Source organism: Apodemus sylvaticus, chromosome 13 (genome assembly GCF_947179515.1).
Source record: "Apodemus sylvaticus chromosome 13, mApoSyl1.1, whole genome shotgun sequence".
NCBI lineage: Eukaryota > Metazoa > Chordata > Mammalia > Rodentia > Muridae > Apodemus > Apodemus sylvaticus.
This window is the reverse complement of record NC_067484.1, coordinates 71,619,936-71,758,707: the sequence shown is the minus strand read 5'-3', so window position 1 is coordinate 71,758,707 and position 138,772 is coordinate 71,619,936. Positions and strand designations below refer to the sequence as shown.

At 42.8% G+C, this 138,772-nt stretch overlaps 2 protein-coding genes and 1 pseudogene across 8 annotated transcripts; 2 read left to right on the top strand and 1 right to left on the bottom strand.

Moving 5' to 3' along the window:
* Positions 1–24,347: 24,347 nt before the first annotated feature.
* Apc (APC regulator of WNT signaling pathway) lies at positions 24,348–120,851 on the top strand. 6 transcript variants are annotated; one of them, XM_052155875.1, is made up of 17 exons: positions 24,348–24,735; positions 61,260–61,412; positions 73,480–73,561; positions 74,245–74,443; positions 77,654–77,762; positions 81,070–81,183; positions 84,723–84,806; positions 89,456–89,560; positions 95,560–95,658; positions 98,281–98,356; positions 99,929–100,024; positions 101,207–101,260; positions 104,697–104,836; positions 105,422–105,499; positions 106,116–106,232; positions 109,144–109,358; positions 110,487–120,851. In XM_052155875.1, exons 2-17 carry the CDS (start codon positions 61,278–61,280, stop codon positions 117,058–117,060), a joined length of 8,277 nt encoding a protein of 2,758 aa, XP_052011835.1. In that variant the 5' UTR covers positions 24,348–24,735; positions 61,260–61,277; the 3' UTR covers positions 117,061–120,851. The 6 variants fall into 6 exon arrangements, with proteins under 6 accessions (XP_052011835.1, XP_052011831.1, XP_052011836.1 ...); XM_052155871.1 differs by having other exon boundaries at positions 97,978–98,356; XM_052155873.1 differs by lacking the exon at positions 24,348–24,735 and adding an exon at positions 48,304–48,340 and having other exon boundaries at positions 97,978–98,356.
* On the bottom strand, positions 29,133–29,618 carry LOC127663660 (MICOS complex subunit Mic26-like; annotated as a pseudogene).
* Positions 120,852–125,724: 4,873 nt separating the features above from the next.
* On the top strand, positions 125,725–130,861 carry Srp19 (signal recognition particle 19). 2 transcript variants are annotated; one of them, XM_052155879.1, is made up of 5 exons: positions 125,725–125,850; positions 126,297–126,372; positions 128,564–128,635; positions 128,728–128,839; positions 130,363–130,861. In XM_052155879.1, exons 1-5 carry the CDS (start codon positions 125,810–125,812, stop codon positions 130,494–130,496), a joined length of 435 nt encoding a protein of 144 aa, XP_052011839.1. In that variant the 5' UTR covers positions 125,725–125,809; the 3' UTR covers positions 130,497–130,861. The 2 variants fall into 2 exon arrangements, with proteins under 2 accessions (XP_052011839.1, XP_052011838.1); XM_052155878.1 differs by lacking the exons at positions 125,725–125,850; positions 126,297–126,372 and adding an exon at positions 127,016–127,554.
* Positions 130,862–138,772: the final 7,911 nt, after the last annotated feature.

The following is a 138,772-nucleotide window of genomic DNA, read 5'->3' as shown; positions in this document are numbered from 1 at the left end:
AAGACAAGATCTCTCATTGGCCTGGCACTCGGGGGTTTGTTTGTGGCTGGTCAGCCAGGGAGACCCAGGAATCTCGTTGTCTCTACCTCCCCAGCGCTGGGACTCCAAGCACATACTACCGTGCATGCTTGCTTTGCTTGTTTTTATAACATGGGATGTGACTTAGGGCCTCCTATTTGTGTGGGCAAGCACTTTAACAAATAAGCTTTCTCTTTAGCCCTACAAGGTATCTTGAATGTGACATTCTGCTTTATGTGTTAGAGAAGTTGACCATTTCTAAGTAACAAATGTTTTTGTGGTTGTTGTTTGGTTGTGTTTTGTGTTTTGAGGCAGTTTCTCTACGTAGTCCTGTCTGTGGTAGAACTCACTTTCTAGGCCAGACTGGCATTAAACTCAGAAATCCACCTGCCTCTGCCTCTGAGCACTGGGATCAAATGCGTGTACCACCTCTGCCCAGATTTTTGTTTGTCTGTTTGGGTTTTTTGTTGTTTTGTTTTTGTTTTTTGTTTGTTTTGAAAGAGTTAACTCAGAAACTTTGAAAAGGTCATAGAACACTAGCCCCTCTCAGAAGGGCAAGTGTTCCCCCCTCCCAGAAGGGAGAGGCTAAATTACATTCCTCAGACCACAGGGTGGTCCCTGTGGCTAGGAAAGGCCCAGAGTCCTTTGGCCACCTACTTCATCCCCTAACAACCAATTAGTTTAACAGTAACACTGTTCTGCCCATCACATTGTGCCTAATGGTGGCTGCCCAAGAACTGTCTAAAAGGTCCGCACAACCCAGAGTGCCCGTTGTTCTGTCTCCATGTACAGGGTGGCCCCAGCATGCTGGATAAAAAAAATCCTCTTGCTTTTTGCATTGATTCCCGTCTCTGTCAGTGGGTCTTTCTGGTAAGTTAAGACTCCCTCGAGTCTTACAGTTTGTTTGTTTGTTTGTTTGTTTGTTTGCTTGCTTGCTTGCTTTTGGTTTGGTTTAGTTTCTGGTAACAATGATTTTTTAAATATATTTTAATTAATTTGTTTTGTGTGTGTTCATGTGTATATGTAGACATGTAGACATGCTCTCCCTGATAAACTCTTATAAAATGAAACTTATTTCAAATGGCCTTGAAGAAAGTACTTCAAAACCCATTTTTAAAGGCTACTTCTAAATACTATTCCATTAGATTGAAGAATTCTTTCCTTTGCTATGACCTTCCGCCAGCCTTGAGAGAACTAACAGACCTTAATTGTTTGCCACAGTCAGTTCTGCCTAGCCCACCTAGGGTGGAGTCCTCTGACCTAGGGGAGTTGTCTGCCACAATCTTCTGCCAACCTGGCTGGAGTCTTCAGACTTAGGTGGAGGTCTATTGTTCTGTCACCTCCGCAGCTTCCTGCAAGAAGCTGACTGAGCAACCAAGCTTGCTTTGTGACAAGATCCTGGCAAAATGGGGGATAGGTTTTCCTGTATATATTCAGAGTTGAACATTAAACATCGAGCCTTGATCAGAAAGAACTCTGTCTTGACTCGTTATTTCTCTCGCCTGCTCTCTTTCATCCCCAGCTCTCCTAGGAATACCTGGCTCTCCAAGATTGCCGGACAGCTATATGCAGGAGTCAGTTCTTTCTTTCTACCGTGTGGGTCTCCAGTCACACTTGGGACTCCATGCTTGGCAACAGTGTCCTCACTCTCTGAGTCACCTCACCAGGCCATCAACTGTGCTTTGAAATGAGATTTCATAATGATCTGCGTCAGAGTTAACCTGAATGATGAAAACTGAAGATTCTCACACATGGGCCTGGGAACCTCCCTTGTAGCAAACTCCACAGGAAACGGCCCATGCCATTCAAAACCACCCTTAGGAGGACAGTGTTCCCCTCCGATCCGTAATGGAAGGAAAGAAGCGAGCACTTATTCTCATATATGTAGACAGAACTACTTGTAAAAAACTAGCTAACTTAGTAACATTGTCAGTCAGTCACATCCTATCTGCCTCATCTTGCTCTGATTTATTTAAGTGTTCCCCAAAATGAGATGAACTCTGGTGCTCCAGTCCTATGGCTACGTTTTCCCATAGCTCACTGAGATCAGAGATTCCACCTCAGCCACTGTGTGAGGGATGCAGCATTCTTTTTTAGTCCTGAGTGGACTTCTGGTTAGTTATTCTTTTCCTTCTGGCCACTGAGCTTTCTGGTATGTTACAACAGAATGCCACTGCGTTGGGAGCTTAAACAACAGAAATGTATGTTCTCATGGCCCTGGAAGCCAGAAGTCAAAGACTGGGGTGCTGGGAACTCAGTTTCTGTGAGGCAGCTCTTCCTGGCTTTCCATGGGGCATGGGTTTGGAGAAAGAATTTTCTAAAGTTTCCTCCTTCTTTTTTTATAAAGGCATCAATGTATCACCTTAGGGTCCCTCCCTCAGGCCTCATCCAACCTTCACTGTTTCTGCAGGCTTGATGCAAAGGCTGTCACCGCAGCGTCGAGGTCTCAGCTTTTGAGTTTAGAGGAAACCGTTCAGTCCACCACAGCTGTTGAGCTTGGGGATGAAGATGCGCTTTATCCCACAGTGTCGTATTACTCGACAAGAAAAAAGACAACACTGTTGATGCGCAAACCAGCATGAATGAATCTTGAGTTGCAGTGCTAATTGATGCAAACCATGCAAAGTCATGTGTGATGGAATTCACCATATAACTGTTGAACAAGGCAAACCTGGGGGACCAAATACAGATCAGTGCTTTCTGGGGCTCGGCAAGTGTTTCACCGATAGTGGTGTGTCTAATATCTGACATGATTCTGATATCACACCAAGGATGAAGTTTTGGTGTGATGGAAACATTCCATGTCTTGGTTGTTGTGGTGCTTATGTGACTCTTTGTCAATAACTGAAAACCTCTACATTACAAGGGTGACTTTACCAGAGTCAAATTATGTATAACTTAAAAATTGTAAGAATCTTAAGAATGATAAAAAAAGAATATCTTCATCAGTCAGTGTTCATATTATAACCAATAATGTCTGGTGATGATATAGCAGTTCTTCTCTGATAAGGTGGGCTTTGTTTTTAATTATTTTTTAAAATTTAACAGAACCCTCCAGAAAAATAAAATCACTTAATAAAGCAGTAAAATGCTTTGTGTGTTGGAGGAGGAAGACATGCACATGTATGTGTCGGTGTGTAACCCTGCATGCAGGTATGGAGGCCAGAGGTCAACGCTGAGTGTCTTTCTGTTTTACTCTCTGCCTTACTCTTTTTAAGTTTTATTTTTACTTACGTGTATGTGTGTCCTTTTGTCTGTGTGTATTTCCATTGTGTCTGTGCGTCTTGGGTGGACAGGTGGATGCAGAGGCAGAAAAGGGAGTTGGATCTTCCAGAGATGCCCTTGTGTTTCGAGACAGGGTCTCACGCTGACCCTGAAGCTCACGTTGGACTACACTGGCTGGCCACAGAGTCCTAGGGATTCTCCCTCAGCACTGTGGTTTCAGTGCTATCATACGCAGCTTTTACATGGGCACTGGGGATCCCAATTCAAGCCCGCATGCTTATACCCACTAAGCCATCTCCATGGACCCCTAGGAAGTGTTTTTCTCATGAGTTTAAATGTCCTTTGTGTAGTCTTGCAAAACAGAGACTAAGACTACAAGCCCACAAATTAGTATTAATACTAACAAAGCTAAGAGATCTTTAGAAACACAGCTCTGTTTTCTTGCCTAGAAGCAGCTTTTAAAAGAAGATGAACAAAAACATCGAAGTACCAGGGAGGATGCGTGCACATGCGCACAGCCTGCTGTGTCCGCAGCCTGCTGTGTCCGCAGTCTTCTGTGTCCGGCAGCAACACAGCTTCTCAGAGGAAGGGATCAAGGGTTCCGTTCTTCAAACCATGCCCCACCTATTCCTCACCTCTCCATTTTCCTGCCAGCTGCCGGGTGTCCACGCAGCAGCCAGATATAATGGGAAATAATATCACCAACCAATAGAAAAGTAAACGAGTGAGCAACGCCTTTGTTATAGCAACACTAAAAGCTTTTTACAAACCCCACCAAGCAGGAAATAACAGACGGAAGCCACTATCTCCAGTGGAACTTGTTTCATTGGAAGCAGGTGACACAGCATTGATAGGCTATCAGACTGGGCTGAGCGTATGGGCGAGTTCCTAACACAATAGTCCAAGAGGAGTTTGTCTGTTTATTTAATAAGCAGTAAACTCTTGAATACTTTTAGGGATTAAAAAACATCCTATCATCATACTCAAAAGTTCTAAAGAGATCACATTTTCCAGGGTGAAAGTAAAAATGACTTTGTGCTAAATGAAATCTCACCCACCCACTCTTTCCTTACTGGGCAGAGCCCTCCCACCACGGACTGAGAATAGCTGACTCTGCATCTTGGCACAATGGGGTGGAGCGGGCACTCAAACGTTGGTCACTAAGTTTCCAACCCGTTCTGAAAGGCAGAGGGAGGTGGGGATGGAGATTGGCAGGTGAGCCGGCAGGCTGCAGATCCCTGGAATCCACATCTCACCAAACCGGAACCTTGAGTCTTTACCATGAGGCTGTGTATGGCGGGGCTGGTGTGCATGGAAAGGAAGCTTTGCTGCTCCGCAAGATGGCTAGGATTCGGGCGTTGTTGCCCAGCCTGCAGCTGCAGAAAGCCACCCACTGAACCCCCTAGAACTATCCATTCCTCTTCCCCTCTGGTCATTTTTACTGTAATTTTAGGACTCCTTAATAGCGAGTGGAGGAGCCTGTTACTCCATATTTTGCATTCCCGATGACGTGATGATGTCTCTCTGTCTTGTTGTTTTTTTTTTTTTTTTTTTTTTAGACAGGTTTTCTCTGTGTAGCCCTGGCTGTCCTGGAACTCACTTTGTAGACCAGGCTGACCTCGAACTCAGAAATCCGCCTGCCTGTGCCTCCCAAGTGCTGGGATTAAAGGCGTGCGCACCACGCCCTGCTGTGATGACATCTCTTTACTCACATCACCGCACCCCCAAATCCATGCGGTACATCACCACCTGTAAGCTCTAAGGGACAGGAAAAGCAAACTCTTCAGTATGAGCTCTCAGCCTCATAATTTCGTGAATGCAAAGAATTTTTCCTACGTCCACACTAAGCTCTGTCTAATGAGGCTGAGTCCCATTCTTAAATCTCCATCTTCACCAGAGATGGGACTCTATACAACATTTTTTTCTTCTAGCTTTATTAGAAACAAGAAAGGCATGACAATAAAAATAAATTGGTTTGTTTATTTCTTATCAAAATCCATGTGTAGGAGAGTTGTATCTGTGCCTACTGCAGCCCTATATGAGAGGGGAGGAGAGAATCTATGCTTTAAGTCTCCAGGCTGAGGAATTCTGCCACTGTTGACATAAATCACAGGAGTATTTGCACTGCTACTGTAAGATGCCATGCCGTATGGGGGAGGAGAAATCTCTGCTTTTGTTCTATCCCGGCCATTTTTAATCATCGAGTTTTGGCAGGCCTTCATCTTACCCAGAACTACTCTTACTAACAGCTTGTTTCTATTCTCAGCCTGGTGAGAATATTTGACTCTGTGATATATTCTGGGAAAATCAGCTCAAGTCATTGAATGTGCAAATCAGAGCGTTCATCTTCAAGGTGCATACATTAGTGTCATGTAATACTACAGCTTTTATAAATTGGTTTTTCATAAGAAAGTCTAATTTTAAAAGTATTGTATTTGCCAGGCATGGTGGCACTTGCCTTTCATTCCAGAGCCAGGCAAGCAGAGGCAGGTGGATCTCTGAGTTTGAGGTCACTCTGGTCTACAGTGCAAGGTCCAGGACACCAAGGACCACACAGAGAAATGCTGTCTCTAAAAACTAAACCTAGCAGAAACAAATAAAATTATTGCATTTATTATGATTTTTTATTTTTGGTAAAAAAAAATTCCTTTCATCATAAGAAACTGATTAGACCCAGTTCTATGACTACAACCGTATAGGCTCTAGGTCACTAGGTCACTAGGTCACTGACATGGCGTCGCCTTCTGCTTTCCCATGACTACTGCTGTGCCCCACTAAAGAGCTTGTCACTGGTGGAGCCTGAAGCAGAGCATTCTTGGGGACAGTCCTTTCTTTTTCTTGCCAACTATTTGAAGTGTTGGATGTGTTCTTCCTGATAGAAGAATTTGCTTTCGTGTGAAATTGAAACTCACGGGTTTAGACCCTTTTGATAGAGATTAGAAGAATGCAATCTAAAGCTAATGTTGAAATAGTTCCTCAGTCGCTGTAAGGGACAAGAGCACCACAGACATAAAAAAAAAACTACATATACTCGAGTGTGATATATAAAATGGCTTAGTATTTGCATAAACCTACAGACATCTTCCTGTGCACTTTAAAGCACTTCAAATGGCCTACAAACAGTTGTTATTCTATACTGTTCAGAAAATAATAACAAGGAAAAAGAAGGTACATATTAAATACAGATATCATTTTCCCCAAATGCTTTCAATTTGCAGTTGTTTCAGTTTATGGGTACAGAGAACTATTTATACTGTTTCAATATTAATTTTATCTAAATAAACCAAGAAAAAATAAAGGTACCATGGGATTTGGAGCAGGCTAGGAACATCAATTGGTACAAAGAGCCCTTTGTTGTTCAGAGTATTACCCATTTCTTAAAACCCCAACAGAAAAAGTTACTCTTATGAGCTTATCTATGTAGCTAGCATGCATGAAGATTTTATATTTGATTCTGCAACTTTGGCATCAAAAACGTTTAAATATTGTCATCTGCTCCTGGTAAATTCAATGGGTAAATGTATTCCAATAAATTCTTCATCATTGTTTCTGTACCTTTCAAAAAAATCTATGCTTTGTTTTCAATACCTACAAAATGACATGAATAACTTTTATTATTATCTGTAATCAGTGGAAGAGACCAATTTGCATCAGCCATGTGCAGTTTTGTACCAGAGTACATCTTGGTAGAACTGCTTCAAGTTTTAGAACCACCCCCCACTCCCCACCCCCCAACCCCATCAAATGTTTTGTTAGCTATGATTAACCCAATGATGAATGAATAGTGCCATGATCTACACATAAGTGGTTCTCTGGGGACCTTGAAGACCTAGCAGTCTTTGGTTATCTAACTCCAAACAGAAACTTTCATCGGAGGAGCTGGAGGAGCTGGAGGAGCTGGAGGAGCTGGAGGAGCTGGAGGAGCTGGAGGAGCTGGAGGAGCTGGAGGAGCTGGAGACGAAACTTAAAAAACAAAACAAAACGGCACCACTTCTTTCTGTTGCTCCGCCCCCTACAAACTTTGGGGACCACAACAAGAGTCTCCCCAAGATCCAGCTTGTTATCTTTGTTTCAGAAAGTACCAAGAATAAGAAAATGTGTACGTCTGTGTGGGAAAACTCTGCCAATTAAGGTCGGTCAAGGTCCACGGTTGACCAGATAGCCCTTGAGCTTGGTGGAATTTGGAGAAGTCTCTTCACTGGTAGGGCCTCTCCTTCTCTGACCTTATCTAGGGAATTAAAAACTCGACCTGTGGAATGCCACATAGCCTTAGATTACAGGAGCAACTTATTTTCTCCCGATAAGAACCCATTTAGCTAGCACCCGAGATTCCCGAAATGCCTCCTCATGCTAATGAGGTATTTCGACCCCTAAACCTTCAGCCAATGACCTTCGCCTCTCCCGGATGTTCCTATTCCCAATCCCAGGAGTTATATAAACCTTGAATCACGCCAAGTAAAGTTGATCTGACCTCCCCCCCACCCCCCGCTGGTCTTGGTACTCAGGATTTCTGCCCCCCACCCCCACCCCAACCCCGTTTGTCATCTCTGCTCCCATTGTCCTCATGGACCTGATGATCCCAGAAGGAAGAGAAAGCCACACCCACAGCTACATATCTTGACTTCCCAGCAACAGAATGGCATGTCTCTTTTCCTTCTGTGACCCTCTCTGTGTCTCATCAACCACAACAGTGCAGGGTATCACCTGTTTCCCGCCACAATCACAAGTGGATTCCATTCTGCTATCCAAAGGGGTCATTTCGTTCCCAAGGGCAGCATCTTCTTTGCTTGTGTGGGAAAAAGTAGGTTTGGATCAGGATTCTTCAGCAACATAACTAGAAACAATATATCAGAGGCGCTCCTTATGAGGAGATTCTGATAAACGCTCTGTTTTGTTTTTTCATAATCTCTAGGAGCTAATGTGTGACACAAACTTTTGGCCCTATACAAATTGCTTAGAAGTAAATAAGAAATTGAAGCTGCTACTTTGCACTCGATCATTATCAGTTTTAATAACTGTTTTTAAAGTAGCTTGTTTTGAAGCCAGCTTTGTTTTTTCCTGCATCTCTTTCTCCCATCTGTCAGGTTTTGTAACAAAGTCATAATATGCTGTTCTGAAGTTAGTTACTGTGTTAATTAATGCACTGCTACGCTAGAAATGCTTGCTTAAATCCCACGGGTAAGCAAAGGACCTTAGACTATGAATAGTAAGCTACAATAAGCATTTTTTAAAAGTAAACCATCTATGATACAGAATCAATTTCAGAATTAATGCATATTTTTTAGTTGCAGGTATATTTTAAAGGATTAAGCCAAAGCAAAATATATTTGAAAGCACTTATTGCTTAGAAAATGAAAGGATATGCCAATGAAGAGATTCGGCTACTATATTTTTTTCTAAAAGATTTACTTACTTTTGTTTGAATGTATATGGGTGTTTTGCTTGCATGTGTGTCTGGGCACCATGTTCCTGGTGTTAAAGGAGGCCAGAAGAGGTTGTTGCATACCCTAAAACTGGAGTTACAGATGCTTGTAAGCCACCAGGTGGATTCTGAGACTCAAACTCAGGTCCTCTGGACGAGTGACCAGTGATCTTAGCAACTGATTCATCTCTCTAGTCCCAAGACTCTTACGGTTTAAAGTAATCCTTCCCAGCATAAAGCTAAGTGACTTCTCTCCTTCCTTGGACTATTATATTGATAAAACATTGTGTGTGTGTGTGTGTGTGTTGCACAAACACACTTGTGTATTAAGGGTAGATGCTTGAATTGATATGGAAGAGCTCCTTGAAGACAGGTAGAGTTCCTGCCTCAATGAATAATTCTCTTTAAACCTTTCTTTCCCACTACTAGAAAGGAAGACCTCCTCATCTCCCTGACTTCGCAGCCCCTGACTCCCAGCTTCCATTTGTTTTTTTGCTATAGACAACCATGCAAAGAGCATTCTATCACACCAACAGAGCGCTCTCCCCCAGAGTGAGCCCAGTTCTTCACCCCACTGCATGCTCCCACAGACTGACTGAGAAGGTCTTGGATCAGAAGAGACTTCTGGGGTTGAGGAGGAAAGATTCAGAGCCAGTGTGTCACAGTCAGCCAGCGAGCTGGTGTTTGCACAGCTTCTTCCCCATCATTAATGTCTGTCCTGCTCTGAAGCCGCCACATCCACTCAGTGACTCATCCCTGCCCGACTTTGTGCACTGCCTCTTCCCTGCCCTTTGCCATCAAGGGAGAAGGAAAAGCGGTCTATTATTTGAGAGATTTGGCTGGGGTAGCATATCAAATGCTCTCATGCAGAGGTGGTTGTCAGCCTGATTCTCCCTTTGCTGCTGTCATCAACCTCCGGGAAGTAAGCACTGCCTTTCTAGCGTGTTATTTACAGACCAGCATTAGCATACCACACATTCCTGGTAAATGCTTCTGCCCCTTTGAGGTCATATCCAGATGATGAGTGGATGGATAACACATCCTAGCCTCTGAAGAAGATGCAGCTCTTGTTGCTGGGAGAAGCCGAAAGCTGCTGCAGTCCCCAAGCCAGATGCCCAGAAAGAGAAATGCCCCCCAAGATGCCAAGTGTACCCCCGGAACCCACAAACACCTCAGATGCTGAAGCAATGATCTCACACTTGTCTGAGTAATGCTCCTGTCCACAGCACACACAAACCCTAAGACTTCAGAGAGAATGTACAATAGAGTAATGGGTTTAAGATTAACAACCTACAGCTCAAGTGGAAATAGTTTATTTCTCTATCACAGAATTCAGCTTATCTCTAAAGTCCTCATTTTTACGGATGGGAGGAAACTCCATCTTACTGCTTTCAAGATAACTAAGTATTTGCACTTTCAAAATCAGTTTCTTGGAGTAAATATTCGGTTCAGTTAAAGGCTTTAATTCAACCTACTTGGAGCTAAGTTCAACATAACTGCTGTTTAACAAACAGCCTTAAAGACGTTCTTCTTCTCTCCCCATCAGGTTGGATATATCTGGAGAGAAGAGAGGAGCAAATGACCACACCTGGTTGTGTCCCCAAACACCTCTTGCTGCAGCCTAGCATTTCATAACTGAAAGATATATAGCTTTTCGTCTGACCCCCTCCACCCCTAGATCAAGTGAAGCATGGAGACTCAAGCTCATGTCCACCCTTTGGGCTGCCCACCCTACAACCTGAGCTGTAGTCACCGTGTCTAAAGACAGGAAAATCTCTATCATGCTCACCGCTTGACTTGATGGAATCTGAGTTCCTCTCCCCTGTTCAGGTTATTAGCATTTCTGGTCTCTGTATATATCATTCCATTCTGCTTGATGTAGTGTAGGTGGACAACACCCTGAGGGGTGGCTTCTTCTTGGGGAGAATTAGAAGACCCATTTGGTCTAGCCTTGACTAACCCTATCTGGAAGGTTGTCTGCTACAGGGAAGAAAGGGAAGGGCCTGGAGCCGTACCGATGGACATTTGTGGGAGCCACACAAATACTCTCCGCCAAACTCACTTGCTTTTGCCCCTCTTCTTGTCCTCTTGCCATGTTTTGCTAGTTTGTTGATTTTGTTTTTGAGATAGGATCTCACTACTGTCACTCCATGGCCTGGCCTAGAACTCTAGATGTAGACCAGGTCAGCCTCAGCGTCAGAGATCTGCCTGCTGGGATGAAAGGTGTGCACCACCACACCCCATACGTGACCCTTTCCCTGTCTTTTTCCCTGGCAAGGAACAGAATCCATGAGAGCGTATAGCCTCAAACCTGGGCCTAACCTTAACCCTGAGTCTAACCTCAACCCTGAGTCTAACCTCAACCCTGAGCCTTGGCATTTAAGCTTTCCTTTAAGCAAGGGGACTTGTTATTCTCAGCCCCATTCACAGTTCCCCACCATGTGTCCTGTCTCTCTTTCCTGTCTCCCATGAGGTGAGCTACTTTTTGCTTCACCACATGCCTCTCTCCACGATGTGGTACCTCACCTTGGCCACAGAAACCTCTACCTGAAACTTGTAAACTCATGCACCAAAATAAGTCTTTCTTCTTTTCCATTTTCTCCAGTATTTTGCCACAAAACAACTGGCTCAGGCAGTCATGCCAGAGTCAGCATGGTGGATTGTGGGTGGAGACTGTAGGCCTCTTAGCTCCCCTAATAGCACAGTCTTTAGCATGACCCTGCCACAGGTGTAAGCCAGAAATGCATAACATACTGGGGACAAAGGCTTGCTTTCCTTCTCTCCGACAGCTGCCGGCAGACGCTGACAGGAAGAGGCCAGACACAAAGCTGAACAGAATTAGTTCTTCCGTTCCCTTCCTGTCTCTGCTTCCCTATTCTGAGTCCTATATCCTCTAGATATTCTCTCTGCTGCTGCTGCTGTGCCACAAAGAATCAGGGGTGGGAGCAGACATTTCAAGCTGGGCAAACAGAAGACAGATAGTGACATGTCACTCATCTGTCAATGAGGTTAGTAGTGTGGCTGGATCTGACAAAGGTATCTGAATGTCACAAGAGTATGTGTTCGTTCTTTGTGTCATTTATGATGTAACAGTCATAGACAGGGCACATTTTAAGTTTGTTTTTGTTTTTGTTTTGTTTTGTTTTCGAAACAGGGTTTCTCTGTGGAGTCCTGGCTGTCCTGGAACTTACTCTGTAGACCAGGCTGGCCTCAGAAATCTGCCTGCCTCTGCCTCCCAAGTGCTGGAATTACACATTTTAAGTTTAATGTACAATATTAACATATTCTCCATCACCAAATGATTTACAAAGCAACGACTAAGCCCAGGTTTGGACCATTTGTTGATACCCATAATGCAAAGAAATAGTTAGGTTTCAAGATACCACTGTGGCACCACTGAGCATGGTTATATAAAAAAAAATGTGTCCTGGCACATCAAGCAGAACTCTACCACAAAAATACAAAAGATGGAAGAGTAGCTAGAGTGTGGGAATAGAAATGCAGGAAACTGACCGAAAATTGACGGCCTCAAGTAATCACTAGTTTTGTTTTCAAAATTATAATTGAATTATAATTTGATGTCATTTAATCTTTAATAATGGCTGTCTTTAATAGCCAGCTCATAAAACCTCTAAAATTTCACAATCAGCTCTCTGCGTCAAGTTAGCTCCAGTCTACTGAAGATCAGCATGCAACTCTAAGGACCCTTTCCTCATCCCAAATTCTAGTGCAGCAGTGGCATCATGAAAGGAGAAGGATGGGTGGTGGTTTCCCTTGGACCTCACTAATCGCAGACTGCTGCTGGGGCTGTCTTAGGTTTATAGATATCCCCCTGAATTATTCAGACCTGCTGCTAGAGTTGAATTATCTATGTCATTAGTCAAACCTTGAGCTATGTGGGACATGGTTATGGGTTTCAGTGAAATCAATAGATTCATTTTCTTTGTTAAATTTCATTCATTAAAATGTTCTAGATTTTCATGGCAAGGCAGATCTAAAATAGACATAAAAGAGTAAACATTAAAATGAATTCAGACACTCCCCAGGAATAAAAAGGATTCTGTTTTAGAGGTTTGTTGATCTCGTGTTGTCTTGGTTTTGTCTTTTGGGGTAGAATTTCACAGCATTAATCTGCCTTAGAACTTGCTTGTGGTAGCTAGGCGTGGTGGCACATGCCTGTAATCCCAGCACTTGGGAGGCAGAGGCAGGTGGATTTCTGAGTTCAAGGCCAGCCTGGACTAAAGAGTGAGTTCCAGGACAGCCAGGACTACACACACAGAGAGACTCTATCTCCAAAAACCAAAAACCAAAAACAAAAAACAAAAAAACAAAAAAACAAAACAACAACAACAACAAAAAAGAACTTGCTTATGTAGCTAAAGATGCCCTTAAATTTTTTAAATGAATTTTGCATTCTTTAAATATTTATTCATTGTGTGTGTGTGTAGGGACAGAGTACATGAACACACATGCTATGGCATCTATGTGGAAGTCAGAGGACAGCTTGAGGCAGCTGGTTCTCTCCTCTACCATGTGTGTCTTTAGGCTTGGTGGCAAGGCCCTTACCCAGAGTCGGCATAACGGTCTCTGCTTTTCTTGTTTTTTGTTTTGTTTTGTTTTGTTTTGTTTTTTGTTTTTTGTTTTTTGTTTTGTTGTTGTTGTTGTTGTTGTTGTTTTTTGATTTTCTGAGACAGGGTTTCTCTGTATAGCTCTGGCTATCCTGGAACTCACTCTGTAGACCAGGCTGGCCTCGAACTTAGAAATCTGCCTGCCTCTGCCTCCCAGAGTGCTGGGATTACAGGTGTGCACCACTAATGCCCTGCCTTGGTTTTTTTTTTTTTTTTAATTTATTTCTGGTGGAGAAATTGTTATTCTGAACTGTTGTTTATGTTAAAATAATCTGAGAAATAGTCACCAGAAATGTCAACAATTATCCGAGATGTTAAGTTGGTTTTTTTCTTGGTGATTTTTTCTGAACTTTCAATTTTTGTTTTCAATAAATCTATTACACTGGCAATTATAAAATGAAACGATTTTTAGTAACCTAATAATCAAACTTTACTGCTGTTGTCTCTTTAAAGGCTAGAAGAATTAAATAACATTTTCGGTAAAAGCCAAAGGGAAAAAAACATTACTGTGCTTGATTTTGTTTAAAAGCCAGATATTCAGGAACTGGATATGGCTAATTATCAATTTCTATCCAGATGGAGAGTTTTCCTTTTTTCTATCATTAGATGGAAAAGCACAGCATCTCTGGCTGCTCTATGACATTCAGCTGATTTAGTTGGAACATTCTGAAATCGGTGGAGTTCAGAAGGGTGGTATATCGTATAATAAATGAGAGTTTAATATGGGTGTGGTGGGCACAGCTTAGTTCAGTCTCTGGCAAGTTCATGTGTGAGTGCACACATGCACTTGCACACACACACATACATGCATGCACACATACACGCACATGAAAAAAGGAAAATAATAAAAATAGTAATGGTTTCATGATGAAAGGCTGACTGCAGGTCTGTTCTATGACCACCTTACCTGGAACTGGAGCTCAGATGTCCCTGTACTAATTTATTGCTATGCAATGTGAGCCTGGTTTTGCTGGATGTATCTGCCTCAATGCTTGCAATGAAGTTGCCAGCAGGACCTGTGTAAGTACCCGAATGTTTGACTGGAGAAGAATATGCATCCAAGCCCTATTTTCTTAATCACGATTTTTTAGAACACAGAGTAAAAATTTAGAAGATAGTGTCTTAATAAAATGGTACCCTAGGTTGCGTCTCTGTTGCTGGGATAAAATACTGACCCAAAGCAGCTTGGGGAAATAAGGGATTTCTTTGGCTTGCAAGTTCTAGCACATCATTGAGAGGGTCAAGGTGGGAAGTTGGCGGTGGAAACTGAGGCAGAGACCGCAGAGGAACAAGCCTTGCTGGCTTGCTTCCTGTGGCTTTCTCAGTTTGCTTCTTACACAACTCAAGACCTCCTCCTGCCCAGGGCTGGCTGGGACCTCCCACAGCAATGATCAGTTTAAGAAGAAGCCCCTACAGACGTGCCCACTGCCTACCAGATAGAGGCGATCGATCACTCAGTTGAGGTTCCCTCTTTCTAGGTGATTCCAATGATGTCACCTGACATAAAGCCAACCAGCACAGATGGGCCAGGGGCGTGGATTCATGTTAAACGATTGCTCATGTGGGCATGCTGGGTAATGGATCATATGGTGAGAAGGTGTGAGAAATGCTTCCCTTTGGTGAAGTGGAGGGGGAGCTAGTGCAAAAGTGGAGATGAGGGCAGAGAGTCAGGGTGACTGAAGCTGCGTTTCCAAACCAGTCAATTTTAGAGACAGATCCAGGTCACGTTCTTGTCAAACACAATCTCTCTCTCTCTCTCTCTCTCTCTCTCTCTCTCTCTCTGTCTCTGTCTCTCTTGAGACAGGGTTTCTCTGTGTAGCTCTGGCTCTCCTGGAACTCAGTCTGTAGACCAGGTAGACCAGGCTGGCCTTGAACTCAGAAATCCTCCTGCCTCTGTCTCCCAAGTTCTGGGATTAAAGGCATGCACCACCACTGCCTGGCTTTGTCAAACTCTCTTATTAACTGATAGAACATGCTCTCATTCTCAACATAGATTTATTTACATTATGAACTCTTACTGTCCAGGAAGGAGATCCATATTTTATTATAAATGAGTGTTGGTTCTTATTTGATTCAGTTTCTGTATCAAATGATAATGATGCTATGTGAATTTTCTTCTTTAGTTGATATGTGATGTGGTTATATTGGTCGGTTCATGTACAGTTAAGATAGATTGTAGTTATTTATTTAGTCATATTGTGTACTTTTTAAATGCATTTTTATTTGAAATGCTAGCACTTTGTTGAGAATTTCTGCATCTAAGTTTATGGGAGATGTTGGTCTCTAGTGTTTGTTTACTGTACTGGAATGATCCAGGGTGGCACTGGCTTCCAACGTGAGGAGAGAAGTAGGAAGCCTTTTCAGTCTCCTGGAAGAGAGTGCAGAAGGTGAGTAATAAATGTTTGCTGGAGAACTCCAGTTGAGAACATCTGTATCTTCTTCCACAGCACTTTAACAGCAAGTTGAATTCCTTTAATGGATATAAGGCTATTGTGTTTCATCTCATTTGAGTCTCAGTAGTTTGTGGGTTTTATACATTTGGTGCATTTTCTTCTAAAGCTGTTAAATTTACAAGTCGGACTGTGCCTGCAGCACTCTGGTATTCCTTTGAGGGCCACTGGAATTGTAGTAATATCCTGTCGCATGAAGGAGGTCAGTGGTTTTGTCTTTCCCATTTTATTTTCTCGGGCCCCCTAAAGGGTCACTAGTCAGGTTTTTGTGTCATTGTCACATTGACTTTTGTTTGTGACTTTATTACTTCTTTATGCTTCTTTGGGGGTTATTTTATTCTTTTGTTTTTCATCCTCTGGATCCTGAAGACAGGGTTATAGATGATCATCTTGAGACTTTCTAATGTGATCTTTTCTTCTTTCCTTTTTAAAATTGCGATGCATTTCTCTCAGCATAAAAGTTCCCAAAGCAACACCTCAGCTTTGTTTCAAAATTTTTGATGCTCTTGTTTTTGCTTTTGTTTTTGTTTTTAATTTTCCCTTGCGACCTCTTCCTTGGCAACATTTTCCTTAGAAGTGTGTTGTTTAACTTCCACATATACAGGGTTTTTCTGTTGCATTTTTCTCACTGGTTGCTTTAAGGTCAGAGACCAGATCCTACATGGCTGGCCTTCTAGCCCCTAAAAGAGTCTATCATGGTGTTGAGATAATAAAATGCACTCCATTTCTTGCTCTCTCTGAAATGCTGGGATTGCACAGGGTATGTGCCACCACCCCTACTGGTTTTCTTTTAAAAGAGAGTCTCTGTAGACCAACTTCTGCCTCTTTACATATGTAACTGTGACCTCTGGCTCAGTAGTGCCTTTGTATTATAATACCAAGAGAGCTTGACTGTTGGGGTGGTCCTGGAAGCAGTTCTTCCACCATAACAGGTAGCAATAAGACAGCACACATAGTAGTGATTGTGAATAAACATTTGCAGCCCAAGCTCAGCTGCCCATGGTGGACCTCAAGATCACTGCAGCCACTCTAAGAACACCTGACACAAAAAGAACTGTGACAGATCATAAGTTGTACTAAATAGAGATGATGCCCTTAACCAATTGTGTCCTGGGTATGTTATGTTTATAGCTTTGACAAAAAAAAAAATTGTGACAGTATCACTTAGATACTTCATCAACTTAGGACCTATGCACGTGATGCAAGTGATGGTCTGTGACAATTAACATTCATCGCTTTCATCAAAAAGTAGCCCTGCTGCTGACACTTTAGCTGTACAGAGAGGAAGAAGTAAACATCGACGCATCAGCTTCTGAGATGTCTTTAAAACCTTATTAATAAAACTTCCTAGCATATACACAGTAGTGAGAATATTGTGAACAGTTGCCGTGCTCATCACTCAGCTTCTAAAATTATTAATTTTCTTGCTTTTGATTGGATGCTTTCAGTTCGATACACACACACACACACACACACACACACACAGAGAGAGAGAGAGAGAGAGAGAGAGAGAGAGAGAGAGAGAGCAGAGGCAGAGAGAAGGGAGAGGGAGAGAGACCAAATCTCATTTATGCCCTCCTGTTGGCATCTAATGAAAACAGGAATGAATGCAATAAACAATAGTATTTCAACCAAAGGAGAATTATGGGCTATGAAAAATAAGTTGCCTCTAGACCTAGCTGGCCACTAACAGGTTCACAGGAGAAATGGGCTACTTAAAAAAATCAACATGCTTTCTAAGCCATCCAAGATGAAACAGAATAAAAATACCTAAAATACACATTTTTCTCAATTTTTATTCCAGAGTTCTTGGATTTGGCAAAATCTTCCAGTCACTTTGCTGTTTTTTGGTTTGCCTAATCATATACTCAGATTTATTTATATTTAGGTCACATCTTTTTTTAAAATTTATTTTATGTAGATGAGCACACCATTGCTCTCTTCAGACACACCAGAAGATAGCATCAGATTCCATTACAGATGGTTGTGAACCACCATGTGATTGCTGGGAATTGAACTCAGGACCTCTGGAAGAGCAGTCGGTGCTCTTAACTGCTGAGCCATCTCTAGGTCACATTTCTTTTTTTTTCTTTTTCTCTTTTTTTCTTTTTTTGGCTTTTTTTTTTTCTTTTTTTTTTCTTTTTTTTTCTTTTTTTCTTTTTTCTTTTTTCTTTTTTTTTTTTGGATTTGGTTTTCTTTTCAAGACAGGGTTTCTCTGTATAGCTCTGGCTGTCCTGGAACTCACTCTGTAGACCAGACTGGCCTCGAACTCAGAAATCCACCTGCCTTTGCCTCCCAGAGTGCTGGAATTACAGGCGTGCGCCACCACCGCCCGGCTCACATTTCTTGAATGTTTACTAAATATGATAGCTAATTTTATTTATCAGGTTAACTAGATTATGGAATTCGCACAGAGCTGGTACCCCCATTCCCCATTGGTTTTATCTATACCGGTGTCTCCTGAAGAGATTTGCTTTTGAATTTTAGAGGGAATGAAGGTGAGTGAAGTCCCCCTCACCAGTGTGGATCTGTTCCTGTTCTTCCTGGGCCACTATAGACCAACTCCCATAATGAACACACACACAAATTCACACATACACAAACACATGTGTACATGCACACACACAAACAAAAAGGCACATGCCCACATGCTCACAAACACACACAAACACATACACACACACAATTCCTTCTGTTTCTCTAGAGACCTTTGAATAAATATACCAGGTGCTCGGTCCTTTCACACACACTATTTTCTGTAATCTTTGAAACAAGTCTGAGGTAGCTGTTATCATCCCCATTTCTAGGTGCAAAGAGAACTTCAGAGGGGTAACTTGGCTAAGGCTGCGCAGAGAAGACAGAACTCCTAGCTCCATATTCAAATATTCTCCTTATCATTTATACTTGTATGGCTTTTTAAATTTTCAAAGTACTTTTTCAGCTTATGAAATAGATAAAATTAATGGTAAAAGTCCTGAATCTAATTTATCTTCCATGTGCAAAACTCTGTCTTAACTTTCTTCCTCTGTTTAGAAAATTGTCCTTCTTATGAGGCAGAAGCTGGTCTTGTTATTAAAAAATAAAAATCCATATACTGTACTTATGTTCCTGGTAGATCAGTTTGGAGCTGTGTTACTAAATATGATAGACACTCAGCACACATGACCACTAAGCACTTGAAATGGGGCTAACTAGTGTCCATGTTGGACATACTGAGTCAAACAAAATACACTGTTAGGTGGCTAGAGAGATGGTTCAATAGTTGAGAGCTCATAATGTTCTTGCAGAGTTCACAGCACCCACTGGGCAGCTGGTACCCCCTGTCTTCCTCAGGCTCCATAGGATCCAATGACGTCTTCCAGCCTCCCAGAGAGCTGGGCCATGTGTTCAACCCTTCCCAACATATACACATAATTAAAACCTTTAAGACATATAATTAGGGCCGGGCACTGGTAGCAAGTGCCTTTAATCCCACTGGGGAGGTAGAGGCAGGCAGATCTCTGAGTTCCAGAACAGCCTGGTCTACAGAGTAAGTTCTTGGACAGCCAGGGCTACGTGGAGAACCCGTCTTGAGAAAAACAAGAAAATAAAATAAATAATTAGAAATCATCTGTTGTTTTAAAATATATTTTTATTATTTTTTCAAGAATGTCATACATGTATGCAATACATTTTGATTAGATTGACCCCCAAATCCTCCCTCTCACTCTCTCACGTCTATCTCAGATCCAGTCCCTGCCCTCGGAGGCACTCCTAACTGGTTATCATTTTTTTTTAAATAACACATCAAGTCTAACTTGTGCTGCCTTTATATTCAAAGTCATGAAGGCATCCCCTGGGGCTTAGTTAACCTCCCCGGGGCCACGCCCTCAAAGAAAACTGACTTGCTCTTCCCTAGAAGCTATCAACTGTCAATGGCCCCTCTGCCTGGGTCGGGGCTCACAAGTTCCTCCCTGCTGCAAGCTTGCTTATTGACCAGATTGATCTAGTGCCAACAACCACAGCCATTGTGCGTTCACGAGCACTGCAGTCCCGTTTTGTCCAGAACACACTGGTTTACTCTGCTCCTCCCCAACCCTGACTCATACAATCTTTATGCCCCCCTTTTCTGCAATGTTCCTTAAGCCTTGACTGGAGGGTTCACTTGTGATTTTAAAACACCTTCCTTAATGTGGCTCTTCAAAGTCTAAACTGCACAGGTGGCTTGCATTGTACTTCTGCTGGACAACATGAAATGACAGGGTTAGCCCATGACTGAGCTGTGTCAGTCATTTATTTACCCCTGTAGAGATGGAAGCAAGGGCTGGGAGGCAAAGTGACCTATTCCATTCCACTGGGAGGAGGAGTGGTGGTGATCACGGCTGTGTCTAGTTTGGGGGCATCAGAAACAGCATTGACCATCTAAGTCACCAAGGATCACACTCGGTTTAGGTTCCTACACCTACCAGTGGCTACAGTAGAGGTTTCATGGACCCACGGGGAGGGTTGTGGTGATTGTTGTGCATGAAGACCGTGTGGGTACCTAAGACCCTTCCAAGAAATTCTTTTCCCATGCAGGCTCTTGATGAAGTTCCCTTCTCTGCCCTCATTCACAGGGTCTTTCCTCCTTTCTGCTTTAACACCTAATAAGATGCAAGCCACACACCTGTTATCCAGTCGTGATAATCTCACAGTGTCTCTCCTGTCTTCTCAGCCATACAGTAGAATTCCCTGTGGCAGTTTGCTTAACAATGGCCCCATAGACCTATTGGGAGTGGTACAATTAGGAGGTGTGGCCTTGTTGGAGGAAGTGTTATTGGGGGGTAGGCTTTGAGGTTTCGGATGCTCAAGCCATGCCTAGTGTCACCCTCTCTTCCTGCTGCCCGAGTGAGCATCTGTATCTAGAACTCTAAGCTCCTCCTCCAGCACCATGTCTGCTTGCATGCTGGCGTGCTTCCTGCTAAGATGAACTGAACCTCTGAACTGTAAGCTACCCCAATTAAATGGTTTTCTGTGGTCATGGTGTCTCTTTGCAGCGATAAAAACCCCAAGGCAAAGCTGTGTTTCACATAATTGTTCTTATTATCTGTCAGACCTTCTTGGTGATATCACTCAACAAAATACTTGTTATCACCACCGATCTCTGAAGTGGGCAGGGTATTCTGGTTTGCAGATAAAGAAACTACTGCTTAGTGACTAGCATGACTTTTTCAGGTGGTTTGCTGTCAAGTGGGAGCAGAAGCCACACAGCCTGCTCTCTGTCCTTAATTCCAGGCTCTGCCACATAAATAAAAAGGTGTGTTCATTTCCTAGGGCCACTCTCTTAGCTAGGGTTTTACTGCTGTGAACAGACACCATGACCAAGGCAACTCTTACAAGGACATCTAATTGGGGCTGCCTTACAGGTTCAGATGTTCAGTATCATCAAGGAGGGATCATGGCAGCATCCAGGTAGGCAGGGTGCAGGAGGAGGTGAGAGTTGTACATCTTCATCTGAAGACTGCTGGCAGACAGAACACTGACTCCCAGACATCTAGGATGAGGGTCTTAAAGCCCACGCCCACAATGACACACCTACTCCAACAAGGCCATACCTACTCCAACAAGGCCATACCTTCTAATAGTGCCATTCCTTGGGCAGAGCATATACAAACCATCACAGCCACCAAATAAATGTCACAGGTTAGGCAGCATAAACCCGCGTGTGTACTCATGGTTCTGAAGGATGTACATCTAAAATTAGGTGTCAACAGAGCATGTTCCCTCTGAAACCTAGAGGCAAGTGGATCCTTGTCTGCCTTATCCAAGTTTCTGATGGTTTGCTGGTGACATTTTGCTTTCCCTGGCTTGCTGATGCATTTCTCCAATCTCTGCCCTTGTCCTCACCTGAATCAGTCTCTGTCAGTCTGTCTGTCTCTCTCCTCTCCCTCTTCCCTATCATCTTCTCATATAGACACACTCATTAGGTCCCTTCTCTTTGCTCTTAGGATCTGCGGTTTTAACTTAATTGTGAATCATCCTTTCAGCTATGATCAGTCTCTGGTGGTTAGAAGCTGAACCTATTTGGGGGTGTGCACAATTCACCCCCTAGGTAAACAGACCTAAGGAAAGGCCGCCACGATCCTGTGATTCGCTCCAAAGATTATGGAACAGTGAGGAAGAAACTAGAGGTGGCTGTGAAATGGTCCCATCGGCTGCGTGGTCTGTGTGGGGACTGACCAGGTGCAGATGGCCTATGCCACCGCGTACTTCATGCATCTCTTCCCTCAGGTGAGGGCTGGAGGCCGCCAATAAGGTCACAGCTCTATCCTAACTAGCAGCTCTCTGCAGCCATCTCAAACAAACATAGATAAACCGAGAGGTCAATAGAAAAGGGGGTTGTTGCAGGGATCCTGTAACTCTTCCAGAAGATTGGTGTCTTTAGGGTCTAAGGAACTAATGTGAACCTGGGTGGAAGGCTGGTCAAACGCATTAAAGACGCCCAACCGAGACTTGAAACTGCTTATGATCTGCTCCATTGTCCAGGTATTTCTTCTTTCACCACACTGATTATATATGTAAGTTTTTAATAAAAGTACAAACATTTAAACATAAAAACTGATAAAATGAGTGAGGGCTCTTCCTGTCTAAGAGGGGAGCAGGCCCACAGTTTCCAGTCAGGAGCCCAGTGAGGATCTATGCAATAACAGTGTAGGATGGGCCGCGCCCAGCTCAGGTGTCCAACGGAAGCCAGCGACAGAGCTGAGTGCCAAAAAAGCTGTCTCCACATCCATTTCCCCCGAACAAAAGACCATGCCTGGACTTTGGGTCAGTACCGTCTCTAAAAGATCAAGTGACATCTTCACTTTGTACAATGTGAGGACAGCTACTTAGACAGCTGTGGTAAAGACTAAGGATCTACCTTAGTACAATGGACACACATATAATAGCCATCCCATTAATTTAAATTTTTCCTTTGCCTACCCCTACAGTCAATATAATTTCCACCTAATGATCTATTGCCCCTGACATACATAAAAGGTGATTTACATTTAATTTAAAGAACCAGTAGGTGGAAAACAATATAATACACCACTAACTACTTAGGTTCAAATGTCCACATTCATTCATTCAACAGGTATTTATTGAGTAACCCCCTTGTCAGTCATGGTGTTAAGAATGAAACATTGGCCCTCTCTTAGGGAGTTGACTGTTTAATGAGGAGACAGTAAGTAAACAATAAATATATAATTTAAAATCATAGCCAGACACTGTGGCACATGTCTGTGATTCTAGCATTTGGGAGGTAGAAGCAGGACAATCTGAGGTGCATCTGAGGACAGGTTGGGGTATTTGAGGCTCTCTCTCAAAAGTGAAATAAAAATTGAAGGGCCAATTACAGCAGCACATACCTATAATATTGGGGAACTAAGGTGGGAGGGTCACCAGTTCAAGGTCAGCCTGGGTTACAGTGATACCTTGTCCCAAAACAAACAGGAGAGGGTGCTCAAAAACACCCTCTGCCATGGAAGAAATGACAAGGTGTGGCGATGAGGGGTCATGCCCGGGGCAGAGGCGGATTTAGTTAGGAAAGATGACTGAGCAGCCTGGCCTGTCTGAGGTGGCAATTAAACCAAAACATGGAGTGTAACAAGAAGTCAGACATCGTGTAAAAGATACATGAGGCCTTGTGGCTAATCAAATCTCCGTGTACAAAGGCGGTCAGGAGCCAATGCATTAGGAGCTGTAGAAGGGTGGTTCAACAGGCTGGAGGGACCACTCGGAGTTCCATCCAGCCTTACACCCTGGCCTGGAGGCCCTTCCAACATGGCCTCTCACATTCTAGCACTGTCCTCGAACCCTACTTTTATTTGTCCGTCTTCCCTCACAAACTCATTCCACCTGAAGTTCCTGTTTTTCTGTCCCCTGACAGGCTCTGTCCCAGTATCTGCCCAGGGCATCTGGTCAGTCAGTCTTAGGGTCATATGTTACCTATGGGAAGAGATTGCTCAACGCTGTCCCTTGATGTCCATTTTCTTTTCCTTGTTTGCTCTTTTTCTATTCCTTATCACTACCATCATTTTCAGTTTTACTTATTTTGGGGGGTGAGGGGAGTGTCTATTCCTTCATACTAGAGTGTGGATTCCACGAATTTATATTCCCCAATGCTGTAACCCTAGAGCCGGGATCAGTTTGTGTGTTAACATCCAAAGAAAATTAAGATATTTGAGACATACTGGGGACGTCCTGAACAGATAGGTTTGGAATTAAAACTGGAGAGGATGGACGGCTGGAGGGGAACCTACAGAACACAAATTGGTTTCTGTCTTCTCCACTGGGCTAGGGACTCCCTTTGCTCTAGGGTCCATAATCATTCATTTTGCTACATTCAGTGCTAGCCCAGGACGGGGCACTTGGTGGATGCTTGATATGAACAGATGCTCACAGATAGCCATAGTATGCGCAGGAAAAGTCAACTAATTTGGTTTCAGTTCAGTTGAGAAAGGTGAGCAGGCTAGAATCAAGATCCCTGGGGCAAAGAAAAGAAGAAACTAACGAAATACCGCAGAGGCAGGGCTTAGGCTGCTGCGGCTGCGCAGTCCAGTCCCTCATTCCCGAACAGCGGGACGCCAGCCAGCCGCTCCCATCGCGCGTGCGCACTGTCCGCTTCCCGCCTCCAACAAGATGGCGAAGGCCCTGTGCTGAGGGGGCGGAGTGTGGCTGCCGGAAACCCGGCCGCTACCTTGAGGGAGCTTCGGGCGAAGGCCCGGGAGCAGCGGACCGAAGCTGGCGCGATGCTGTTCCCGGGGAGCGCAGTCGGCTACCGCTGAGGAAGGTGGAGCTAGGAGTTGCCTTTTCAGCGCCCCCTATGTACGCCTCCCTGCGCTCGGGGCCGGTCGCCGCGTTGCCCGCCTCCGTACCGCCCGTGACTCTCGGGGCCCGGAGCTCCGGCGGCGGCCGGGGTCGTGTCCCGGGGGAGGGGAGGCGCCCGGGCGGCGCCCGAGCTTGCGGCCGCGGAGCGAGCGTCTGGCAGGTGAGTGCGGCTGCGCGTGCCGGCGACTCCCACCCGGCGGCTGCGCTGGGACCCGACCCCGGGCGGCCGGGTTCCGCCGCCCTCCGGCCGGCACGCTCCGGACCTGCCCCTCTCCGGCCTTCCGCTGGCCACGGGCTCGCAGGTTTCCCTCCGCTGGCTGCGGGCGGGGGTCGCGAATCCCGCCCGCCCTCGCACCTTTCCTTGCTTCGCAGGCAGCCTCGCCCTTGCTAGCAGTCTTCTCTCCGCTCTAGGTGCGTGGGTCGTCCAGCCCGTTTCTTTCGCCTTCAACTTTCTTGCTTCCTTTAAAAAACAAAACAAAATAAAACAAAAAACCCCTGAGGTCCGGGAAGATTATCTGAGCCTGATTTATGGAGTTGCAGAGGAAAGGCTGATTGTTCAGAGGCGGGTGGGGTCTGGTCTTGAGAAGAGTCCCGGTAGACTGGGATGGTTTAGAGCCCGGCTCCTGCCTAGTGGAGCCTACGACTAAGACGGCAAAACGATTGTTCGCCTTTAAATCATTCATCTCTGTCATAGGCTTTGGTCTCAGCTTTTGAGACGGAAGCGTTAGGTTTTGTAGATCCATTGGGAGAATTGGGGAGTGTTATATTCCTTAAAAAACAAAGAAGACCTTATAAATGTAAGATAATACGTAATGGCACAAGGAAGGATTACTTTCTTTAGGTATTAGCCTAAGGAGCGCATTGAAGCTTTAGAATCCCTAATGGACAAGCCCTCTGTTGTTTTGTTTTTTAAAAAAGGACGGACTGAGAAAAGCTTTTTAAGTCCAAAACTACTCCAATTTCTTGTATTCTCAGTTGTAACTACTGCTTAGCAGCACTCACAGCTTTTGATAGTCTCTATAACACGGGTTTGTGCCAATCTCAGCTGCCCCTCCAGGGTAGTCGCGATTACCAATGTGAAAAACTGTCCTGAGTAACTTAGGAAGCTTGCCAAAATTTGCAAGTTCAAACTGCCCCATCAGAGTGGCCATGGAGGGAGAGTCTGGTAGTTTGTCACCTCTGTCCCATTACTCAGATGTGTCAAGAGCCTCAACGTGGTATTAAAAATACCTAGAAATTGTCCAGTGAGATTGCAGATGAGTGGGGTTTTGAAAGCTAGTTTAGAAGACTGGAGCATTTGCACAGTGGTAGAGTGCTTGTAAGACCAGACTCTGTTCATTCTCCAGGGTTGGAAAAGCAAAGTTGTTGGGCCTGGAGAGATGGCTCAGAGGGTAAGAGCACTGACTGACTGATCTTCCAGAGGTCCTCAGTTCAATTCCCAGCAACCATATGGTGGCTCACAACCATCTGTAATGGGATCCGATGCCCTCTTCTGGTGTGTCTGAAGACAGCGATAGTATAATCGCATTTATAAAATAAATAAATCTTTTTTAAAAAGTTATGAATTAAAGTTTTAGAAATAGAATTGCCCACCTTAAAAGAAGAAATCTTTTTGAGTTTTATATCTCTTTGTTTGTTGGCAGTTTCTCTCTTCCAGCACTGAAGACTGCATGCTCTTAAGTCTGTCTGTCTCTGTCTGTCTGTCCCTCCAGTGCTGTGCTTTCCTTTCAGTTTTGAAGGGACAAGAAGGAAGTAGGGCCTTCTAAACTCAGTGGCTGAGAAAATCTCAGCTGAGGTGTACCTCCTCCATTTCCCAGGGCTATTTCTTTCATTACTATCTCATTTGCTCATATTTCAGAGGAGGTGTGTGCCTTTGCAAGAGCAACATTGCATCTCTTTCTAGTCAGAACTGTCTGTTATCACTCTCTGGAGGCCTCTCGCAGTCTCTCCCTCTCTGCTGTATGCATGCTATTGTTTTCTACTGAGCTGCCAGACAACTCTAGGAGGCACTTCCAGGTTCCAAATTTTTCTTTAGGATTCTTTCATCTAGGGACTCTGATAGAGTAGCCAGACTCTTTCTCACAGTCTTGGTTTTGACTTGTGTTACAATTATTTATTAGTGGCTGTGATCATGTTACCACTTAGACTTGTATCTGTGATATTCACCTTGCACAGTGGATCTAGAAGGAGTTAATGTGTTACACGTCCATGCAAGTATTTGCCACATCCTTATCTCAGTCTTTTGCTTTCACTATGATGAAAGTGGAGTAGAAGTCCCTGAAGTGGAAGGGTAAGGGTTAGGGGCCATCTTGATGATGGTCAGTAGGTAAAGGCACCTGCCTTGGAACCTGGCAACCCCAGCTAGCTCCCCAGGACGGTGTGGTTGAAGGAGATGACCAGTTCTTACATGTTGTCCTCTGACCTACCTCACACACAATAAATGTAACTTTAAAAAACATTTAAAAAAACCACTAGAGAACACTAAGCACCATATCTAATGGCAGTTTCTCTGTCATCGTTGGTTTCTATAGGCAGTTTGTGAATTATGTAATACTCTATGGTAGTAAATGACGTAGTCTTAGTGTTCTACACTGTACTTCCTGGTTTCCTGGTCCCTTGTAAGTTTTTTGCACGTCCTACCCTCTTTCAACTTTATTCTTCCTTAATCCCTGTATCAGCTAGACTGCAGACAGGGTTTACAAACAAAGGGACTGTATTTGGCTCTTGTAATTGGCAGATGCATATTTAGAAGTTGCATGAAGTGTGGTTTGTTTAGAGATCACATACTGAAAGTCCATTTTCTCTCTCACTCTTTTTCTTTATACATCATCTTGCTGTTCGAGTTCTCTGCTCAGACTTGCTTCTCTCCTATTAACAGTGTTCACGTTGTGGTCTTCATTTACTGCCATAGGAAGTTAGAAGACTGCTAGACATTTCCCAGCATCCTCTGCTCTCCTGGGGTTGAACAGTACACAGATCCTGCTGTTAAGTCTGGAGCAGCATGTTTTGTCTGGAGGATGGTGGTTAGGAGTGGGCCCTCCTGAAACAGAGGGAGTGCAGCACAGTATGGAGTGAAACGGGTCCCAGACAGGGAGTGAGTTCATGTCGTCAAGTCTTCGTATGTTCTTTGGTGTGTTTTCTTGGTGATCATGCCATTCTTTTTCTTTATAATATAATCATTTCTGTGTGAATTTTCCTGATTTCTGGATCTGTATTCTCACTTCTGCAGTTTGCAGGATTTTCCTATCTTAGATGTGGTGCTAAAATTCACATGACCACAAACTGAATAAGTGTAGTCTGCATGCATCTCCGTCTTGTGGTGTGCCCATATGTGCTTGTATGTTTGCATGTTTGTATGTGTGCCCATATGTGCTTGTATGTTTGCATTCTCTTCCTCCCAGTTTCTTTTTGTAACTGCTTTCTCTTAGCCCCCAGTCTTGCACCTTATAGTCAAGTAGGCTTTTCTCCACTGCCTGTTAGTTGTCAGCTCTTAACCACGTCTTAGTTAGGCTCCAAGTTACAGAATACTTACCTGGGCGATTTAATCAGTATCTCACATAAAAAGATGATCAGTTAGAGGACCTCATGGCTAGTCACCTTAGCCGCCCAGAAGAGTCTCAGAAGCTGTCTCTGACTGCTGGTGTTAGTGTGCTGCCCCTTGAGCAGAGGCACATGCCTCCACGGTTCCTGTGGCCCCTTTCCCAAGCATCACTTGATTGTCTTTGGGAGCCAAAGGCAAAGACCTCTTACCTCTTACCTCTTGATTAGGCAAGAAAACCTTCCATAAAAGGCCTGTATCGATCAGGTGTCTCTCTTGATTGTAATATTTGGAAAACCCATTTGTGGTGGTTAAATATAAGAAGAGGCTGAAGAGAGTGACATAGTGTCCGTGGCATACTTCTGATTGTTCTGTGGAGAGTTAAGTTTTAGAAAGAGAATCTGCAACTGATAGGAGTCCACTGTTTATCTGCACACGTTATAAACCATACATAGGCTTTTTGCCAAACCTTTTGATAACCATAAGTAACTTTTAACAGTAGATTCTTATGTAAAATTTTCAAGGATCAAATAGCCTGTTCTCTCTCTAAATTTACGTTTTAGTTGAGGACATGGCCAGCAAACAGTGTACATCTGTGTACAGGCCATGTTTAGGCTTTGAAGTAAATCAGATGGGTTCCAGTGACAACACTCACTACTCTGGATGGAGTAAAGGACCTGAACAGGTGAAGTAGTGGCAGTCATGAAGGGTGGTGGTCTGTGGTGTCCTTGTCCAGATTCAAAATCAGCATCGCACTTAGGTCTGTAATATCTCTCTGCTCAGAAATAGTTTGTACACAGTCAGTTGGAATTAATCCTCAAATGCTTGTTATAATCCAGCAGAGAAGACATCAGGCATAGCTTTGTTGTTTTGTCAGATGCAGTCATAGGGCTGGGAGGTTTTTCTTGGTGGAACAGTTTTCTTTTCTTTTTTTTCTTTTTTTCTTTTTTGTTGGAATCTGGAATTTAATCATGTACATAAGTAGTGATATAAGAATGAGGAGTTCTGAGGCTTGTATATTATAAGGCAGTGGTGATGGCTTGTTGTGGGTAGTAGACAGAGGCTCCTAATCCCATGAAAAAGTAGGATACACCAGCTTCTTTATTCTTGAACCTCTAGCCAAAAGGAGTCCAGCAAAACCAGCAAAACCGATAACGCCAAGTCTTAAGAAAAATCCAGGAGGCGCATTTTGAAGATAGTTATAGTTGTCTGCTCTGCACTGAACAAAAGTGTCCCGCTTCAGGATTAGCATGGGAGTCTATTTCCTGATACAAACTTGTATGTGGCTCACAGCGATGTCGGAGTGTGAGATGTTTTCTTCAAGTTGAGTCCTTGGCTCCTCCACATATTTAGAGTGACCCTCAGGAACGGAGTAGAGCGGAAGCGCATCGATCTTCCTGTAACTTCTGTGAGGCAAGTCCCTTTTGGGTGCTGCATAGACTCTGAAGGTGAGGCTGGGTCAGGCTGGCCGGCCCCACAGATCTCTGAATTACCTGGAACAGTTTTCACTAAAGGTTTTGCTAATAAAATTTCTCTCTCTTCTCTTTCTCTCTTCCCATCTTTCCTCTCCTTTACTGGGGATTGAACCCTGTGCTTCACACTGTGCTCTCTGCCACTGAGCTTGTACCTCAGTACTTGATTTCTCATCTGTGTGCACAGGTGAGTGTGCAGCTCAGAAGTTGGCCTATGATGTCTGTCTAGAGCGATCTGCCTTGCTTGAGACAGGATCTCACTGGAACGGCAATCCCTGGGGCTTCCTAATTAGACTAGGATGGCTCCCAGTGAGCCTCAGGGATCCCCCATCACCATCTTCTTGCTTGCTGGGCAAGTACTTTACCAACTGAGCCATCTCAGTCCCTGTTTATTTATTAATATATTAATAATATATATTATATCTTTTAATAATATGCTATATATTGTATCATCAATATTATTTAGAGTACTGCATATGTTTACTGAATCTTATATTTCCTATGAACTTTTCATGTAGGATCATTTTTACTGATCATAAAGGATCTGAAGCACATGCTTTACAATGTCCTGTCTGCCTGAAAGGTCTTTGTTTTTCCATTCTTTTTTTTTTAAGATTTATTTATTATTATATGTGAGTACACTGTAGCTGTCTTCAGATGCCCCAGAAGAGGGTGTCAGATCTCATTACAGATGGTTGTGAACCACCATGTGGTTGCTGGGATTTAAACTCAGAAACTTCAGAAGAGCAGTCGATGCTCTTAACTGCTGAGCCATCTCTCCAGCCCTGTTTTTCCATTCTTAAAGGAAGTTTTTGTTACAGAACTGTAGGTTAGTAGTTAGCTATTGGAATGCATTTTACATTGATTGTTGCTTTATGAGGCACATAAAGCAATGATGTCTCTTCTTATTGATACCATGGCTCCTTTAACTCACTCTGTAGACCAGGCTGACCTCGAACTCAGAGAGCTCTGCCTGCCTCCGCCTCACAAAGTGCTGGGACCATGGCTCTTAACATTTTCTTATAAAATAATTTTGTTATGTGCTTTTAAGGAAGGAAGAAACCTTTTTCACTTTGTTTTCTGCTTTATTAGTCTGCGATAAGGCAGTTCTTTGGACTTAGTGGATGTAAGGGTCAGTTCTTATCAGTCCCACTCATTTGCCAGCCAAAGGGCCTTCAGATAGCACCTTCTCTTTTGTTAATAAGGTTCTTCATGAATATGTGAAGATTTCTGCCTCTTATGTGCCCCGCCCCCTCTTACTTGCTCTTAAAGCCTTTATTCTTTTTATCCTTAAGGACAGTTTTATCCTTAAAGTACCTATTTTCATCTATATCTAATACTTGATCATTCATTCAGTAAGTGCTTAATTTAGGTTATTTTTTCCAAATGTATGTAACTTTTTATAGTTTGCAGTTCCATGCATATAGATATCATATATATGCATGACATACATATCTTGCATATATGTCATGATTACATATATGCATATATGAATATATTGCATATATGTCATGATACATCTTGATATTATATATCATATGTATGTCAAACTTAGCTTGATCATTATCCTCTTGAGTATAATAATTAGGAAATAATTATAATATCTGTCAGTTACAATAATCTGTCAACTCCAATGTTTACAAATCTCTACATCTGTTGGGGAAATAATTTGGTATATAAGATGATAATATTCTTCTTGTGAAGATTTTTATTTGGTATTGTCAAGAGTTTGAGGCTGCGAAACCACCTTAATCAAATTCCACATTGTTAACTCTGCCAGACTACCTGCATGACTTAAGTGTGGTCAAAGGTCATGATCTCTTATGAGTGACATGTGGGGCGTGACCTACAAAGGTCCACATTAAAGCTTGGTCCCCAGGGTACCACTGTTCAGAGCTGTAATGTGAGATGCTTGGTATTGGTATTGTCCCCTCAAAGGTCACTTTGCTTTTTGGGGCTCCTGAGGTGAGCTGCTTGCTTTGACTGATGTACACCCACCATCTTGTGCTGCTCACCAGAGTTCCAGAGTGGTGGGGCCAGGAGGTTGTGGGAAGCGCTTCTCTTTGTGCTACTTCTCAGGTAATTGTTGGAATGACAAAGCACAGTGTAGTTTCCTAGTTCTTTGTTATCTTAAAATGGAGGGGCCCCTGAGAACCTCAGCTCGGATTGCCAAGATGTTTTCACTATAGTTGGCATCTGTGTCTGGGACTCTTAGTTTGGCCCCAGTCTTGGAATGCAAGCAACATTAAATGTTTGTTTGTTTGTTTTTAATAAACTCACCAAAAGCAAAGATTGAGATCACTTTTCTGAGTTCCAACTCTTAATGGGTTTGAGCCATTTATCTCTCATTTATTATTATATATTATTATTAATATTATATTATTATTATATTAATAGTTATTTAATGCATTTAAGTAGATTGTTTTAGTATCTAACTTAAAGTTATTTTCAAAGAGAGTTGGTCTGAATTGCCATGTGCTACCTTTTCAAGTAGAAGTCCAGACATTTGACAACTTGTTCCAGGAAGACCGAACAGTCTTTCCTTCGTCATCTCTTTGTGTTAGTGCCTCTTCTGGCATAAACGTGAGACTCAGGAAACAGAAATTAACATGCGTGTGTTTTCTTAATACTCTGCGTATTTGTTTTTGTTTTTTTGAGACAGGCGCTCTATATCTCCCTGGCTGCCTCTAATTCAGAGATTCCCTTGCCTCTGGGATTAGAGGCCTGAGCCACACCATTCCCTGCTCTAACTGGAATTATCTGCCAGGCTAGTTCCTGTGCGGAGCCCAGGGAAGGGGGGCAGTATATTGAATTCGATTGTGGTTATTGGATAAGTTGTCCACCTAACCCCTGAGGACAGTGTGAACTTTGTAGAGCGGGATCTTGTGGGGACGGGAGGACAAGCACTGAGTCGGCAGGGCTTGCAAACAGACTGCCCTTTAGTAGTGTTTCTAGCACTTGGGTTTGTTTTCAATAATTAATGTGAAAACTCTTGTGCTCTGTGATATTTTGATTTTTAAAATCACATTTATGTTGGGGTGTGGGTGTCCACCTGTGTCACAGCATGCATGTGGAAGGTCAGGGACTGAGGGGAGCCTCAGTACTCTCCTTCCCCCATGTGTGTCCCCGGGATCAAATGCAGGCTGTCAGGCTTGGAGTTAAAGGTGTCAGCACCTTTAACTGCTCAGGCATCTTGCCAGCTCAGGGTAATTTGAATTTTACTCTTTCAGGGACAAAATAGGAGTTTTAAATCTTACCTATCTATAAAATGCATAATTTGTATTTGAATTCTGAATTTGATTAAAAGTGGAAGTCAAGCTTTTAGTTTAGAAATTCTGGGCTTTACATTAGTGGGCTGTCTTCCATGTTTGGAAGGTTATGTTGGAAATTTAGGATAACATTGATATTTTATAATTATTTGACCTGATATTCATCATAGCTTATGGGATCCCATCCATATTTGCAATCAAATTAATGCATCAAAAATATACAAAAGTAGCCCTCTTGGTAGGAAAACCAGAATTTCTGAGCTTTGCTTGATTCTTTTTTTTTTATCTCTGACAAATGAATATACTAAATCAAAGATCCATGTTGATTATGGTGCCTTTGCTTCCTGCCTTGTCTTACCTTTGCCCACTTGCCTTCAAAGCACTGGGTGATAAAGTCAGACGAGGCCCTGCAGGCATGGAGTCTGTTGGGCTCTCCTGTCTTGCCACCTGTGTAAACTGTGGCATAAGGAATGCCCTTGTCATGGTTTCCTCAAGTGCTGTCTGCCCTGCACCACGTCCTAGGCAAGGCCGCGATGGGATCTTTGCAGACCTGTCGCATGACTAAGCACCTTGGTTACTTACATATTTGTTGCCAATGCAGTGAAATGAGTGAAATTTGATTTCTTGAAGTCAACTACCTGACTTAATTCAGGTTTGAGTCAGTCTCAGCCCATGGTCTTGGAAGCTGTTAATTTTTGTGCGAGTTCGGAGCCTGGCCTGTCTTGAGTATTCCTTATCCAAAATGCTTGAGTCTAGAAGTGTTTTGGATTTTTGTCCTTCCTGGATTTTGCAATATTTATATATATATATAGTTTGGTGGTGGAACCCAAGTCCAAGTAAGAATTAGCTGGTGTTTCTCATACATCTCAAGGTGTGTGTGTGTGTGTGTGTAGTCATGGAGCCTTTTGCTTGTGCCAGGACCATGCCCAGGGCCTGATGCCATGTGAGCACAGACTATTGCTTATTTTGTACATCAGTTTGTATTTTGACTAGGCCTGTTACATGAGACTTGAGTCTTCATTTTCCAGTCTTGTCGGCACTTACACGGTACTGGATTATGGAAAGTCAGATTTGTGGTTTTCAGATTAGAAGGAAGTGCTCAAGCTGTGTATTTTCTGAAGATTTTTACTTAAATTGTAACCTCAGTAAAGCAGCAGTTGTATTAGATTATGTACCTCAGACAAGGAACAAATGATATTATTTGATACTATTCCACAGTCATAGCATTTAATTGATTTAATAAGTGATCCTATTACCTATTCCAAAATCTCGTTATGCTGACTGACAAGTACAACACTCGGGTTTTCCTGTTGTGTTCTCTTGTGTGCACTGGAGTGTAGTAAACCTCAGACATTCTACCTACCTTAGTCTTAATTTCTTCATAGTTTCATTTCAGAAAATCTTTTATAGATTTTAAAATATTCCGACAGCCTTTCCTTAGTTTCTTGCTTCAAACACATTTCTTCTATGCTTTTTCTAACATTAATTTACGTATTGATAGCATTTAAGAATATATTAGCTATCTGTTGAAACAAACTTAAAGGTTGGAAAGTGTTACTGTGGACAGTATCTTAAGATTTTTTTTTTGTTTAAATAGTTTATTCATTTAACTTTATGTGTACGTATCTGAGTGTATCTGAGTTTGCAGGGCCTGGAGGTGCTCAGGAGAGCCATCGGCTGCCCTGTGAGCTGGCGTGTGGGTGCTGGGAACCAACCCATGTTCTCTTCAAGGTCAGCAGGTGCTCTTAGTCACTGAGCCATCTTTCTAGCCCCTAAAAATTATTATGATTACTGTACTTCTTTGGTTGAATACTTACCAGCTTGCTGCATGTATATCCTAATCATATATCATCATATTTGGGTTGAAATTAAGTTATGATTTTCATATAAATTTAATATTCATTTTAAAAAGTCATCTAGAATAATGAAGTCTGTTACAACAATATAATGTCTATGCCAACATCAAACTGTAGGTATTCCTTCACTTTCATAAAAAGTATGTATCTTCTGTATTGGTAGAACTTTTCTCATGACTTAATATTTGATAAGGAGTTGCCATGCTATGATTTCCCATTAGTTTATATTGAGCTAGTGAGTTTTATGATACAGAATAGAATTTGGTCTTTGACAGAAAGTTATATTCCAGTGTAGCCAAGACCTTGTTCATTAGGTAGTATTCAGGTGTTGAGGGCTGAGTTGGAACTGGGAGGGGACGGCATTCACCTGGAACCGGTGTCGAGCGTTTGGCCTTCTGGACTGCTGTGTACTTTCTTTTCTACTAATCTGTTTCACTTTTGTTGAGTTTCAAATTAAAATGTTTTGTCTTCTAGCTGTTAGAAGTCCTGTGATTTTTGTAGCAGAGACTTGCAGTTTATTACTTGATCTATAGTTATTTACTTTTTGAGTATTTTATATAATTTAATTCTTACATAGTAGATGTAAATGGTCATTTTATTGAAATTAAGCATTCATCATTGGTATAAGAAAAATTTGTTGAGAATTAATTGCCCTCAGTTGTTAGAGAAAGCAAACCTGGATTCAAATTTGACAATTTAGTGTTTTATTGCTGTGAAGAGACGCCATGACCACCACAGCAACTCCTTTCTTTTCTTTTCTCTTTTGAGACAGGGTTTCTCTATGTAGCCTTGGAACTCTCCGTGTAGACCAGGCTGGCCTCAAACTTACTTATCCTCTTGCCTTTGCCTCCCAAGTGCTGGGATTAAAGGCGTGTGCCACTACTGCCAGCGCCACAGCAGCTCTTACAAAAGAAAGCATTAGTCGAGGCCTGCTTACAGTTTCAGCGGGTCAGCGTCCTCATCATGGCGGGAGCCTCGTGGCACACAGAAGTGGTGCTGGAGACACAGCTGAGCGTTGTACATCTGGATCCCTGGGCAGCAGGAAGAGAGAGAGCAAGACTTTGAGCCAGGCTTAGACTTTGGAACCTCAAAAGCCACCTTCAGGGACATAACTTCCTCCACCAGTGTCTCACCTCCTCCAACCAGGCCACACCTCCTAATCCTTCTCAAATAGCACCATTTCCTGATGACTACACTTTCAAATACGAGAGCCTCTGGAGGCCGATCTTCAAACGACCACCAAAACTTTAATTTGATCAGGAAAACCCGTTGAACTTCTGTGTGGCTCACTTGTTAGTCTACAAGATGAAGGCATAACATAGTTTATGCTTTTTAAATACATTTCCTGAGTTGATAATATGGAATCACCTCTTTTACACAAAAGATAACTTCTATACCAGACATTTAAAACTCATATCCCACTTAGATTAACAAACATACATCTTTTCTTGTCATATTATCGTGGGTGTTTTCAGATTGTAACACTTGCTTAAACCATAGTTGCCCCTCAGCCTCCCACCGAGGAATAAATGTCTAGACAGTGGTGGAAAGCTTGTCTAGCAGGCCCAAGGCTGTTGGTTCAAGTCCTAGCACTAAGGTGGAGCGAGGAGAGGTAATGAGCATGATTTTAGGCTGAAAGTAGTTTGAGGTTTCTCCTCCTGCGTGTGTACACATGTTCATGTATGTTGGTACATGTATGGGCATGTGGAGACCAGATGACAACCTCAGATGTCATTTCTTAGGTGCATTGATGGTTTGTAGTTTGCCAAATAGGCTAAATTGACAGGCCAGTGAGTTTCAGGGGGATGCACTTGTCCTGCCATCAGCTGGGATTGTAAGTGCATCACCATAGCCAGCTTCTAAGATGTGGCTTCTGGGGTGAGCTTGGGTGCTTGCTGCTTATAAGATAAGCACTCCACCAACTGAGCCGTCTCCCTGGGTATCATCACTCCCATTGTTTGTTTGTTACTGGATGTTTGTTTGTTTGAGACAGTGTTTCTCTGTGTAGCCTTGGCTGTTCTAAAACTCACCCTGTAGACCAGGCTGGCCTTGAACTCACAGAGATCCACCTGCTTCTGCCTTCTAAGTGCTGGGATTAAAAGGATGCACTGACCAGCTATCATTCCCATTTTAAACATAAAAGAAATCAGCTTTGTCAAAAAGCAGACTTTAAACCTTTTTATCTTTGCATGCATGCAGTACACATTTCAAAACTGCAACTACATGTATATAAAATGAAAGTAAATCTCCTATTTTTGCCTCCCTGCCTTCCACAGAAGCAGAGACAATCAGTTACCAGTTTCTTGTTTGTCTTTTCAATTTCTATCCAACAGAAAGACAAATTTCAGTAAATTGCTATGGATAGTCTTTTGGAGGGCAGAAATGTATATTATTAGAGTATTACATTTGGGAACTTGATATACTTAAGAATTTTCACGGATAACTTACACTACAACAAATTTTTCATTTCAAATACTATTTGAAATGAAATATTGCATAAAGCAAATATTAGCTAGTGGTAAATAGCCTCTGATGACAAAGCAAGTCCGCTTGGAGTTTAAGGGTGGCTTCATGATCAGAGGCTACAGGGCAGCTCAGCTGTTAGCCATTGAGCAGGGGAGTTTGAGGGATTCGTTGGGAATTACCAGGGTAAGGGAAAGGATCTGAGTCTTGTGCTAAGCTTATGTATATAAGCGATTATTGTCAACTTGGCTGGAGTAGAAAATTCACTTCAAGTTTACTTGCTCACTCACCTGACTGTAGGTTGGTGTTGATCTGGGCCTCATGTTAGCCTCTCTTCAGGGTTGTTACTTAACTCTCCTGAGGACTGTGTGACTGGTTCTAGAGTAAACAGTCAAGAAACCAAAGCAGGAGCTTTCATGGTTTCTATCATCTAGCCGTGGAGGTCCCTTACCCTTAGCATCTCCTTCATCACACAGCTCTGCCTTACTTAAAGTCTCTGGGAATCATCTTGGAAAGTGGTTATTGTCCCTCAACATAATCTGTACACATAAGGATTGCAATAACATTCCTGGCTTGGTGTCTGTAGTTACTTTCAGAGTACTTTCTATTATGCATGCATTGCTGGTCCAGCCTGGGGCCTTGTTTCCACTGAGCTACCTCCCCAGCTCTTGCTTTACTAAGACAAGTTTCTCTTGTAGCACAGGCTACCCTTGAATTCTCTGTATAACCCAGGTTGACCTCACCTTCACTTCCTTTGTGTTGGGATTGTGCGTGCCCTACCATGCCTGGCTTGGTTTCAAAAAAAAAAAAAAATTCTCTTCGATATTGTAGGACGCATACTAGATATGGTTCTCCAGAGGAAAAGAACCTAGACAGAGGGAGTGTGCTGGGAGGGAAAGAGGCAGTAATTCATTCTGAGTCAGAAGGCCTGTGAATGGGGGTGGGGGTGGGGGCGGGGAGGAAATGAGGGGCTGATACCTTGGAGGCAGAGCCAAGGACAAGGAGCTATGCTGTCTTAACCCAAGAAGACAGAGTTCATCCTTCTGTCTTTTTGTTCTGTATGGATCTCAACAGGCTAGATAATGTCTGTCCACGTGGGTTAGGATAGTCTACTGATTGAGATGCTAGTCTCTTTTAGAAGTAGTCTCTCTCATAGGTACACTAAGAAATAATACCAGATATTTGGGTGTCTGTTAACATTCATGCTTCATCACTATTGGCAAATCTTGTGTCACTCTGCTATAGCTGCTACTCCTTAATCTAGCCAATAGATTGTCATCTAGATTTTAATGGGCATAGGGTATCTTTCAGTCATAAAGGTATGAATTCTTACTATATTCTGCATCAATTTAAGATGCTGAAATAATTATACTGCTTGAATAGTGTGGAAGAATAAGTCCCACAATATAAGATGGAGTTGGAAAATTATCTGTTATTATTCAAAGAGAGCTTTTGATGGGCTAGGAAGATGACTTAGCATGTTTGCCACATAAGCATCCAGGTCTGAGTTGAGATTCCCAGCACCCATGTAAAAGCCAGGCATGGCAGCATGCACCTGTCATATCCACACTAGTGAGGTAGATGTAGAGGATCCTTGGGGCTTGCTGACCCAGGCCAAATTGGTAAACTCCAGGTTCACTGAGAGACTCCATCTCAAAATACAAGGCGAGGAGCAATTGAAGAAAGCATTAAACATTAACCTTGGCCTTCAAACACACATGCACACATATGCATACCCAAAGTAATAAAAATACCCAAAGTAATTTTTAGAAAAGAACTTGAAATATTTAGTTGTAAGAAAATGTGATGACAGAAAAGTCTGTAAATCATATGCTTATTTAATTGGTGTGTTTTATGCATCTAAGTTAAATATCTGGTAGGTAGTTTAATATTCAGGGGATAAGGTTAAGATAGAAATACCAGATTGAGATTTAGCAGTTGAGTTTGAGTATTTAGTAGGTGAGAAAAATGATAATGTTAGTGGACAATCCTAGAATAAACTCTGAGGTACTTCATCCCTTAGACGACTAATGAAGATTTTTAGTGGCTTTTTTTTTTTTTTTTTTTTTGGTCTTAATGCCCTCTGAGTATGGATAAAGTAGACATTCATTTATGTCTTCTCAGGAAAAGACATGCTACAGATATAATTTTAAATTGTATGTTATGCTTGACAGGTTATGTAAATAGTTTTTCTTCAGTAGTTTTTATATTCTTAAATAATTGTATTAATTCTTTGAGAATTTTATTCAGTATACTTTGAACATATTCGTCCCCGTCAGCACCCCCATCCCCTCACACCCAGCTCTCTGATTACTACTTCTTTTCCTTCTTTCTCCATCAAGTCTAGCTTGTGGTCCAGCTTGTACAGTAGTAGGATGGGGCCTGCTCTAGTGGGTCGCATTATTAAAAGAACCAACACCCGGCTCTCCCTCTCCCAGCAGCTCTTAGGTGTTAACAGCTCCTCAGCTAGGGGTGATTTATGTGCACACACCCTACACACCCTTCCTGTGCTAGGATTTTGTCTGGCTAGAGCTTGTACAGGTCTTGTGCATGCTGTCCCTATTGTACATGGAAATTCAATTGCTTTTGTTACATCAGCAAAGTTGGTCTTTAACTGAGCATATCACAGGTAGTAAAAATAGATTTGTTACAGGTTTGAGGAGACATGAAAAGCTCAGAGTAGGAAAGCAACCTGTTCAGGAAATAGAGTAGTACTGCTAGGCAGTATTGAGTACCCTTTCATGTCTATAGCTGTAAATGTCCAGTGAAACAGACAGTTTTGTTCTGAACAGTAAGAGTGCCACTTAGTTCTGTTTCCCAGAGCTACAGAGGAACATACTTCTTTTGTGCTTTCCGAATTTTGCAGGCAACATACTGTTCTTAGGGCCAGAATAGCATTGTTTGTTTTCCCCTATTTTAACAGGGCAGAGATGCCAACCCTCTACTTGCAGGCTGATGAGTTCATATATAGTCAGTTTCTGTTAGACAGTTACTAAATTTCCCAAGTGCTTATCACTTCGGTGGCTGTGTGTGTGTGTGTGTGTGTGTGTGTTTGTGTGTCTGTCTGTCTCTACCCCCCTCTCTCTTCCTCTGTGTGTGTGTGTGTCTGTGTGTGTGTCTGTAAAAAAGAACTTTGTATTCTCAGTCATGAATGAATTCTTGGAAAGGTACTCCTTTTCTGCCTCACCTATTTTATTGATTTTTTTTTTTAATTAGATAGCAGAACTTTGGGGGAAAAAATAAGAAAAGACCCTTTTCATGTTTTATGGGGTATAGTATGGTTTAAGATCAAGAGACCAAGAGACTTTTTGGTAGTCAATACCAATTGAGAAAGGTATTTGAATGTGAGATGAAATTTAGTTTAGTTTTTGAATCTTACTTTTGTTTTCTATAAAGAACCTATGTGCTATTTCTACCTAGCTTTGTATACTTTTACAGAAGACATTCTTAAAGACATATAAGAAATTATAGGATGTTTCAATTCTAAAACCTCAGCTGGACTGGGAGTGTATCTAGTGGTAGAGGGTGTGCTCAGCACTCAGAAGCACTCAGTCCCTAGTACCAGGAAGAGGCCGCTGCGTCTGCTTGGAGGAAGGGTTCTGTGCATTCTGTGCGTGGCATGCATTTATCTCCTCTCTCCAGTTGTGATGGAGACGTTCACTGTAAACCCACTGAGTAGCAACTCATTTTCTTACTGGAATGAAGGGAAATCCGCGTGCTAAGTACTACCTGTAGTAGCCCAGAAACCCAGCGTTTCCGATGTACAGACATTGATGTTTAAAGTTAAAGAGAATGCAAAAGGAAGGGAAGAAAGCGGCTTATCAGTAGGAGATGCGCCATCTCTCCTTGTTATAGAGTAATAAAAAAGAGTTTGTGGGTTTGGCTTTGTTCTTGTTTTTGTTTTGTTTTGGCTTTTTTGTTTGTTTTTGAAAGTACAAGCTTAAGGATTCAGTTCAGGGGTCCAGCCCGGGAGACGTGAAATCTTGTCTCAAGGAAAAAAAAAGAAAGAAAGAAAAGCAGCATCAGAAAGCATACAAACAGACAAATAGAATTGGGAGGTATTGGCATGAAAATCAGTTTTTGACCTAAGAACTAGGTTTAAAGTTCTAATCATAGCATTTATCAGGTACTATATTGATTCTTTTCTAATCTAGGTTTGGGATTTAAAAGTTAAATAATTTTTTTTGCCAGTTCTGATATTCTCAAGGGCTAATTTATATTACAAACTAATAAATATCTCATCAAGTAACCTAGACATTTTATGGTAACTGGAATATTAATGAGAAACTTTACTCCTATTTTACTAGGATAAATAAGTTCTGAAAAGCAGGAATCTTTGTGCTCTTCTCTCTAATAGCCCTCCCTTTACATTCATGTCACAGAGAGAGAGAGAGAGAGAGAGAGAGAGAGAGAGAGAGAGAGAGAGAGAGGATAGAAAGATTGATTTTGCATAAGAGGAAACATATTTGTCTTCCCTCATTACCCTTCCATCCCAAATATCCTTTTTATGCCATGTGCCCACACATGTACACACACACACTCACACACACAATTTGTACCTTTTTTTGTGAGTGAAAACAAAGTATTTGTCTAAGTCTGTTTTTGTTTTGTTTTTTACTTTATGTGTCGATTTTTGAGTTTGCCCATTTCCCTGCACATGATATAACCCCTCCCCATTCCTCTGTGCCTAAATAAAATTCCTCCCTTGTTTTTTACCACATTTATCTGTGATAGACAGCTAGGCTCACTCCATAAAGATACTGTGAGTGTTGCCACAGTAAACATGATATCTTGTCAGAAAGTCCTTGTCCCTGCTTCTGTCTTGAAGGGCTTTATTTATTATTTCTCTAGCTGTTCTTAAGTTTCAAGTCCAGCATTAAAGTCTTCGGTTCATTTTGCATTTATTTTTCTGCAGGGTAGGCGATTGGAGTCTGGATCTGTCCTTGGACAAGTGACTGTACAGCTTTCCGGAACCATTTGGGAATGTCTTTTATCCGGGGCACTTTTTTTTTTTTTTTTTGGCACCTTTGTTAAAACCAAGAGGTTTATTTTCTGCCTGTTATTCTGTCCCATGGATACACTGCCTGTCTTTGTGCCTGTACTGTCTGCCCTGGTTCTGAGGTCTGAAGTATATTTTGTGATTTTTTTAAGTTGTTTTTCTGTTTCTGCTAATAATTTCATTAGATCTTATTCACAGAAATATAAAACAGCTCTAAAAGTTATACGGAAGTACAAAGACCCCAGATAACTAAAATATTCATAAACAGAATGTGCAGTGGTAGAGGAATCATAATACCAAATTACAAAATATATTTTAGACTTTATAACAAATTTTGCTCCCCGAGAAGGAACAGTTTATTATGTTTATTACGTTCCTTCACCCTGAAGCTTGAACAGCTGTGTATAGAAAGAACTTAGAAAACAGAATTTAAAAGTTGATAAATAAAATCCTTACTATAGTCATACTATATTCTTTTTCTTATAAACCTGCTTTTCTAGTTGAAAATACTTTGGACCATTACACTTAGCTGTAAATTTTACAGATATAATTTCTAATCATTTTTCCTTTTGAGTAGGAAGAGCTGGTAGTCCTGGTAGATGGTAGTTGCTTTTTGTAGATTTTGCTCTAATCATACATTCTTCTTTATATAAAAAGACGTATTCCATTAGCTATAGAAGGAAGCTTAAAAGTTGAACCTAATAGGTAAGCTCAAACTCTCTGCCCTCAGCATCCTTCAGGGCTGGCTCTGTTACTGTGCTCTCTCTACAGTCTTTTCGTGATAAGCTAGGCATGTTCTAACCTGCCATGTTTTAACCATATAAAACTTGAATCAGCTTATGGTTAAAGCTAACATTACACACGTGTCCCAGTCCCCCCAGGTTCACCAGCTGATGCTCTGCTCATCCCTCTGCCTGCCGTGTAGATTCAGACACTGAACAAAATATGTGAACCATTAACGTTCAGATCCGAGAAGCAGCAAGGGCGGGAACATCAAGGCTCCTGTCCTAGTGGAGTGTGTGTTCCAGTTTGGGGAACAGCGAGAAGATAACTTAATACATGTGTAGACAGGACCTTCTCTATTTCAGATGCTTTGAGGACATATAGAGCACCGTGCTGTGTGGTACAAAGCTTGAGGAGCAGAGTGGTTGTGGGGAGACTAGCATGGAATGTCTTTAAAAATAGAGGGCATGAAGAAACAGGCATTAAGATTTGGGGAGCAGAGTTCTTTGATGCTGGGGACTGAATCCAGGGTTTTGTTCATCATAGCTAAGTACTCTTCTACTGGGCTGGACCCTCAGTTCTTTTTTGTAAGCACATACACGTATCCGTACATAGACTTACACACATACACATAATTGAAAATAAAGTTGTTTTTTAAAATGTTAAGAGAAAATGCATAGCCTAGGTTATAACTCAATGATACACTGCATCATACACAAGGCCTTGGTTCACTCCCTAGCCCCCAACGCCCAAAGCTAGTTGGCATTGTATATAAAATTTATAATGTTCTGCATTTTATAATATCATACGAATTATGTAATTGTTACTTTCTACAATATTCTAATCATCTTGGAAAGGTATCAGACGTACCATTAACCAACCTATTGGTAACAGTTGAAGTTTTTAACATCTTAGTAATAATGCTGAGTATTTTTTTACAGTATAAATATTTTGTTTGGTCTCATTTTAATTTTGGTGGAACTAGAATTGAACCCAGGGATAAGCACTATCATTCAACTGTATCCCTTCCTCTTGTCCCCCCCCCCAAAAAAATTTTTTTTATGTGCTTGAGTATTTTGCCTACAAGTATGTCTGTGTATATTATGTGTATGTTTGGTGCCTGCCACAGGACAGAAAGGGGCATTATATATTCTGGAGATATATCTCTTTGTAGGCAGAAATTATTCTGTTTGAATTCTGTAAAGAGATGGTTGAATTTATCATTAAAAGCAAGAGTAAACTAAGCCTCTCAAAGGGGAGCATTCACTTCAAAAACTCACTTCAAAAACTGAATTACTATCTTTAATGGCTTTGTCAGTTCTTTAAACTGTCAAGTTTTTTTTTTTTTTTTAAAGATGTGTGTACCAGTTTGGTATGAAGTTGAACGGTCCTCTGAGGGAGGAGTGAGGATGATTATAGGAAAGATGAAAAAAGATGCAAGAGACAGATATAGGAGGGCTGCAGGTCATTACCATGCCAGTCCCGAATGTATCTCTTATAGCCTTTTTATAAACCAACAAAAACAATTTTGCTGAAATGTACACATAAGACATTTGTTCTCACCCAAAAACTTCCCTGTTCCTTCCATCAAGGTCAATAAGACTCTTCATCCCCTCGCCTTGAGTCACAAGTGCACCTCCTCTTACCATCCCATCCCAGCCCTCTGCAGGCCGGGAAGTCTGCCCACAGACCCTGGCCTGCCTTGACTCTGCTTAGCAGGCCGACTTTCTCTCTGTTCTTCTCTGCTTCAGAGAAGCGGCAAACAGCTGATGACAGATGTATTTTTATTTGTGTGTGTGCGCACTTGCACCATGTTTGAACAGGTGCCCATTGCGGCCTGAACAGGGCATGGGATCACCTGGAGATGGAGTCAGAGATAGTGTGAGCTTTCTTATGTGGAACCGAACTCAGGTCCTCTAGAAAAGCATTCTTTAATCGCCGAGCCATCTCTCTAGTCCCTAAACTGTGAGTCTTAAATTGGGCTTGATTAATATATAGAATATAGAACATACAGTCAAAGAGTAAAATGTCTATTAATCTTACTTGGTTGTATACGTGTGTGTCTGTGTGTGTATTAAATATGTATGTATGTAAAAAGTCTGTCTGTATATTGGGTGTTTGTTTGTTTGTTTGTCTGTTTGTTTATTTCTGAGGCATGGTTTCTCTGTGTAGCCTGGTCTGTCTGTCATGGAACGTGGTTTGTAGACCAGGCTGGGCTCAAATTCAAGAGATCCACCTGCCTTTACCTCCTGAGTGCTGGGATTAAAGGTGTGCACTACTACCACCCAGCGTGGTCATAATATTTTTTAAGGTTCAAATTTTTCAAAGATAAATTTAATTCACTATTTAATAACACAAATGAAGCCATTTATTAAAAACAAACATAAAAACAAACACATTTAAAATTAGAATTATTTCTGAAAAAATGAAATCTTAAAAGTCTTGATATAATGTTTATTTCAGTGTTATATTTTAGATAAAAGATATCTTTATTTTCTATTACTTCATCCATTTGTGTGAGAGTGTATCCACATGTGGTAGGGGTGCTTGTGGGGCCCAGGAAATGTCTGCTTTCCTTGAAGTTGGAGTTGCAAATTATTGTGAGCTATACAAGAATACTGGAATTCAGCCCCCAGCCCCCATGATAGAACATCAAGTGATCTTGACAGCTGAAACAACTCTCTAGACCCCAAATACTATCGTTAATTCATGTATATGTAAATGCAATCATAGCATAGAATATAGGTATAGGAGCTCTATTTCTATATATGTACCACCTGGTACATATATATCAATTCACACTTAGCAAAACATATCATCACTTTTTAAGTTGTTAATTGGAGTTTTAAAAAAATAGTAATTTTTTAAAGATAAAATTCAGTCTTGAAGCTGGCTTAAAAAGACTTTTATTGGATAATTGAGGGTTTTTTGTTTTTTGTTTTTTTTAAATCCAGTTGGCCACGTGATTACAGTATAAAAAATCTTTGCATTTCTTGTACTTGAACCATAGTGGTTCAGGAGCATATAATGATTACAGCTTTCTTTGAAACGTAGTCATTTGATGAACCACGTGCAAAGAGGCCCTAGGTTCATTCCTCAGCACCCCTTGGTCACTGAATCACTGACTACTACTAGTGCATGTCGTAAGATTGTACACAGGTTTTGACTATCAACTGATTTCTTAAAGTCTAAGTTACTTTTAACTCGTAGCCTAAGTCAAAGTATTAGGCTTAATTGTTTTATAGACTATTAGGAAATTATTTTGAGGAGCTTTTAAAGTACATTCCTGATTTTGCAAGATAATTTTTCTTTCTGGAAGGTTGGTCGTGTATGAGAAGTTATGACTGTGTCACAGATGATGACTGTATAATGAGTCCTACAGAGTGAGTGCAGCCCTTCCAGTTAGAAGGCCTTAGACTCTGTAAACCAAGCCATTTCATGAAGGGCACTTTGGATAGTCAAGTCCATTCACAGGACAGATTTCCTTTGTTCAGTATGACTTTATATGTTAAGATCTTAGTGTATAATTCTAATTACAGTTATAGTGTGGTCAGGGTGGAAGTCCTGACTTTCATGGAAGAAATGTACAGTGTAATTGGTATAAATAAAGGTGGATAGAGGAAAACGACCCAAAGTACAGAAAAAAAGAAAAAAAATCTCAACTTCAAAAGAATAGCTCTATTTTTGTTGTGTTTTATTTTTAAGATTTAATTTTTATTTTATTTGTGTATTTGTGAGTGGTTCTGTGCACAAGTGCATTGCTGGGTGAAGGCTGGAGAGGGGGTCGGATCCCCTGGCTCTGGAGTCACAGCGTGTGAGCAGCCGTGTGTGCAGGCCGTGTGAGCAGGCCGTGTGAGCTGCCGTGTGTGCAGGCCGTGTGAGCAGGCCGTGTGAGCAGGCCGTGTGTGCAGGCCGTGTGAGCAGTTGTGTGAGCAGCCGTATGCAAGAGCAGCGAGGTTCTCACCCACCCACTCTCTCTCGCCCCTCGCTTTCTACTACTATATGTAATGTTTTAGGAAGTGGAATTGCCTCATAAATGCTACTTAGCAGCTTCTTGTCATATTTGAAAAAAATACAAGAAGTTATAGTGACCACACTTCATTTAAACTCTTAGGTGTAGTGTATCTTACAGCCTAGGCAGGGGCTAGGGCGGGCTGCAGCGTATTCGGTAGCTTGCCTGCCTAGCATAGAAGACACTTTGAGCTCAGTGTGCGGCTCCGTAAACTATGGGTGGTGGCATATACTTTAATTAATACCAATTAATACCTTTAATTAACTAATACCAACTCATGGAGACCGCATACACCTTTCTTTCACTAACACTCAGGGAGACAGAAGTCCAAGGTCATTCTCTGCTCTCTTAAGTGTGAGGCCATGCTTGGCAGTGGTGGCGCGCGCCTGTAACTCCAGCACTTGGGAGGCAGAGGCAGGCAGATTTCTGAGTTCGAGGCCAGCCTGGTCTACAGAGTGAGTTCCAGGACAGCCAGAGCTACACAGCGAAACCCTGTCTCGAAAAAACAAACAAACAACAACAAAAAGGTGTGAGGCCAGCCTGGATGCATGAGACCCTGTCTCAGAAATCAGTTTTTAAAAAATGTCCTCTTTTAAACCAAGTTTACATTGAACTTTTAAACTAGAACATAATGTGAATCTTACCTTTTAAACTCACAAATCAGTAAAGGAAATGTAACAGTATGCAGTAGGACCGATAGTAATTAACAGCATGGACTGTGTGCCTGAGAGTGCTTTAAATATGGTCTGCATATGCCAACCCTATTTTATGCTTGTTCTCACATTATAAAAGAAGAAATCTCATCACTACGAGGTCAAGTGACTAGTTAGAGGGTGGGAGGAGCAAAAGCATTTAGTCCAGGCTGGAACTGAGGTCAGACACAAGTCACTCTGCTCTGTCATCATGGCTTTTCTGGTAACTGCCCTAAATACAGTTGCAATAAGAGATAATTTACCGAATAAGTAAATGACATTTGCAATGTCAAGTTATTCGTTGTAATTCACGGACTAGAATGATGTTTCTCTGCTGCATGTGAATCATGGGAATGAAATCTATTTACTGCCCCTCCCACCGCCAAGTGTCCTGCATCCCGTTCAGGGCTTTCCAGCCTGGAGCTGGTTATGATGTCCGTTAGCGCCAGGCTCTCCGGCTTTGCAGAGGTAGGGGTTTGAAGGTGCACAGGAGGCGGGGTGTTCTCTGCACTGTGCAGTGCGGTGGAGTGGGGTGGGTCTCTGCCCTGCTGGGAAGCGCGGTCAGAAGCGTGAAGCAGCTGTGTAATCCGCTGGATGCTGACCAGGGCGCTCCCCATTCCAGTCAGGAGCCTGCGGATTGGCTGGGTGTAGGCACACGTGACCGACATGTGGCTGTATTGGCGCAGCCTGCCGGGGTGTCACTGGAGACAGAATGGAGGTGCTGCCGGGCTCGAAAATGGGGTAGGTGCTGGGCTGTGATGGTCAGGTTTGCTACAGGGGAGAGGGAGGAGGTGATTTTCCCGTGGACTGCCTTAAACCGGTGACCTTTCCTTGGCACAGGCTCTGCTGCCACATGCCAAGCCTAGGAGGCAGGGGCGTCGTCTCACTCCTCTCCCCACCCCCCACTGCAGTACAGGAGATGGATTTCCTGTGCTCCTGATCCCTGGGATTTTGACAGAAGAGGAAGAAAGGGGGAGGGGTAGAAGTGGTAAGGGGAGGCTGGGGAGAAAGCTGTTTTGTTTTTTATAATGCCTGTTGACAGGGGAGTGGAATAACAGTATCTAAGGAAACGGTAGAGGACAACAAAGAATGGAGCATATTCATGGCGAGGAGCGAAGCCCTAGCCCTTTGAAAGGCTGCTTTCCTCCTTGGCCACAAGGACATGGGCAGTGGTAGCCAAGAGTGGGCATTGAGCGCTGCGGCTGATGGCTCGTGTGGAATCTAGCAGAAAGGGCTACCGCGATGGAAGGGGAAAAGGACATGCACTGCGGAGCCAAGTGATCATTTGGTTGACTGGCGAAATATTGTTCAGTAGTAATGTGCCTGCTTTTGTACGACATATAAGTGAGCTCGCTGAGAATAGGGTGGCAAAGAGATAGCAGTGTCTTTGTTAGCTCCAGAATGCAGTGGTGGAGGCTTTCTGTGGTGACTGCAGCAGGGCTTTGCTGTAGACAACTGCAGAGTGAGTGCCCCAGAGCAAATAAAATGCTCAGTACAGACCGTGTGCAAGACAAGCTCATAGCTCACCCCAAATAGGAGAAAACTTGTATTTTGCTTTTTAAAGGAGGAAATATATCAGATTATGAATGTTTTGGCAGTAAAATGTATCAAACACTTTGATTTTGTATCACAAGAGATGCCAGATGGTTTGATTTAACATAAGTCCTATAGGAAATCTTAATGCATTATGTATGGAACTGGATCTTTTCCTTTGTTAGTCCAGCTTTTATGCTGTTAATTAGATCATCTAAGATCATATCACTTTAGAATATAAATTACTTTGTGAAAAATTGTGGACAGTAAATTTTTTATAGGCCTGATACTTGAAACCCATATTTATTAAGTAAATTTGTATTTCTTTTTTGTCTTTTTAAAATTTAATTTAATAAAACCTTCAGATAACTACTTTAAATGTACGTCGATTTAGTGAGTATCCGTAAGATATACTCAGTATAAAGTGTTTTAATGACATTGAATTATACCTTTACTCAGATGTTTAAAAGTGTCATCTGCAGACTGAATTTTTGCCTTATTTCTGTGCATGTCTGTAACAGCTTCCGCACTCCTGATGCCCTGCACTAGACTAGAAGTGGCTTTGTGGAGCCCTCTAGGGTCAGTGTGCAAGACAGTCCCTTTTAAATACTTTTATGTGGTTTATCTTAAGAGAAGTTCCAATTTTGTCTCAGTAGTTTTTCAAAATAATAAAGAATTATTACTTGAGTAAATAATATGACATAAAATTTTCAAAGACATGTTAGAACAGTTTGTTCATTTCTGCTTTGTTCTTTGTTGCTGTTTTGAGACAGTCTCATTGTGTAGCTCAGACTAACTTCCAACTTACTGTGTACCCCAGAGCAAATTCAAACTTCAGATCCTCCTGCCTCAGCCTTTCAAGTGCTAGGATCATAAGACTATCCCAGTATGCCAGGCCTAACTTTATTCCTGAATTTTGTTTTGTTTTGTTTTATGTTTCAATATTATGTGATTGTAACTATCAGGATTAAAAGCACTTAGGATAGATAGTGTTTGAATCTGAGGGAAATCATAGCCAGGAGCAAAGGCGTCACACAGAGCTGAGTGAGTTAAAGCTGACACTGTCCAGTCCCCAGGATCTGAATGTAGTTCTTTAATTTATTGAATTCTCATTTTCACACATATTATCTCATTTAATCAACTAGTGCGTGCAGCATTGTTTTCATTTTATGTGTTTCCTAGTTCTCTTACTTGTGTATGTGACTTACCCAGAGTCATCTATTGTATAAGGATAAGTGTTTCCATATAGTTTATTTTACTTCAATAAAATTACTATTAATGTCTCAGTATAGAACATACAAAATAGTATATGACAATTGATTTGAAAAGTGGTATCATTCATGTGGACAGGAACCCCTGCATATATGACTTTGAATGTTTTGTTTTTCGAGACAGGGTTTCTATGTGTCCTGGCTGTCCTAGAACTCACTATGCAGACCAGGCTGCCTAGAACTCACAGAAGTTCACCTGCCTCTGCCTCCCAAGTGCTGAGGTTAAAGACTTGTACCACCAATGCCTTGTGAAATTTTAGCTATAAGAGTGCTTTATAAAGATTTTATAGCTTAAATTACATTGATTGATTGATTGATTATGTATAGGTAACATGACAACTTACTGACTTGGTTCTCTCCTGCCACATGGGTTCCAGGGATCAAACTCAGTTTATCAGGCATGATGGCAAGCACCTTCACCCATGGACCCATCTTGACAGCCCCAGAAATTGCACAATTAAAAATCAATCTTCTAAATATTTCTACAATATTAGATTGCAATATCTTTTGAAGTTAAATAAATATAAGACTAAATTAAGAAAAGATCACTCCTATTTAGTGTAGCATTCAGTATTTCATTGAGTTTTTGTAGTCTTTAAAATTACTTATTGATAATTACTATATCTAGAATTATATGACCTATTTAGAAATTCATAAATTAAATAATCAAAAGTATTTTTTGTGAACTAAATCAAAGCTATTCATGATTTTGTTTGCCTGAATTACAGTGTAGATTTTTATTTTACTGTTTTCTCCTTTATTGACTTTACATGATGTAACTAGTATTACAGTCTTACAGGTTTAAACCCTAGCTTCCCACTGGGGGATGAGTCCAAGTGAAACCATCTACACAAGCGCCTGAAATGCGACGGCACTTGAGTTAGAATGACAGAACACTGAGGAAGTATACTCAGCACATACTTATCAGAGTGCCAGCCACGTGGCAGACCTCAGAAAGGTGGTGAAGAACCAAATAAAGCCTGGGAACAAACCTTGTGAGACTGAATGCAGGTGAACACTAGTAGTTTTGGCTAGCCCTGGGCACTGGTTTTTTTAAAGGTTTATATTATCTGAAATGTTTTCTGATTTGCAGGAAAAGGATAGATTGTTCTTGGAGCTATGTTATATAGGGAGGGCTTCTTCCTCTTTGTTTCCACTTCTCCTTCCATTCTTCCGTCAGAGGATGTGTCTTGGTTTTGCAGTCCTGGAGATTGAACCCCACAGCCTCCATGCTACTCGAGCCTCTGGTGGGGCCAGGGGCATTTTTAAGTGTACAGTTCTGTGGTGTTGAATGCATTGTACATCCATAAGTACCATCTTCTTGAGAATTTCTGTCTAGCATCCTGTAGTGATTATTACTCTACTGGAGGCTGTAGGGTTCCTTTTTTCTAAAATTTTTTTTGGGGGGGTTGGTTTTTTTGGGGGGGGTTGGGGGTCTTGGGTTTTTTTTTGTTTTTTTTTTTTTCTTTTGGTTTTTTGGATTTTGGTTTTTTTTCGAGACAGGGTTTCTCTGTATAGCCCTGGCTGGCTGTTCTGGAACTCACTCTGTAGACCAGGCTGGCCTCGAACTCAGAAATCCACCTGCCTTTGCCTCCCAGAGTGCTGGGACTACAGGCGTGCGCTACCACTGCCAGGCTTTTCTAAATTCTTGTTACCTTACACTGCAGTGGTATACACTTGATCATGACCACTCACTGGTTGTCTTAGGTATCTTACAAATCACACCAACACTTAATGGCTTGAGATGACATTGTGCTTCAGTTATAAGCATGTCATTGTTTCCATGAAGCAGAAGTTCATCTTGTCTGTGTGAGAAAACTCTGATTTCTCAGGAAAAGTCAGTCAAGATTTTGGTCATTGGCAGTCATCAGGTCCTGACTAGACCTGAGGCGCATTCCAAGAGAGCCTCAGCTTCCGAGTGGCAGTGGGCTGGGCCGCAGTCTCAGGAGCTTGTTTGTGGAGCTCCGAGGGGCTCAGTGTCTTCATGACATGGCCACTGACTGTCCCCAAGTGAACACAGCAGGAGAGAGGAAAACAGGAAGCCACAGTGTGACCTGTTCTCCGAATGCCTGTACATTATCAATTCTGTTGTCTCCACTTTAGTAAGAGCCACTGAGGCTAACCTACAGAGAGAGACGAGTTAGGCTTCTTAAAGGAGTAGAGGCGGAGAGTTTGCATGAACATTTGAAGGTTGTTTCCATGAACCAAGAAAACGTCACTGGGATTTAGTCCTAAGAGAAGTGGTCATCATATTGGCATTGTTCCTGTTCCTGTTATAAAAAATTACCACAGTCTTAGTAGGTTTGCTGTGTTTGGTTTGTGAGGGTTAGTTGGTTGATTTATTTTTTTATTTTTTATTTTTTTGGAGACAGGGACTTGTATAGCTCAGGTTACCCTTGAATTCCATATGTAGCTGAGGATAGCCTTGAGTGATTACTGATTTTCTAACTCTACTGCTGGGATTATGAATGTTTACCCAGTTTTATGTGGTGGTGGGATCAAATCCAGTGCTTTCTGTGTGCTAGGCAACAACTGAGCTATATCCTCTCCCTACTTCATGGTTTAAAACAAAAGTTTACTATTGTCCATTCTCGGAGGTCAGATGTTGACATGGTTCTCACTGTACTGAAGTGAAGAGACACTTCCGAGCACTGCATGTCCTAAAGCTGGAGAGGAGCATTCATTTCTTCGCCTTTCTTTCCCCTTCTCTCCCCCACACTTCACTCCCTTTCTTCACACTCACTATCCTAATTGAATCAACTCCCTCTGAACTTGATGCCTTGCTTCTGATGTCACATGCCCTTTCCTGATTGACCCTTTGTCTTCTGAGGACATATGTGGTAACATTGGTTCTGCCAGAGTTCAGAAAAATTGGCTGCACAGGCCTTACTAATCACCTCTGCAAAGTCCTTGTAGCCAAGGAAAGCTGTGTGTTTACGGGCTTGGGAGATCACTGCACACAGCTTTCTGGATTGCCCTTTGGTTTGCCACAGGTGTCCTAACAGCGTTTTTCCCTGAAGCGTTTTAAAAATTAATTTTGAAAATTATTCTTTTGCGAATGAGTGTTTATCTGTGTATTAACTACTTAGGACTTAGTCTATAATAGAAACCAAGAGTTGAACTTATTCTTTGTACTTTTAGACTTTCTGCAGCACCTTTTGTGGACTTTCTAATCAACCCCAGCCTCCTTATACTATCTAACCACCTTATACTATCTAACCACATGCACAGTGGCGTTTATATCTCTCCCTCTCTGGTTTCCTTGATTCCTCTAGACTGTGTGCGTGGTGCATGATGCGTGGTGCATGGTGTGTGTGTGTGTGTGTGTCTTTTTGTGTCTGTGTGTTTCACTCTGCGTGACTGCTATACATACATACATACATACATACATACATACATACATACATACATAATTCCTGATATTGAACTTGGGGGCCACAACTTATGCCCCAAGTTGAGTCTGGTCACTCATCCTCAGCAATTAAAAGCCAATTGAAAGAACCAAATTGAAAGTGGAAGCAGAAGACTTCTTCAGTGTGGCCACATTGGGAAGAGAGAGATGTAGTAGCCCCATTCCCCCACCCTACTTCTCTGCCCTGAATTGAGACAAGGACAGGTCACCCATGATGGTAGGATTTGTATATCTAAGCAGTTCAGGTCAGGATATGTGACCACTACCATCATGGTTGATTTGTCCTTTTCTGGACTTTAGTCTCATTCTGTAATCTGAAAGGTTTTTACAACTATGTGGAATCTCTTTCCAGAAGACAAGTTTCCCTCTGCTTCTTCCATCATGAGATTCTTGGGAAATTTCTATTTCTTTGAAAGATCCCTGTTTCAGTAGTATGATAGTCAAATTGAAAGACATGGGTATCCCTTTGTAATATCCTCGTTTCTGCCGGATCTGCCTTCCCTTCCTGGAATACATTTGTACTGATCTCTGCTGTGGTCTGATGGACGGCGCAGTTGAGAACCAAGAGAACACATCCTGATGGATGCTTTTCCAGGAGTAGCCTCCTGCCCGCAAATTCCGGGTGACTTCAGAACAAGGGACATATTAGCTTATCTTTTATAATATTTTCCCAGAGCTGTTGTAACAAAGTGCCACAAACTGGTGGTTTAGAACATTAAAAAAAATCCCTGATTTTAGTCTTTGGAGGCCAGAATGTTGGAAAGAGTAATTCTTTCTGAAGACTCCAAGGAAGAACCTGTCTCTTCCTTAGTGTTTGATGCTTGCTGGCATCCACTACCTCACAGCTGTCTCTTCAGTCTGTTTCCATTGTCAGACAGTAGTCCTACTTTGTGTCTGCTCATGTCTGTTTAATGACAGCCTTGAATTGAACCATTCATTTATTTAGATCCCATTTTAATACAGTATCTTAGCTTTCTTACTATGCAGAGACCCTGTCTCCAAAAGGTCATGTCCATAGGTTCCTGTGACTCAAGCACAACCCAAACCATTGTTGGAAATGAAAATCAGCAATACATAAAAAACACAAAAACAAAGCAGAAATAGTTTTCCAAAGTGACCTTTTTCCTTTTGTAGAAAGGGTACCAGCGCCAAACCCGCAGCTGGGCTTACCCCTGACCTAGGTGGAGACTGCACTTCTTCCCACTGGTGGTACTTGGCTTTATAGTCTGATATGACTGGCACTGTCAGCACAGAGTGGAAGGGGCATGACTACTTTTGATAAGAAAAGGTTTCTTATTACCACTAGCACCCCCTTATAATACTAGTTAATAGTGTATGGATAAGAAGTTATTAAATATTTTTGATTCAATTATGTAGCCACAGAGAGAACTCCATTATTTTATTCCTTAATGGAAGATTATCCTTTTGTTTTTCTTTGACTTAGCCTTGTTTTCTGTTTGTTTGCTTCTGTAACTGATAGGGCATATCATGTCTGTTCCTTTTCTCATGCATTTATCTTCTATGTGACTAGAATTGGGAACATTTTTTATGGAATTGCAGAAGCTGCATGTTACATACAGACCTCTCCTAAAGATGTGTGTGTATGTGCCTTAGCTGGGCAGGCGAAACATGTCAGAGTAAATGGAGCACAGTTATGCCAAGATTTGTTATAGTTACTGCTCCTTCAGCAGGAGTATGCAGTGTGGACCAGAAGTGTCTGTCAGGACGGCTTTGTGTGAGGCAGCTGATCTGAACCTAGAAGGATAAGGTACATCACAACAAGGCAGAGGATGGAACAGTCTGGCATCCACAGCGGAAGCTACATCACATACATGCGTACATGCACGCACACACTCCAAAGGCAGGCTTAAATTTTTCTTGATTCATAAAAGTTAGTCATGTTTCTGAGTACCAAGCAAACCTTCAAAAAGCTAACCCTAGTAGTTTCCATGCACAGTCTGCGGCCAGTCTCAAAGGCAGCAGTCAGTGACAGTAAAAGGACAGGCTCTTCACATTTCGTAGAGAAGTCATTGAAGGAACAAAAGACCAAACATGAAGAGGTTAAAAATGGCAGATATATTCAGTGCTGTCAATATGCTTAGACAGCTAGAGGAGACAAATTGGCAAAAATTAACAAGAAGACTTACCTACTGAAGACATTTCTAAACAGTTTAAAGAATCTTTTTTTCCAAAGGGAACTTTCTGATTTGAATCCTAGCTTGTTTTCACAGGTTAATATTTCAAACTATTCCAGACCACATTAAAAAGTGAGACATGCACTACTTCATTTTATGGATATAGCATAATCTTTATTCAAAATCTTATACATACATACATACATACATAATATATACATACATACTGGGTCTCATAAAATACTGAAATGCTGAAAATTGAAGAGAATAGAGCATGTACAAATGGGTTTGTTTCAGGAATGGAGGATGGCTCAGCATTAGAAAAACATACACTGTGAGAGGAAAAACATCCAGCGACTGTCTTAGTTAGGGTTTCATTGCTGTGAACAGACACCCATGACAAGGTTTCTCTTAAAGGACAACATTTAATTGGGCCTGGCCCTGAGTTTCAGAGGTTTAGTCCATTATCATCATGGCAGGAAGCATGGCAGTGTGCAGGCAGACGTGGCGCTGGAGGGACCCAGAGCTCTCCATCTTGATCCAAGGGCATCCAGGAAGGACTTTCGTCTCCAGGCAGCCAGGAGGGGATGCTCTTCTGTACTGGGTTGAGCTGAGATCACAAAGTCACACCCACTCCAACGAGGCTATCTCCTAAGAGTGCCACTTCCTTTGGGCCAAGGATATTCAAACCACTAGCAACTTCTTGTAAAACGTTTAAAAAGGAAGGAAAGTCCATAAATATTCTTAAATATTTATTATAAAATTTAAGAATTTTAAATGCTGAACTTGTAAATTATTCCTCTTAAAATCAGGAATAAGAATTTTTGTAACATTTTGTAGTTTCAAGGTAATAATATGATAAAAAGAAATGAGATATAAATATTCAGAAACAAAGATAAATGCGTTCTTGGTTTATATAATTGTATGTGCAGTAGATATTCTAGAAAAATTTAAAATTCAAAGTATTGATAATCAGATGTTTCATGATGTTTCATGTATAGAAACTTCAGTTGGGAAAATAACAAATGTCTCTGAAAAGCATATGTTCTTTCTTAGTAGATAATTTAGGAAATTTCACTTAGGGTACTACTGGATGAAGAGTCCTGAGACATAGTATGATTTAGTGTCATAGAAATTTTAAGTCTCCCAAGTTAATATAAATAAAATACAGTTGGGTTATAACGACATTTCTATTCAGTGAAAAATAAACAGTTGACTGTTATGAATATAATTGATTTCCTATACAGACTACTATATTCTTTTGATACACAGTTCTGTATAAATGAATATAAAATGGAATTTTTGATTTGAACCTTCTCTGATAGTAAAGTATTCACTACAGGTTCTTATAATGTTGGCTAATCTTTCAATCCTGAAATAAAGTCTACTTATTCATGCTTTATTCTTTTCTAGTATTGGGAATTTCCTGTTTCCTAGGATACTATTAAAGTGATAGTGCAGTTTTTGAAAGTGTGAACTTATAATCTCGAAAGAGAGAAGCAACCAAATGGAAGACAAGTGAATGAAGTGACTGTTACGAAGATCAGGCAGCTGGAGGTGAGCTCCTCACCACTGCGCGCCTTGGCATAGTAGGCTGCCTCTTATTATCCAAGAAGAAATACTATCCGTAGGAAATATCCTTTCAGCAGCCTTTGAAGTTATGTGGACCATCCTTGGATATTTGAAAATTAGAATAGATGCCAGGACTTTGCAAATGGCTACCAGTTTTTATAAATTGGCATTATTTAAAGATAGTCATGCCTTCCCATTTTTGTGTTTTTTAAGGATCCTTTTCTGCTGGAAAGACCAGAAGGCGCAACAGAAATCATGTTGGCCTACAAAGGGTTATAATGCTTGTTGTTTTCTCTTACAGAAAAACATGTGCAGCTTGGCATGGTGGTGCACACTTTTACTCCTAGCACCTAGGAGGCAGAGATGGGGAGGGAGCTCAGCGATCCTGAGGTCAGCACGTAGACATAGGAGGGTCTAGACTGGCCAGGGCTACAGTCTTAAAACCCTGTCTTTCCTGTATTTGAGATGCTACCTTTATTGTATACTCAATTTGTGTTTACTTTCAGATTTTAAAAATTATATTATACTGACTGACTGATTTGTATGTCAGTATTACAGCTTAAAAACAAACTGTATTTAGACTTTTCATGACGGCAGGCACACGTGTTAATCCCAGTACTGGGGAGGTAGAGACAACTGGATCCCTGAAATTCCAGGACAACCAGGGATGTTTAGTGAGATAATTTTTGGAGAAACAGCATATTTATGATGCCGAATCTTCATATGCAGGCATGCCTTCCTGTTTGTTGAAGATCTTGTATATATTTACAATATCTATATTTTGTCAAATGGATTACTTCTATAAAAATTAAGGAAGCCATCCATAACTTTATATATGGGAGCATGAATAACAGTTCTTATAAATGAGATTTGTTTCTTCTGTTTTGCCTTTTATTTGCCTTCTGTTTGAACATATAAAGGAGACTATAATCCAATGCTTCTGTGTAAATAGAGCTGGTATGAATTACACTAAAGACACTGGAGTATTTGGCTGCTTGTTTGGTGCCGTAGTTGAACCCAGGTCTTTAAACCTGCTGAGCATATACTCCACACTGAGCTGTTGCCTTGGTCAGCACACCCCTTATATTTTTTATTATTTTCATCAAGTTTGGCTACTGGAACTGAAAGCCTTTCCTCCTCTCCCTTCTTAGTTCTTTTCTCTGTAGATCTACTCACATACCGAGCAATATAAACTAACAGTAACAGCTTTGCCCTTGCTGTCCTTACCCCAGTCTCCATTGCTACGATTGACTGCAGCTATATTGTATATATTGACATGCCCAGCCATATTGTACATAAGGGTCAGTTTGGTAAATTATATTTTCTGGCATGTTGTCTGTTTCATTGAAATTTTCAAAATTCTTGGACTAATGGTCTTTTACGATTTTCCTGGTTTTCATTTGGTATTAATTCCATTATCATCTACAAGTTATTGATGGATATGTCCCTTTTTTAAAAACTAAGACAAATTCTGTTACTTAAAAAAAAAGAAAGCAACCCCAGACATAAAGTAGTAATAATGAATTCTCCACATGTAATCCTAATTATGCATCTTTTACATTTCCATTCCCTGTCTCGTTTCTTGCAGTGTTGTGCTTTTCAATAAGCATTTGGAGAAGAGTCTAGCCCTAGCTCAGATATTTATGGCATGAACAGAAATCTGTTATATTGGCTTCTTAACTACAGAAAGTGAAGTTGAGGTGTGTGCATGTTCTCAGCAACAATAACAAAAGTTGTTGAATGACTTTCTAGTTACACTATTTGGTATGAAATTCTTATGATTGCATGAAGTGTATTCCCAAAGTAAAAGCCTGAGTTCACAGATTGTGTGAAGAGCAGCTGCAGGCGAGGGAGTGACAGCTCAGCGTCCCAGGAAGGTTGTGAGTGGAGGATTCCTGCACGAAGCATCTTGTCTGCTTTTCCGTTGTTAGAGCAGAAAGGCGTCAGCGAGTGAGGTTGTGTAGGGGAGTAGAGGTCAGGAAAGACTACCTCTCAAAACAAGGGGGGATTCAGCCACTGAGAGTGCAGGGCCAATCACAGCCACCTCCAGCGCCAGAGGATCTGGCGCCCTCTTCCGGCCTCCTTGGGCATTGCACTCATGTGCACAAACTGATCATCATCAACCCCCATCTGAACACTTGTAATAATAGTTCCTGCCTGCTGTGCACGTCTGCTTTTTTTGTGATTGTGTAATTGTGATCTAAGTTCACTTCCACATTACATTTCCCTTGTTTGTTTGTTGCTTTAGTATAGCATCTGTTACTGTATATGAAGTAAATTATTCTGAAGCTTAATTATAGAACTTTGTCAGATCTCCGCCTGTCAGGTGATTCCAATGTGCTGGGTGTTTCTTGTCCTGCGTTATTATTGGCATGTCTAAAACAGAAAAATGGCTAATCCTGTGAGTCTCTCCTCTGTCTCTAAGAGCTCTCACTGGTCCTGCAGAAGTGTTTACTTCTGTGCTATCACCTGTTGGTGTGAGGGAAGGACCTCACTGTAAGGTCTTGTTATGAAGTTATGCTTACAGGTGTTTTTGTAGAGTGTTTCTTATACACTTTTGTTTTTCCGTCTATACTGTTTGCTGACTCCTAACAGTGTCCCTGTAAGTTATATTAAAGCAACTGGTAAATGTCCAGCTGCAAGCTGAAGTAACAAAGGGGCAAATGTTAGCTGACAAATGGCCACCTGCGCCCAAGACCCGTGTGTCCAAGTGCCAAGTGCTCATTGTTTGTGCCGTGGAGGCATCTTATAGGTGGTCTCCAGCCCAGGCTGCCCTTTTGGGCACCGTTGGGCTGTCCCAGGTTCACCAGTGACTTGTAGAACTTACTAGGTTTGAGTCCCTTGATATGTTGTTAAGGTCCCCGAGTTGTACCATTCCCATATTATTATGAGTAGCCAGTATAATATTCTTGTTAAATAATCCAGAATTGTTTATTCTTAATTTTTATCCCAAAGTGAGTTGACATTAAACTGAAAGGAGAATGTGGGCTTCCTGACTCTTTCTTGATCAACCCTAGTGTACCTTGTGTCATTCTGTGACTGTTTAGTATGGAGCTGGTTTCTCCTGTCTCCTCTATTTTCTCTCCTTTCTTTGAAGTCTTCCTTCTGAGGTCATCCACCTTAACCTTTTTATCTTCAGCCTTAGTTAGAATACAGACTGCTTGTAGGACGGGCTGTCCATCCCATCAGAGTTTTATGTTTTCCTTTGAGATGACTGTGATGGCTGCAGTTCTGTGGCATCATAAATCTTCACAACTACTTTGCCATAGATTAAATTAAATAACCATGGTAGGATGAACTCTGGTCTCATTAATGTATTCTGCTTCTGAAAGCCTATAAACCATGTCCAAATCAGAAACTAAAGTGCAACATCACTTACACAAATTCTTTATCAGTGGTTGTATTCTGTAAGTTTGATGTACAGGACTAGTTAGGTCATCTTTAACCTTGAAATAGTCTTACCAGATAGAGCTCTTACCTGTAGAAATGCAAATATCTTCAAATGGGACTGAGGCCCTGCCTTCTGCTTTAATCCTGTTTCTCTTCAGCTCAGACCCCATGTCCATCCTCTTAGGGACTGTTGCTGCTGGGAAGATGGCGTCTGGGGCCCAGACCCGCGCAGAAGCCCCGCTCCTCCTGCCTGGAGAGCTTTGCTTCCTTTGTCTCTTTCTTCAAAACAAAACCAGCAGCTACTCCATTTTTAGTAGTGAATTTCAAAATCCTTTTTAACCTTATAGGTCCCAGGGTAGCCAAGGATGGCTGCAGCGTCATATGATCAGTTGTTAAAGCAAGTTGAGGCACTGAAGATGGAGAACTCAAGTCTTCGACAAGAGCTAGAAGATAATTCCAGTCATCTCACAGAACTGGAAACTGAGGCGTCCAATATGAAGGTATCAAGACGACAACCTTTAATTGTAGCTCATCAGCTTTCAGTGTTCCTCTTGTAAACTTGGACTAACTAAGACACTTTATTTACATAAAACTATACATAGCAAACTTAGAAAAGTTAACATATTCTTAATAAATGCACTAAATTAATCTACTGAGTCATGCAAAGAAAATAAATTAACCTTGGTGTTGGTTCCTTCTTAGCCTTTAATTTTAAAAATAAGACACCCCTCCAACTTTATCATTATACTTGATCTAGCAGAAAGGTTTTCTGTTACTCATAGAGACTGGCTTTATTTTACAGTGTATCTCTAGTAGTACCTTGTCTTATTTAGAAGATACAAGCCTAGGTGATAATCTCCATGGTACTTCTAAGCCCTGGAGTTGGTTTTGCAGGTAACAAACAGTTATAGACTATGCAGTAGTGTAGAGGGAAAACCATCTGTCCTCAAAGTGATTGACTAAAATTCCAGTTACTTTAATTTCCAGTTAGGCAGCTTCCCACTACGCTTAATAACTTCATTAAATTGAAGATTGTCAATAGAAATGTTTATTTCCTTCCCTTAAAAAAATCTGTTTTGTGTGGTTTCTGTTGCTTGGCTATTTTAACACCTTAATTCTGGCTTTTCCTTCTGAACACTCTACTTTCCATATCTGGGAAGAAGATATTTCCTAGTCTGTCTAGTTCTTTCTCTGTCATTTCTAAGTCTCCTCTCTTTTCTAGACTGTTGTGTATCACTGAGGAAACTGATCTTCTCTTTCCTACTTATCCTCTAGATCTGACATCCTATCCTAACAGGTCAGCCTTTTGAGCTTACAACTCTCTTATCTTTCTATCGATCTTTTTTTCATTCTAATTGCCATAAAATGCTCTGGCAATAACATCTCCAAAATACTTCATAGCCCTTTGGAAATAGGTAAACTATAAACAAACACTTTCCTTATCACTAGCTACATATCAGTGACTTAAAATACTTGAGTCAGTTATCTAATAGGTTAAAAAAGCCATTTGTTATCCTAACACCAGGCATGCATGTGAGAGTTCCAGGCTACAGCGTACAGATACAGCTAGTCTACTGGGATCCCCTGCAGACCTCCTCCTAGAGGGCCTGTGTAGATAGTACAGATAGATGTATTAGTAATACAGAACTCAGATCTAGATCTAAGTTTTTATTTAATTACTTGAGTAAATTAAAAAATAGTTGTTAAACACTCTGGACAAGATATTTTGATTGACACCTGCTGAAGTAGAGCGTCTTTCAGAGCGATCGTACAAGTCATACAAACTTGTAAGGTGGGACATCAGGCTGCATGCTCATAAACTTGGCCCCGTCTGTATCGGGAGAAATAGAACCTAAGGTGTGCCTGGATTTGGTGATTACCCCGTGGTTATTATGCACACATCCTGGCAGATCTATCCATGTATGTCATTAGGATTGGGCCTGTGGTAAAATAGCAATTACAACCTTCAGTAAAGTTATATATGTATTACTTCTTTAACAGGCTCTGCTGTTAAAGAGCAGAACCAGGGCCTGTTTTGTCTTCCACTGATGTGTGAAAAGATGCATTTGGAACCATTGGCACTTTCATTTTTGGGTTATAATAAGTACAGCTGTTCTCCCTAAAACCACTTGGTAGACATTGGGACACATAGGATCTCACTAACGCATGTTTCCTGACCTTTATTATTTATTAACCTAGGCATCACAAGAAAGGCAAGGCACAGCTTCAGAGCAAATCAGGGCAGCCTACACGTAAGCAGTAGTGCCACCTACTGGCCACACCTTCTGTTGGTTACATGACATCACTATAAAAATATAAAAATACTGTGGGGTAACAGCCAGGAGAAAGTATATAAAGATTTAGGGAAGCCAGGCAGTGGTGGCACACACCTTTGATCCCAGTACTTGGGAGGCAGAGGCAAGCAGATTCCTGAGTTCGAGGCCAGCCTGGTCTACAGAGTGAGTTCCAGGACATTCAGGGCTACACAGAGAAACCCTGTCTCAGAAAGAAAAAACAAAAAGAGTTAGGGAAATATGAGCAGACCACATATTTGAGGGAATTGAGGAAATACTTACTTGGTATAAGTATGATATTGTGGCTGTGTTCAGAAAGAATCCCTATTTAAATATACCTATAAAATATTGTAAAAGAAATGATATGACAACTCCCCAGAATCATGAAAAGCAAAGCAAGACTGAGATTATTGGTTTTTCTCTCTGGGGACATTGAATAAGCACAAGCCAAGAAGCTTTACTCTGGCGGCCGCCGCCGCTGCAGACAGCTTTGCTGGAAGCTGTCATCCTGAAGGCAGGCGAGAAGAGCTCTAGATACGGACGGCCGCCTCTGATGGCAGGAGGTTAGGGAAAGGCAGAATGGTAGCTTGTCAGACTTGCTGCAGAGAGAGAAACTTTGGTTTCATAAGGTATTGCCAGGTTTGGAACTCTTTGGACCAGATTAAAAACCTCAGCTCCAAGGACAGACTTTTACTGCTAAGAAGATAAGTGCCACTGGAAAATAAGCAGGAGTGGAAAACCGTAGTGAAATCCTCACGAGGTGCATCTGCTGCGCCGGATGCTGGGTGTGAGGTCACGCAGAGTAGAAGTTAAGGCTAAGAAAGCCAGCTTGCCATATTTTCAGTATAAGTAAAAAATGACACATTCAAGAAACCAAGCCAGATTTAAATTACCTGAAAACTAAGTTAGGTTTAAACTGCTCACGGTTACTAATAGGATGGAAACTAGCAGCCTCAACAGTGGGAAGAATAAGTTCTGGAAGAAGAACACACCCACCGCCTTACACCTGGCTTGTTCTTACAAACATACCATGGGCATAGTGTCAAGTTTGAGAAATAGGAAAATTGTAATCAAGAAAACAGAATACAGATGGTAATTCAGAAGCAATTCAGGTGTTGGAGTTAGTCAGCAATTCCATACATAAACATAATAATGTCTTGAAAAAAGACAATTTTATAAAATGCTAAAAATACTATAGTTTTTTGACAGGGAATTGTATTACAATAAAAACAAATCAGGTGTGGCTCTCAGGAAACATTTCCCAAAAGGTTTCACCTCAGCAATGTTGGGTCCTCTTAGTTACTGGTGATGTCTCAGCTTTCACTGACCAGCATCAAGGATCCCAGCTAAGCAAAGGGTCTGCTTTAGTCTAATCTTGTTTATCACAATTGATTCTTCATCCCCAGCTAACCAGAACCACAGAATCCTAATTCAAAATAACAAACAACCCCATCCAGTCTTTAAACTTCCCTCTGGAACGTCACAAGTAGGCCTCCATCTTTTGCAGTGCCCTCCACATTCTTATCTTCCAAGCTCCACAGAATAGCCCACCAAGCTTCGAATACCCAATGGCTTTTCTAGCTCAAAGTTCCAATGTCCTTCCACATTCTTCCCCAAAACATGGTCAGGTCTGTCACAGCAGTATCTCACTATCCTGGTACCAACTTGTCTTAGTTAAGGTTACTATTGCTGTAATAAAACACCATGAGCAAAGCAACTTGAGGAGGACAGGGTTTATCAGGCTTACACTTCCATATCACAGAACAGGGACTCAGGCAGGGCAGGAGCTGATACAGAGGCCGTGGAAGGGTGCTGCTTACTGGCTTGCTCCCCATGGCTTTCTCAGCCTGCTTTCTTACAGATACCAAGACCACAGCCCAGGGATGGCCCCGTCCTCCCATCAATCTCCAACTAAGAAAATGCCTTACAATCTGATCTTATGGAGCCATTTGCTCAACTGAGTTTTCCTCCTCTCCGATAACTCTAGCTTGTGTCAAGTTGACATAAACACAACACAAAACAAAACAGCCAGTAAAGGCTTCATCAAAATTAAAAACATATGTCTTCTAGAAGGCTTCAATTTAAAAAAATAAAATAAAAAAACCCTGAAAAACCAGTCTGTCTTTCACTATTGAAAATCACTTACCACACTACACATACATTAAACAAAAGAACTTATTTCAAAATATAAAAGAACTTCTATAAACAATAAGATACTGAATTTGTTCAGCAGGTAAAGGCACAAGTACTAGTGAGTACAAGCAGGGTGAGCCCAGAAGAAAATGATGTGCTGCTGACATCTTCAGTCCTAGCACTCCTAAGGTGAGAGGAGAGGCAGAGACAGGAGAATCATTTCCCAGAAGCTCAAGGTCCTGTTAGCCTGGAGTACCTGGCTTAGCAGCAGCCTCAACAAAATAGATGAGAACTGACTCCCCAACACACACACACACACACACACTCTTGAGTCTGGGTTTGGCCTGGAGAGATGGCTCAGCAGTTAAGAGCACTGACTGATCTTTCAGAGGTCCTCAGTTCAATTCCCAGCAACCACATGGTGGCTCACAACCATCTGTAATGGGATCCTATGCCCTCTTCTGGTGTGTCTGAAGACAGCGGAAGTGTACTCACACACATAAAATAAATCTTAAAGAAAAAATGTCCTGGTACACTAATGGAAAATATTTCAATATCACCTGTCATCAGGGAATAAAAAGATCATTTGATTCCTATTCAAATGATTAAGATTTAAAAGACAGATTCACCCAGATTGGAATATTGAAATGCTCATGCTGTCTGTGGACCTATTGTAAACACACGCACACAAGCACACAGGCACTCACATACTCTGCAGCAGTTTCTTTTCAAGGTAAACCCTGTGACTGAAGCATTGGAACTCAGAGAAGTTAGCCCAAGAGAAGTAAAAACTTATGTACACTAGATGTTTGTACAGAATGATCCTATTTAGCATTCTTCATAGCAGCCTTCATGAATACATGTAGTAACATGGAGGCATCTTACAGATAATTAAAGTAGAAACACAGGGACACAAAGGACTCTACTGTCCAGTTATTTCTGGGAACTGAAGGTGCATTGACCAGAGCAAGAGGGGACCAAGGCTGGAAAGGCTAAGCCACCAAGGACTGAGGATCTGTACCTGTGCACACACAGGAAGCTGATTGGATGACTTTTGTTAGTAGGCATAGACTGTTGATTGCCAGCTGTAAGTAACGTAAGCCACGGTGGAGGGTGTCATCTTAAGGAGAGTAGCTGGGCGGGAGTGAGCAGGCTGGTCGGCTAGGTTTGGTGACGTTCACAATTAAAAGCTCTCAACAAAGATAACCTAACAGGCACATTGGAATAAGCTAATACTTTGTAAAATTGCTACTCACAAAGCCCTTAAAATCGTAACCTTAAATCTTATTTGTTTTGTTTACATTGCTCCTTTTATCAATAAATTTCTAACAGATGGACTTGAGCATTGAGCCTAAGGTGACGCATTCTCCTGCTGAGCTGTGCCTAGCCACAGAGACTTCCTGTTTGGTTATTTACTTGCTATGTTCATGCATGTACATGTGTGTCCCTGCATTTGCATGCATGTGTGTTGCACTTGTAGAAGTCAGGACAATTTGTTAAGAGTCAGTTCTTTCCACCATGTGAGTTCCTTGATTCAAATTCAGGCTGTAAGTCTTCCCTTAGAGCAATAATTTTATTACAAGTTGCGAATGTTATCTAGCTTTAAGATTAGAAAATGCGAGCACATAGTCTCCCTCCCACAGTGATGACTCTCTGGAGATGATTTCAACGTGAATATCGTTGACCTTCACATCCTCCTACCTCCCACTAAAGCAGTTCAAATAACTACCCCGTCTGCTGTTTGAAGGGCACATGCTGAGACTGCAGGTCACTTGTTTTCAATACACACTGTGACAAGGCCGAGGCAGGGCAGGAGCTGTCCCTCTAGCATTAGCTCTCGTGCTGGCTGGGTTTCTTACACCCAGTGGTCCTGAGATCACCTCACAGTGCAGCAACATAGCCTTAAGTTTCAGGGTTGCAGATGTTCAGCGCATTTTCCTGGACTTCCAAAAACAAATGTTCCATACAAAGGACATGCTGGACGCGCCTGTGGCATGCGTCACTATTTCGGAAGCATCAAAGTTATTAAGGAGCACTAATAAAAAACAAGATTTATAGGTAACCAGGCAGAAAGATTGGATAGAAAGTGATTTCAAACTTTCAAACTTTTTTTTTTAAAAAAAAAAAATCAAGAAGTAACTTTCTGTGAAAAGAAAGACAGTGACATCAAGGGCAGGAGGCAGCTAGCCTGCAGATGTGTGAGAGCCTGCAGATGTGTGAGAGCCTGCAGATGTGTGAGAGCCTGCAGATGTGTGAGAGCCTGCAGATGTGAGAGCCTGCAGATGTGAGAGCCTGCAGATGTGAGAGCCTGCAGATGTGAGAGCCTGCAGATGTGTGAGGGCCTGCAGATGTGTGAGGGCCTGCAGATGTGTGAGGGCCTGCAGATGTGTGAGAGCCTGCAGATGTGTGAGAGCCTGCAGATGTGTGAGAGCCTGCAGATGTGTGAGGGCCTGCAGATGTGTGAGAGCCTGCAGATGTGAGAGCCTGCAATGTGAGAGCCTGCAGATGTGTGAGAGCCTGCAGATGTGTGAGAGCCTGCAGATGTGTGAGGGCCTGCAGATGTGTGAGGGCCTGCAGATGTGAGAGAGCCTGCAGATGTGTGAGAGCCTGCAGATGTGAGAGAGCCTGCAGATGTGTGAGAGCCTGCAGATGTGTGAGGGCCTGCAGATGTGTGAGAGCCTGCAGATGTGTGAGAGCCTGCAGATGTGTGAGGGCCTGCAGATGTGTGAGAGCCTGCAGATGTGTGAGAGCCTGCAGATGTGAGAGAGCCTACAGATGTGTGAGAGCCTGCAGATGTGTGAGAGCCTGCAGATGTGTGAGGCCCTGCAGATGTGTGAGAGCCTGCAGATGTGAGAGCCTGCGATGTGTGAGAGCCTACAGATGTGTGTGAGAGAGAGAGCCTGCCGATGTGTGAGAGAGAGCCTGCAGATGTGTGAGAGAGAGCCTGCAGATGTGTGAGAGAGATCCTGCAGATGTGTGAGAGAGAGCCTGCAGATGTGTGAGAGAGAGCCTGCAGATGTGTGAGAGAGAGCCTGCAGATGTGTGAGAGAGCCTGCAGATGTGTGAGAGAGCCTGCAGATGTGTGAGAGAGAGCCTGCAGATGTGTAAGAGAGCCTGCAGATGTGTGAGAGAGAGCCTGCAGATGTGTGAGAGAGAGCCTGCAGATGTGTGAGAGAGAGCCTGCAGATGTGTGAGAGAGAGCCTGCAGATGTGTGAGAGAGAGCCTGCAGATGTGTGAGAGAGCCTGCAGATGTGTGAGAGAGCCTGCAGATGTGTGAGAGAGAGCCTGCAGATGTGTGAGAGCCTGCAGATGTGTGAGAGAGCCTGCAGATGTGTGAGAGAGAGCCTGCAGATGTGTGAGAGAGAGCCTGCAGATGTGTGAGAGAGAGCCTGCCGATGTGTGAGAGAGAGCCTGCCGATGTGTGAGAGAGAGCCTGCTGATGTGTGAGAGAGGGCCTGCCGATGTGAGAGAGCCTGCAGATGTGTGAGAGCCTGCAGATGTGTGAGAGAGAGCCTGCAGATGTGTGAGAGAGAGCCTGCAGATGTGTGAGAGAGAGCCTGCAGATGTGTGAGAGAGAGCCTGCAGATGTGAGAGAGCCTGCAGATGTATGAGAGAGAGCCTGCAGATGTGTGAGGGCCTGCAGATGTGAGAGAGCCTGCAGATGTGTGAGAGAGAGCCTGCAGATGTGTGAGGGCCTGCCGATGTGTGAGGGCCTGCAGATGTGTGAGGGCCTGCAGATGTGTGAGAGCCTGCAGATGTGTGAGAGCCTGCAGATGTGAGAGAGCCTGCAGATGTGTGAGGGCCTGCAGATGTGAGAGAGCCTTCAGATGTGAGAGAGCCTGCAGATGTGTGAGGGCCTGCAGATGTGTGAGAGAGAGCCTGCAGATGTGTGAGAGAGAGCCTGCAGATGTGTGAGAGAGGGCCTGCAGATGTGTGAGAGAGAGCCTGCAGATGTGTGAGAGAGAGCCTGCAGATGTGTGAGAGAGAGCCTGCAGATATGTGAGAGAGAGCCTGCAGATGTGTGAGAGAGAGCCTGCAGATGTGTGAGAGAGAGCCTGCAGATGTGTGAGGGCCTGCAGATGTGTGAGAGCCTGCAGATGTGTGAGGGCCTGCAGATGTGTGAGAGCCTGCAGATGTGAGAGCCTGCAATGTGAGAGCCTGCAGATGTGTGAGGGCCTGCAGATGTGTGAGAGCCTGCAGATGTGTGAGGGCCTGCAGATGTGTGAGGGCCTGCAGATGTGAGAGAGCCTGCAGATGTGTGAGAGCCTGCAGATGTGAGAGAGCCTGCAGATGTGTGAGAGCCTGCAGATGTGTGAGGGCCTGCAGATGTGTGAGAGCCTGCAGATGTGTGAGAGCCTGCAGATGTGTGAGGGCCTGCAGATGTGTGAGAGCCTGCAGATGTGTGAGAGCCTGCAGATGTGAGAGAGCCTACAGATGTGTGAGAGCCTGCAGATGTGTGAGGCCCTGCAGATGTGTGAGAGCCTGCAGATGTGAGAGCCTGCGATGTGTGAGAGCCTACAGATGTGTGTGAGAGAGAGAGCCTGCCGATGTGTGAGAGAGAGCCTACAGATGTGTGAGAGAGAGCCTGCAGATGTGTGAGAGAGAGCCTGCAGATGTGTGAGAGAGAGCCTGCAGATGTGTGAGAGAGCCTGCAGATGTGTGAGAGAGCCTGCAGATGTGTGAGAGAGAGCCTGCAGATGTGTGAGAGCCTGCAGATGTGTGAGAGAGCCTGCAGATGTGTGAGAGAGAGCCTGCAGATGTGTGAGAGAGAGCCTGCAGATGTGTGAGAGAGAGCCTGCCGATGTGTGAGAGAGAGCCTGCCGATGTGTGAGAGAGAGCCTGCTGATGTGTGAGAGAGGGCCTGCCGATGTGAGAGAGCCTGCAGATGTGTGAGAGCCTGCAGATGTGTGAGAGAGAGCCTGCAGATGTGTGAGAGAGAGCCTGCAGATGTGTGAGAGAGAGCCTGCAGATGTGTGAGAGAGAGCCTGCAGATGTGAGAGAGCCTGCAGATGTATGAGAGAGAGCCTGCAGATGTGTGAGGGCCTGCAGATGTGAGAGAGCCTGCAGATGTGTGAGAGAGAGCCTGCAGATGTGTGAGGGCCTGCCGATGTGTGAGGGCCTGCAGATGTGTGAGGGCCTGCAGATGTGTGAGAGCCTGCAGATGTGTGAGAGCCTGCAGATGTGAGAGAGCCTGCAGATGTGTGAGGGCCTGCAGATGTGAGAGAGCCTTCAGATGTGAGAGAGCCTGCAGATGTGTGAGGGCCTGCAGATGTGTGAGAGAGAGCCTGCAGATGTGTGAGAGAGAGCCTGCAGATGTGTGAGAGAGGGCCTGCAGATGTGTGAGAGAGAGCCTGCAGATGTGTGAGAGAGAGCCTGCAGATGTGTGAGAGAGAGCCTGCAGATATGTGAGAGAGAGCCTGCAGATGTGTGAGAGAGAGCCTGCAGATGTGTGAGAGAGAGCCTGCAGATGTGTGAGGGCCTGCAGATGTGTGAGAGCCTGCAGATGTGTGAGGGCCTGCAGATGTGTGAGAGCCTGCAGATGTGAGAGCCTGCAATGTGAGAGCCTGCAGATGTGTGAGAGCCTGCAGATGTGTGAGAGCCTGCAGATGTGTGAGGGCCTGCAGATGTGTGAGGGCCTGCAGATGTGAGAGAGCCTGCAGATGTGTGAGAGCCTGCAGATGTGAGAGAGCCTGCAGATGTGTGAGAGCCTGCAGATGTGTGAGGGCCTGCAGATGTGTGAGAGCCTGCAGATGTGTGAGAGCCTGCAGATGTGTGAGGGCCTGCAGATGTGTGAGAGCCTGCAGATGTGTGAGAGCCTGCAGATGTGAGAGAGCCTACAGATGTGTGAGAGCCTGCAGATGTGTGAGGCCCTGCAGATGTGTGAGAGCCTGCAGATGTGAGAGCCTGCGATGTGTGAGAGCCTACAGATGTGTGTGAGAGAGAGAGCCTGCCGATGTGTGAGAGAGAGCCTACAGATGTGTGAGAGAGAGCCTGCAGATGTGTGAGAGAGAGCCTGCAGATGTGTGAGAGAGAGCCTGCAGATGTGTGAGAGAGCCTGCAGATGTGTGAGAGAGCCTGCAGATGTGTGAGAGAGAGCCTGCAGATGTGTGAGAGCCTGCAGATGTGTGAGAGAGCCTGCAGATGTGTGAGAGAGAGCCTGCAGATGTGTGAGAGAGAGCCTGCAGATGTGTGAGAGAGAGCCTGCCGATGTGTGAGAGAGAGCCTGCCGATGTGTGAGAGAGAGCCTGCTGATGTGTGAGAGAGGGCCTGCCGATGTGAGAGAGCCTGCAGATGTGTGAGAGCCTGCAGATGTGTGAGAGAGAGCCTGCAGATGTGTGAGAGAGAGCCTGCAGATGTGTGAGAGAGAGCCTGCAGATGTGTGAGAGAGAGCCTGCAGATGTGAGAGAGCCTGCAGATGTATGAGAGAGAGCCTGCAGATGTGTGAGGGCCTGCAGATGTGAGAGAGCCTGCAGATGTGTGAGAGAGAGCCTGCAGATGTGTGAGGGCCTGCCGATGTGTGAGGGCCTGCAGATGTGTGAGGGCCTGCAGATGTGTGAGAGCCTGCAGATGTGTGAGAGCCTGCAGATGTGAGAGAGCCTGCAGATGTGTGAGGGCCTGCAGATGTGAGAGAGCCTTCAGATGTGAGAGAGCCTGCAGATGTGTGAGGGCCTGCAGATGTGTGAGAGAGAGCCTGCAGATGTGTGAGAGAGAGCCTGCAGATGTGTGAGAGAGGGCCTGCAGATGTGTGAGAGAGAGCCTGCAGATGTGTGAGAGAGAGCCTGCAGATGTGTGAGAGAGAGCCTGCAGATATGTGAGAGAGAGCCTGCAGATGTGTGAGAGAGAGCCTGCAGATGTGTGAGAGAGAGCCTGCAGATGTGTGAGGGCCTGCAGATGTGTGAGAGCCTGCAGATGTGTGAGAGAGAGCCTGCAGATGTGTGAGGGCCTGCAGATGTGAGAGAGCCTGCAGATGTGAGAGAGCCTGCAGATGTGTGAGGGCCTGCAGATGTGAGAGAGCCTGCAGATGTGAGAGAGCCTGCAGATGTGTGAGAGAGAGCCTGCAGATGTGTGAGGGCCTGCCGATGTGTGAGGGCCTGCAGATGTGTGAGGGCCTGCAGATGTGTGAGAGCCTGCAGATGTGTGAGAGCCTGCAGATGTGAGAGAGCCTGCAGATGTGTGAGGGCCTGCAGATGTGAGAGAGCCTGCAGATGTGTGAGAGAGAGCCTGCAGATGTGTGAGGGCCTGCCGATGTGTGAGGGCCTGCAGATGTGTGAGGGCCTGCAGATGTGTGAGAGCCTGCAGATGTGTGAGAGCCTGCAGATGTGAGAGAGCCTGCAGATGTGTGAGGGCCTGCAGATGTGAGAGAGCCTTCAGATGTGAGAGAGCCTGCAGATGTGTGAGGGCCTGCAGATGTGAGAGAGCCTGCAGATGTGTGAGAGAGAGCCTGCAGATGTGTGAGAGAGAGCCTGCAGATGTGTGAGAGAGAGCCTGCAGATGTGTGAGGGCCTGCAGATGTGTGAGAGCCTGCAGATGTGTGAGAGCCTGCAGATGTGAGAGAGCCTGCAGATGTGTGAGAGCCTGCAGATGTGTGAGAGCCTGCAGATGTGTGAGAGCCTGCAGATGTGTGAGAGCCTGCCGAGAGGGGACAGACTGGCCAAGGGGTGAGTCACCAAACAGCAGACTCTTCCTGCTCCTGCACATGCAGGCCTAAGAAATGTGGCTTCTAACAAGCTGGTCTGTAGGTGTCAGCTGATTGAAAATGGTAATAATTCTAGTTTTCTTAAAAGTAATTAGCCCATATTGTAAAAAAAATAATGGTTTTATTTTATTATGCCTTTTAATGTATGCATATAATGTGCTTGGATCAAACTCCCCCCACTTACCTTCCTTTAAGTGTGCCATAAAGTGTCTTGCATGGAGACTTCCAATCACCATTATCACAAAATACCACTATTATTGTTGTTGGGATATAACAGTGAATAATAGGCAATATGTTTAATATACACTATAGCCTATGGCATGTTCTCAGTGTGAACTGAAATAGCTTACTCCCCAGTCATATCTACATGCCAAGTAATACAGAATCATGTGTTGGAAAGGTTATTTAGCATTTCACACGAATGCACTGTGCTCTCTCAATAGGAAGTACTTAAGCAGCTACAGGGGAGTATTGAAGATGACACTATGACTTCTGGACAGACTGACTTACTAGAGCGTCTTAAAGGTGCGTTTTTAAAAGTACTTTAAAATACTGTTTTAAGCTTAGTTTCCGGGTCAGCTGCTTGTTGACCGCTGGGCCCAGCTTGCTCCTCTAACCAACCCCACCCCCGCCCCTGGGTCATTGCTGCTGGATACAAACGGACAAAAGCTCTCCTGGCTTGTTTCACGGCACTGTTTTAACTTATCCCCTCAAAGCTGATCTGTTTTCAAACTCACTGCATTCTACCAGTCATTGAATGTGCTTCAGTAGGCCGTGTGCCGCAGGGCTTCTGTGCAGATAGGTTCAGGGGCGTTGTCTTTTTGCCTGTCTTTTCCTATGCCATTTCTGGTAAGAGCTATCTTAAAATGTCTTTCCCACTTTGTTGCCTAAAAATTCCAGTGCCAAACACTGTTTGGCAGTTTGCCAAACTGCCAAACAGTGAAACCAGACAAATTAGGTTTTGAGTTCCTAATATTATCTACCGGGAATCTTAGGATTTTGTGTGATTTTCCTTTAACACACTTGTTTTTTGTATGACTCATGCTGACTTTGCAGGGCAAGTTTTAACTATTCTAAATAATTATTCAACTGTGTATATTTGTAGTTAAAATATGAACCTGAGACTCACTTTTAAAATAATGTAATAGCATTAGGAGTATTTTACATGGCATAAGGCAGTTATGACATAAGAACTTGTTTCTGTTTAGAATTTAACTTAGACAGCAATTTCCCTGGAGTGAAACTACGCTCAAAAATGTCCCTTCGCTCCTATGGAAGTCGGGAAGGATCTGTATCAAGCCGTTCAGGAGAATGCAGTCCTGTCCCCATGGGGTCATTCCCAAGAAGAACATTTGTAAATGGAAGCAGAGAAAGTACTGGATATTTAGAAGAGCTTGAAAAAGAAAGGTAACATGTGTTCCTTATGTAGTGAGTACTGTGTGTACGTGCAGCTCCTCCTGCTGGTTTATAACGTAAGAAACTGACAGGTGATAGCCTGCAGGGATACTCAGAGATACACCTGCCTCTGCCTCCGCCTCCGAGGTGCTGAGGCTAAAGGTGTGCGCCAACACGATCTACTTGTTCTAAATATGTTAACGATTGTGCTTACAATATTTCTAAAAGTAGAAAGAAGGAATTTACTTCTATTTGATTACTTAGGTATTTTAAATAGTCAACACGTGGTAAAGGCTTGGTATAGTGATGAGCATAGCTACCTTTCAAAGCATCTGTACATTGAGTAAAACTCTAAATCACAATATTTATATTTAGTTGAATGTATCAATGACTGCTAGTAGAATTTCAGGTTATCTTTTGAATGAAGTTCAGTAACTACTAGATCCTTTGTAAGGAAGTCCATTATAGAAAGCAGACTAGAAGTGACCACAAGTAACTACTAGATCCTTTGTAAGGAAGTCCATTATAGAAAGCAGACTAGAAGTGACCACAAGTGAGAGAAGTGGTTCTTTCCATGTCATTTTCCACGTAGACAAAGCACACTGTGCTCTGAGTTGAGTTCTTGCAATGAACTTTTAATTCTCCTCTCAAGTTAGAATTCTCTGACCACACCTGGCACAGTCAGCAGGATCTTTTCAAGTATTTAGGTCTTGGTGCCAGGTGGTGCCATTCTGATGTGGTCCTTGTAAAGGGTAGGGGGGGCTGGAGAGAGAGACGGCTGCTCTGCCAGAGGGCCTGAGTTCAATGCCCAGCCACCGCGTGGTGACTCACAGCCATCTGAAGTGGGACCACATGCCTGCCCTCTCCTGGTGTGTCTGAAGAGGAGAAACAGAGCCTGGAAAGACAGCTTAGTTGTTAAGAACATTTGGTGCTTTTGCAAAGGACCCAGGTTGAGTTCCCAGCACTCACGTTGTGGCTTACAGTTGCTTATAAACCGAGTTCCAGGGATCGAACCCTTCTTTTGACCTCCATAGGCAGCATGCATATGATTCAGAGTACAATCAGGTACACCGACACATACATAAAATAAAAAAATAAAATTATATATAGAAAGGAATGCAGCATGTCCCACTGGAAGACAAAGGCATTATTATTTCGACTTAGGGTGAGGCCATCTGTAAAGTCAGGCTGGCAGCGTGGACTAGGAGGCTGTTGAGCTCCCTTTTATTTCTTACCTGTGCTGGTCTTTATTTCACCCTGGGCTACCCAAACACTGCCCTGATCCAAAAGGAGAGTGCTCAGCCCAGGCAGGGTACAGTGGCAACGGCTGCGTGAGCAGGCCAAACTTCCCAGAAACTTACTTTGGTGCTGATATTATTATTAGAGCGCTTTAGAGAAAAGACTTTTTAGAGTGGATTTTGCTGCAAGTGCTAGATTTCAAAGCAGCAGTTAGTAATGAAAATGTGCAGTGGACAAGTCCTTGTATCTCAGTCACTCAGGGGATGCTTTCGGCTCCTGCTGCAGCATTATTTATTGCTTGCCAGTTCCTACCCATTTATATCCTCACAATTGAGGGTGCTTAGCTTTGAAATTATTTCTCAGGAAAGGTGATCCTAGGAAGAATAAAACCTTCTACATACATTTATACTCGTTACAGATGTTTCTCAAGGAATGCCAAACAGAATTTTAAAAATAATATATCATCAGGGAGGAGACCATCATTGTGTATGGTCAAATTCCAGATCATAATAGAAAATTTTCACAAGTCTGATTACATGAAAATCCAGATTTTCAAAATAACAAAATTATCTTAAGTGATAAGTTGAAAAAAAAAAAGAATGCATATGCAGCCTAGTGAATAAGTTGTGCTATACCCTTAGAGGACGTTGTGTAGACATCCTCTAAATAAGAAGCAAAGCTACAGAAAGGGGCGTGTTGCAAACTTGGAAAAGTGCTTAGTCTCATGCACATCAGAAGAAATCAACTAAAGTCATGGTGATATCCTGGAAGTTTATAAATCTGTACATGTAAGACTCTAAAAGTTGTATCATACACTTAAATTTGTGAAAATTATAGGTTGTACAATTGGTACAACACCTTACTAGGACACTAAGTTCAAATTCATGTACCCTCAAAATTTATCATGTGTGCATGCATGAACACGTATGGAATGAAGTATATATATATTTTTTTTGATATATATATTTGATATATACTTTTTGATATATATATACTTAAAATTTGATATATACTTTTTGATATATATATTTGATATATACTTTTTGATATATATATACTTAAAATACTTAAAAGTCCCAAGTGCTCCCCAGCAAAGAATTGACCATAGTATTTCTCCTTTATGAGTTTATGAATATTGTGAGGTATTACAGAGTATTAGGCAGCTGTCAAGAAGTATATAGTAAGTCTTTTGTGTTCTCATATGGAATGACTTTCAAGATAGATGAAAAACCATGTATAGGACAACATATATACTCATAATCTAGTATTTATGTTTTTAGGTATATATGTAATTATGCAAATTATTCTTCACATTTTATAGAAAACCTCTAGAAACAATACAAGAAAACTATACCATACATTGCTTGGGGAAAAGAGCCACATATAGCAATAGGGAGCTTGTGTTTGTTAGTCCTGCTGAGTTTTATCTCAGTTACAGTCTCTTGTTATATGTTTATAATGGTCAGGTGTATGGTGGGAATGGTGTATAATGGCTCTTAGGGAATTACATAAATTCATCTTGAGATTCCAAACTTAGAGTAGCGCCCTCTGGCTGTGAATGTGATGTGTTTATTCACAATGTTGTTGTGGGGCCTACCTCAGCACAGCAGCCTACCTCACTCAGCACAGCAAGCAGCCTACCTCACTCAGCACGGCGGCCTACCTCAGATGCAGCCCAGGTTTCTCTTCGCCAGCATCAGCGCAGCTGGTCCTAACTCCGTTTCTTCTTTTACTGGCTTTGAGTGCTGTTCTGTCTGCACCTTTCACGCATGTCTTGGACTGTATGAAAGAGAGCCCTTGGTTGAAGCGGAAATGGTCAGCATCTTAGCAGGGAAGGAGCACACTTGATACTCAGAAGTCAGTGATCATAATACCTGAGTCTTACTACAAAACCCAAGTCACTATTGTCTTACAGCAACAGCTGCTGAGAGCCTACCAGGCTATATGTATTAGCTTGTGTAAACTTACCTTTCTTTTACACAGATCATTACTCCTTGCTGATCTTGACAAAGAAGAAAAGGAAAAGGATTGGTATTATGCTCAACTTCAGAACCTTACGAAAAGAATAGATAGCCTGCCTTTAACTGAAAATGTAAGTAAGTTAGCAATGCAGCTTTGAGATTTGGCAACTTGACCTTTAAAAGTACAGATTCTAGTAAGAGAATCCTAGGAAGAATTCAAGATAACTAAATTTGTAATGTTTTATAAAATGTAGCATGTCTCAATCAGCTTTTAACCTAAATATATAATGGTTAATGAGTATTTTTGTTGTTGTTGTTCTTGCTTTGGTTTGTTTGTTTGTTTTCATGGGGGTTTGTTTCTGTGTTGGACACAATCAGATGTCTCCTGAGCTGACTTCAGACTTGCTATATAGATAGCTTAGGAGGACCTGATCCTCCCAGATGCTGGGATACAGGCTTTACCATACCAGCTTGTCACCTAAGTTTTAGTAGAAGAAAAAAATTGTGTACCAACAGATACTTATTTTAATCCCACATGAATTTGAAACTGAATTTCACTTAAACAACTATATTTTTAATTGGTAGAAACATTATACTATCTGTTCGAAGCATCTGTACAATGCAGGGATCATGCCAGATGGTTTTTACAACTAAAATATCCCTGAAGATAATTTGGATCTTATTCTTTGTAGTATAATTTCCAATAGCTGTAGTCATGGATCGTACTGTGTTTGTGAACTCTGTGCTCCTTTAGCAAATACACTTAGGTTCAAATTGTTTAAATTTCAGGAATATACCTAATTATAGGAGAAAACTAACTTTCACAAGTTGTCCCCTGACTTCTACATTCATGTTGTGCATGCACATGGCCCTGAGTTAGCCCAGAGCACCTCATAAACTGGTGATCATAAACATGTGATACGTTCCTGTAATGGCTGTGTCCAAAACAGCTCCAGGGATGGGCATGACTGAGACAGTGGGGGAATGAAGAAAAGGCATACACACGGACACACACACAGACACACACACACACAAACCAAAGCAAGCACACGTACGTGCACACACACACACAGACACACACATACATGCACACACACGGACACATGGACAAGGATACATGGACACACACACAGACACAAAAAAACAACGAAGTGGATTCTGATGGAGAAACAGCATCATGGATACCCAGATGTTTGTTATATAATATTAAACAAGGAGGTGAAGTTATTACAGACAGACAAACAAGGAGGCAGGGTTAACTAATCTCAGTACGAACAGTCTTTGGAGGGGAGCTATCTTCAAGTCATAAATATTAGGCCAGAGGGAGAAAGCTATGGTGAGCATTATCTATACATACCATCAGAATTCACACTCAGGCCTTCCCCTGCTCCCCACATGGAATCTTAGCACTTGGGAATTTGAAGGGGGGAATCAGAAATTCAGAGTCTCATAGCTAGGATGGTGGCTCAACAGTTAGGAACGCTCACTGCTCTTCAGAGGATCTGAGTTTCATTCCCAGCGCCCACAGGGATGCAGTACATGATGTGAATACAACCATCTGTGACTCCAGTTTCAGGGGGTCCAGTGCCCTCTTCTGACCTCTGTGAACACCAGGCACTCACGTGGAGAGCATATAGACATGCAGGCAAAACGTTTATACACGAAAAATAAAAATAAATCTTTTTTTTAAAAACTGAAGGTCATCCTTACCTATACAGGAATTTGACACCAGTGTGGGATATATGAGGTCCTGTCTAAAAGTAAAAGAAAAAAGAAAACTTACAAATCTATTAATAATCTCAAGGCTACATGTTTCATCAATTCTTTTTGTTTGTTTGTTTGGTTTTGGTTTTGGTTGTTTTTTGTTTTTTTTGGGTTTTTTTTTTTTTTTTGGGTTTTTTTTTTTTTTTTTGGTTTTTTTGGTTTTTTGGTTTTTTGGATTTGGTTTTTTTCGAGACAGGGTTTCTCTGTATAGCCCTGGCTGTCCTGGAACTCACTCTGTAGACCAGGCTGGCCTCGAACTCAGAAATCTGCCTGCCTCTGCCTCCCAGAGTGCTGGGATTACAGGCATGCACCACCACCACCTGGCTATCAATTCTTTATATAGTATTTAAAAGGGAAAATAAGACAGCACTTATTGTGTGTGTGTGTGCAGTTATAGTGAGTCCAGGGCCAGCATGGGCTGTCTCTAAATAAATAGATAAATAGCATGCAGGTGGTTCCACTGGTCATGTGTCCCTAACTTTGGTATGCCTACAAGAGTGCATTATGCGTATGTTTTGGTTGAGGGCAGCTTGCACTGAGCCTGCCAGGACAGTGTCCTACAAGAGTCTGAGGAGCACACCCTCATCCTCCCTCAGTGTGAGCAGCCGTTGACACCTACTTTGAAGTACGTTTGTATTTCACCTTCCCCTCACTTTAGATATTTACAGAAGTCGGTGTGATTTTGTCTGGCTTAATATTTTTTTAAATATTTTTATTGTTTTCTTTTTTCTAAGATTTATTTATATTTATGTACATCTGTGAGGGTGCTAGATCCACGGGGACTGGATTCACAGTTGTGAGCCACCACATGGGTGCAGGATTGAACCCCAGTCGTCTGAAGAATAGTCGATGCTCTAAACCACTGAGCCAACTCTCCAGATCCAATATTTAATATATAAATGTTTTTCTTACTCAGTTTTCTTCATATGGCAAATGGATTTTTCCTCTGTTTAGCCTGCACACATAAGGCAGTTAATCCTTAATTAAATCGAAGGCTAAGGGTAATGAACACCTCTTGGCTTTTTACTCTCCCACGTTGTCTATGTTAATATACCAGGGGTTTTTTGTTGTTGTTGTTTAAGATAGACTCTCATGAGGCCCAGTTCTCCTGAACTCCCAATGTAGCCAAGAATGACCTTGAACTCCTGATCCTCTGGCCTCTGCTTCCTAAGTACAGGGATTGCAGGCATGTGCCACCACCCCTAGCTTTATGTGGCACAGGTTGGGATAAGCTTTCTACCAGCTGAGCTGCATCTGCTGTCCAAAATACTAGTTTTAATAATTAGAAATAGTTCCTCCAGGCTCTGAGGTGTAGTTCAATGGTGCTGTTCTGCCTAGAGTGTTCTAGTTGATTCCTAGTACCACAAAAATTAATTAGGTGCCCCTATAACAAGATGAAAAATCATAAGGGGACAGATATTCAGCTCACCCTAGCTGGACCAATTACAGATTTTCAACAACTAAGTCTTTTCTTCGGGCAGTTCCATATGTATTCAGGGACCCCAGCTAAGCCTGCTGCCCACGCTCATGGCTTTGGATTTTTCGAATTCTCAAAAATAGATTTCTCAAGTATGGTGACTTTCATAGTTATTTACCCAGTTTCTTACGTGATATTTATGTGCTTTTCGGTTTTACTAATAAACTGAGACATTGACATGCTGTCTGTGATCTTAGTTTTCCCTGCAGACTGACATGACAAGGCGGCAGCTGGAATATGAGGCAAGGCAGATCCGGGCTGCCATGGAGGAGCAGCTCGGCACCTGCCAGGACATGGAGAAGCGCGCACAGGTGCTGGGGGCCTCCCGCCACACGCAGCCCAGCCCTCGGTGTTTGGTATCCTGGCATCTGTGTGGGAGGGTGTGGCTTAGTGATGGCGCACTTACCACACTTAACACAAGGCCTCGGTCCAACCTCCAACACCATCAAGGAAAACCGTTGAAGTCTGTCTTACACCAGCACTATTTCAGGATAACAGCTTCTGTGACTGTTGGGCATTATAACCAGTACTGATATAATTCTTCCTCTGCTGTGACACTTGGGTATTAATAATCTTCTTGCATAAAATTACAAGGAAGAAATATTGATTCTCCCACAGCTGATAACTAGCTTCAATTCCTTTGAGATTGCTGTCTCTTGCAATCTAAGTTTATGTAGCAACATTCAGAAGTTTTTTCAAAAATTAATAAAAGCAGCAACAGCAGATGTTTGAGACCCAAAGGAGGCATAAGGAATACCTAAGGGAAGGGAGCGTGAGGGACGAGGAAGACCTCACAGGGAGGTCAGGAAAGAACATAGTGGCTTTGATTGTAGAGCACGTCCTTGTGCACAGGTGTGTGAGTGGCTAGGGTAGCCCTGAAGAAGACAGGTGGAATTATTACCTTCCCTTGCTTTAAAGTGAGCATGGGGAATTTTTTATTTTCATTTCTCTAAAATACTTATTGGAAATATATTTAAAAGACATATTGGAAATATATTTAAAGATTTCATTTAAATAGGACAAACTGTTATTTGTATGGTGGTATATTCTGTAAGGTGATTTTTCTTATTTCTAATTTTAAGTTTTTTTTATACAATGTATTCCCCTCCTTCATCTCCAAGATCCATTTCATAGTCTCTCTTAAAGCCAAAACAAAACCATAAAGGGAAAAGAAAACTGTGGAGTCTTTTCCATGTGTTCTGACTAGTTACTCCTGAGCGTGTGGCCTGTCCGAGGGCGTGGCAGTTGTACCAGTGTCTCCATTGTTTGCCCTCTCCCAGCAGCTACAGCTGTAAAGAGCTTCTTGGTCAGGGTGGGATTTATGTTAGAATATAATTATAACTAGCAGTGGTGCACACATCTTTAATCCCAGCACTTCAGAGGCAGAAGCAAGTGGATCTCTGAGTTTGAACCCAGCCTGGTCTACAGAGTGAGTTCAGAACAGCAAACTTTACACAAAGAAACCCTGTCTTGAAAAATTAATAAAAAAAAATTATATCTAAGAAAATATTTAACACCATACATGACACATTTCATAGTTTCATAATTAATTGGGACAAGTTTATGTGCACATACATATCATGTATCTATTTGTGTATCTGTTATCAGATCACAGTTAGCAATTCTATTGAAATAAACATAATTGAAAATATACGTAAACATCTGCATAGAAAATTTTTTGAGCAACATGAGATTATAAATTATAAGGCTGATAAATTTTGCTATATTAAAATTAAGAATTTATCTTCATTAGGAACCATCAGGGTAGTCATAGACTGAGAAAGATGGTTATTATTAGAACTAAGATTTAAAATCAAGAACCTGTAATGAGTTTCCAAAAATATATTATATTTGCATTTAGATTTAAACTTGAGCTTTTTGTACAATTATTTTTTAAATGTCAAGCAGACTTGTTTTCACACAAAAAAAAAAAACCTATGAGAAATATTCATTGGCTTTATATAAATTTGCATTCTTGGAATGTAACTATGAGTTACGCTTTTTTTTCCTGGGTTTTTGTTGTTGTTGTTTTGGTTTTGGTTTATATTTGTTTTTAGAGATCCTAAGAATGTGATGAAATGTAGACATGATAATTCTTGTTATGCAGTGTAAGTGGACAGGTCCAGGAGAGAGACAGCCTTGGCTTTTTCTTGGCTATTTGTTACCTGGATGTGGTGTATTTCCCTTTGGCTGCTAAGATTAACATTTTAGGAAATTAAATTTTGTATCTTGAGTAACGCACACATTTTCCACTTGGTAATAACCATATGAAAATTAAGTTTAAAAGCCACAAACAAGACAGAAAGACAGCTTCTGGAAGGGCTGGCCTTCAGTGACATGGGACAGAAACGGCAGTGGCTGGAGTGGTGGCCCCGAGAGTACATCAGAGACAGCACATGCAGGAGTCATAGAGCATCAGTTATCCTGCAAGAGTTCCCAAACGCAAGGATGCCTACAAGGGGTGTGGCACGCTTAGCTGCTAGAAGGATGCTAAAGTCCCCTCTCCTGCTCAATGTAAATGGGCTTTATTTTGTATAGTTGTAAACATTCTGGATTCATTTCATAGACCTCAAGTACTATACAAGTTACTATTTTTTTTTGCTTGTTTATAATATGTAACTTGAACTATAATGAGAGTTAAAATATGAGTATGCAAATGTTTGTAACATTTGAGAATAACTTTCTGTACTGTACAGTGGATGCCTACAAATGAGTGAGAATAGGAAACAGACCCCAAAATAGTCAGATGTAGCCCAGCCTCCTGTGCACCCCTGTAACCCAGCCCTCAGGAGGCTGGGGCAGGGAGGTCCACGTGGAGGCCAGCCTGAGCTACCTGTCGATTCCTCCCTCAAAAACGGGGGCTTAGATGTGGATAGCTCCACCTTAAAACAAATTCGGCTGGCTACTAGGTGTGAAAAATGTTGGCACTTAGTCTTAACATAAAAGAGCTAAAAGTAATAGAAGAAAATGTCAAACATTTGAGTCCTTGAGAGAATGGAAACTCAATAAATAGCAATAAAAGACATTTTTATAAAAATTTAAAGCACCTGTCCTACAAAAATGAAAATGAAAAGTATTTTTAACAGTGTAAAGAAAAAGAGTTAATATCCCTAAAACATAAGATTTTAAAAGCTGCCCTTGTTTTTAAATGGAGGAAGGATCGGCCAACAATGTGTTTAAAGGATGGAGGTGCCCAGCACATCATGCAGAGATAACTGGTAAATAATTTGAGGAAATTTAAAGCTAAATCCATCCCTGTTCCTGCCTTTTAAGGTTCATCTCTGTTACTAGTTTGGTTATTTACTTCCTTTTTCAATGACGCCTGTCCCACAGCGTGTTAGGAAAAGCTAGAAAACTGCCCATCAGGTTGTATAACAGAGGCAATATGGTGCACACACCTTTAACTCCAGACCTGGCGAGGCAGAGGCATGTCCAGTCCATTTCCTTAGTTCCAGGCCAGCCAGGACTGCATAAGATCATTTCCAAAAATGAAAGCAGAAGCAGTCACAGAAGATGTGTTTCAGCACACATGTCTGTCAGTAGCTCCTTCACAGTATGAATGTAGAACTCTACCATTTCCGTGATCCTTATATTGCAAATAAAAGCAATTCTCATTTGGAAAGCAGAAGACAGAGAAACACAATTCTAGGCTACCCTCAACCACACAGCAAGTTCTAGGCAATGTGGGCTAGAGAAAGAGACTGGGGGTGGGGGAGCCGGGGCAGCAAGCGGATGTAAAGTGAATACGTTAAAAACACACCCATGTCAGGTAGCTCCAGGGGACCCACACGAATATGCACACAGCACACAAAAAAGTGAGTATCTGACTTGCTCTCTCCTTCTGTTTCAGCGAAGAATAGCCAGGATTCAGCAAATAGAGAAGGACATACTCCGTGTACGGCAGCTGTTGCAGTCCCAAGCCGCCGAAGCGGAGGTTAGTAACGTCCCCTTTGTTTCATGTTATGAAGGTAGCTCTCCCTGAGAAGAAAAATGTGTGTGGTAAATGTGGCACCATTGAGATATGGACCTGTTAGAGAGAAAGGTGTTTTGTTTTGTTTTGTTTAATTAATTTAATTTTTCTTTGCATTGGTGTTTTGCCTGCACATATGCAAGGATGCCAGGTCCCCCTTGAGCTAGAGTTACAAGCAGTGTGGGTGCTGGGACATAAACCCAGATCTCCTCTCCAGCCCTAAAACATTTTATACTTTTCAGCAATTAAAATTTAGTCTTTAGCATAAACTGTCAATTTGTATAATCAAACTACCACTTGAGCTATCATTACCCTTGAGGTGGGCTTTTTCTTATATGTAATCCATAATAAAATTGATCAGACATATTTATTTGTGGTTATCCCACAGTCCTTATTGAAATGATAGTAAAAGCACTAAATGAAAAGAGTCACAAATACCAGGGAAAGTGACAGGAGTAAAAATGGAGTCCCTGGGAAACGTTCCATACACTTAACTGTTGTAGTGTATCACAGGGACTAAGGCCGGTGGCTCAGTGTGTGTTGTGGGACCCTGAGGGTGCCCGGCTGTTTATACAGGTCACCTGTGAACACAAGTATTAAAAGGGACTGAAATGTGCTTAGCTGACAACCTGTTTAGAACCGGTGAGGGGTATGGAGGTGGGTGACTTAGCAGCTAGAGCATTGGTGCTCTTCAGAAGAACCAGGTCCAGCCCTGCATGGTAGCTCTCAGCCATCTGTGAGTCCATTTCTATGGGATCTGGTGCCCTCTGCTGTCCTCCACAGGTAGCAAGCTTGCACGTGGTACACATATATGTCCATGAAGCAACACCTGTACAGATAAAGGTAAATGTAATAGAAGAGGCCAGTGAGCCCCTGAAATCGGTCCATGTTACGTTCTCAGCACAGCTGCTGCTGCTGCTTCTCTCTTCAGTGCTAACAGAAAACCGCTTGTCCCCACATATCATCCCCTCACAAAGGAAACATTTTTAAATAGATTACAGTAAACTAGTATAATTAATTGAAGCTGGAGATATTGTATAAAAAGCTGAATTAGTTGGAAATTGACTCAGTGCTGAGATTTCTGCCTTTCTCTGGCCTTGTCATGTCTAGGAAGCTTCTCTTGGAAACATAGCTAACCCAAGAAAGGGCTAAGGAGTCACCAGCCACCCAGCCAGAGTCCATTCTGTGTCTGGAAAACACAATTAATTTTTCTGTAGCTAGCCCACTCTTTAGTCTGAGTGGACACTGACGACTGCTAGGCACTTAGTGATGCCAGTGAGAATGAATGGGTGTAGGAGTTAGTCACCTGTCGCAGGTAGACAGAAAGCTCAGCACCACAGCACCTTCATACCCAGCAGGCAGGAGGATCAGTAGCATAAGGCTCACCTCAGCCACATAGAAAACATTCCCATTCCAATATAAAAGACTGGGAGGACAGTAAGGACAGATGAGGCTAAGGGTGTGGGAACCGCAGCACGGCAGAGCCAGATGCGCCCCCTCTCTAGTTCTGCCTCCGCCGCCGCCGCCGCGTGCAGCCTCTGTTCCGTGTGTGCGGCCATCTCTCATCTACTGAGCTTTTTGCTGCAGTTCAGACTACCTCCACAGCCTCATGAAGTCTCTCAGGGCCTCCATGCAGGGATTCTACCTCTGCCTCATGCCCCAGCAGCCTCCTAGACTCTTGGCACAAGTTTCCGTGAGCTATAAATCTTTAAATTTGCACAGCTGCAAGACCACTTGAGCAGCTCAGTCCAATTTCGCTGCCAGTGTGAGCAGGAGTCTGAGCAGCCTTTGTCTTATCTGTCTGTGGGAGCCAGTGTGCGCCTTGGCAGCAGGAAACACTTTCCGTGATGGACTTCAAGCAAGATGGTGATCTTATTTCAGTGTCTCCCCTTCCCCATGAATTTACACTTCTCCAGCCTGGAGTCTTCAGTGGGTGGAGTGTCGCCTGTAAGGTGCCTTTCCTACAGGTGTGAGTGTCCTGCAGCGTGAGTTTCTTAATTGTGCCAGACTATAGCCTTTCCTATTTGTCTGCATCAGTCCTTAATCAACTTCAGACTCCCCTCCTGCTCCACTGTCCGTCAGACTCCACATTTCCCCTATATTTTAGTTCTCTCTTACTGTGACTCTAAGAGCAAGCAGTACCACAGCCTGTGTGTTATGCTGTCTTGAATTCCCTCGATAACTTAGTCTATTTCCTTTGAATTATGCCAGTTTTTTCAGGATGTGGTCAAAGCTGCCATGTTTTTTTGCCAGATGTAACACAGCTGGCTTCTAGCCCAGTCCCTATAGTCCTCATTCCCCCGGGAACCTGAGAGCATAGTTGTTACTGCGTGCCCTTCTCTCAGTGCCCACACCTGAATGCTGCATTAGGCTCTGCTTAGGGTGGTCCACAGATGGCAGGCCTCAACCTCTTAGGAGGAGGGAGGTCACCTAAGACTGTCAGAAAATAGATATTTAAGATTCATAACAGTAGTAAAGTTAAAGTTACAAAGTAGCAACAAAATAATTTTGTGGTTGGAGGTCAGTAGGACATGAGGGACTTATAGAAGGGTATCAGCAGTGGGAGGGTTGAGAATTCCTGGCTTACTGCATTCTAGGGCCTCTGTAGTCCACAGACCAATCCCAAAGCCTCGCTACCCCGCAGGGCAGGGTCAGCACAGCAGCAGCCCTGCTCCTCTGCCACCTCTGTGGGAGGTACTTTTTTCATTGCTGTGAAAAATTACCTCCCAAAGTTGAAGAGGGGTTTGAGGGACACAGCCTCTTGTTCAGGCATGGGGACAAGATTGTCTACAGTCAGAAAACAGGAGAATGCCTGCAGGTGTTGAGCCGCCTCCTTCCCCATCGGGGAGTGATGCCCACATTCAGCATGTTCTTTCTTCCTTGTTATGTCTGTACAACTCCCTCTCACAGGCCCAGGAGTGTGTCCATCAAGAACCACGATTAACCCTCACGCAAGCACAGCACCAAATCCTGTCAGGGTTCTCTCTGTGGCTGTGCTTACATCTCCACTACCCCCTTCTGTGGCACACCAGCCTCTTCTTTAGTAATGCTGCTCGGTAGCCTCCCAACTGCTACTTAAGTCACTTAGATTTGACCTGTTGATACATTAGTGTTCACCATGTGAGGTGCAGCTGGGCATGTAGTACTGACCTAGCATGCACAAAACCCTAGGTTTTATCCCTAGTACCACATAAACCAGGGATAGTGTCACACATCTGTTATCCCAGCATTTACAGATATGAGGACCAGAAGAAGTTCAAGACATCCTCAGCTACACAACAAGTTTGAGGCCAGTCAGAGTTACATGACACTAAGTAGTTAAAATGGATGTGATAATGTGGTAGCCTCAGAATAACTTAGAAAAGGCAAATCCAACAAAATCAGAACATTTCTAAAATTACCATTTAAAATTATTGTTATTCTATGTGTATGAATGAATGCCTTTTTGCCTGCTTCTGAGTCTATGCACCACATATGTGCCTGGTGCCAATGGAAGCCAAAAGAGGTCATTAGATCCCCTGGGGTTGGAGTTACTGATATATATATATATGCATGCCACCATGAGGATGCTGGGACTGCGCATATCCACGGAGCCATTGCTCTGGCCCCTAACCACTCAGGTCTCACCATTTTACTTGTGGTACTTGAGCGACACTGTGACCTTTATGCTTCAAGAGGTCACACTTCCCCTGCTGACCCTTTCCCTGGGACCCTCCGTTTACCATCCTGGTCGTCACTTCCTAAGAAAGCTCTCTGCTGCTTCACACAGCTCCCAGCTTTCTTCACGGGCTCTTGGCTTTCCTTTGTAGCACTGGTCAAAGTTTTGACTTTAATGTCACAGCTTTGGTTTTTTGAAAATGTATTCCCTCGAGCCAGGAGAAGCAGACAGTAGTGTTTGCTGTGAACATGCTAACATCTTCCCCCGTGCTTCAGGCATGTCATGGGCTCACCAGAATCCTTGACTAGTTTTATTATGGGTGACTGTATTCCTGCTCTGGTGGATTTTAGTCTTTCTTCTGCATTTTCCTAAAGCAAGTAGATAAAGAGTTTCTGTAGAAGATGGTGGGAGATTATTTTAGTTCTTATATCTGTGCTTGTGGTTTACAAAGTGCCCGCTTTGTATATCCTGTTCTGAAATGACTACTCTTACTAGGTATAATATGTCACTTTTATTTCATATAACAGACGGTGGGTATATTAGCAAACTTTTCTGTTTATTAGTTTCAAAGAGCTTGTCACATGGTTTCATATGACATTAGCAGAAAATATGCACATATTCTCCATAAAAATGCCTACAGGGGAGCTATTTTTAACCCTTGGTGTTAGTTTAACTGCTATATTTGCAGTTCTATTAAATGCCAAAGTCATGTGACCTCGCAACAAAGGTCTAGGTGGGTGTGTTCTGATTATGAGGGGAGCACATCTGGTGGAGGATGGTGTTTCTGTGAGCCTCTGAAATCCTTTATGCAGCTCAAGTGCTGAGGGGACACTTAGTCAGAGCTGAGGTCAGAACTGTGTCATTGATTCATTTAGAGTTCTGAAGCAAAAAATAAGCTGTGATCTCTAAACGCATACTGGTTTTGTACGTGATGATTCTAACTCTGTGTTGACAGAGGTCATCTCAGAACAAGCATGACGCCGCCTCCCATGAAGCTGAAGGGCAGCGTGAAGGTCATGGAGTGGCAGAGAGCGGCCTGGCAACCTCTGGTAGTGCCCAGGTATGAGTGTCGTCAGGCTGACCAGTTCTGTCTGTTCGTAGAATGTGTGCCTCTAGAGACATCAGTGTCAGAGTACTCTCATCTCTCTTATTACATTTAAATACACTCTCTGACCTTGTTGGAATATTTTATGCTCCGGATTATGTTTGTATCAGTCTTCACAGCTGCTGTGCATGTTCTCGAGAGAGTTTACTTTGGGGGTTTGACCCTGTTGTGTGTTAGCACAGTTCTGCTTTCCTTCAAAGCTCAGGACAAAGACATGTTTCTGGTTTTTAACTGTCACGAAAGGCTCTTTTAGCACTTACTTTCTGGTGTACTTTTAAGTTTACACAAATCGAGAAATAAATCTTAATTGGAAAATGATGCTTATAAATAAAAAGTTCTGTACTTGATTATGTTTAGCTGGGACTGTGTTAATTTTTACCATCTCTACAAAGTGCCACCAGTTTTCAACCAGTGGTTTATTGAAATAATATGACAACTTTTCATTCATGTGTCCTATATTTTTCAAATTTCCTTTAACAGTTTTATGTTGTAAGGAAATAATACTTAAAAACTAAAATTTTACTAAATTGACTTTAAGATAATTTTCTTACTATCAACACAGAAGATTGGTTGGTTTTTCTAAGTTGCTTTTTGATAGTACTGTTTATATCCAAAAAAGGGAATATTCTGTTAATTCATTAATATATAAAGCTTAAAATACTATCCAAAAATATTTCCTTGTACTGAACTAAAGATAATACTTTATTCCACATCACTAATTAGTATTATACAGGAAAGTTATTTAAGGATGAATTAGGATAAAATAGTGAGATTCAAATAGAAGGTTTGAGTTCTTTCTCCGTGTTACTGTTCCAGGAATTCCTTGAGAACTGTATATTCCCACAGTGTAGAAGAAAGAGGAGTTGAGTTTCATTTGGCAGTTAGTTGTTGAAGCTTCAGCTCATGTTCTAATGACTGTACACTTTAAAGTCTCATTCATCTGGCAGACACTATCTCTGTGGATCTCTGTGATACTACATGAAAATCATCTTTAAGTTGATTATACTTGCTATCAGAAATGGAGATTGTTGCAAATATAAAAAGATAAGGACATTTTTATAATGAAATGGTTGGGAAAACCAAAAAAGAAGGATCAGTAGGTTTCAGAAGAACGTGAATACTTTGTATCTGAGGAAATGGAGAGAAGATGGCAGACAACAGAAGATGAGGGGCTGGAGAGGCCCGGCTGGAGAGGCCCGGCTGGTCTCCCAGAGGACCCAGGCTCCAGGCTCAGCACGCACATGGCACCTCACTCCAGGCCCAAATCCAGTTTCCTGTTCTGGCTTCCAAGAGCCAGCCACTCCAGTAGAACACAGACATAAATGCAGACAAAACACTATACATGTAAAATTAATTATTTAATTAAACTTTTAACAAGTGAGATTATATTTTTACTTTTACCTTTTTTAATTGAAATATAATTACATCCCCCCTTCAGTCCCTCCTGTTTCCATCTGTCTGTGCCCTCTCCTGAAATTCATGACCTATTTTTCTTTAGTTATTATTACTACATATGTGTGTGTGTGTGTGTATACATATGTAACATATAAGTATATATAAACAAAACCTGCTGAGTCTGTCTAGTGTTTAGTGTCCATGATTTCAAGGCTGACCCCTTGATATTGGATAACCAGTAAAGGGACTCATTTCTCAAGGAGACTAATTTTTAGCTGCCTGTAGTTATTTGTCTAGGCTGCCTGCCCCCACATAGCCATTAGCTACCCCATCCACGCTGGCTTGTCTGTTGGTATTGTCCTCGTTCAGGTCCTGTTTAGGTGCTGTGTTGTGGGTGAAGCTTCCCTGTCATTTTAAGATAAAGACACAATTTTACAGCACATTTCCTGGTCCTCTGGCTTTTGCAGTTTTCTGACCCTCTTCTGAGATGTTCCCTGTGGAACAAGACCACACACACACACACACACACACACACACACACACACATATAAGCACAATATCCGTTGTTCCCTGCATTCTTACTTTTCTGTAATGGTCTCCATCTATTTCAGAGAGAAGCTTCTTTAATGAGGGCTGGGAGCAACACTGAGATGTGGGTGTAAGGATAAGAATTTAGAATGGAGTTATGAATATGCTGCTTTAATATATAAAGTATTGGTAATAGTTCCCTCTAAGAGCTGTTACCTCACTAGCCCTGGGTAGCTAGCTGGCTAGACATCCAGTTCCAAGCATAATTTCATTTTCCTCCTGTTTAGCAGGCCTCAGTTCTAGTTATGCAACTGTTGGTTAGCCACCAAGCTATGTATGAGTCCCACTGTGCACCCTTAGGGGTCAATACCTTCCTTCCTTTTCTTTCTTTCTTTTAATCTATATCTATTCATTGGTTTTTGGGTTGTTTGTTTGTTTGTTTGTTTGTTTGTTTGAGGCAGGGTCTCTCTGTGTAGGCTTGGATGTCCTGGAACTCACTGGCTAGCCTTGAACTCAGAGATCCTTTTGCCTCCCAAGTACTGCGATTAAAGGCATATGTCACCACTGTCAGCTCCCCTAAGGCTATCTTACCATGCTGGCTTTTGTTACAGTTCATGGGTGTCCGAGCTGGGTAGGGTCGTCCAGGCTGGGTAGGGTCGTCCGGGCTGGGTAGGGTCGTCCAGGCTGGGTAGGGACGGCCAGGCTGGGTAGGGTCATCCAGGCTGGGTAGGGTCGTCCGGGCTGGGTAGGGTCGTCCAGGCTGGGTAGGGACGGCCAGGCTGGGTAGGGTCATCCGGGCTGAGTAGGGTCATCCGGGCTGGGTAGGGACGGCCGGGCTGGGTAGGGTCATCCGGGCTAGGTAGGGTCATCCGGGCTAGGTAGGGTCATCCGGGCTGAGTAGGGTCGTCCGGGCTGGGTAGGGACGGCCAGGCTGGGTAGGGTCGTCTGGGCTGGGTAGGGTCGTCCGGGCTGGGTAGGGGTCTTGTCAGCTGGCATAACACCTTCCAGTGCTATGAGAGCTAGTCCTCAGGGAGAAGGCTTGACTTTTAAAAATCAAGATCAAAGCTAGGCATGGTGGCATGTACCTATAATCCTGTGATTTGGGATGTAGAAGCAGTAAGATTGGGAGTTCAAAGCTACCCTTGGATGTAAAGCCAATTAGAGGCCAATCTGGGTTTCAAGAGACCCGGTCCCAGAACAACAGCAAAAAATTCAAGATTATGTTACTTGGAAACATTTATAGAAAGCAAAAAATTTTAAATGTATGGATATTTACAAGTCAGGTGTTTAATAAAGATGCTTCAAAATTGGCACGGGAGGGGCTGGTGAGATAATTCATCACATGTGTGCACATGCGTGCCTCTGCACACAGAAATGTCCCGGTCAGTGCTCCAGGAGCTATCATGTGTTGAGGGTTTTATAGCTTCTGTTTTACTGCTTATACATTTGTGTATTTTAACTTTTTAATAAGCCAAGTTTTTACGGTGTGTAACTATGAAGTCATTTTTATTTGGGGAAAATGGAAGACAATACTGTACTAATTTCCATTCCTCTATCATTTAGGGTATTCCCAGAGGCCTGTTTGAAACTGTTGGGGTCCAGGAATCACCCCATAAACCACTTGGGCACTGAGCTCAGTCAAACAGGGATGGTTTACTGAACACACACACACACACACACACACAGAGAGAGAAAGAGAGAGAGAGAGAGAGAGAGAGAGAGAGAGAGAGAGAGAGAGAGAGAGAGAGAGAGAGAGAGAGAGAAAACTGATCAGTCAGGGACGCAGTCAGATTCAGGACCTGAGACTGCAACCCTAACTGTTTCCCAGGGGTAGCTTATAAAGGCAAAAGCCACAGACACTCACAGCAACACTAAAAGCTCATACACAGGTACAGGAAATGCTGCCGGGCAGTTGGGCATATGGTTCAAGTCCAAGGAAGACAAGGAGTTCAGCATAAGCAAGCAGTATAGTTATTGTTGCTAACTATACAAAGCTGTTTTGACCTTTATTGCGATTGCATCTAAAGAAGGGAAAGGGTCTGGGTAATTTCCAGGAATACCAAAGCATAGAACGTAACAGGATTTGCAGTTAATGGTTACCTGGGGCATGGAAAAGGTCCTCTGTAACAGTGTAAGATGGCTGGCCACAGATATGAAACAAAATGGCTACAGTAGTGTCAGAAGCTGCAGCCACCTAAAGAAATGTCATGTTATTTAGTGTGAGAATGGCAGAAGAAGGATCTGCTAAAAGGAGTAAATCAGTCATGGTAGCACTTGCCAGTAATCCCAGTACTGTCAAAACTGAGGTAGGATGGAAGTTCAAGTCCCACCTGGGTCACACAGTGTGGCCAGCCTGAGCCACATGGAGAGACACTGTCTTGAGAAAAGAAAGTGGTAATTACAGTTGAGTATTTAATCCCCCTTCAAATAATAGATTCTTCTGTTTTACATTAATTCCACCAACATATGTGTGGCTGTTAACAGTCACCACTCCCAAACTGTAATGTAGATGAACAGTCGACATCAGTGAGTCCAAGACTCCTCAGACACTAGTCTCAGCTATGTGAAAGACTGATGCAGACTTATCACCTTAGTCAATTTTGTGCCTCCAGAGTACTAAGATTAAAGGGGGAACCCCCCCACAACTGGCCCTTCATCCTATCTTGATAAGATCTATATACAAGACACCATTTTTTAAAATTCTTCTCTTATTTATATTACATACTGACTGAAGCTTTCCCTCTACTCATCCCACCAACTCCCAGACCCATACTCCTCCTGTTTCCCTTCAGAAAAGAACAGGCCTCCCAGGGATATCAACTGAACATGGCATATCAAGGTACAGTAAGACTAGGCACAGACCCTTACATCAGAGCCCGATGAGGCAACCAGGAGGAAAGGGTCCTAGGGCAGAGACACCCCTCCCAAGAACGTCAAGCTACACAACCGTAACTATGCATGCAGGCTCTGGGATTGTCACTTCAGTCTCAACAGCAACAGGAGTCCTAGCTAGTGTTTGTTTTATGTACCACAGTCTCTGAAAACTAATTGGTGGTTAAATGTTTGAGCGAATGACTAGTGGTTGTAAAGGAGAACTGATACATCTTTGCTTCCTTGATCTATGGTTAATTTCTTCAGGAAGCTAAGAGAAGTAAATTATTCAGGCAAATCCCTCCTTGTATATGTTGGACTTCTTCCTTGATGGGGTCTCAGCTTTGCAGTTTGAAGGTCTGTGATAATGCCTTTGGCCATGATGATACAGTTGAAGCACAGGTTAGGGAAGAGGGACCAGTGGGGTTCCTCACAGCGGGCAGCTACAGATGACATAAGACAGAGTAGCCTGGATCCATGTGGTCACATCCACTTTGACTACTCATTTTATTTCTGAAGAACATCTACCATTTGTTCCATAAATATTTCACTGTACATTTCCAAGATAAGAATGCTTTTCAAAATGCATACCTACTGTCATATTCCCAAAGAAACAAATTTTTTAATAGCATAGGATAGCCTATCATGATTCATTTGCTATTTCATAAATGTATTTATCACATTTTGTTTGACTTTAGGCCTAGATAAGGACCATGAATCAGAATTTGTTGGTTTATATCTAAAATCTTTCCCACCAGTAATTTTCCCGTCCTGTCCTCTGTTCTTTTTAAAATACAATTCTGATTTTCCAGTCTCCCACCTGAAGTCCAGTGACTCCACAGCTGTTATAACATCTCTTAAAGCCTCCTCAGATACTTAATTATTTAATCCAACCTAGGTGCACATTAGACTACACCATGCTCTCCATATTTATGCCATAGAGCTACCTTAGGTCTTACTTACTGCAGCGTTTCAGTCCACAGCAGGTCCTTGCTTTCTGTTTCCCTCGGATATCTTGTGCTCTGCGGTAGTTATGTTATACTGCAGCTATTTCTCTCATCTTTCCCCAATAGAATCGCAGCTTTTTCTAAACTGGGAGCTTCAGAGTGGCCTATATTTATCATCTAAATTACACTGTCTATAATTTGCTTAACTTCTAGAGTTCAGCTGCACGTGTGGATCACGAAACAGCCAGTGTTTTGAGTTCTAGCGGCACACACTCTGCTCCTCGAAGGCTGACGAGTCACCTGGGGACGAAGGTAACAGCAGATTACAAACCCTCTTGCCAGTACGATTTTGCTAAGATGGTCTTCATGAACATTTAAAGAATTCTCACTTAGTCTCTTAAAAAGAAAAATGACATTTTTATACAAAGAAGCACAAATGAGAAGAAATGAGAATTATAAAACTACAGAATTGGGTGCCTATTAATTTTGTTTTCAGCTCATTATCCATTTACCTGCAAGCATCCTAAGCTCCAGGCAAACTGATTTCTTCCTCACCCTGTGCCTTCCCACTTCAGTGTCGTGCCTGTAGCACCACACCGTTTCCCCCACCCTGAAGGGCTGTTAGTTTTTCCACAACTCAGGACTGAGCTCCGTGTCTCCAGAAGACAGTTTCTAAACTCCAGAAAGTTTTTTAGCCCCTCACCTCTTTTGTCTTTGTTGGGATGAGACTCCCTCTTGAAAAAGATTGTTTTTCTGACTTTAGCATCTTACCGAGGCTACAAGTGAGTGTTAATGAATATTTATTAAAATGGATGGGGAAAATTTCATTGAAATTGAATTAGCCAATACTGCAAATATCTTAACAATTATGGGAAATGTATAAGAAGGAAATCATTTTATTATTTTACTGTGGTGGAATTATGAGCAATATGTTTTCAGTCAACACCGAAGAATTGCTGTCTTTATAGCATAATCTGTGCTTTTAAAGTAATATGGCAGTGCTTTGAAAACATTAAAATAACATTAATTTAAGAAGTGAATTTTAGGGCTAAATATGAAAATCATTGATTGAGCACTTACCAAGTATGCTCAAAGCTCTGAGCTCAGTTTATTAAGAAGAAAAAACAGTTAATTAAAGAAATGGCTAGTCGGTGGTAGCTCACACCTTTAATCTCAGCATTGAGGAGGCAGAGGCAGGTGGATCTCCGGGTTTGAGGCCAGCCTAGTCTACACAGTGATAGCCAGGGCTAACCAGAGAAACCCATTCTTGGGGATGGGGGTGTTAAAGAGATGGATCTGAGTGATCAGTGGCAAGCCCCCGCAGTCTCTGTTTGGGACCTCTGTAAGCTGGGCCAGTGAGTTGTTGCCTCTGCATTGTCACCAATTCTCTGTGGCACTTACATTCTCACTGAAAAGGAAGCAGCTGCTTCAGGCCGTTAGGGCTAGACCGCATCAGCACAGGGTGGACTGATCTGTCCATAATAATCTTCAGGCCTGGTTTCCTGTAATGTAAACGCTCAAGAGAAGTCAGATAAATAACTAGTACCACACAGCTTGCTTAAAAGTGATGGGGCCAAACTGTGGACCTAGGTCTGATGAAAACACATTTACCCTCAGTCCTGTCCCTGCCATCACAGAGCTGGCGTCAGTGGAAAGAGTGTTGACTCATTCCAAGCAGCATCCTGCAACCTCAGCAACATGGACAAAGTCATTCTGTTTCCGTAGGATATTAAACAGCACCCCTGGCTTCTACCTACACACCCCCCTAACACTTCTGTACCACTATTGTTAGGACCAAAATTCTGTCTCAAGGTGCAGCCAGATGTGTCCTTGTGGGTCTCAAGGTGCAACCAGATGTGTCTTTGTGGATCTGACTCACACAGTGCTGCATTCTTCCTCTGCCCCCTCTCTCACAGAGCATCCTCTAACTTAGCAGGAAGCTGGTCACAGCCCATGCTGACTGGATGCTGTTTCTCTATTTTTGATTTATTTCTAAGATAATCCCCCCCCAATCTGCCAAAGCAACTAATGCTTACCAGGTGCTTCTCAAAAAGGGAAGGATTCTATAATTGTGGCATTTTTCTTTTTATGGCAAAATAATTTTATATGCTAACAGATCATATAAGTTTAAATGTCATTATAATCTGATGAAACGTAATGATTGCAGAGAATTAGAACTTAGTAGATTATAATTGTTGTAAATGTTTTCTATTGCTTAGAAGTAAAATAGTTTTAAATTATATAAAGAATTTAAATTATCCAGAGAGAGAGAGAGAGAGAGAGAATGAGAATGAATGTGAATGGAGTATCTAAGAGAAGAAAAAAATATTTTCATTCATAATAGTTAATGTTTAGCTGATGCAGGCAAATAGCACTTTCAGTACTGTAAGAACCTGCTTTTTTTAAAAGAAAAAAAGTCTGCACTATTACTATTATTTATTCACATAAACCAACTGTGGATGTTATTTTTAAATAGCTGTCATCACTTCATCCAGGAAAGTTTTCTTTTGTTTTAATTTTTTTATTTTAATTTTTATTGAATAAAGTAAATAATCCCATTCATCACTTCATTAGATGTGGTTTTTGGGTATTAAAGTTATAATTTTGTTTCTAAACTCATTTGGCCCACAGGTGGAAATGGTGTATTCATTGTTGTCAATGCTTGGTACTCATGATAAGGATGATATGTCACGAACTTTGCTAGCTATGTCTAGCTCCCAAGACAGCTGTATATCCATGCGGCAGTCTGGATGTCTGCCTCTCCTCATCCAGCTTTTACATGGCAATGACAAAGACTCTGTGTTGTTGGGAAACTCCCGGGGCAGTAAGGAGGCTCGGGCCAGGGCCAGTGCGGCCCTCCACAACATCATTCACTCACAGCCTGACGACAAGAGAGGCAGGCGTGAAATCCGAGTCCTTCATCTTTTGGAACAGATCCGAGCTTACTGTGAAACCTGTTGGGAGTGGCAGGAAGCCCATGAGCAAGGCATGGACCAGGACAAGAATCCAAGTATGTCTTCCTTTGCAGTGCACATCGCAGAGCATGTTTCAGAGCATATGAGAACGCTTTCGGTTAGGATTTCCTTCTCGTTAGTATGCTGTCTTTAGGAATAGAACGAATTTGTAGTAGCTAACTAATGCTGCTAACATATTTTTAAGGCTTAAATCTGCATTTCCCTGAAAACTTTTTACAAAGGAAAATGTTGTGTCATACAGTGTATGCAGATGAGATATAAGGGTAATCTGGCTGGGCAGGCATTCCCTTCCTCCCTCAGTGTACCCGTGCTTACCCCACCCCTCACCCTCCAAGCTGAGCACTCAGTTAAAGAGGACAGCCTTCCCCAGAGGACTAGGACCATCCATCCAGTCAGGGCATGTGAGTAGCAGCAGTCCCTTGCTAGAACTTCCAGGCAAGCTTTCAATAAGAACAAACCAAAAGAGAGAGAGAGAGAGACAGAGAGAGACAGAGAGAGAGAGACAGAGAGAGAGAGAGAGAGAGAGAGACAGACAGAGAGAGAGAGACAGAGAGACAGAGAGAAGAAAGAGAAAAAGAAAGAGAGAGAGAGAGAGAGAGAGAGAGAGAGAGAAAAGAAAAGAAAAGAAAGAAATGTAGTTAAAACTTAAAGATGGTTGTTTTGATGATTTTCTATGGTCTGTGCATTTGGGATATGGGGACACGAGGATCAAGGGCTCAGGGTCATTTTGGACTACACAGATTTCAGGGTCAGCCTGTGCCATGAGGCCCTGTTACAAAGAAGACTCTACTTACTAGAGCTAGAATCAGTGTGAACAGTTAGATTGCCTTTGAATGAACATTTCTTTCTTGATGGGGGGTTCCCACAATTATTTAATAATTTATATTATTGCCTCTGAAAAAAATACTTTCTGTCAAATAATGACTTTTGAAACCTTACATATATTAAAAATGTAGGTGCATATTCTTGGATACCATTTTCTTGGTATCCAATTTTTACTATGTATCTGTCTGTATAGGAAATTTTCTGCTGGGTATCACATTTGTATGCAGCCATCTGCTTTTAATTTATGACCATAATACTTGTTTACACTGAAATTAGAAACAAAATCCAGGAGGCTGGAGAGATGGCTCAGCAGTTAAGAGCACTGACTGCGCTTCCAGAGGTCCTGAGTTCAGTTCCCAGCAACCACATGGTGGCTCACAACCATCTGTAATGGGATTTGATGCCCTCTTCTGGTGTGTCTGAAGACAACTACAGTGTACTCATATACATAAAATAAATAAATCTTTTAAAAAAAGAAGCAAAATCTAACAGTGTTATCCCAAATTATATGTTTATTATACTAGCAAAACCTAGGAGAGATTTAGTCTTACAGTCTTGGTTAAGGCTGACAAGTGCTAAGCATGCTTATAGAACCAAGAAAAGCCCTTGGTACATTTGCTCTTCTGTATCTATGGTATTCACTCATCCATTCAGCAAATATTTGTTGATTTACTAACCTAAACATTAGGGATATATTAATAACCTCTGCTTATCTTAAAAATATAAAAGCATCTTTTTTTAAGATAACAAAGCATTATGGCTCAGGTAACTTTGTTTTCCAGTGCCAGCTCCTGTTGAACATCAGATATGTCCTGCCGTGTGTGTTCTAATGAAGCTTTCATTTGATGAAGAACATAGGCATGCAATGAATGAACTCGGTAAGATAAAAGCTTTCCCAATGCCACAAATGAATGCTGCTGAATTTTTAAAACACTAAAGAAATTGATCATTACTGCAGGGTTAGACAAAGAAGCTGAACTAATATAAGGCTACTAACTTTGAGCAGCTGCTTCCATCCATACAGGAAAAAAAGAAAAAATACTGTTCCATGTTCCTCATGGGAGACAGAAATGTCTATCCTTTTATAAACCAACTTCAGTATTTGAAATCTTAATTAAAGATTGGAAAAACTACCAAGTGGACCACCTTGGTCCCCGTTGCCCCAGTAGATCCTGTGTTGTGTCTGATGAAGAGGACAGTTTAAATTATTAAGACATCATTGTTCTTGCAATCTGTCAGGCACCAAGAAGAACAGTTATTAAGATTTTAGTTTATCATAATGATTATCAGTATTTTCCTGGATGTTAACAATGGTTGAAACTAGTGTATGGAGAAAGGCATGTTCAGACTGAAGTTAGAAACACACGGTTAACTTTGTAGGAATTACTCCTTTAGGTATGTAACTGTTACATCCTTTAAACCCTGTATAATCATTGAGCATCCATTTTTTTCATGTTGGTTTTTCTTTAATTTCTAGGTTTATTTTACACATGTATTCATAAATTGCATCATGCTGAGCCGTGTCATGTGACCTGAATTTCTCTAGTCGCACCACACAGCAAGAGCCGCACACTGAGTTCTGTCTTAGCACGCGTGGCTGGGCCTGCTTTTGTGCTCTTTGTACATCACACCCCAGCCCTGCCTTGCATCCTTACCACCTCACTGTTATTCATCATGTACTGTAAGCGTGGTACAGTTGCGAGCCTTAAATACGACAGACTGCACTGCAGGAAGGCATCACTTTGGGAAGCTCTGCTCTGTGGTTTGAGGCCTGCCCTCCATCCGTGCTTTTCTTCCACAGGCCCACCTGGTCCTCTTTCCAATGTCCTGTGAAACCTCACTTAATCTTTTGGGTTTTCCCCATTTCGGTTCAATCTCAGCATTTGTGATTTTTTTTCCCTAATGCCAATAATTAAGAAAAGGGATAAAACTAACAACCAGGGAAGTTTTTTCTATAAAGGTTCATATGTTCCAATGGACTGTAGACTAGGACTGACACATTAATTATCTGAATTTGAGAATAAAATTTAGACTCAGTATTTGTTCCTCTTCTTCTTCAGGTAGGAAGGCTTCCCGGGGCATTTCATCACAGGAGCTAGGTCAGGGGCTTTCAGGTGAGGAGCAGGATGGGGCCTCTGGGGGTGCGGCTGTGGGACACAGCCACCGGGTTACCTTCCTCTCACTCCTCGACTTCACATTCGCTCTGGGGCAAAGGAGAGTTAGGCTTTGTGAGGCAGCGGGGCACAGAGATCTGGCAGGAAGGAGTAACCAAGGGCCAGTCCTGGTTACGTGAGTCCAGTCAGTGAGCTTTGTCACGTGTGTGCATGTGAGGATCCCAGAAAGTTTACTAAGCACTGGAGTTTTCAGATGATGATGACACACTCTAGCTTCCAAAAAGAATTATTCACATTAATATTTTACAATATTTCTAGATTATAACAGTCAGTAGAGGTACTTGCCAAGCCAGATATGTCCAGCCTGTAGCAAACAGACTTACTAAAGGAGCCCAGGAATCCATTAAATAATCATTCTGAAGGATGCTAATAATGGCCATCCAAGCCATGTTATAAAAAGTACATACTTTTAAAAAATTACATATCTTCATCTTGTTTTAACTAAGTCTAAATTATGGGTTCTGTTTAATATCATTTGAAACAGTTGAATTGCATCATATTTCAGTGAATCCTTTCACAGTTTTAACCTGTGAATTATGTTTTTTGCCTCAGAATTCGCTGGGGTTTTTTTTACTTGCCTAAAATTAAAAAGGGATCTTTTTTCTCTAATAACTTCAGTCATAGTATTGTTGGCATCCAGTGTATCCTGCTTTCCTCTTTGTTTAAAATCAGATCCTAAAATTGATACAAGAGTTTTCTGACAATTTAATGCCATCCTAGCACCTTCTTCAGACCATTTTTTCTTTCTTAGGAAGCAGTCTATTGCTCTACTAGGCAAGATTTCACGCAAATACTACAAAGCATAGTGTTTTTCTTGACAGTTGAGACCCTGCTTCTCAATGCCCTACATCTTGAGCAAACATCAGTATCCTGGGCCACAGTCTTCAGGTCTACAGTGACTTCCTAGTCAGTGTCCTGTGACAAAAGTGTCAGCTATGGTGCTAGCTCCTTGTCCTCTGCTCAGTTTTGCAAATACTGGTCTTCATTGAAGCTGGGCCTCCTGCTCTGTGCTCCCTCTCTGTGTTGTATTATCCATTCCTAGTGCTTCACTCAGTGTATTAGTCACCATTGAGCTAGTGTTCCTCCGATTCACGTTTCAATCTAACTTTCCTTTCTTAAGTTTTATGTGTGCTAAGCAAACACTCTACCGCCAAGCCCTTGGACATGTTTGGACTGCTTATCTGACATTTCTCTTGATACAGTGTTCTAGACACTTGTAACTGAACTCTTCACAAGCAGATCTTGTTACCTGAATCCCCAAATCTGTCTTTTTCAGCGTTCCTTTTGGAGTTCTCATAACCCAGCTCAAATCAGACTCTTAGAGAAATCATATGGGACTCCATTTAAATCTTCTACAGTTAGAAACTGAGTACTTTAATCCTGTTTCTTGAATATATCTCAGTTCAGGTGTGATGGCACACCTGTAATCATAGTACACAGGAGGCAAACGAGATTGATCTCTGAGTTCAAGCCATTCTGATCTAGAATACATAGGGTGTTCCAACTCAGTCAGGGATGCATAGTGCAACCCTGTCCCAAAATCAACAGTGCATGTGTGTATATGTGCGTGTGTGTGTGCGTGCGTGTGCGCACGCACGTGCATATAATTGTTATTTCTCATCCTGAGGCAAGGCACCATTGTCTCTCTGGTTCTATGTATTTTTCCTACTTTTAGGCATTAGCTATTCTGCATGTTGCACCCACCATACTCCATTACAGTATACCTCTCCTTATATTCTCCTCTGTCTAACATCCTCAGTGTGCCATGGAGAGTCTGTCTGGTGTCCGCCTACCTCTGCAGCTTCACTTGGTGCTCCACCTCACTGAGCTCTTACACATACTTTTTTTTCTGCCTAGAATAATTCTTTCTCCTCCTTGCCCCGCCTGTTAGCTACTCAGTCATCCATTAGATTCTACCTTAACCGCTGTCTCTCAGACCCTTCCCTGGGGCTGTCCCCACTCTAGGTCTGGGTGCTTCACACCGGTCATCAGTTTCATGAAGACAGGCACTGAATTTGGCTCACTGGCTGTATTTATCTATTACTGCAAATAGATGGAGGAAGTCTTTATAAATATGGTTTGGATTTTCTTTATACAAATTAATTTGCTTGCCTATGTTCAGAGAATTGCCTGTCATCTCTTCTTGTCATAAAGGTCTACGTGAGTCTTTATATAGTCAAGACACCTTGTCTTAAACTTGATTTTGTAAATGTTCAGATTCTTCCTATGATCTTTTTATGCCATTCACAAAATGTTAGTGCACTGGTCTTTCAGGTTAGCAACTTACTGAGACTTACAAGCAGGTCCTTTTTCTTCTTCTTCTTTTTAATGCCTGAGCCACCTCTCTTTAACAATACAGTATCCCAAGTCCCATTGGTGATGGATGTTGATGATGATGAATCTTTCAATAGTTCATGTGCATTTTTATCTTTCTTTTATTCTCATCCTCACCATTTTGCTTCACATTTTTTTAATCTCTTCCTTTACTGTCTTCCCCCCACCCCACCCCCACCCCCATATGTTTCCAGTCCTCACCTCTACTGTTGACCCCTTGTGATTCAGCACACCTGCTAGTTAAGTAGTAAGGAGAAGGGAAATACTGAATCCTGGTACAGTTGGTTATTTTAGAGTATAAAAAAAAAAATTAAGATTATTTTTTAAAGAAATTTGATAGAACTTTGTAGTAAGTTAAACAGACCATTCTTTTCATGAAGTTTTTACTTCAAGCAAAATGTCATTTAAAAGTTTCATGATTCCTAAGGGTCATTATTTGACACATTAAAAAAGTATTATGCCAAGCCGTGGTGGCACACGCCCGTAATCCCAGCACTTGGGAGGCAGAGGCAGGTGGATTTCTGAGTTCAAGGCCAGCCTGGTCTACAGAGTGAGTTCCAGGACAGCCAGAACTATACAGAGAAACCCTGTCTTGAAGAAAAAAAAAAATCCAAAAAACCAAAAGAAAAAAGAAAAAAAAGCATTAGATCGCAGTATATGACAAATGGGAAGTAATCTTAAAGCCCGCATAATAGCAGTAAGTTAACTTTTCTATTTAGGTTTAGAAAGGCCAGTGCTAACAAATAGCCTTCACTGTTGGCAAGGTACAGTGTGTGTCAGGGGATAAAAAATAATGTTTATTTCAGTAAAGCGAGTGGTGGGAGGGAGAAGACACTGGCAGAGAATGGCATCGTTGTCAGTTGTAATTATACACACAAATTTTTTATAACAGTTTTGTGTCTTTTAATTTTAAAAGCAAATTTAAACCATATATTCTCATTTTTAGAGATCTTCCCCCCCCCCCTGGTTTTAAATAACCAAATTATCCCAGTATATTTGATTCTAGATTATTCTATGTTTCCTTTTGCCCTTTTTAAATTAGGGGGACTGCAGGCCATTGCAGAGTTATTGCAGGTGGACTGTGAAATGTATGGGCTTACTAATGACCACTACAGTGTTACTTTAAGACGGTATGCTGGAATGGCTTTGACAAACTTGACCTTTGGAGATGTTGCCAACAAGGTATGTCTTTTATAAGATTTACTTCTCAAAGTACGTTAGAACTTTTTGAACTAAAGAAAGAATTACTTATAACTAGTTTTTTGGCATCTCCCACTGCAGCCCAGTTGAACAGTGACTCCTGGAAGCACCTTTCTAACAGTGACTACATATCCCTACTTAGTAGGTTGTCTTTTACCAAACAAAGCAAAATCACACCTGAAGACGGAACCCTACACTGAAATTATATTGTTTCACCAACAGCAGTGCTTCTCATACTAGGAATGTATCAAAAAAGAGTAGTATAGAAAATGATAGTTTATGAAACACTGTTCCCAGGAGGGAGAGTGCTCTACACACTGAGGCAGCAGACAGAATACCGTGCTCTGGTTTGTGCTTATCATTTCTCAGAATTGTACTTAGGTATCCTAGTTAGAAAACAGAAATACATAACAGAAATAGGAGACATCTATCTTTCATTTAGGTAATCTTGTACAGGTAAAATAATATTTATGATTGAAATAAAAGCAGGTCTGAAATTTAGTAGTTAGAAATCCAGCCATTTCCAACAGACTCCATGCTGACACTGCTCCACGTCTTGTGTTGCAGGCTACGCTGTGCTCTATGAAGGGCTGCATGAGAGCACTAGTGGCCCAGTTAAAATCCGAAAGTGAAGACTTGCAGCAGGTACTGCTCAGAACTTGTGATGTGTTTCTTGAATATTAACAAGTTAATGTACTAATTTATAGTAAGCTTTGGCTTAGTATTTAATGGCATGTGTTAAAGTATGGTTTTACTAACACTAAAGTAAAGTCAATAATTATATTGAAGTAATTCTTTTTGTCATCCTAGTAACATTTTTGAGAAATTTACTATAGGCAGAACATGCCTATTATTATAACCAATCATATTTATTGTGCAAATTAGTGACTTCACTTGTGACCTCTCAGTACTGCACAGGCGCTCTGCTTAGAGGGGGGCATTCCTGACACCACATGTGGGAAATCTGTGTTATAAAGCTGCTTCATGCACTAAGCTGTTAATATACTATAGAAAGTTACCTTCAGGTTATACATGCAAGAAATTAGTGTGTATGTTTGTGTGTGTATAACATTATCCCAGGTTATCTCACACATATTCAAATATTCAAAAAGCCAAATTTAAAATCAAAACACCCAAAGCATTTGGATAGGTTATATTTAAACTGCAACAGAGTCCTCTCTTACCTCTAGCCGTAGAAACGAAAGGCAGTTAGTATTACTCCATTTTACATGTAAATTGTTGTAAACTTGATTATTTACAGGTTATTGCAAGTGTTCTGAGGAATTTGTCTTGGCGAGCAGATGTAAATAGCAAAAAGACGTTGAGAGAAGTTGGAAGTGTGAAAGCATTGATGGAATGTGCTTTGGAAGTTAAAAAGGTAACGTTAAAATGTTGGGCACAGGAATAGGAGATCTAGAGCTGGTTTTAAAGGCATACTCTGCCAAAGAGACTCTGTCTAAAACAAGGTGGGGCAGGGACAGCATCAGAGGTTGTCACGCGTATGGCAGGCACACACACCTATACACAACTCACACAAGCGCTTGCATGCTCATATACACATGTGCATAGACAGACACACATTTAAATGTACATAGCTCTGTATAAAGATACCTTTGAAGTTGCTGATAAATGATTAGGACTGATATTTCAGGAAAGATAGCAATAACCACTAAGTGCTGGAAAGAGTACATGTTGTTATCTGTCATGAAAACTACTGTACTGTGCTATTACACATACCATACAGGATTAAAGTTAAAAGATTAGCCCCACATCAAGGTTGCTAACATCTGGAAGCATTCTCTACTGCTCTAGCGCACTTGGGAAAGCATTTAGAGGGGTTTTATGTTACACAGACACCTGCCATACTGTCCTGCCATTCCACTCTAAGAGTTTAGTGTTCTCACACAGATTTATACATGATGTTCTTCATGATTTTGTAATGACCAAAAGTCAGAAGCAACTGTAATGACTCTTATTACATAAACTTTAAAGTATATATAAGAACAATGAAATTCTTCACAGCTATAAAAAGAATGAACTGTTTTAAAAAGAAAAGAAAAGAAAACATACTGCATGCCTACAGCCCCAGCCTACCCAATAAGTTATGGTACAGGGTTACTCACGGCCAGTTCAAGACCTCCTAGAGATATATGTAGGATGCCTTCCTCAATCTCCTCATCTGGTAGTTTGGTTGTTTTCAAAAACAGGTCTCATGTAGCCCAGGATGGAACTTACTATGCAGCCAAGGATGACCTAGAACTTCTGATCCTCATGCCTCCACCTCCCAAATGCTGGGATTACATACATGTGTCTCACCTCTTGTGTTACATGGTCCTAGGCCTCAAACTCAGGGCTTTATTCGGGCTAAGCAGGCACTCTTATCTGCTTTTTTCTTATGTATGGGTGTTTTGTCTGCATGTATGTCTGTGTCAGATGCATGCCTGATATCCTCAGAGGCAAGAAACAATGAGTTGGGCCCTCTGGAAGCAACCAAGTGACTTACCTCCCAAGCCTTCGCTCTCGGCCCTTTTTGGTAGGGTCCTCTCAGTGAGCACGGAGCACATCTGCTCAGCGGGACTGGCTTCCTGTCTCTGCCTTCCGAGCTACCACACCCAGCTTTTTAACATAGGTTTTGGGAAAATCAACCTCAGGTATTTATGTTTGTGTGGCAAGCATTTTACCAGATGAACCATCTTCCAGCCCAAAGAAAAAATTTAAATCAGTAAGAAAAATAAATCAATAAGATGTATTTTAAAAACTTCTCCAGTTGGCTTTTGTTTTTGTTTGTGTGAATACATGCATGTCCTCGTATCTGCCAACATCTGTAGGCACATGTAGTAGAGGTCAGAGAAAAGTCTCAGGAGTTGATCATTTCTCCACTGTGGCCTTGGACTCAGTCCTCAGGCTTGTGTGGCAAGTGCTTTTCCTCGACCATCTCTTCAGCCCGCCAGTTACCATGCAAATCCTAATGGTAATCTGTAACCCTGCGTCTGGGTCCTTTGGTTCCTGCAGTTTCCTGTTTTGGTTTGGTTTTTTGGTTTTTCGAGACAGGGTTTCTCTGTGTGGCCCTGGCTGTCCTGGGACTCACTCTGTAGACCAAGCTGGCCTCGAACTCAGAAATCCGCCTGCCTCTGCCTCCCAAGTGCTAGGATTAAAGGCATACGCCACCACCGCCCAGCTCCTACAGTTTTCTATAGCTTGTACTTTTTGAAACTTAGACAGCAGTGCCAGATAGAAAGCCACAGAGGGAGGCTAATTAACTCTTTGCTCACTGAGGAGGATGCTAGTGTTGTAAGCAAGTCAGAACTTGTCTAGGCCCTGGGATAGAATGGAAAGATGGGTTTAGAGGCATGTGAAGAAACCTTGGGAGGTGTAAATGTTTGTTCATTGATTGGAGTAAGGGATAGCTACATTTAAAAATAGAAAGCTTTCCATGGCTTCTAATTACTAGAGTATTTCTTTTCCTATAATGACCACAGTCCTGAATGGTCACTTGACTTCATCTCTCCTGATCTGACTCCACATACCTTTCCCTTTGCCTCAGGGTCTGCTGAGCTTTATTTACCCAGGTTTTTCTTCTGAATCTCCCTGCACATCATCCTTTCTGGTCAGTCACTGTACTGTAGCTCTGTCCTTATTTCTAATCTCTAGCCACTTCTTTCCCTCTCCAGCCCCCTTCACGTCTGCCACTTATCCCATCCCCTGCACACTGTGTACATAGCTGTACTCCTCAGCTTCACCCCAGCTGTAATCATGTCGTGACTCCTGTAAGTTCAACTGTAAAACTTGTTTAATTCAAACCCTTGACCCTTAGCCTGTAATCTCTGGAGCATCTTACACTTAAATCTCTTTGTAATTAAAATTGAACTCAGGACCTTCTCAGGACCTTCTCATCTCTGTGTGTGTGTGTGTGTGTGTGTGTGTGTGTGTGTGTGTGTCGTTTTGGGTGTTTTGTTGCTCTGTTTGTAGGGGTTAGGGTTATATAACCTGTTCAGTAGCATGTTGTCATTCAGTACTTCGAAATCCCAGATAGTACATGAAGATGTTTTAATTGAGTTTCTGTTCTCCTGATCATATTATATTACGATAGTGAATATCAGTTCTGTATCATGTCATTAGTTTAATACTGCGTTGATTTATAGAAACAGCACTGACCTAAATTTCTTTTTGTGTGAAACTAAATAAAAGGTTTCTGATTTACTAGAGAGGAATGTCAGAAGGGAGACAAAAAAGGAAAAAAAAAAAAAGACTAACAAAATGACACATAATTCTGTTTCAATCATGAATAGGAATCAACCCTCAAAAGCGTCCTGAGTGCCTTATGGAACCTGTCTGCACACTGCACTGAGAACAAGGCTGACATATGTGCTGTGGACGGAGCGCTGGCATTCCTGGTTGGCACCCTCACCTACCGGAGCCAGACGAATACTTTAGCCATTATTGAAAGTGGAGGTGGGATATTACGGAATGTGTCCAGCTTGATAGCTACGAACGAAGACCACAGGTATATTCCAAGTTCTATATTACTTTTAAGTGGATTATTATAGAGTTTATTTCTTTAGAAAGACCTAATTCTAAACTGTTTTATTATGAAAGCTCTAAGCAAAGAGGCCTTATTGTTGTTGCTAATAAAGTTCAAAGTATCCTATAAGAATCTACAAATAAACTGTAGTTGAGAAATCCAGCCATGCTATAGAAAACGGAATAAAAGTCGGATTAATTCTCCCCTATTTAGATGGCATAAAGAAATATAAAACTAATTTTGAAACAAAGGAAAACCTCTGAGTATGGTGTAGGAAATATAAAGGCTCAGCATTTTCCTAATGATGTCCTAAGCAGTTTTGAAGCTTATTATATACCATTGACAATCAATTTAAACTAAAATAATATGTTATTACTAGATGTTAATTTACTTTATACTTAAAAGACTACAGATCTCTCCAAGACCCAGCGCTTATTATATTGACTGTTTACCCTTATATTTATATGCTTTTTGTATTTTTAAAACTTATACTTCCTGTTATTTTTTTTTTAAATAATGCTTATATATACTGTCTGCCAAAGAGTGCTTTGGACTTGGTGTCTTCACTGAGACAGAGATTACTTACTCTGGAAAGCAAGTTTGCTGGTTTAGAAGCATACTGTGTGCTCCCAGACTACGTAACAATCTGTCAGTCACTTATCTTCTGCTTCCAAGATACCTCAGTATTCAACACTGTTGGTCACTGTATATGAAATTGGCACAGTCCCTGTTTAAAATGTCATGATGTGTTTATAATCCTTAAGTTAAAGAAGTATTACTATGTGAATGTAGAAAAAGTATCTGCTCAAAAAACAAAACTCCTTTTTCTTACAGTGGGATCAGAATAGGACACAGAGTAAATGAAACGTACACTAGCACTACTTTTGGAATGATAGATGATCCTTGGAAAAAATAAACAGTAAATGAACCAAGAGAACGAAAAGAGAGGAGATCGGAGATACTCTTGGAGTTCACAAGATAGTTGATATGCTCATAATAGACCTATTGTGTTTAGTAATTATTTTTGTATTTAAAATTGTTTTCTATCCCTTTATTTGTTGTCATTAATCACATTTCCCCTTAATCTCACATGTTTTTGTTTTAATTCAGGCAAATCCTAAGAGAGAACAATTGCCTGCAAACTTTATTACAGCACTTGAAATCCCACAGCTTGACAATAGTCAGTAATGCATGTGGCACTTTGTGGAACCTCTCAGCCAGAAATGCTAAAGACCAGGAGGCCCTGTGGGACATGGGGGCAGTGAGCATGCTCAGGAACCTCGTTCACTCCAAGCACAAGATGATCGCCATGGGAAGTGCCGCAGCTCTGCGGAACCTCATGGCAAACAGACCTGCAAAGTACAAGGATGCTAATATCATGTCTCCTGGTTCGAGTCTGCCGTCCCTTCACGTGAGGAAACAGAAAGCTCTAGAAGCAGAGTTAGATGCCCAGCATTTATCAGAAACCTTTGACAACATTGACAACTTAAGTCCCAAGGCGTCTCATCGTAGTAAGCAGAGACACAAGCAGAATCTTTATGGTGACTATGTTTTTGACACCAATCGCCATGATGATAATAGGTCAGACAATTTTAATACTGGAAACATGACTGTTCTTTCACCATATTTAAATACTACAGTATTGCCCAGCTCTTCTTCATCAAGGGGAAGTTTAGATAGTTCTCGTTCTGAGAAAGACAGAAGTTTGGAGAGAGAACGAGGTATTGGCCTCAGTGCTTACCATCCAGCAACAGAAAATCCAGGAACTTCTTCAAAACGGAGTTTGCAGGTCACTACCACTGCAGCCCAGATAGCCAAAGTTATGGAAGAAGTATCAGCCATTCATGCCTCCCAGGACGACAGAAGTTCTGCTTCCACCACTGAGTTCCCTTGTGCGGCAGATGACAGGAGTGCAGCACGAAGAAGCGCTGCCTCCCACACACATTCCAACACATACAACTTCACCAAGTCGGAAAACCCAAGTAGGACATGCTCCATGCCTTATGCCAAGGTGGAATATAAAAGGTCTTCCAATGACAGCTTAAATAGTGTCACTAGTAGTGATGGATATGGTAAAAGAGGCCAAATGAAACCCTCAGTTGAATCCTATTCAGAAGATGACGAAAGTAAGTTTTGCAGTTACGGTCAGTATCCAGCTGACCTGGCCCATAAGATACACAGTGCAAATCATATGGATGACAATGACGGAGAACTGGACACACCAATAAATTATAGTCTCAAATACTCAGATGAGCAGTTGAACTCAGGAAGGCAGAGTCCCTCACAGAATGAACGGTGGGCAAGACCCAAGCATGTGATAGAAGATGAAATAAAGCAGAACGGGCAAAGACAATCAAGAAGCCAGAACACCAGTTACCCTGTCTACTCTGAGAACACTGATGACAAACACCTCAAATTCCAACCACATTTTGGACAACAAGAGTGTGTTTCCCCATATAGGTCTAGGGGAACCAGTGGTTCAGAAACCAGTAGGATGGGTTCTAGTCATGCAGTTAATCAAAATGCAAACCAGTCTTTGTGTCAGGAAGATGATTACGAAGATGATAAACCTACCAACTACAGTGAACGTTATTCTGAGGAAGAACAACGTGAAGAAGAAGAGGAGAGACCGACAAATTATAGCATAAAATATAATGAAGAGAAACATCATGTGGATCAGCCTATTGATTATAGTTTAAAATACGCCACTGACATTTCTTCCTCACAAAAACCATCATTTTCATTCTCAAAGAATTCATCAACACAAAGCACTAAAACTGAACATATCTCTCCAAGCAGCGAGAATACATCTGCACCTTCATCTAATTCCAAAAGACAGAATCAGCTGCATCCAAGTTCAGCACAAAGAAACAGTCAGACTCAAAAAGGGACTTCTTGCAAAGTCCCCACCATCAACCAAGAAACAATACAGACTTACTGTGTAGAAGACACTCCAATATGTTTCTCAAGGTGCAGTTCATTATCATCGCTGTCATCAGCTGAAGATGAAATCGGATGTGATCAACCAACCCAGGAAGCAGAGTCTGCTAATACCCTGCAGATAGCTGAAATAAAAGAGAATGATGTAAGTCGGTCGACTGAAGAGCCTGCAAGTGAGGTTCCAGCCGTGTCCCAGAATGCTCGACCCAAACCCAGCAGACTCCAGGCTTCTGGCTTGTCGTCAGAATCAACCAGGCAGAAGGCTGTTGAGTTTTCTTCAGGAGCCAAGTCTCCCTCCAAAAGTGGTGCTCAGACACCCAAAAGCCCCCCAGAACACTATGTCCAGGAGACTCCACTTGTATTCAGCAGGTGTACTTCTGTCAGCTCACTTGACAGTTTTGAGAGTCGCTCCATCGCCAGCTCTGTTCAGAGTGAACCATGCAGTGGAATGGTGAGTGGCATCATCAGCCCCAGCGACCTTCCGGACAGCCCAGGGCAGACCATGCCACCAAGCAGAAGCAAAACCCCTCCCCCTCCTCCTCAGACAGTGCAGACCAAGAGAGAGGTACCAAAAAGTAAAGTCCCTGCTGCTGAGAAGAGAGAGGGTGGACCTAAGCCTACTGCTGTGAATGCCGCAGTGCATAGGGTGCAGGTCCTTCCGGACGCCGATACGCTGTTACACTTTGCCACAGAAAGTACTCCAGATGGGTTTTCTTGTTCCTCTAGCCTAAGTGCGCTGAGCCTGGATGAGCCATTTATACAGAAAGATGTGGAATTAAGAATAATGCCTCCAGTTCAGGAAAACGACAATGGGAATGAAACTGAACCAGAACAGCCTGAAGAATCAAATGAAAACCAGGATAAAGCGATAGAAAATCCTGACTCTGAAAAAGACTTATTAGATGAATCTGATGATGATGATATTGAAATATTAGAAGAATGTATTATTTCAGCCATGCCAACAAAGTCATCACGCAAAGCCAAAAAGCTAGCCCAGACTACTTCAAAATTACCTCCACCTGTGGCAAGGAAACCAAGTCAGCTGCCTGTGTATAAACTTCTGCCATCACAGAACAGGCTGCAGGCTGCACAAAAGCATGTTAGCTTTACACCAGGGGATGATGTGCCCCGGGTGTACTGTGTAGAAGGGACACCTATAAACTTTTCCACAGCAACATCTCTAAGTGATCTGACAATAGAATCTCCTCCAAATGAGCTGGCTGCTGGAGATGGGGTTAGAGCAGGTCTACAGTCAGGCGAATTTGAAAAGCGAGATACCATTCCTACCGAAGGCAGAAGTACAGATGAGACTCAGAGAGGGAAAATGTCATCTGTAGTTACCCCAGACCTAGATGACAACAAGGCAGAGGAAGGAGATATTCTTGCTGAATGCATCAACTCTGCTATGCCCAAAGGAAAAAGCCACAAGCCTTTCCGGGTAAAAAAGATAATGGACCAAGTCCAGCAAGCATCTGTGACTTCATCTGGAACTAACAAAAATCAGATAGACACTAAGAAAAAGAAGCCCACTTCACCAGTAAAGCCCATGCCACAAAATACTGAATACAGAATGCGTGTGAGAAAGAATACAGACTCAAAAGTTAACGTGAATACTGAGGAAACTTTCTCAGACAACAAAGACTCGAAGAAACAGAGCTTAAAAAGCAATCCCAAGGACTTCAGCGGTAAGCTGCCACACAGTGAAGACAGGCTCCGGGGAAGCTTCGCTCTTGATTCGCCACATCATTACACCCCCATTGAAGGGACTCCGTACTGCTTTTCACGAAACGATTCTCTGAGTTCTCTAGAGTTTGATGATGATGATGTTGACCTTTCCAGGGAAAAGGCTGAGTTAAGAAGGGGCAAAGAAAATAAGGACTCAGAAGCCAGAGTTACCTGCCACACAGAACCAACCTCAAGCCAGCAGTCAGCGAGTAAGTCACAAGTTAGTACAACACATGCAGTAAACAGAGGACAGTCCAAGCCAGTGCTGCAGAAACAGCCCACTTTCCCCCAGTCCTCCAAAGATGCCCCAGATAGAGGGGCAGCAACTGATGAAAAATTGCAGAATTTTGCTATTGAAAATACTCCAGTTTGCTTTTCTCGAAATTCCTCTCTGAGTTCCCTTAGTGACATTGACCAGGAAAACAACAATAACAAAGAAAGCGAGCCAGGCAAAGAGGCTGAGCCTACCAACTCGCAAGGAGAAGCGAGTAAGCCTCAGGCTTCTGGGTATGCGCCCAAGTCGTTTCATGTCGAAGACACCCCTGTGTGTTTCTCAAGAAACAGCTCTCTCAGTTCTCTTAGCATTGACTCTGAGGACGACCTGTTGCAGGAGTGTATAAGTTCTGCCATGCCAAAGAAGAAACGGCCTTCAAGACTCAAGAGTGAGAGTGAGAAGCAGGGTCCTAGGAAAGTGGGTGGCCTATTAGCTGAAGAGCTGACACTTGATTTGACAGATATACCGAGGCCAGATTCAGAGCACGGTCTATCCCCCGATTCAGAAAATTTTGACTGGAAAGCTATTCAGGAGGGTGCAAACTCCATAGTCAGCAGTTTGCACCAAGCCGCTGCCGCTGCGTGCTTGTCCAGACAAGCGTCATCTGATTCAGACTCCATTCTGTCACTGAAATCCGGCATTTCCCTGGGATCGCCTTTTCATCTTACACCTGATCAAGAGGAGAAGCCATTCACAAGTAATAAAGGCCCAAGAATTCTCAAACCTGGAGAGAAAAGCACACTAGAAGCAAAAAAAATAGAATCTGAAAACAAAGGAATCAAAGGCGGGAAAAAGGTTTATAAAAGCTTGATTACTGGCAAGATCCGATCTAATTCAGAAATTTCCAGCCAAATGAAACAGCCCCTTCAGACGAACATGCCTTCAATCTCAAGAGGCAGGACAATGATTCACATACCAGGGCTTCGGAATAGCTCCTCAAGTACAAGTCCTGTCTCTAAAAAAGGCCCACCCCTCAAGACCCCAGCCTCCAAAAGTCCCAGTGAAGGTCCAGTAGCTACCACTTCTCCTCGTGGGACTAAGCCAGCAGTGAAGTCAGAGCTGAGCCCTATTACCAGGCAAACTTCCCAAATTAGTGGGTCAAATAAGGGGCCTTCTAGATCTGGATCTAGAGACTCCACTCCCTCAAGACCTACACAGCAACCATTAAGTAGGCCAATGCAGTCTCCAGGACGAAACTCGATTTCCCCTGGCAGAAATGGAATAAGCCCTCCTAACAAGCTGTCTCAGCTGCCCAGAACGTCGTCTCCCAGTACTGCTTCAACCAAATCCTCGGGTTCTGGGAAAACGTCATACACATCCCCTGGCAGGCAGCTGAGCCAACAGAATCTTACCAAACAAGCAGGCTTATCCAAGAATGCCAGCAGTATCCCCAGGAGTGAGTCAGCATCCAAAGGACTGAATCAGATGAGTAACGGCAATGGGTCAAATAAAAAGGTCGAACTTTCTAGAATGTCTTCAACTAAGTCAAGTGGAAGTGAATCAGACAGGTCAGAAAGACCTGCATTAGTACGCCAGTCTACTTTCATCAAAGAAGCCCCAAGCCCCACTCTAAGGAGGAAACTAGAGGAATCAGCCTCATTTGAATCCCTTTCTCCATCTTCTAGACCAGATTCCCCCATCAGGTCCCAGGCACAGACCCCAGTCTTAAGCCCCTCCCTTCCTGATATGTCTCTGTCCACACATCCGTCTGTTCAGGCAGGTGGATGGCGAAAGCTCCCACCTAATCTCAGCCCCACTATCGAGTATAATGATGGGAGACCTGCAAAACGGCATGATATTGCTCGCTCCCATTCTGAAAGTCCTTCCAGACTCCCAATCAACCGGGCGGGAACCTGGAAGCGTGAACACAGCAAGCATTCCTCGTCCCTTCCTCGAGTGAGCACTTGGAGAAGAACGGGAAGCTCATCTTCTATTCTTTCTGCTTCTTCAGAGTCCAGCGAAAAAGCAAAAAGTGAGGATGAAAAGCATGTGAACTCAGTGCCAGGACCTAGACAAATGAAAGAAAACCAGGTACCCATGAAAGGAACATGGAGGAAAATAAAGGAAAGTGAAATTTCTCCCACAAACATGGTTTCTCAGACCAATTCCTCAGGTGCTGCCAGTGGTGCTGAATCAAAGACTCTGATTTATCAGATGGCACCTGCTGTTTCTAAAACAGAGGATGTTTGGGTGAGAATTGAGGACTGCCCCATTAACAACCCTAGATCTGGAAGATCTCCCACGGGTAACACCCCCCCAGTGATTGACAGTGTTTTAGAAAAGGGAAATCCAAGCGTTAAGGATTCAAAAGACACGCAAGGAAAACAAAGTGTGGGCAGTGGCAGTCCCGTGCAAACCTTGGGTCTGGAAAACCGCCTAAACTCCTTTATTCAGGTGGAGGCCCCAGAACAGAAAGGGACTGAGACAAAGCCAGGCCAGAGTAACCCTGTCCCCACAGCAGAGACTGCTGAGACCTGTCTGGCAGAGCGCACCCCTTTCAGTTCAAGCAGCTCCAGCAAACACAGTTCACCTAGTGGGACTGTTGCTGCCAGAGTGACACCTTTTAATTACAACCCTAGCCCTAGGAAAAGCAGCGCAGATAGCACGTCAGCCCGGCCATCTCAGATCCCCACGCCAGTGAGCAACAACACAAAGAAGAGAGATTCAAAGGCGGACAGCACAGAGTCCAGCGGCGCCCAGAGTCCTAAACGCCAGTCGGGGTCTTACCTCGTGACCTCTGTTTAAAAGAGCTGGAAGGACAAACGTAGGAAGGCTGGTGTTACTCACAACTGCTGTATAGAGACTTTATTTCAAAGAAAACTTTAAAGATTGAACATTTTTGTAAATAGGTTTGATTCTTGTCAGAGGGATTTTGTTCTGGAAACCATATTTGCTAGTACACTTTGTCCTCACTGGTCATTTTGGGAGGCACTCTTGTTAGGTAGGAGACAGTGGTCAAGCCAGTCCATTGTACAGTGTGTTCTACATGGATTTAAGTAGCTTCACCCACACCATTGTCCTTCACTTATCGCCCATCGTAAATAACACTACAGATAGAACTATATGATCTATTGCTGTTATCAATCATTTTTAGATTATAAAATAAACTTACATCAGGGAGAAATTGGTATTTATGCAAAAAATTAGTCCTTGTGAACCCATCTAATGTCATAATCATGTGACTGTGAAATTCACAGTAATATGGTTCCCGATGAATATGTTTACCCAGCCTGCTTTGCTTTACTGCATGAATGAAACTGACAGTGGTTCAATTTCAGAAGTAACGATTAATGATTCTGTGATCACATGGTGTGCATAGAGATAGCTACAGTGTAACAATTCACACTATTTTGTGCTCAAATCTGTGTAACTGTAAAGCATTGAATGAAACTATTTTAACGGAACTAGATTTTATCAAAAGTAGGTAGAGTTTTTGCTATGCTGTAACTGTTGTATATTCTGGTATTTGAGGTGAGACGGCTGCTCCTTTATTAATGAGACATGAGTTGTGTCTCAAACTAAATGAACATTTCAGAATAAATTATTGCTGTATGTAAACTATAACTGAAATTGGTATTTGTTTGAGGGTCTTATTTCACATTTGTATTAATAACTGTCAAAAGGGCCTCTTTTAAAAGCTAAATGTAAATTTTTTCTTCAGATTCTATGCATTAAGAGTAAAATTTCCTCTTGCTGTAATAAAGACAATTGAAGAAGATTGTTGACACTTAACCATTCCTAAAATTTATTTTTATGTAATTAGCACCTCTCAATGTTTAGTATTTTTCCACTTTTTTTCTTACTCCTTTGGAGTTTAATTAAAACAAATGCCTATAATAGCACAAGACTAGGCACTGGACATATAGGCCAACATAGAATATCTCCTTTTTCCTTAATAGAATCCATACTTGAAAAACATTGATTTCTGACAGGTACCAGTTTTGTCTTTCAGGCTTTCCAGTGCACTGTCTTACCCCATCATCTCTGTATTGATACTGGGTCTGAAATAACTACCAATCTTATATATTAAGGCAGATTTTTTTGCAACCAGGCATAATCAGTATTTTCTTACGCTCAGAAAATACAAGTTAGTAAAATGTTAGAGAAATGTAATGCTGTTATGATAATATTACAAGAAAAATTCAGAAGAGAGCCAGTGAAATGGCTTAGTGGGTAACGGTGGTTGCCTCCAAGCCCGAAGGCCCAGTCCAATTCACAGGATGCACATGGGAAAGGAAAGAACCAACTCCCTAAAGTTATCCTCTGCCCTCCACACCTGTCTTAGCACATCTGCATGTGTGCACACACAAATTTCTGAAGTTATTCATAGGAATATTTAGGCCTAACAAGATGGCTCAGCAGGTAAAGCCTGATGATCTGAAGTCTGTCCCCAGAATCCAAATAAAAGTGTAAACTGCCCTCTAACCTCCACACATGCTCCATAATTAATAGAAAGTCAAAAGTGTTTAATTCCTACCTGCTAAGGACAGGTTGGGATGTTACTAAGTGCCCACTGCCCATCTGGCAGAGGGCATCCTTCACAGAGGAGAATACACTGACACACTTAGTAGCCAAGAGTTTCAGTTTTTGCCAGACTTTGAGGTTGTTTTGTAACAGTATCCATGCTGTCCTCCACGGCTGCTGGAAGCAGGGGGTGAGGACAGAGCTCTACCTGTTTTTCCTTCGTTCCTAATTCTCCATTAGAATTACTGCACGTTAATGTTTATAAAGCACTTAAAGTGTTTTTGTGGAAAGAGATGAGGTTTTAGTTAGAATAAAACTGCCTTTTAATTCATGTTTTAGGAAACTAATGTTGGAAGTAAAAGAAGAGTCCATTCCACCTATTGGAGACTAAATTCCCATGGACAGCCCTACTGGGAAGGGGGCTGTCTTGGTTGTCCCTTGAAGATGAAGTTGTTGGATGAAACCCTTTGGCTAGAAATGATGGCTATGAAAATAAAGGGGTTAACCTTAGTTAAGCTTTGAGAAGTTCACTGGGTGATTCCTTAACTGATAGCAGGCCAAGTACTCCTCGCTTTTGCTTGTTTCAGACGGCACACTAAGCCCTGTATTGGGGATCAGTTACTAGTCAGGATGCTTATTAAAAGGGCAAGAGCCTACTTAGCGTTGGACTGCAGCAAAGAAAGCCTAAGGTAGCAATTTCAAACAGGTGTGTTTGGATCGCCAGAAGTGTCTATTAGATCATAGCTGGGCACATACCCCCAGTTGGATAGAGTTGATCTGGAGAGGGCTACAAGAATTTGCTTCTCTAATATATTTAGGGATGGTGAGTGGTATGTGGGCTTCTGGTATAGGGACCATCCTTGGGGAATTACTGTCCTAAGTAGGCACGGCACAACTCTTAATAAGCAAATGAGTTTTTAATCCACCAAGTAAAACCTCCTTGGCATGAATAACTTGAATACTGAGTTCTCCAGTCTTGTAGCTGATACCAACTCACAGTAGGGAGTAAACTCACCGGACTAATGAATAGGAAATTCAGGGTGCCCACTGCCTCTGGGGATCAGCTCTTGTCCCCGTTGAAATGACTGCTGTTAAAAGGGATGGGAGGAGATGCTTAGCTTCCATGGGAAGATTGATTGTAAGTGAAAGGAAACTAATCAATTTGTTAGTACACAGTAAAAGTGATTAATTGATGAAAAAATTTATATTTGATAATGAACTTTACAAATTACCAGGGTACTAACTAGGTAAATAAAAGATAATCCCTGTAGGTATCAACCAGCAATAAGTAATGTCAGAGTTTTCTTTATAGTGTAAAATGTGGATCGTGTTACCACAAAGTTAATTGAAAGATGACTTTCTTGGTAAAAATGGGAGAGGTTGCCAGGGTTTCTTTGCAGTTAAGAAAAGGAAAAAATTAAACTGTCCAAAGCTAAAGGGTTTACATGGTCAGATAATTCAGATATACCAAACAACTTTTCAAGAGTCAAGGCTGAAATAGAGTGAATATTCTTCCTCGTTTTCTAGTAAGCCTATTTCCCTTGTGTGCTAACCTTAGAATACTACTTTGTAACGTGGAACTCTATGAACTGTGACTTCTGTAAACCCAGGTCATTTTCCTCCTGTTCTAACTCTGGTCTATAAAAATACGTTCTGCATTTTGTTAGGCCATTGATGCATCTTTCAAACTGTATGTTCTGTGTGTATAATACTGTTCTTGGTGCTAAATAGACTTTCTTTCCTCTGATATTCAGGATAATTTTTCTCTATACTTCTGTTCACTTGTTTTCTTGAAGTTATCTATTGTTATTTTTAATTAAAAATACTTAATGTATACTAGTGAAGGCTGCCATTGAATACTAGAAAGAAATATCTCTTGAAAGAAATTACCTGTCCATTTACACCTTCTCTTGGGACCTAAACACTAAGGTTCCACTGATGAACCACTGAACCTCGTACCCAGTCTTTCCCCTGATCATGCCTATACCTGAAGATCTATATTGTCTGCCTTAGATTAAAACTAAATTGACTAGTTTAGTCAATTCGAAGTAAAAGTCACAGATTTCTTTTCTGGCCTGGTGTTGTTGCACACACTTGTGATCCTAGTTCGGGGTTGGGGGAAATGGCATTGGAGGGTCAGGAGTTCAAGGTCATCTTTAATTAGAAGGGTGGAGGCCAACTTGGGATGCATGCTGGTTACCAATCTACCTCCAGGTTCAGCGAGAAACCCTACTCTGGAGCAATGGAGGAGGACACTGATCTTCCTCTGCCCTCCATGAGTGCACGGCCTGACCACACATGCACATATACCACACACACATGTTGGCTGGTGAGAGCTGTCACAGTGTGTCCATAAACTAAAGGCTGACTGCTGTGACTGGCTCATGAACAGTGTAAGAAGCCAGGGAAGAAAGAAGGGGCCAGATTGAGGAAGGAGGCTTGGAGAGAGAAATTAAGAGACACTCACCAGCCACTGCAGTGTTTCTGCGTCTTTCTGCCTTTCCTGACTTGGCATTTGTGAACCAACTCCAATTCCTGATGTAACTGAAGCCGACAATGCCACATTTAGACACGTGATAGTTGGATTTTGGTAGTGCTGGGGAATCAGTGTACAAGGCAAGTACTGCTACCAGTGAGCCACATTCCCTCCTACCTGAATTATTTCTTAATTTCAAAGATACTGGGTCACCTCCAAAAGAAAAGATTGACATCAGATTTCTACTATACTAAATGATAAAATTACCACAAGATAGTGACAAAATAACAGCCCTTGGAAGAAAATAAAACCATTCCATTTGGGGTTGGAGAGATGGTTCAGTAGTTAAAAGCACCGACTGTTCTTCCAGAGGGCCTGGGTTTCAATTCCCAGCATCCACATGACAGTTCACAACTGTCTGTAACGCCAACATCTGATACTGTCACACAGACATACAGGCAAAATACCAATGCACATAAAATAAACATATTATCTTTAAAAAGAGAAAAACATTGCATTTGTCTAAAGTGCTTTTATTTGGGATTCCTTAAAGTTTTAAATGACAAGCTGACTTTAGTGTTCCTATTGCTGTGATGAAACACCATGACCAAGGGTTTATTTCCCTCAGTTCTGTGTAACAGTATGACATTAAAAGCAGTAAGGGCAGGGAGCCACACAGGGCCAGAACCTGAAGACAGAAGCTGACGCACAGGCTGGGGGGTGGGGGGTGGGGGTCTGCTTACTGGCTTGCTCTCCCTGGATTGTTAAGACTGCCTTCTTACAGAACCAGGGACCACCAACCCACATTGGGCTGGGCCCTCCCATCAGTCACTAAAAAAATATCCTATAGGCTTTTCTTATTTATAAGAGGCATTTTATAGAGTCATTTTCTCACTTGAGATTTCCTTCTCTCAGATGACTTTGGCTTGTGTCAAGTTGACATAAAGCTATCCAGCACACTAAGTGTATGTTTAGAATATCAGCTCACAGAATCTGAGGGCTAAAAGTCAGTCTTGAAAAGTACAACAGTCTTGAAAAGTCTTTCCGGAACAGACATACCATAGTGAAGACCTAGCTGCTGCTAGGCCCTGAACGCCGGCCCCGGGTGCCAGTGTAAAGAGGCGCTCCACGCTGCCTGCTCCCCACTCACGTCTCAATCTCCTGGGGGCATTTAAAAAGCACGGGGAAGCCAGAGCCCACGGCCCTGCTGCATCACTGCATCAGTAAAATAGAGAGGTAACAGTTGGAGCAATCGAACTCTCCAAAGCAAGCAAGGTGGGAGCGTGGGAGAGCCGGCCTACAATTTGCAGTGTTGCTGGCAAGGGAACGATGCAGCAGCAGCAGCAGCTCTGCCACCTGTGGCAGACAGGAGAGCTGGCCCAACCCTTGCCTGCTGCAGCACTCAGGAGAGCAGACCCAGTACCTCACATGGGCAGCATAGGAGAGAGCCTCCCTGCGGGCCAGAGGAGGAACGCTGGCTCCGTCCTTTGCTGGCTGTAGCATTGGCCGAGTTAGCCAGGGGCAGTCCTGGAGCGCTTACCTGGTGGTGTGGGTGAAGAGGAGCTGGCAAGCTGTCCGGCTCGGATACCTCCCAGGCCCAGATCCAGGGCTTTGAGTTGGCCCACCCTAACATCTACATTATCTGTGATCTGCTGGAGCGCATGAAGGGGCCGGTCCTGCAGATCCAAAGCTGCAGGATCGCCATGATACAGGGCAACTTCAGGGTATCCAAGACGAGTCCCAGTAAGGTTCAGTGTTGATAGTGTAGAAGGCACAGGCCTCAAGCCAGACCAGTGACTCATTACAATGAACATTTACAAACAAAGTAGTATGGACAAGAGTATACTGTGGGACACACTGTGACACTACAGCTTCCACAATGAGACTTCTTTTTTCTTTGTGTGTGTGTATGGGGGTTGCACCAGCAGAGGGTGGGTATAAGGGGACAGAGATGAGTGGGTTGGGGTGCATGATGTAAGATTCACAGAGAATAAAAAGTTACAAAAGAAAAAGCAAACAAGTAGGTAAATAATTGTGACTCTCAATCCAAACAACTCAAAACAGGAAAGAGGAAATACTTAGTAGTTTTAATCTTACACTTTAGAGTGTTCCAAACCCTACTGGGAAACAAGGGTTCAAAGTGAAGTATAAAAGCTTGTAAGGCTCTGAGGATTTCTTCACAGGAACAGTTGACTGGGGAGGAAAGCACTGGTACGATGCACAGTTCCTGTAAATAAACTCCCACCCAGCTCCTGGTGCACCTCACTGGGTCATCAAGACAAACAAGACATGAAGTCGAAGGGGAGCTAGCTAAAAAGAGAAGGGCATTAGCAAGCGTGGAGGGGAACCAGAGGGCAGTGGAGAGACATCGCATAGGTACATCATGTATAAGTATATAAAATTGTTGGGAAACCCCATTGTTTTATATGATTAATGGATAAATATGTTAAAACATTTTAAAGTAATTATTTCATCTTTTAGTAAAGGCAGAGGAGGGAGAATTAGTTACAGTGCATAAAATAACATGTAACGGTATTAAGCATATGATTATCTACTAGATAAAGTAAAATCCTCCATTAACAGAAGACACCAAATGATCAAGAATAGGTAAAAGCAAAACTGCCTCCTACATCTCAAGCGCAGAAAGCAGTAATGGGCAGCCATAACTGTATGGTTCTGGAAAGGCGTTAAACAGGAATGAAGCCAGGTGGGCATTAGCTATGGAGTCTGACGTCGCTTTTCCTATTCTTTCACCTGGGAGTTGTGTTTGTCCTGGGTGACTAGGCAAGCGTGAGTCTTAAAGAAAACAAGTAGACGGATCCTGTCCACTCATTTTTTCACATTTATTATGTGTGTATGTATTTGGATGCAGGTGTGCCACCGCACATGTATGACAGAGTGCTAATCGAACACTGGGTATTAAACAAAGGAAGAAAGAGTGCTGGATAGGTAAAGTCAGCCTCCTTGCCAGGTCCAGGTTCCCTGGTTCCTGGAATGACACACTTTTCCAGGAGTTGTGTATGCTTTAAAAAGCATGGCTGCACATAGTTGCTATATCCTAGCATGTGTGGGCAGGGTGCTGAGGCAGGGGGATTTTTGAGTCTGATACCAACCTGGGAAGAAAGAGGAAGAAGAAGGGCTCAGAGGATAAAGGTATAAAGGCGTACTGTAGCATGTGCTCACATATAAACATTCTTTTAAATTAATGTCCTAGTGTACCTATCTGTTTTTAAAGTTCCTTCGTAGATGTGGAGTAAACGGCCACTGCTAATGTCGGTGTGGTGTGTTTGAGAGAGAACCAGCCGAGTGGCTCAGTGGATAAAGGTGCTGATGCACAGGCCTCATGACCTGAGCTGCATGCCTAGATCTCACATGTGGCAAGGCAGACCCAACTCCCAAGTGTTGTTTTTGTCCTTCAGTTGACACGGGTGTGCATTTCACACACAGAGAGAGAAAGAGAGAGAGAGAGAGAGAGACAGACAGACAGACAGACAGACAGTTTTAAATGCTAAAATGCAATTGAAGAGGTGAAAATAGACTACTCTGGAGTACCCTGTACCCAAGCCTGCACTCTCAGTTTTTTGGCAAAGTCCAGCTCTGGAAGTATGAAAGCTCAGGCTAGGCTATTGTCTCCAGCAAATAAATCTCCTTTGTGCTGAGAAGTTGGTCTTGGGGGTCTGGGAGTCCTGAGCCCACAGTTATCCTTACAGGGAGGGGAGAAAGGGAAGGAGGCAGAGAGGGATTTTTCATGTAGAAGGCAACGCACTAGAAGGGAAGGTATCAGTGTTCTTTAAGACTTAAACTGAAACCAAGAAAATCACTTAAAAATGTTAGTATAACTCATCTTTGAAGCCTTCTCAAATAATCTCAATTCACTATTATTTATGTAATCCTATAAAGTTATCTTTTTTTCCCCTCTAGCTTTTTTAAAACCAAAGGCGCGCTGCGTAAAAGTTTTACTACCCCTTTCTTCTGTTTCTCTGCTGTATGTCACTTGAACTGTGACCATAAAAAAACAAACGTGGCGTGGCGTTTCCCCTTCACCTGCACATCAACTGATCAATGTATGCGAAAATATGAAATTGTAGAAGCTTAATGTGTACAGTTGTGTCCAACATTAATATTTACACAGCACAGTGCCAAAAATACTAAGTGCACCGCTCTAAAAATTTACCGTCCTAAGTCGAAAGCGAGCTAAGGAAACCAGGTATACATAAAGGGCATTTTCCTGCCAGATCTAATCGGCATCTTGCTCCAAACTACAGACTCCCCTGGGTGAACAGCCCGGGCTACACCAGCAGAGTGCGCACAGCCACTGTGGAGCGGGCTGAGCTAACTCCAAACAGCGGAAGGCACCTGAAAGGCCGGACACTCTTCTCGCGGGGACAAGCCACGTCACTCCGAGCCGGAACCAACCTGTGAGAGAAACCCGGCTGCCGGGCGCTTTGGAGGTAGGACTTCCGCCGGAAGGGCGGGCGCTCTCCGAGGTCCGAGTCAACTTCCTGCTGGTATTCGGCCTGCGAGGCTGGCGCGGCTGTCGGGACTCCCGTGGAGATGGCTTGCGCAACCGCGCGGTCTCCGGCCGACCAGGACAGGTGGGTCCTCGGGAAGACTGGCCGCGGCGTCACTGGGTTCGGGGCTCTCTTGCCACCGGAACCCCGGCATTCATTCCGCAGCTTCCGAGCCCCGGCCGCACCAAGCTCCCCTGCAGCTGTGGCGGGCGGTGCGGTGCGGTGCGGGCGGTGCGGACCCGACCCGACGTTAGAGAACAGTCGCGCCGCGAGCAGCGCGTTCTACATTAGTGTTGCTGTCAGAGAGGCTCGCCTGGTGTCTTCTGAGTTTTTCCTTTTGGTGTAAGAGCGCGCTCCAGCGTCAGGGACTCTTGACAGGCTGTTGTGTCAAAGTAACAGTTGCATTGTTTTGCTTCAGTCATTAATATATATAAAAAATACATTATGGTATAAGATGTTTCTGCTATGTGGATGAAATTGTCCCTTTTAAGTTACCTAGCTGTGCTTTTTTCCGTGTGTGTTTGTGGCAGGTTTATTTGTATCTACCCCGCTTATTTAAATAATAAGAAGACCATAGCTGAGGGGAGACGGATCCCCATAAGTAAGGTGAGTATCTGATACCTAGCGGTTGAAGACTTAGGGAAGGTTGGCTTGTTAGGGCCACGACTGCTTCTTTTTTCAATGGGATTGAAGAGAATACTTGCAAAACGGAAGAGAATTCTTAATGGCCTGTTTGTAAAGAAAAGAAGAGGTCTGGTCGAGTTTTCATGCCTTAACACCAAGATTATGACAGTCTTCTCAATGAAATCGAAGTGGTAGCATTGGATAGCACAGCATGCAGGATGCAAACTCACTTTTTCAAAAGTATAGGAATAAAGGTTTGTACAAAGTGCGGTTTTGTTGAGTTTTGTCTTTATTGCTTTTTAAAGAAGTAAAGTTAGTACTTGTGGGAAGTAGGTGTAGGGGATGGGGGTAGCTCTTAACCCAACATGTGGAAGACCCTAAAAGATTTACAGATCTGAATGATGATATCTTTAGACAGCAAGCCCACAATTAGGGACTGGTCTGGTGACTTAAGCTTAGAAAATGCCCAGTGCTAAATGAGAAAGCTCATAGAATTTTTATGTTGGATTCAACTTTTAAAGAGGCATTTGATTTTATGAACAAATGAGATCTCAAGCAAAGCATTAGTTTTTTGTTATTATTATTAATGTCTTTCATTTGGCTACTACTTTGAAGAGTGAAGTTCACCTTGCATCCTCCAGAGCACTGTTCAGAATAATGCCCAACATAAGCCCCTAGGTGCTCTCTGGAATGTTTATTGTTTAAAAAGATCCACTGATATATAGCTAACAAACTTAGAAAAGTGTATAAACTGAATAATTTTCATATAGCTGGATTCAGCACCCAGACTTAATTAAACATTACCAGTTATACAGGAAGATTCCCTCTGCCCCCTGTGTGTCTTCCCCGGGCTCACACATACAAAGGAACATGGATCTGATTTCCAACACTATAGGTTACCTTGGGCTGGTTTTCCATTTTATATGTATGGGGTTACTCATTGTGTACCTTTCTGTCTTTTCCACAGATCTTTAAGTATGAGAAATTTTGTGTATATTTTGATGCTCGGGAATGAATGTGAGGCCTCAAATAGGCCGAGCAAGTTCTCTGTCACTAAGCAACACCCCCGTCCTTGGAGTGCAGTTTAACTCTAATTGCTCCAAGCAAGATTTCTTAGCACAAGCACCATTGACAGTGTTTGTTTTAAAGGTTTATTCTACTTATGTAAGTGTCTGTGTGGGGGAGTATGCAGGGGTGAATGCAGGCACTGTGGAGGCCAGAAGAGGGTGTCAGGTCCCTTAGAGCTAGGCTGCCTGTTTGGGTTTTAGGACTGAACTTGGGTCCTCTACAAGAGCAGTATAAGCTCTCAGCTTCTGAGCCATCTCTCCAGCCCTCATCAACAGTTCTGAGTCAGATAATTATTTGTTGTAAGTGAGAATTCTGTGCATTTTAAGATGCATGATAACATCTCTGGCCTCTGCCTGCTAAATAAAGTTCCCTCTTCTCTAATTATTTTGAAGCAAATCTGTCTCCCAACATGACCAAATGTTCCTGGGAGAGAGGGTGTATGAACTTCCCCTGCCTCAAAGTTCTGCTTTGCAGAACTGCATTGTGGGAATCCCACACTCCCAATTTAGATTAATATGTAGTGCTGTGGGGCTCCAGCGAAGGCGCGGCAGGTACGAACCCTTACTGCTTCTGCAGGAGACCTGTTCCCAGCACCCACATGGTGACTCCCAACCATCTATAACTGCAGTGCCAGGGGATCCAGGGCTGCTTCTGACCGCAAAATAAAATAAATACTAAAAATAAGATACAGTGAGTGCTACTGTGAGCATGCTTGAGTGCATATATTCAGCTGTTGAATATATACTTGAATTGCAGGGCTGGAGGCAATCACGTCCAGCTTTACTAGGTAACAGGTTTCTAGAATGGTTGTGTGTGTAATCGTTTAAGCAGTCAGATGCATTGAGCACCTACTGCGTTCAGACCATCAGGCTTCGCTACGGAATGTGCTGATGACATCCTTTCTCTCATATGGCTTATGTTGGAAGAGAGAAACATACAGCCATCTTACTCTTAAGGATTTTTAAGTTTTATAGTAAAAATATTTAGTAAAAAATAACAGTAGGGTTTACTCTATTTTAGTCATAATATTGAAATTATTTACGCACAATGTAGTAATAACTACTTTAAACTCAGCTGTATATTTGTTTTGTTTTTAACTGTTCAGGCTGTAGAAAACCCTACGGCTACTGAGATTCAAGATGTGTGCTCAGCCGTTGGGCTGAACGCCTTTCTGGAGGTATGACGGGGGCCTCACCACTGTGCCTTCTGCTCACTTCACTGATGGCATAACTCTCAAGACACATTTTTCTTTTGTTTTATTTGTGTTAGAAAAACAAAATGTACTCCAGAGAGTGGAACCGTGACGTTCAGTACAGAGGCAGAGTCCGGGTGCAGCTCAGACAGGAGGACGGCAGCCTCTGCCTGGGACAGTTCCCGTCACGTAAGCTTTGCAGTGAATTCCCAGGGTACAGAGGGTAAATACCACCCATCTGCAGTAGCCCTGGCTCTCAGAATGCTGAGGCAGAGCACTGTAAGTCAGTGTCTGTGCGGACTGTAGAATGAGGCCAAGACTAGCCTGAGCCTTGGGAAGGCCTCGTCTCAAAATAGAGGACTGAAGAAGTCTGGAGGAGTGGCTAGACTCCCTACCATGCACAGGGTACTAGGTTCAAGCCTCAATACAGCAAAAATTAAGCAATACTGAATGACAAAAGCAGAACTATTCATACTGCTGTTCCACACATAAAAACTTAGATAATAATACTACTTATTGATAGATATATGTATTATTGATAGAAAAAGTTTTTTAAATGGACTAGAAGCTAACATACCCATTTTCCAGACAGCACTTACCTAAAGGTGAGTGGTAGAGTACGTAGGGAATGGGGACTGGAGACAGAATACACTGGCGGGTGGGTGCCGGCTCAGGGATAAAGAACAGACTCCACAAAGTTATTTTCTGACGTGTGTATACATGTCGAATACACACACACATTATGTGCATGAATACATGGTTGTAGTTCAAAAACAGAGGATCACACCTTTAATTTTTTTATTTATTTTTAACCTTTTAATTTATGTATTTTAATTCAGAGCTGTTCACTTTTTTAAATTTTCTTTTTAATTCGATATAATTTATTTACATTTCAAATGATTTCCCTTTTCTAGACTTTTTTAAATTTTTATTTATTTTTTTGCCACTTTAACATCTTCAATTTTATTAAAATAAAACAATTGCACTGTCAGGCTAATTGATATGTAATTGTTTGGTCTTAGTCAAATACAAATGAATTGGTTTTTGTACGTACATTGGTTATTGCCAGAAACTTAAGATTCTGACTCAGGAATAATAGCTAGAGCTGGGAAAGTGGCAAGGACATTTGCCTAGTGGCACACACGAAAGTGATGGGGTTTTTTTGGTTTTTTGTTTTGTTTTGTTTTTTCCCCCGAGACAGGGTTTCTCTGTGTAGCCCTGGCTGTCCTGGAACTCACTCTGTAGACCAGGCTGGCCTTGAACTCAGAAATCCACCTGCCTCTGCCTCCCAAGTGCTGGGACTAAAGGTGTGTGCCACCCCTAGCTGGCCACAGAAGTGTTTTCTCTCACCATTTTCCCTACTGCCTTAAAAGACCCAAAATAGATAAACAAAAAAGCTTGATTAGAAAAGCAGCTAAAATTTATTGGTGAAAAGAATACTCCTATTTCTAGTAAACAGATATCAAAGATAAGAAGGTTGATGTGTTGAAGCAAAAAAAAGGTGGCTTCTTGTAGTTAGATGGAGCAGGATATGGGTGTGTGTCAGTGTCATCTGAGCTTAGGGTGAGGTCCTGTTGTTTAATATATTCCTCCCCCCCTCTCTCAAAAGGGTAAGGGGTGGAGACCTGGGCCTAGAACTGAGGTTTCCAGTCAGTAACGTGCTGTGTATTATTTCTAAGATTGTTACACTAACTCTAGCTTCTGATTTCTAGGTAAGTCAGTGATGCTATACGTAGCAGAAATGATACCCAAGCTAAAAACAAGGACGCAGAAATCGGGAGGTGCTGACCCAAGCCTTCAGCAAGGAGAGGGGAGTAAAAAAGGGAAAGGAAAGAAGAAGAAATGACGTGGTGAGAACATAGAGCACACGGCCCTGCTGGGAGAGACGTGCATCTCCGTGGCTGAGGGGACAGCTTTTTGTTTGTGTCGTTTAACTGAGCTGTGAACAAGTGTGTCTCCCATCCTCATCAACAGTTAACAGTGAAAGAAGTTTCCATCAGAAGTTCGCACCCAGCTTTTATACTGTAAGAAGGAAAACTTGTGTGTGGAAGAAAGAATATTTTTAACAGATAATGACTGTCCCATAAGTTACTTGAAATACTATATCTGTTTGTCTTCTATGTAAACATATATTTCAGGTATATAAGTAATAAAATTTGAAATACGCATTTTGTTCACCTTTAAGTTAATGAAATAAAAGATTTAAACTGACTTTAGTAGCTTTCTCTTACAAATCAGTTAATACCAGTAGAAAAAGGTAGTGAATACAGCGAGCTGAAGCGTGCCCAGGGCGGGTAAAGCAGAGAAGGGGAGGGGCTGGGAACTGTCTCAGTCTGCTGTGACGATGCGCAGCTCAGGCTTCTGCTTTAAACCTGCTCATGTGTTAGTCTCATGACCATTCTTTCTGAGTTGGAGAGACAGACATTCAATGTCAAAGTGCTTGCTTCACGAGCAGGAAGACCTAAGTTTAGATTCCTAGTACTCAGGGAAAGCCCAGTTCATCGGTGTGGGAGACAGGCAGATCCCAGGGGTTTGCTGGCCAGGTAGTAACTAACTCAGCTCCAGGATCCGTAAGATAATGTGGAGAATGAGAAGAGACTTAATGTCAACATGTCAACCTCTGGCCAGCGGACACACACACACACGTACATATGCATGAACATGTCACAAAACATTTCCAAGCCAATGTGTCACACACCTAACTGGCCTCAGCTACATATCCAGTTCCAGCCAGCCTAGACTACATGAAAAGCTGTCTTCAAACAAAACAGACTTTGTTTCCACCAGAGTTCTGAAACGACCCGGAAGTCCACTTTCTCTGAATTTATCGAGAGCTCTTCCTGGAGCCGTGGCTTTGAGCTGCTGAGGCACAGCATGACGGTTGGGTAGCCTTCTAGAACTCTCAGCGCGATGAGCATCAGGAGGCCAACACTAAAAGCCCATGAACTTAGTCATGTGGCCCCACCCTTCCTGAAGACAGAGAGGGAGCCAACAGGAGGGTACACCCCATACCTCCTGAGGATCTGTTGGTGGTTTCTAGGCAGGATGATGGAGGCAGGCAAGGTTTTCTTCAGTGGTATAATAGTCAACCATAAGTTGCCAACAACCCTGATTGTGGTTTGAATAGGAATGGCCCCCATAGGCTCCTGTATTTGAAGGCTTAGTCACCGGGAAGTGGCACTACTTGATAAGGACTAGGACGGGAGGCCTAGTTGAAGGTGGCCTTTAAAATGTCTGTTTCTTCCTGATGCCTGTGGATCCAGATACCAGACTCTCAGCTCCTTCTCCAGCACCATATCTGCCTATGTGACACCAGGCTTCCCAGCCATGATGACAATGGACTGAACCTGTAAGACAGCCCCAGTTAAATGCTTCCTCTTATAAGAGTTGCTATGGTCGTGATGTCTCCTCACAACAACAACAGGACACTGACTAGGAGACTAATTAAATTCATTAGTTCAGCAAACAAGATGAGTGGAATCATTTCTTTGGGCTATAGAGTTCTATCTGGGGTGAAGAGATGTTTGCCCATCTCCCCAAGAAAAGTTCACAAAGCGCTGGCTGCCTGAGTGTGGGGCGCTGCAGAATTAAGCGTGAGTTCAGACGTCGAGTTGTCTCTGCCGTTTGAAAAGTCATGCACTGAGGATGGAGCGCTCACAAGGCTATCCCAGCATCCTCCTTTCAGTGTCAGCAGCGGCATTGCCCTGCCACGGGGGAAGATGCGCTAAGCAACCCTCCTGAGGGTGAAGAGTCCCCGGGAAGATTCCCAGGGCAGTCACCTTCCTCTTTGTTGTATAAAGTAGAACACCACCCCGAGGAATGGTCTTCTCCAATGAACAGAGAGATGTCTCCAAATGACCGATCAGTAATGAATATGTCACAGGGGCTGGAGAGATGGCTCGGCAGTTCAAAGCACTCGCTACCCTTGCAGAAGACCCGGGTTCCAATCTCAGCAACCACATGCAGCTCACAACCATCTTAAGTCCAGTACCATGGTAATCCAACACCCTCTGCTGGCCTCTGGGTGCATAGACAGACATGCAGGCACTCCACAAATTTTTAAAGGAAAAAAGTATGTAATTACAGTCCTTGAAAGTAACGTACATGGCTCTAAGCAGCTTACGGTGTCTGTCAGTGGTGTGACCTTTGCTCTGGGCAATAAGACATGCTGCTGAGGTATTCCTAGAAAAAGATCATCTATGTATAGGAGGAACTGTATGAGGTAGATGTATTTGCTCTATTGTATGAAACAGACATGTAAATGTCATTGTCCACACTAGGCCCTGAACTGGCCAGAAAAGGAAGAGGGGAAGCATGGATGGGGGCACTGACTTGGGGTTCCCTGCCGCTGGGATTCTCAAGGGGAAGTAAAATTAGATCTGTGCTGTGTCACTTCCCGGGAGCCCCAGACTCAGGCAGGGAGGAGGGAAGCAAAGGGACAGAGGCAGCCCTGGGTCTGACCTCACATCCAGAGGAAGGGACAATCCATGGCGTATGAAGGACATTATGATCACCACAAATAGTTTCCCTTTGAACTGTTGATTTGGACCAGGCTTACTGTTTAAGGACAAGGTCTCTTATAGCCCACATTGGCCAGAAGCAGGCTGTGGCCGGGAATACCCTTGAGCCGACCCCCCTTCTTTCACTTCTGGAAGGCAGGGGTTACAGGCCTGAGTGCTGCTAGCCTGGTGGATTTGGTGTTGGGGACTGAGGCCAGCATTCTACCAACACAGTTACATCCCCAGCAAAAAGACTAGAAGGAATGTTTTTAATTACTACTGTGTGTGTGTCTGTGTGTCTGTGTGTCTGTGTGTGCCTGTGTATGTGTGTATACATATGTGTATTATGTGTGTATGTGTATGTGTGTATATATGTGTGTGTATGTATGTACACATGTGACATAGAAATCAGAGGATATCCTGAAGGGGTTGTGTGTCTGCTTCTTCTATGTGGGTCCCCAGGGACCAAGCTTGGTCATCAGACTTGGTGACAAGTGCCTTTAGCCATCTCAGTAGCCCAAGTTATAAAGAGGAAAGAGAAAACCTGTCCCAGCATGGCTCTCAGGACACGGATGCAGAAAGAGAATTCTTAATGGCCTGTTTGTAAAGAAAAGAAGAGGTCTGGTCGAGTTTTCATGCCTTAACACCAAGATTATGACAGTCTTCTCAATGAAATCGAAGTGGTAGCATTGGATCGCACAGCATGCAGGATGCAAACTCACTTTTTTAAAAGTATAGGAATAAAGGTTTGTACAAAGTGCGGTTTTGTTGAGTTTTGTTTTATTTTTAAAGTCAAGTATAAAGTCACTGTAAAGTTAGTTCTTGCGGGAAGTAGGTGTAGGGGATGGGGGTAGCTCGTAACCCAACACGTGGAAGATCCTAAAAGATTTACAGGAGGAGGAAAGAGGGAGGGAGGAGAGGAAGAGAAAGAGGGGGGAAGGATGGGAGGAGGAGGGAGCAGAACAGAGGAGAGGAATGAAGGAGAGGAAGGGAGGAAAAGAGGGAAGAGAGAGGGAGGAAAAAGTGGAGAGGGAGAGGAGGAGGGAGGGGGAGGGAAGGGCAGGGGAGGGTTTATTTTAGCCACAGTTGGAGGATACAGTCCATCCCGGTAGGGAAGTCCATGCAATGGACGCGGAGGCATCTTGTCACATCACAGCAGTCAGGAAGGGTTGCCTGCCTGTGTTCAGCTCCTCTGTGTTCTGCCTCGTATTTAGTCCCACGCCCCATGTGACGGAGCTATCCTAAGTTAAGGTGGATCTTCCCGCTTCAGTTACCCTAATCTAGACACAGACATGTCCAAAGGCTTGTCTCCTTGGTGATTCTACATCCTCTCAAGATTATTAAGACAAAGTGCATAATCTGAGGTAATATGAGGAAAACAGACCCTGACGGATATGAACCACTAGAGACAGTTGGGTATCACCACCTGAGGTTCCCATCATGTGTGGAGAAAACCGCACAGTGCTGAGACAGGCATCGAGGGGAAGTGTCTGGCGCCCAGCTCACAGGCTGGACAGAGCTGTTTACAGGAGAGTTAGAGATGGCTCAGCAGTTAGGAGCACAGGCTGCCCCTCCCAGCACCCACATGGCAGCTAAGGCCCAGGGCCAGCGTGGCTTCGCTTCTGCTCACAGCACTGCATTTGGTGCCTGTCCAATTCCTGAGAACTTTCTCACACATCTTGCCACGTGTGCCTGGTGCCTGGTGCCTGAGAAAGCCATAGGACAATGGACCCCTGGGAACCAGAGTTAAGATGGCGGTGAGCCACGGGCTGCTGAGCCTGGTGCTACGGGTGCTGCTGGGGAGACGCCTGGTAGCCCCGTGGCCACACCCCAGGATGAAGAGGCGGGTTGGCTCTCTAGGCTCATGGAGAAAGGCAGCGAATGGGAGGTTAAGGAAGTGCCTCCCACGCACGTGTGCTCAACATGGTCCCTGAGAAAACAAGTAACGCAGCCACGGAACCTTCTCGTGCTCCGTCTGGCCTTGCTAACATTTTTCCGCGTAGCTGCGCTGTCCTGAGATCGGCTGGCCCTTGCCTGCCTGGACCGGTGGGTGGTGGGCCTTCAGTGGCCCAGCCCAGCACCGGCTCCAAGTCTGGCATTAACTTTCATCCCATTAAGTGAGGGCTCCATCCTGCTTCCTCTTTCCCACTATATGCATGCATGCGTGTATGCCGCCATCTTCCTGTCCCACCAATACATTTTCTAATCCAATCGCTACTCATACTTGGTATTATCACTCAGTCCAGCCCTACTGCGTCTGGAAGTGAGTCTACAAGTTAAGTTTGAGTAGGCTTGGGAACATGGCTCAGTTAACTTGTGCAAGGCTCATGGTAGGATACCAAGGGCAGAAAAAAAAAAGAGGAGGGAGACAGGAGGGAGAAAGGAGGAGAAGAGAGAGAGGAGGAGGAGGAGGGAGAGGGAGGAAAGGAGGGAAGGAGGGAGGGAGGGAGGGAGGGAGAGACAGATATCAACTTGTGAAACTATTCAATAGTGCTGGCCAGCCTAGAAACCAAATACATTTAGGAGAATCCCTAGGCAATCCTTGCATGTATTAAGGTTGGAGACACCATGAAGTGTGTTGTTGTTCTGATTTACTGGTTTCTGATAATTATATATTTTTGTTACATTATGTGGAACCCTGCTGTCTTCTTTGTAATTGAATATTTTGTACTTTTATTTACTTAATTTTTAAAAATATGTCACAGGTTCAACTACAACTTATCAACTACATATCAAATTGTCAAAAATGTTCTCTTGAGGCCAAAGAGAGGACTCAACGGACAAAGTGCTTGCTGTGTAGGCCTGGAAATTCGAGTTTGGTTCCTGAACCCATTGGTTGGAAGGAGAAACTGACTCATTTCAGAATCCCCGGACTCCCACGCACACTCCTGCACACATTCAGGCCACATGTGCACACAGACAGACACACAAACAAATACATAATGTAATTTAAAAAGCCTACATCACAGCCAAAAGTAGTGGCTCTCCAATCTGTAATCCCAGCACTAGGGAGGCTGAGACAGGAGGATCACCACGACTTCAAAGCCATCTGTGCAACTAGCAAATGCCTTTGGCCCAGGAGTCAGTAGAGTGGGCCAGAGTGGTACACAGGGAGAGGTGGCCACAGGGGCACCCTACGCTCTCACGTCCAGTCCCAGCACTGCACAAGGTGCAGAGGTAGGGCTGAAGTGTTCCGGAACCGCGTAGGGGAACAGCAGAACTCGTGTTTCTCTTCTGCTTTGGTAGTAGTTTGTAACCTGGGAGTTGGACTTCACCAGGCCAACTTCCTCCCCAAAGCCCCCTAGACCTGTGCATTCGGAGGCCAGAACACTCCCTAAGGTGAGGAATTCCTCCAGGGCCCCCAGTGTGCTCCTGCAGTAAGACACAGTGGGAAGCATGGTGTTTGCTCCTGATTCTGCACTAACAGTGCCCGAGCTCGGTGCAATCAGAGGGGCAGAGGACCACACCTACCCAGCTACATGGAGATTTCAGAGCCAGTTCCCTGATCTGGTTCTCACAGGCACCACCTTCCACCCCTGCCAACACCCGGTCCCTGTACTGCAGAACATCTGGTGGGCTCAGGTCGGCTGCTCTGATGACTAAGTTGGAGTCAGAAAGCAAGCAGATGACAGTGCAGTGTGGGGTCCAGTGATGGGGTGGGCGTGCCAGGGAGTCTGACAGAGGCCCTCTCAGTGTAAACAGTACCCCCACCCCGCCCCGCTCCCTTCAAGATGGCACCTTATCCTGACACCGTGCATTTACTGGAAGATGATGGTAAATCCTTCTCCAAAGTCAGGCTACCGTGCAGCTTGTACCCAAGTGACCTGCAACCCCAAGGGCAGCACCCGTATTGGGTAGCTCCTGTCTCTAGAGCTAGGCAGTGGGGATTGGAGCATTTTCTCTGTGGCTCCAGATCACGAAATCTAACAAGGTTTCCGTGTCTCTTTGGAGTCCGAGTGTCCTCTGATGATCAACTGCCTCACAACGAATGCAGCAACGTCCCCAGCACTCTGACAACGTCCCCAGCACTCTGACTTTACGGAGGTGAGGGTTGCACACCTCTCTCAACCATTTTGCTTTCTGGTCTTTTGTATTATGAAAGATTAAGAGTTAATATTACAGCTAGAAACCAGACAGTCTCAGGTCGTTTTCAAATACATTCACTTGTCCTATTGTACAGGACGATGTTAGTTCGGGATCTGAACTGTGCTAGTCCCGTTAAACACCATGTTTACAGACACACAAGAAAAACAGGGGTAAGAAAACACTGACCTGGGCTGGAGAGATGGCTCAGCGATTAAGAGCACTGACTGCTCTTCCAGAGGTCCCGAGTTCAATTCCCAGCAACCACATGGTGGCTCACAACCATCTGTAATGGGATCTGAGGCCCTCTTCTGGTGTGTCTGGAGACAGTGACTGTGTACTCAAATAAATAAAATAGATACATTTTTTTTTTTTAAGAAAAAAGAAGAAAGAAGAAAACACTGACCAGAGAGCATACTCTAGTATGCTCCTGCCTGGCTTTGGTGCTGGTAATGAAATGTGGACTGGCGCACAATGCTGGGCTCCTACTGCACGACAGAAGTTCTGTTTCAAAGAATATTCGCAGGCAGTAGGGGGAGGTTGGTTTTTTCCCCTTCTTTTCAGTCTTAGTCTTAGAACAGAAGGTACAGAATTATTTAGAGGCCCATGGAGGAGGTGTTGAGGGTGTCACATGCCTATGATCCTAGCCCTGGGAAGGCTGGGGAGGAGGGTGGGGAGGAGGGTGATTTTAAGGCACAGCAGACCCTAATGATGGTTATTGCACCATGTGTATGCCCTGCCATCTGTGGAGGAATGCTCCGTGCAGGCAGAAAGCAGTGGGCTGTGTCCCCTCCAACCCAGGCTGATCGTGGGTTTGCTTTAGGAAGCCTCGCTTTGACTCACCCATCACTAGGGGACTGTGCGACCCCAGTGCAGGAAGGGCTAACAAATCCGGTTCTCACTAAACTACCACATTTCATCTTATTTTGTGGGAATTTTCTCTTCCTAACTCAGATCTTAGCAAAATTTAAAATAAATACGATAAACAAACACTGAATATGGCTAGTTACTTATAGTCATCCCCATCTGTAGTTTCTGTTTTAAGAGGTCAGTTGCTCTGAAACACAGCCCAGCAAGACATCCTGAGGCCAGAGAAGGCTCTGTGGGTAAAGGCACCGGCCACCAAGTCTGACAACCCGAGTCTGGTCCCAGCATATGACTGAAGGAGAGAACCGGATTGTCCTCTGACCTCCACTATGATGTGTATGTCCATCTCTCCTCCCTCCCCTCTCCCTCTCCCCCCCCCACACACAAAATGTAATAAAACAACATGTTAAAGATATTTTGAGAGACCACATAAACATAATCTTTATTTGAGTATATGTTGTAATTCTAATTCTCACTTTGTCCAGTCAGTAACCTTTGTCACAGAGATGCACACACAGGAAAGAACAGTCTTGGTCACACACAAGTCCAGTACTCTCTCCAGGTTCAGGCAGCCACGGGAGTCTAGGGGCACGTAAGGAGGCACAACCATCTCTACTCATGACGAGGACAGGCAAAAACTTACTTAGAGGCCATGACTGTTCTCCGCGGGGGT

Coding starts and splice junctions, on each gene's coding strand:
- Srp19 (XM_052155878.1), top strand. CDS start 127,402: ATGAATGTGAGGCCTCAAATAGGCCGAGCAAGTTCTCTGTCACTAAGC. Junction 127,555..128,563: donor TAAAGGTTTATTCTACTTAT/GTAAGTGTCTGT, acceptor TTAACTGTTCAG/GCTGTAGAAAACCCTACGGC. Junction 128,636..128,727: donor GGCTGAACGCCTTTCTGGAG/GTATGACGGGGG, acceptor TATTTGTGTTAG/AAAAACAAAATGTACTCCAG.
- Apc (XM_052155871.1), top strand. CDS start 61,278: ATGGCTGCAGCGTCATATGATCAGTTGTTAAAGCAAGTTGAGGCACTG. Junction 74,444..77,653: donor GAAGAGCTTGAAAAAGAAAG/GTAACATGTGTT, acceptor TCTTTTACACAG/ATCATTACTCCTTGCTGATC. Junction 95,659..97,977: donor CGAGTCACCTGGGGACGAAG/GTAACAGCAGAT, acceptor TTTGGCCCACAG/GTGGAAATGGTGTATTCATT.